The following is a 144,179-nucleotide window of genomic DNA, read 5'->3' as shown; positions in this document are numbered from 1 at the left end:
CAAGGCAGAAAAACGCATCTTGGGTCTACCACGCAGAGAGACACTGAGGACCAGACGACCCTCTGACACATTAACTCAACCAGTAAGACTCATTTCCAACCGTAATCATAAGGCTGAGGTTCTGACTAAGAGTATGCACAGGCATTGGAATACCCTAAGAGCAGACAAAATCATAGAAACCTTCACATCACACAGACCACTTGTCACCTATAGGAGAGGCACGACACTCAGGACCATCTTGAGTCCCTCCCAGATGGGCGGCACAGGAGACAAAAACATTTTTGGGCCCTAACGGGAGGGAATATCAGATCAAGCAGAACATTAACAGTACGACGCGATTTGTTGTATACATCATTGTGTGCAAATGTCGTAGGCAATATGTGGGAAGCACGATTCGGATGCTTAAAGATCGCATCAGCGAACATGCTAGGGCATTGAAACAAAGTGACATCATATATCCTATGGCCACTCATAGCTGCAGCGAACAGAGCCCATATAAACAATTCACGTTCTTTGGAATAGAACAGATCCCACCTCATCACAGGGGCGCGGATAGAGAATTGACCCTCCGTCGTGCAGAAGCCACTTGGATAATGCGTCTTAAAGCGGTTGAGCAGGGACTCAACACAGACCAGGAGCTTCAATTCTGCTTAGGGAATTAGATAGGGCTTGTTTCGCCATCCCTTGAAAATATGAGGCTCATTATTTCATATGCTACACAACTTCCACTGATACCAACTACACAGTGGGCAATGTACATGTGCTCTTATGGTACACATGAGTGTCATGTCACCATTGTACCAGGTGTAGCAACTCACTCCTCCGTATATTGAATTGCCCTATGAAACTGTATGAATTATAATTTTTATAAACACACGCAATGGACCACACTCCGCTAGCCCCTCCTCCGGGTCGCCCCAAGGGAAGCTGGTACATGAAGTTCTTGAGTGGTTCACCCCAGTGGGTGCAAGTAAGTACTTGTTGAACTGATGATCTCTGATGGAGTTCTTTAGTGGTTCACCCCAGTGAGTGCAAGTAAGTACTTGTTGAACTGATGATCTCTAGACCCGATACATGTCCCGGGTTTTAAAATATCGCCCGAAACATGGCTCGGGTTTCGGGATAACTTCCCTCCTCAGTAGAGAAAATAGTTAGGGGTGGAAGAGAGGGATGCCAAGCAACCATCAAGGGCCTCAGTGCCTGCACAGGCACGCAGGTGCGTCGTCCAGAAGCTCGTCAGCTCAAAGCTCGAGGGAGTCATTTTTATAAACACACGCAATGGACCGCACTCCGCTAGCCCCTCCTCCGGGTCGCCCCAAGGGAAGCTGGTACATGAAGCTCTTGAGTGGTTCACCCCAGTGGGTGCAAGTAAGTACTTGTTGAACTGATGATCTCTGATGGAGTTCTTGAGTGGTTCACCCCAGTGGGTGCAAGTAAGTACTTGTTGAACTGATGATCTCTAGACCCGATACATGTCCCCGGTTTTAAAATATCGCCCGAGACATTGCTCGGGTTTTGGGATAACTTCCCTCCTCAGTAGAGAAAATAGTTAGGGGTGGAAGAGAGGGCCACCAAGCAACCATCAAGGGCCTCAGTGCCCGCACAGGCACGCAGGTGCGTCGTCCAGGAGTTCGACAGCTCAAAGCTCGAGAGAGCCATTTTTATAAACACACGCAATGGACCGCACTCCGCTAGCCCCTCCTCTGGGTCGCCCCAAGGGAAGCTGGTACATGAAGTTGTTGAGTGGTTCACCCCAGTGGGTGCAAGTAAGTACTTGTTGAACTGATGATCTCTGATGGAGTTCTTGAGTGGTTCACCCCAGTGGGTGCAAGTAAGTACTTGTTGAACTGATGATCTCTAGACCCGATACATGTCCCCGGTTTTAAAATATCGCCCGAGACATGGCTCGGGTTTTGGGATAACTTCCCTCCTCAGTAGAGAAAATAGTTAGGGGTGGAAGAGAGGGCCGCCAAGCAACCATCAAGGGCCTCAGTGCCCGCACAGGCATGCAGGTGCGTCGTCCAGGAGCTCGTCAGCTCAAAGCTCGAGGGAGCCATTTTTATAAACACACGCAATGGACCGCACTCCGCTAGCCCCTCCTTCGGGTCGCCCCAAGGGAAGCTGGTACATGAAGTTCTTGAGTGGTTCACCCCAGTGGGTGCAAGTAAGTACTTGTTGAACTGATGATCTCTGATGGAGTTCTTGAGTGGTTCACCCCAGTGGGTGCAAGTAAGTACTTGTTGAACTGATGATCTCTAGACCCGATACATGTCCCCGGTTTTAAAATATCGCCCGAGACATTGCTCGGGTTTCGGGATAACTTCCCTCCTCAGTAGAGAAAATAGTTAGGGGTGGAAGAGAGGGATGCCAAGCAACCATCAAGGGCCTCACTGCCCGCACAGGCACGCAGGTGCGTCGTCCAGGAGCTCGTCAGCTCAAAGCTCGAGGGAGCCATTTTTATAAACACCCGCAATGGACCGCACTCCGCTAGCCCCTCCTTCGGGTCGCCCCAAGGGAAGCTGGTACATGAAGTTCTTGAGTGGTTCACCCCAGTGGGTGCAAGTAAGTACTTGTTGAACTGATGATCTCTGATGGAGTTCTTGAGTGGTTCATCCCAGTGGGTGCAAGTAAGTACTTGTTGAACTGATGATCTCTGATGGAGTTCTTGAGTGGTTCACCCCAGTGGGTGCAAGTAAGTACTTGTTGAACTGATGATCTCTAGACCCAATACATGTCCCGAGTTTTAAAATATCGCCCGAGACATGGCTCGGGTTTCGGGATAACTTCCCTCCTCAGTAGAGAAAATAGTTAGGGGTGGAAAAGAGGGCCGCCAAGCAACCATCAAGGGCCTCAGTGCCCGCACAGGCACGCAGGTGCGTCGTCCAGGAGCTCGTCAGCTCAAAGCTCGAGGGAGCCATTTTTATCAACACACGCAATGGACCGCACTCCGATAGCCCCTCCTCCGGGTCGCCCCAAGGGAAGCTGGTACATGAAGTTCTTGAGTTCTATAATTTTTGGCAAGTACTGTTATACTAGTTATTGTATTTGGAGCAATGCGCTGTAACATTGTACGTTATGCTCTACTAACAGTATTAGTTTTTTACTCTCTGGCATGTTCCAGTCAACACTATTTGTGATATATATTCCTCGTATAAGATGACCAAAACTGAACTATGAAATTGTGGTCACTAATGTATGTATCAGAAATATTATCATCAGTGCATGTGTTTGAGGATCACTTTGATATCGATTTATGTCTTGCCTTTCCTGTTACTCAACTATATCTCCCCCCCCCCCTTGGGGATCTCTACATGGTACCTTTTTCCGTCATTAGTATGGCGGTGACCTTAGACCCTTTTTCAGATATACTCACTTTGTTTGTGGGTTACAGAACCATCAAATCTTTTGTTTTTAATAAGAAGGGCCCCGCCCTCCATACGTTTTCCTTACGGCATATTTTTGGCTATGGCAGATATTTCAATTTTGTGGTTTACAGTCTCTTGAGTTCTACTTTATCTAGATACACTTTCTTTCTCTGTCTGCTGACTCACTTCCGGGATGCTCACCGGAATTACATTTTACGGTCTAGCTCTCGCGTGACGGGTATTTGTAGACCAGACCGACAGCGGCCTTTCACTTCCGGTTCACTAAGGTTGTCACAGCGTACTTGCTACTCCATGGCATACACGCCTGCAAGGTAATTCGTGGTTCATAGATTTTGTATGTTCTTTTGGTTTAATTAATATGCAGTACAAACTTTTAGACTTGGTCATGGAACTGTCGTGTTGAAATATTACTCGACACACATTACTTGCTATGGTTTTGCATTTAGACGGGCATTGTGCAGGCTGTGTTTATCCATTTAAGTTTGTGGTATTGCAGTGCAATTATTGTTCTCGTATTTGAGTGTTGTTATGGCATTCCCGAGGGCTAGTATCTACCATATTTTGGTTCAATAATTTGTTATGGGCACCCTTTTGAAACTGTAGAGACACCTTTTGTATTACTTGTAACAACACTATTAGAGTGGCGATTCCACTCCCCTATTTTATGATTTTTTAGTTCAGAATGTGAGCCACTGTAGCTTTGAGTACTCTTGAAATGCTATGAACTTTGACCCACCGTCCTGATCTGTACTATTCTGTCCCTTTGTAGGTATATACTCTGATGTGGTACTCACCTCTTTCTTAAAGCAACCGTTCCATTCAGTCACCTATCCCGTACAGCCGGGACGGAATTACAACAGGCGGAGAGGTGAGCCGGTCTTCACTTGAGCTGTTTGTTACATTATTTACGGTTCTCTAGTTAGTGTGCTTGCTGACTAGGTTCCCTTATGTTTTTGTAATTACAGATTACTCTGCCTTTTTCCATCAGCCCTATAGGTAAGAAGTCTCGGTTTTGTCTTTTTTACCCGTGTATGAGACGGATTAGCATCATTAAGACTACATTTGTCAGACATATTCTTTCATTCCCTCTTCTCCTTCGCTCACTGTTTATCTATCTTCACCTCTCCTCTCTTGTACCAGGGCTCACATCTGGTTGAGTGACCAATTAGCACACTTTGACTTATTAACTTTGTTAATACATTGACTTATAACATATTCAGTATATGTCTTATTGTAGACGAGTCTTTACCGGCTAATGAATCATGTGAATTAATTGTTTTTTGGGAGTGTATAGACTACACACACCCCTTCAGTGACTTTGTGACTTATCTTTTTTTAGATTATATGTGATCTTAATGAGTATTTTCATCTCACAATTGACATGGCACTGGCACTGTGGTGTTTTTCCTTGTTTTCTGCTGTTAATGTGCCTTTTGCTCCATATTGTGAATGATCATGTCACGTGGGAATTGGTACACTTTTGTCACAGTTTCAGTCCGTTCTGATCTATTCTGTGAATTTCGATGTTTTTGCAATAGTGTTTTACATATTGTTATTACATGTCTCTGTAGCCATGAAGAAGTTGTGGGTTCACACCCTGACGCAACATGTGTTGGCTGGGCAACGGATCTGCTTTAAATCAAGAAAGATACGTCATATTGGACTTTGCTTACTGTTTTTACTATTCTATTGTTCTCTCCATTATGTGCTGTACCTATGCTGTAATAAATGGCCACCTGCCTAACGTTTCTCCGTGGATGCGAGGTGCTTCTTGTGATGCGGTGCAATGCGACAGTTCCAGCGGCAACGCCCTTGTTCAGTGATGCGATGGCAGCGGCTGCGACGGCGACACGCTTCTTCTTCATTGCGAGACTCTTCTTGTGATGCGGTGCAATGCGACAGCTACAGTGGCGACACCCTTGTACAGTGATGTGACGGCAGCGGCTGCGACGGCAACGCGCTTCTTCGGTGTTACGGGACGCTTCTCCTGATGCGGTACAATGCAACTGCTACAGCGGCGACACCCTTGTTCAGTAATGCGACGGCAGCGGCTGCAACGGCGACACGATTCTTCTTTTTCCGTCGCGCTTCCAGCACCTTGCGACACTAAGTCCCTCAGAAGGCCCAAATCAGCAGCAGGCACTTCCAAAGATCTCTGGGGAGCTGGTGGTTGAAGTCTGTTGTCCCTGAGACTTCAGCAGGAGGCAAGCTCTTTTCCAAGCCCTTGGAGATCCTTCACAAGTTGAATGAAAATGCACACAAAGTACTTTCTCCTTTCTTTGGCAGTCAGGCAACCACTGCAGGCCAATCCCCCAAGCAGCACTTCAGCTTAGGGATAGTCTCTCCTAAGTGTTTTCTGGTTCCACTCCTCAGCAAAGTTTTCTTCTTGTTCCCAAAGTGATCTAAAGTTCTTCGGTTGGGGTCCCAATATTTATACCAAGTTTCTCTTTAGTCTCTGAAGGCAGAGATGCCTTTGCCTAGTCCAAACCAGTTCTGGTCAGTCCTGGAGCACTTTGTTTATATGACTCCTTCTTTCCTTTCAGAGTGCAGGGCAGAGACATCAAACACACCACAGGAGGTGGGGCCAGGATTGTGGAGGGAAGGCACAGCCCTATTCAGGTCCCAAGTGCAACTCCTCCCTCCCATCTAGATGCAGATCTCTCTATTCACCACTGGACTGACTCACCCTGTCTCCAGGAATCCCCCAGCCCTGTTACTCAAACTCCAAACAAGGAATACACAGCCTAGCAGAGGCAGGTTTGAATGATTAGACAAGAAAATACCCACTTTCTAAAAGTGGTATTTTCAAACACAGAATGTTAAAACCAACTTCACTAAAAGATGTATTTTATCATTCTGAGTTTGGGCATCCTAAATTCGAATTTCTACCATGTTCCCTGAGTCCGTTAGGATTATAAGATGTAATAATCAAACTGCCCATTCTGACGTATGGAGAACAGGTAGCCTTGCAATAGTGAAAAACGAAAATGGCTGTAATTCACTATTAGAACATGCCACACACACTAGGGCATGTCCTACCTTACACTTACAATGCACCCTGCCCTTGGGCCTACCATAGGGGTGTCTGATATGAAGAAAAGGGAAGGTTTAGGGACTTGCAAGTGGGTGCACTTGCCCAGTCAGCATGACAGTACCAGACTGCACGCTCTGCAATGGCAAGCCTTAGAAACACTTTAACAGGCTGCTTCTGTGGGTGGCAGAACCAGTGCTGGAAGCCCACCAGCAGTATTTGGATTACCAGCCCCGGGCACTCCTGGTGCACTGTACTAGGGTCTGACAGGTAAACCAAACCAACCAATCATGGAATCACTAATTGATACATCAATTTACAATAGGGAGCACTTGCACTGTGGCACTGGACAGCAGTGGCACAGTGCCCAAAGCATCTAACACCAGCAAAAACACATGAGGCAACAGCAAAAATGGAAGGTAGACCCATGCCAAGGGGGCAGGTCTAACAGGTAGGTTGCAAATTATGACCCATTAGAAATTGCACCCAACACAGATATAGTGGCCTGCCAAGGTCAGTATACCACCAGGTCTACGCTTGATTTTAAATAAAGCAATCTTTTTTTTTAAGTGCAACCCATTTTCCTTTACGGAAAACTGAATACATTTTTTAAAAAATGAACTGTTTAAGTTTGCTATTCATTATTTTTAGACCCTTAAAATGTTTTTGTCAATATTCACAAAGAGGAAGGGATCCCTGAAAGGAAGTGGTAAAGGATTAATGTTTTGCAACCAGAATTCGGTCACAAAACATTAATACATATTGATCTGATTCAGTATTTGGTAGGAACACCCTAAATACACACAGTATTGGGTTGCAAGCCCAAATTGTGATTTGGTAACTTGTTGCCTAAATGCAATTTGTGGTATGTATATAAGAAAAGGCATTTTGCCATTGCCAACACCCTGATTCCGCAAAACAGGCCATTTGCGACCACAAAAATGCTTCACTTTTTGAGAAGAAAAATCCTTCTTGAAATTGTAGATACCACTGTGCAGCCGAAGGCTGGATAACTGAAGCAGGTTAGTTTCCCTGGAGGTCTGGCACTTTGGAGATTTCTCACTGGAAATTTGGTTTTTAGAGGTGCTGGGAGCCTTGATTCTGGCGAATCTGAATTTAGTTTTCACCTGTGGAATTGCCAGTTGAATACTTTTTCCTGTAGGTAGTCCGAAGCTCTGGAGCTGAGGAGGAAATTTTTTTCAAAGTTTCTAAACTTTCTTCTGATGCCCAAACAACCACAGAAGTCCTTTAGTAAGGGCCTGATTTAGATCTCAGCGGATGGGTTACTCTGTAACAACGGTGACAGAGATCTTATCCACCGAAATATAAATTCCATTGGATTAATATTTTGGTGGACGGGATATCCGTCACCTTTGTGATGGTGTAACCTGTTCACCGAGATCTAAATCAGGTCTTAAAAGTCTCTTTGGACCTCAGGTCGTGTTTTAGAAGGATGACGGTGCTGTAATGAATCTAACCCAGGACTTGGCATAGTTTGGCTTTGGAGGATAGTTTCTTAGTTGCCTGTGCCTATTGGGACAAATTTTATTTTGACAGGACCTTGAGTCATATGTGTCCGGTGCACAATCTTTAGCTAGTAACCTATGCAAAATTTGCACAGTATGGGCCCTGGGAGGGGGTCAGCAGTAGTGGAAAAAGGTTTGGAGCAGCTTCACTTCTGGTGGATGCTAAATGTCACTGTAAAGCAGGGAGCCTTTGTAAGATGTATGTACAGCTCGAGTCTTCTATGTTGGACATAGATTGATTTGAGGGGAATTCTGGGAATGTCATGCTGTCAGGTGATGGGTATTTGCAATTTTGTGTTGTTTCTACAGTAGACCTTACTAGTATCAGAACAGCTCATGACTGACGCACATGTGGGTCTTTGCAAACTCTCATCACCTTCTTTGGCATGGAGGACAAATCTATGCCCATATGTGTCAGCCTTTCAAAATATACTTTCCTGGATCCTCACAGAAAACAGCACTGAAGATGGTGACAAATAAGCTAAGCTCCCCGAGAGCAGGGGAATCTCAGCCTGTCTGGTTGTTCTTGTCTGTTGGATTTAGGGACTCTCATATTATTCAAAGCTGTCTCTTGAAGTCACAGACTGGTATTTACTATTTGTATATTTGATTGCTTAGAATATCAGGTATGATATGGAACAGGTTACTTCACCAGAATATTTGGATCAGAAGAAATCACATGCACCTAACAAACACAAATATCTTCACCCTACTCTCTATTCACTACAACTCCCTGAAAAACGCGTGTTTGCAATGTAATCCTCAACACCTGAAGAACAACTGAATTGCGCAGAGTCTCTGTCCCAATAGCAGAATGAGCACCATATAAATATCCATAACACAGTTATTGTCTATTTGTTTAGATTTCTCTCTCATTTGGTCTCTCTAAATTTTGGCTCAAAATCTTTCTCCGACTCACTTTGTTAAATCTTACTGCTGTAGCCTATTAATTACTTGAAATTGATGAACACTTTGAATAAAAGTATAAACACAGTAGTTTAGGGCTGGGGTAAGGTACACGACGTCGGGTTAGGACAAAGAAGGTCTGTGTACAGCAGATTATGGTGTATTTGAACTAGTACAATACAATGCACCATTATTCTTAATTTTTTTAATCCATTTCCTGTGGGGAGAATCCTCCCATACACTCCTTGAAGTGGGTAGGCTTGCTCACGTCTTATTCTTTGGAGGCCAGTTTCACTACATTTGCCAGGTCTGGTTTTATTTCACAGTCCAGTTTTGCACTGGCTTTCTCTGGCTCAGTGCATCTGCAATGGGGCCTGACTAACTGATACCTTGTGCTACCATCATACACATGCCCCCCACAGCACATGGTAGACATACACGAAGTACTGCTCTCGCAATCTGAGTGAGACAACTTAGAGCCCAGAGTTTCCTACTTCAAACAGTGTTTACACCCACCCATGCATCGCTGCCTCTTCCAGATGAGGCATGCTTGAGAATGTCTCAAACTATTCGAGAAGAAAACCACTGACTCTGCTACCATGGGAAGAGCAGCTTACTCCTTGCCGTTTTCCCTGCTGGTACGAATTTCTGTGTATTTCCATTTGCTTCTTCAGGAGTGTTAGAAAAACTGAAATAAAGCTCAGGCCATGGCCACATAACTCTTGGCTAGTTTCCAAGGCTTCAAGGCATTACAGTATGCTATTTACCTATGCAAATAATCAATGCAGAATGTTAAACTGGGAAATGAGGGATGTGTGCCTGACTTGTTGAAAGGTGAGAACTGAACCCAAAAGAAAACTGGAATAGTAAATGAGATTTGTCGGAGGGGGGTGAGTAACTGGAAATTATGCTAATCTCAGCAGTCAGTTGCCCATTCCCAGACGCTGATCAATGTAGAGTACACACAGTATATTCACCTCTGTTCCTTTTATAGACTAAAGGTCGAAGAGGGATTGAAAACTGGAGTCTCTTTATTCAGATCTTGGTCCATTAATAAGGTGCACATTCTCTTTTCAAAATATGAGTATTGACACATTTATAAAAGTGCATCTTGGACCTGGCCCTCTCTGCACGGTCACCCCAAACATTTAGCCTTTACCCTTTAATTTTGTGCAGAATTCCTTTATGTTGGCCTAAGGATTCAGTGCACTCTGCCACTGCTAACCAGTTTGGAATATTTAGTTTACTTATAAGTCCCCTGTAGTGTGTTATAACTTATACTCAGGGACTGTAAATGAAATGCTACCAGTTGGCCTGCAGCACTCATTAGGCCAGATGTACAAAGGGTTTTTGCATGCACAAATGGGTTTTAGACCCGTTTGCACCAGCAAAAAACCTGTAGCCCATGTACTAATCCCATTTTGTGAGTCGCAAATCAATTTGCGACTCGTAAAATAGGATTAGCGACTCGCTATTAGGAAGGGGCGTTCCAAGGGCATCCCTTCCTAATAGTGACTCCTTAAGCTAAGTAAAAACGTTTTGCGACCGCAATTGCAGTCGCAAAACACTCGCAGTTTACCACCTTTCTCAGAAGGGTGGTAAAGCCCTCGTAAACGGAGAGGGATCCCCAGGGGACCGCTTCCCCTTTGTGACTGCATGTGCAAATATTTTTTAAGAGCAGGTAGTGGTCCCAGGGACTACTGCCTGCCCTTAAAAAATGAAACAGAAAATTTTCATTTGAATTTTTTAAATGCATCCCGTTTTCTTTTAAGGAAAATGGGCTGAATATAAAAAAGAAAAACTGCTTTATTTAAAAGCAGTCCCAGACATGGTGGTCTGCTGACCCCAGCAGGCCACCATCCCTGGGAGTGCCTGCCATCCCCAGTGGGGTTGCAAATTGCGACAGCCTCATTAATATGCATGAGGCATGCAATTTGCAACCCCATTGGGAATCGCAAACAGTATCTCAGACACTTTTGTGCATCCCAATTAGCGAGTCGCAAATTGCGAGTCGCAAATGAGACCCAATTTGCGACTCGCTAATTGGCAGGTCATACATCGGGCCCATTGTGCTAACCACTTAGGTAGCACCTTAAAACATGTCCCAGACCTGCAACTGCAGCCTGGATGCAGTTAAACTGCCAGTTCGACTTGGCAAAATATAACCCCCTTGCCAAACATTAAACACCCCTTTTATTGAATACGAGTCATCCCATCAGGTAGTGGGCGGAGTTCACGGAGTTGCACTATGCGGAATTCCGCAGAGTTGCATACAAACTCCATGGAATCCCTCGGAGTTCCGCTCCAATCTGGTGTTAATAGAAGGCCCGTCAATTCAAAAGGAAGCCACTTTTAGACTTAAGACAAGATGTACATAAAATTGGTAGTCTATGTGACAGACTCCCAAGTCCTGCTACAAGTACTGATGTTTTCATCTGTGCATGTAGAAATATGAAAGCCAATCCAATTTAAATGACTAGCAAAGCGTGCATTGAAGAGCAAAGAATTTTGCAGGGCTCATTAAAGTACATCTCTATTCGGTAATCTAACTTGCTCAATGGGTTACACATACACACGCTCATAAAATAAACAAAAACTATAAGTATGGTCTTGAATTTATTAGTCATTTAAAATGCACATAGCCAGGGATTTCTCCAACAAAGAGAAAGGCATGTGTGCAATCATTCGCGGTCTGCTGGTATGTGCTCTCTGGAGGCTGGACCCCCGAAACAAACATGCAATCAGAATGCTTTAATTTCTGCAACAAGAGCAGTTGATTATCAGCAGCCATCTTACTTTATGAGACAGGTTTAAAAGCTATGAAGTGCCTTGAAATATGACAGTCAGGTGCCACTGGCCCAAGCAGGTGCCTGGGCAATAGGTCATCACTCTTCGTTAAAAATCACATCTGTTTTTCTTGGAGTGGGTCCCCTCATTGGATTGGATTTCCGTCATCGTATCTCCCAAAGATGGCTATGTTGCGCTGGAGCGGGAGCTGGAGGCGGGGATAAGGTGCACCGTGCAGGCTGGGAAAGGAGACATTCTTGTACAGGGATCTGAAAGGGTGGATGAGAGGAGTTCAGGGAACCAGACGGTCCAATCTGCAAGGTTCAATGGGGCAGATCTGAGCATTTTTGGCAGGCCTAGTTTTGCTTCACAGACCAGCCATCAGCAAGCTTGCCGGTGATGCAATGTACTTAACTAGCGGCTCCCTTCATGCTGCCCAGCCTACCAGACGTCTGTGCCCCTGCTACCCTGACATCCCTTTCCACAACCTCCATCTTGCCAGCTCATCAGAGCTGTCACATACTGCCATGTCTCATCTGCTGCCCCTGTCCCATCTGCTCATCTACTGCCCCTGTCCCACCAACCCATCAGCGGCCAGTAACTGCTACCCTTGTCCGCACCTTTGAGCCTGGTGGCTGCAGCCTGGATTGCCCTAACTGCTGCTGCCACCCTGCTAGTCCCTTTGTGTTGTCCCGAACCTGCAAACCCCTGTGTGTTGCAGTTGCCTTACTTTGACCAACCATTTGATTTTCCGGCCCTGCCAGCTCCTGCCTTGTTGTGCCCCAGTTTGCTAGATCAGAACTTAACCTTGCCTGGGAGTGGGCGGGGCTTGCTGATGCTACACTCCCCTCGTTCTGCGCTGCTCCCGGGCATGGTGACTGAGACTCTCAGCTATTTGTCTCAGGCTAGTCAGCGCCCATTTGTTGGCAGTGCACCTGAGGGCTCTGGGCAAGTCCAATTAACTCTTCCCTCCCGCTCTGCACAAAGGAGGGCGTGAAGTGAAGCAAACTGCTTCTTGTTCCATTTCTGGTGCCCCATGATGATGTCCTCCTCACTTCTGCTCCTTAAAAAAAAGCTATGGTCAAGTCAACCGTGAGGCACGCAGCAGTAAATCTCCACTTGGCTGGCGGTAGGTGGAGTGGCTGAACTTCGCTCGCCAAGAGGAGCGCAGGAGTGGTAAAACTCTGCAAACTCTGCCAGCAGAGCGGAGTAGACCACCCACGCTTAGCCCTATGTAGCCCATATGGCACTGTGCATTGTAATAAAAAAGTTGGACATGTACTTTTAAGTTTTTCAAGTCCTAGTTTTGAAAAATTCATAAATTAGTTCATCACTACTGTGAGGCCTACCTGCCCCATAGGATAACTCTGGGTTGCCTTATTACAATTAATAAGTTCTAACTGGTGATTTGTTTGTTTATTTATTTATATTTTACTTGTAAAGCGCCTGAATCACCCCCAGAGGGGAATCTCTGCACTACGGAGGTGCTGCAGTAGGGTGAAGAGAGGGATTTTTAAAAAGCTCAGTTTTAAGGAGCTTACGGAATAATTGATAGTCTGGGCGTTTCCGGAGGTGGCTGGGGTGTTGGTTCCAGTACTAGGGGGCTACATAATGGAGTGCATTACCACCTATGCGTGATTTCTTCACATGAGGCCCCAGAGGCAGTGACTTAGAGCCTGAACTGAGTGTTCTAGATGGCTGATAATGGGTGAGTCTATCTGCTAAGTAGCTAGGGTCGTTGCCATTTAGTGCCTTGTGCACAATGCAGCAGATTTTAAATCTGATCCGCTTGCGATTGGTAGCCAATGTAGTCATTGTAGTAACGGAAGAGAGGTGGTCCTGGCATGAGAGTAAGAGACAAGGCGAGCAGCGGTGTTTTGAACCACCTGTGGTCTATTAAGGGAAGGCTCATTAGCTGGAATCAGGGGGGCATTTCAATAGTCTAGGTGGCTTATTACTAATGCATGGAGAAGTGAGTTGCGTACAGTCAGAGGGAGAAAAGGGAAAACCCTCCGTAGAAGTCTTAACGTATGGAAGCATGAGCCTACGGTGGTAGTGACTTGCTCTTTCATTGTCGGTTTTTGGTCCAGATGTACACTTACATTTTTGACCACAGCTTTAGGGACCGGGGCGATACCCAGTTCGGGGGGCCACCATTCTGGGGACCAGAGCAGAGGGGCTTCTCCGAATAGCATGATCTACATTTTCCCCGAATTTAACTGCAGGAAGTTGTTCCTCATCCAAGCAGCAATGGCTGTCATGCCTTCTGAGAAGGTTGACTGGGTCTTGGGAGAGTTTTTATCAAAAGATATTAAGAGCTGGCTGTCATCAGCGTATGAGATTGGAGTTAAGCCCAGTTCTCTAAGCAAGTTCGCCAATTGAACCACACAAATGTCGAACAGAGTGGGACTAAGACAAGGTCCCTGAGGTACTCCCTTGGTCAACTCCGAAGTTTGTGATTGGAAAGAGCTTAGGTTGATAGTTTGGGTACGGTGAGTTAGAAAACAAGATAACCACTGAAAGGCTAGTCCGTGGATTCCAATATCTCTGTCTGTTAAGTAGTATGGAATGGGATATCGCATCAAACGCCGCTGACAGTTCCAGCAGCACTAATAGTGCTGCTTGTCGGTTGTCCAGGGAGTGTCTTAAGTTGTCTGTAACGGCAATCAATGCTGACACCATACTAATCTTAGGTCTAAACCCAGACTGAGAGGAGTCAAGGTATCCTGTTGCTTCAATGTACTCAGAAAGATGTTTATTGATGTGTTTTTCAAAGAGTTTGCACAGAAGGGGTGGCAAAGAAATTGGGCGGTAGTTGGTTTAATCTTCCCGCGGGGCATTAGGTTTCTTCCGGATGAGAATTATTTGTGCGACCTTCCATTCAGGTAGTAAATGAGCCTTACTCGAGGAAAGATTACAAATTGAGCAGATAGCAGGCAACAACTGTTTATGAAGTAGTAAAGATACTTTAGCAGGTAGAACAGAGGTCTTCAAACTTTTGATGCCGACACCCACTCTGTCAAAACATTTTAGGTGTAAGGACCCCCTCATGACACACATTTCTGGAACCTCATACTCCTCATCCTCGACAACCATAAACGTCCCCAATTCCCACGGCAAATCATTTTTATGGTAGTGAAACAATATTAAACAGTGTTTAGCAAACCAAGGGCCAGATGCATCATGCATTTTGCTACTCGCAAGTTTGTGATCGCAAAAAAATAGATTTCTGATGCAGCAAACCCAATTTTGTGATTCGGTATCCTGTTACTGTGTCGTAAAATGGGTTTGGAAGGGGCTCGTTTAGTACGTCCCTTTAAAACAGCAAATCTTAACGCTATGCATTAATGTTTTTTGACCGTGAATGTGGTCGCAAAACATTTGCATATTACCACCTACTTCAAGTAGGTGGTAACCCATTTGCAAATGAAAGGGGTCCCCAAGGGACCCCTTCCCCTTTGTGAATGTTAGTAAAATCATTTTTAAGAGCAGGCAGTGGACCCACAGACCACTGCCTGCTCTTAAAAAATAAAACAAAAGCTTTTCATTTTTTTTAAACGCATCCCGTTTTCCTTTAAGGAAAAAGGGCTGCATTTAAAAAACAAAAAATAATTGCTTTATTAAAAAGCAATCACAGACACGGTGGTCTGCTGTTCCTAGGGGGTCGCAAATTGCGACCTACCTCATTAATGTTCATGAGGTAGGTCATTTGCGATCCCCTAGGAATCCTTAAAAGTGTTAAACACACTTTCATGCATTCCGTTTTGTGATTTCCTAATTGCGAAGATTCGCAATTAGGAAATCGCAAAACATGGCCTTCATGCATCTGGCCCAAAAGGTTTGTGAGTGACTGCGGTTTGGTATCAGAGGCTTACTACACAGTTCAAACAAAAAGTATCCAAAAAGAATTACCCAAAAATTCACAATGGTATTTTTTCACAAATAGAACATATTTTGGCAAAATTTATTTGAATGATAACACCTTTCTGAACTAATGTGATGAGTGTGCTTGTTTTTCTCCAGAGAGACAGTCAATCTGTGATTTCACCTCATAAATACCAGTTCAACACCCAAATTCAGCAATAAGCAACAAAACAATAAGTCCAGCTTTGCAAAGTGCCCTAACTGCGCAGCAACAAGTGTCACTACTTTTTAGTAACTAGAGAACCGGTTGAGCTATAAACACATTTCTTTTGTTAAAATCAGCAGCTTATGTGGCAGATGAGTGACAATGTGGCAAATCTCTAATTATGTAAAAATCACTGTGGTTGCACAATTGCATAATCCCAGTGGCCCTGGGTACATTGGCTGTAATGCATGAGCTGCAACTTGGGTGCATGCCATCTGAGGCGAACCATACTGAATTTCATGGGATGCTGATGGCCTGACTTTTCCAGCCACATGGAACTGGAGGTTGCTGAACATCATTCTTCATAATAAAACATACCATTTACAATCATTAATGATAAACTGTAAGGTCCAAGTGGGATGCTTTCTTTGATTCCAGGGGAGGAGGTGGTCCCATTATCTTCTTTCACACTGTTTTTCTAAAAAAGGTTTTATTTTTAATATTAGGAAAACAGACGCTTCTATTTTAGCAAAAAATGACCCAGGTAATATTTGTTTTCTGCTATTGTTGACTTCAGTCATGTTTGGGGGCTTGCTGGAGGGCCTTGAGATTGTGAGCGCTTGGACAGGTCAAAGGTGTGGCTAAAAACAAAACATTCTGTGTGTTTTCTAGGTCCTTCATCATCTGGTAGCTACATATAATTAAGGGTCAGCTTAAATTAGAAAATAAATAAAAATGTGCTCCTCAGTGGGCAATGCAATATAGTACATTATTAAACCTCTAGTAGTTAATCCACCTTAAAAAGTCTGTGTGTAACATGAGAGCCACAGAATTACATCTGGGTTGGTGAGGTGGAGAATAGTGATCTGTGTAATTTTAGTGCTACTAGGTCACAGCCTGTGAGAGAAAGCACTGTGAATATGAAAGTCATTATTCTACTTGCATCTCACACACACTATAAGGCAAACTGCTACAAAATATGAAAACCGTTTTGCGATAAAATGGTGCTTCCAAAATATAGATTTTAGTAATACCCAGCCAATGCGCGATGCAATTTTAAGTAATTTTTAAATACTAAGGTGCCGATTCCAATCCTGTAAAACCCGGGTACGAATGGTCATACGGAGCGTATTCTCCGTACGACTCGTACCCGGAAATCCACCGTACAAACCAGCAAGTACGATTCCTACAGAAATACCATTTCCGTACGATATGTACAAAACCCCGTACGGCTAAAAAATGCCTACTATTCTGATCCTGGACAGCGTGTACGCGACGTCCGTACGGAGACAGACAGCGTTTTACGGACCAGCAAGTACGATCCGTCCCTACGGCACACCGTACGGCTCTTTTTTTACGGGAGCCAAAAACAGCCGTAAAAGCTGATTCCCCAGGGGTACGAGTCGTACAGGCCCCCCCACCCCACCCGTATGTACACACCATACCCCCACCACCCGTATGTACGCACCGTACCCCCACCACCCCCGTATGTACGCACCGTACCCCCACCCCCTGTATGTTCGCACTGTACCCCCACCACCCCCCGTATGTACGACTCGTACCCCGGGAACAACTTTTCCCGGGCTACGAGTCGTACAAACTTTGCCTCGTAGCGGGTAGAGTCATTCCCCGAGTACGGGTCGTTTTCCGTACGGAAAAGTGTCCGGGTACGTCTCGTACAACTTTTCCCGCTACGATTCGTACAGAGCGAGCCAATCCGTACGTACTTTTTCTCGTACGAATCGTACTTCACGGGTCGGACGTGACTTGTACGATATGGATTCGAGTCGTACGGACATATTTTTTAACGGATCGGAATCGGCACCTAAGTGCTATGTAAATACAATTACAATTAAAAGCATGCCCTTCAAAGCTCAGTTGTCTATTCAGAAAAACATTTTCTTGTAAGGTCTTTCAGTACATTGATGCTTTCTGTGAAAAATAATTTGAATAGGAAACTGAAGTACCCCAATATTTTAACTTATTGTCAGCTTCCTTCAAATGCATCAAGGCTACTGATCTGCTGATAAAAAGTCAGCTACAGGAAAGTCAGAATAGAAATTCACAATGTGCCTGCCACGTAAAGTGACAGTTTATGGCAGCAATCTGTAATGCATATTACCAGGTGTTTGGGCACTTCTCTCAGTATAAAACATTCCTATTCTTCCAACACATTTCACCACAATTTCTTTTTCAGCCTGCCCACCCTACCCCGGCTTTCTCTTTTTTTCTTGCTCCTTACTGGAATTGAACAGCTCCTCCCTGACAGTAAGCGTCTTGTAAATATATTTACAATTAGAAGCACGCACTTCACAGCTCCTCACAAAGCTTCCAGGGACTCAATCAATGAAACCCATTACCCGCTCCAAAGCATTCTTTACAACTACAAATTGTCCTTTACATTTTCATATTAACTCATAGCACACATTTCCAGTCCTATCAAGAAAGCAGGCATCCTGGAAAAAAACCTTACTTAGCTGTCTCAGCAGCTCCAGTTTCACAGCACAAGAGAACACTTCTTGAATGGCATTGCAACTTGAAATATTTTAATTTCATAATGTACTGGGGATGGTTTTCTGTTTAGAGAGTCCAGGCAGAAGTGAGACCCGGGAAAGCGCAACCCCCTTCCTATGACCCCAGGGCCCCCGTGGGGGTCGCGCCCCACAGATTGAGGACTTCTGATGTAGAATATCCAGAGGAGGGCCTGATTTGACAATTTTCAGCAGAGTTTCCACAGAATATGTTGTGAGAGGGGGAAAGCTTTCCAGTTAATGCGCATTGGGTAGGAATAAGGGACAGGGGATTGAAGTGTCACTCAGAGGGTTCCTATCTTTAGTGATTTTGTCGTAGATAATCTCAATTTTCTGTAAGAAGTGACTGGCAATCTTATCGCAGAGTTCTTGTGGTGGAGTTATTTCATTGCGACAGGCCTTGGGATTAGAAAAGGAATTAAGGATGTGAAATAGTTCTTTAGAGGATTTCCCTGGCTGGTTAAGTTGTAACTCAATATGGGTTCTTATGATAGTGGGCTAGAGACATCTTGTACCTTTCTCTGTCGTTTGCCTCATGGGAGAGACACCAGCATCTTTCCAGCATTTTACAGAGGCTTTTTCCCAATTTTAATGAGGCCAACTGATCTATAGTTGTTTCTACTATGGTGTTATAACTGGCCAGACAATCCTCAATATTTCCTAGCGCCAGATTGACATTGGCCAGAAATGTGTCAGCGAAGTGCTTTGGTGTGCTTCGGGGAGCCTAACAGCAGATGTTAGAAGAGTTGGTCAAGAGAAGATCTAAAGTGTGCCCCTCAAGATCTGTGGGACCTACATTGATGTTTTCTAGTCCCAAGAGAGCTAAGTCTTCCAAAAGCATCAACTTATCCACCTTAGAGATGTTTCTCGCTATGGAAGTTAAAGTCCCCTAATAGTAAGAAGTGTTTAGTGGAGATAATATGGGGGGCTATTAGTTCCATAAGTTGCAGCAAAAAATCCTGAATGGGTCTTTGAGACCGGTAAATTAATGCGCCGAGATTGGGACGAAGGGGCAATTCATGTTTGGTATCTATGAAATTGTACTGAAAAATCCTCTTCAATGGTAAAGACAGATTTTAAATTACAATATTGAAAATGCCACATTTGGAAAGTTAATGTGAACAAGTCTGGGTGTGGCTCTAATCAGCAAGGTTGAGCCTAATGAATATGAAAACAAAGAAATACCAATGCTGATACAACAGTTCAAAAAGTCTTTTGCTCGACATGGAAGAAAATCTCAACCGACCATGGAGGTACTATTTAATAGTATTTATTATGAAAATTCTTCCTCTAATTTAAATAAGGAAAATTTATTTTGAATACAAAAAATTCAGAAGCCGTCAAATCCACTTCAAATACAAAAACTTACAAACCATTAAAGCAACTCAATAGGAACAGACTAGAATTGTGAAAAGAGCTTAACATTCATCTGCCTGAGAGACAGACTAGACGTCATGAGCCACCATTCATACACCACTCCTCAAACACCCACATAAAACACTCATACTTTTTCTAATTGACCCACTGGTCAATGAAACCTGGTGAAACTTTAACAACTTTTTTGAAGGTGCATATCCGTGCTTTTTTGATCTAGTCATAAAACGTTAAACACAATTCATATGGATGCACCAAGCTATTTTGACCACCAGTGTTTGGAAACACAAAAACTACAATGGACACAAAAAGCAAAAGGTCGACGCGTTTCGAACCCCTGATCCTTCTTTACAGGTGGAGGGGTTCTCCTCAGGACCAAGATTCAGGGTGGCAGCATGAATGAAGTTCTACGGCAGAAGCCACCGTAGTTAATTGGTAGCTAGAACACAAGTGTTTGCTCGCGAGGCACTTGGAAGTCTGGGTGGACTGTCGGCGAGTCCTACGAGTGCGGAGCTTTCCGGGACACGTCTCTGGGATAAGTCTTGGTGCCGGAGTGCTGGAGTTTAGATAAGTTAAGACTGCGGGGCCGGATCTAGTGATTACGGCGGGGCGCTCCACTCAGTGCGGTGAAAGGCGGAACCTGGTTTCCTTATTTAAATTAGAGGAAGAATTTTCATAATAAATACTATTAAATAGTACCTCTATGGTCGTTTGAGATTTTCTTCCATGTCAAAAAACATTTGGAAAGTTGGCACTTTCCTGCCCTTAGGCCTTTTTGTGCCTGCAGCATGTCTACCGTTACATGGCTGGGTTAACCGATAGTTAGGTTTGTGAGTTCCTCCCAGATAGTCTCACAATAGAGGGATTCGGGGTTCCTGAATGGACCATCTGCTGGCAGGAGGAGGGGTTGTAGCTGAGCATAGCCGCAACTTTCAATGGAAGAGGCTGTGCTCTGCCTTCACACAAAGGACTCCACATTGTCACTGCAGCCTGCTTGGTGTCAGGGCAGGAGAGTCAGGAAATTCCATACACTTCAAAGAAATATTCTAGAAGCTTTTCCAACCTTCCAAAGTTAAGGGCACCATTTAAGTCCTTCAGACATACTCTTCAGTTCACTCCTGGACCTGCGAAAGACCTGCTGATGTGACCTGCTCTGCACTCTGCTTTGCTGTACCTAGAAGGACTGCTTTGCTACCTGGGGCCTGCCTTGCACCCTCAGAGGCCAGCCCTGCTGTTGAGCGCTGCATCTTTACCTCAACCCAGGACTACCAGAGTGACACTAAGGTCTAGCTTGCTGGCCTCCTGTTCAAAGCCACAGTGACATAAAAGGCTCCCACCATCTTGAACCTGCACCTGGACCCAGCTTCAGTGAGTCCTGAACCCCCAAGTGGTATCCCACCAATCCTGGACCCTTGGCTGTGGTGCTGATAGTGCCCAGATGGTCAAGTCCCAAAACTGGAGGAGACTGGGAAAAACCTTTTTGCCTATCCCCTGAGGTGCATCGCTGGTTGGATTGACTTTGCAGCTTCTGCTACGTTCTTATCTGTAGCAGCAAATCCTTTTCAGTGGTCCTTTGCCAAATTGGTATTTGGCCTTGTGGATTGTCTTCGGCTATAGCCCTCCGCCTCGTCCCGCTGGAGATCTTCTACTTCCAAAAAAGAGGCTAAGTCCAAACATAGAAATCTTTACTGCAACTTCTACCCAAGGATCCCCAATGACGAAGCTCCCTCTTAGAACAGCTCCTGTAGCGTTATCCTGCTGAACTTTACTTTCTCAGAACACTTTTTCTCAACATTTCTTTTAAGTCCGAAGGTAAGCTTTGACAGGGCCCAATCCACTTTTTGGATCTGAACCACTCCCCATCACAGTCAACCATATTTTTTTTGTTTGACCCAATCTCGAATGACTAGATGTCCGTGGTTTGCACTTAGATCTTTTAGGTGAAAGATTTTACCAAAAATTTTAAAAATTCATAACTCTGGATCTGCTGATTGACTTTTTGGCATTTTGGTGTCAAGTAATTTATTTACATTTACTCTAAGTTGTGTGGGATTTTTCTTGTGTTGTGTTTTCACTTTATCATTTGTGAGCTGCATAAATACTTTAAACATTGCCTATAAGGTAAGCTTGACTGTTTTTTGTGCCAAGCTACCCAGGGATAAGCACAGGTTAATTTAGGGATTTGTGTGGTTCACCGTGCAAAGAATTGTGGCAGTTGCTTGACTAGGGTCCTTAACCCAATCGACCAACAACACAATTTCTCACAACGCACAATAATTGCTATTGTAAAGTATCTTCTTATGATAATGTTGGACTATTTGAAAGCCAAGAAACTCTAATCTTAAGACACCTTTAGACACTTTCCATCATTGGAGTAGAGGTTTTCAAATAAGCCAAGTGATTAAAGAATTAATTGTCAATGGCCTCAGTTCTCATCATTGTATAGGATTTTTTATTTGTGCTTAAGGATGGGAAACTATAATTAAACCTGTTTGCGTTATTGGTATTGTAGGCATTTCCTGTGGGTTTGTCTTCTCCAAAAGGACACACTGAAAAGATATCAGAGATATTGTACATTGCTGTAACATCAAAATAGTTACCATAGATTGAAAATAGGATGGGAATGCAAATGCCTTCCCACAATTTCCCTTACCTCCCTGAGTGTCAACAAGATAAAAGGAAGAGGGGGAAGACTGCTCTTCCTTGAAGCACTGCCTCAAATCCACCCAGTTCTGATAAAATCAAAAGGAAGTAAATATGTGAGTGAAGGTCTGAGCAAGAGAACGGATATGTTGTTAGGATGAGCAATTATAAGGCTACAGCAGATCACAGTGATTGCTCCTGCACAGATGGGGAAGAACATGCTCAGGTAACAATGGATGGGAAGAATTCAATGTATTGATGGAAAGGGTATAAGAGAGGACGACCTGCATCTCATATGTCATAAAGATAAGTGGCGAATTTTGAGAAGATCTGTGGATGGGTGGATGCCATGTATGTTTTCTGATAATTTGGAGAGGTGCATAGAGGGGAAGTTGATTGTTGAGGAAGAAGGGGATGAGGATGGCAGCGCTGTTATGATAATTTAAACACTGCGGAGACCGGAATATACTGTGGAAGCAGCGGGAGAGTTGTAGGTGGCCAATTATATTTGTAAACATTTTGCTAGTGTGTGCATGAACAAGTTAGAAGATAATAGAGTGTGGTCACTGTTATGTTTTCATCATGCGTAGGTGATGCTTTTCTGTCTTCTTGTCCATTGCTTTGCTTTGCTTGTCCATGAGGACGGAACGGTGGGGAGGGAGAGGTCCTGGTAATCATATACAACATACATTAGTAGGTGTTAGAATGTGATGCACATAAACTGGGGGTTCAGAGTCACCGATTGTGACCAAAATCCTTGATACACATCAGCAGGCAAAGACACATGTTGTTTTTTGACCAATGTGGAATTCTACACACAGTATCATTCCACATTTTTGAAACTCATGCTTCTCTGCAATAATACATTTGTATCTTTTTTCTCCGTACGGAAATGATGTTTTCCAGGGAGATGCCCTGCCCTTATGTCCCTTAAGAAGATCAGGGTGTTCAGTTATCCTTCCTGCATTTACTCTTCAGGTTTTCCGGGAAAAATCTCTAACCATTACAAGGATGTGAAAAGGTTGGAAAGAAGCTACTGAATCACCACAGACTCAAAACGTTTGTGGGATTTTACAATCGGCCAACGTAAACCATGCCTTTATCTGCCCACTCCCCAACCGTGGAGAGTCGTTTACAGAGTCGTGGGGTATAATGAGGCAGTGTGAAAAAAATTGATATCCTTCTGATCATAACTTGCAGGGGTAAGTGAACCCATTTTTGGCAGTCGATCATGCCCAATGTGTTTTAACACAGAAAAATATTGTTGCTAAATTTCCTACTTTGTAAATACATAAAATTAATATCTAATTTTACTCGATAACAAAACAGTATAGTCCAATATTTCACTTAATGTTTTTAGGAACATTTCCAGATTTTCAAACAGGCAACTTTTTCTTGCTAAATGCACCAAAATAAAAATGTAATATAAAAGCAGGCAAACAACCTTTAGAAAGCAAATTTTACAATGCATGCTTTTACCCCTCGTGCCATTACAGCGCAAATGGCTAGCTGTAGGGGGTATAAGGTGTTGGATTGAACTTTTCTAACCTCCAGCGCACCCCGACAGAAAGTCGGGGTAAAAAATTGCGTTGTAACGGCATGCGGGGTAAAAGCATGACTTGTAATATCATACAACCATAAAAGCATCAAGGACAATATAGGACCACATAACACATGTGTTGCTAGTGTAGCATGTGATAATACTGCAACTAGTATTACTGATACCAGGATATTTGCTGATGCTGCAGAAAACTACCCTTGATCCCACATTGGCCTCTATTGAATTGGGTATAATATGCCAAAATAAATGATACCACACCAATTTCCACAGTAAAACCATAATTCTCAGTCTTTCTTCAGGGACAAAATCTTTCATGGTTGACCTGGAGATATTGTCTGTATAAAATGTTTTAGTATTACTGTATGCCTTTATAACATAGTTACAGATGTAGCCATAGTGAATAAGGGGCTGATTTAACTTAAGGTGGAGGAAGTAATTACCGTTGGCATGTTAGAATACTTTACTCCCCCCATGGTGAGAGTACTCAGCCTGCTGAATTTAGAGATTTTCGCTGTTCCTGTCGGCATTTCTTGCATTTTCAGGAACTGCTGTCAGAGGGGTTTCTGGAAATGCATTGCAAGTTTGTCAGGACAGCTTTGTCAATGTGACGGAGCCGTACATCAAATGTACACCTTTTTAGGTCTCGCCTATGCAGCGCGCTTGCGCTGCTTAGGAGGACTGTTAGCCGTTGTTCTGCTCTTTTTCGAAGCACATACTCGTGCTTGTGGCGGCATCCACCTTGCGGGAGCGCACAGGGGCATGCCAAAAGCACAAGTGTGTGCTTCATAAAAGAGCAGACTGCTCTCCCAAGCGCGCGCGCCTCGCTCTGCCTCTCCGTCTTGCTCGCGCTTCTTGTTATGTTTGCTGTTGCCGTTTGCCTCTTTGCGGTGCGCACGTCCGCACAGTATCACTGTGTCTTGTGTTCAGCTCATGACTGCTCTGCTCGTGTGACCTCGAGTCAGGAGGCCAGTGCTTTGGTGCAGCTGGCACCAGTTGGTGACACCTTACACCCCTGGCCCCGTCATAAAAACATGAAAGCACGAGCTCAGCTTTCTGCCGAGCCACCCTGGAAAATCTGCTCCGAGCTTGAGGGCTGCACATTCCAGACCTGCTGCAGCGTGATTGGCCTTCCTCTGGGCTACCAGTGTAAAATTGCTACCTCCATAGTTAATACCACTGAAAATCGTAAATGAACCGAACTCTCTGCAATTTCATATACCTAATGGGTCAAGTAACTAGGCCCAACATACAACTTCTATATTAAAATGTTTTTTTGTAATCAAAACTGTTTAAAAAGTATTGATTTTAGAAATAAAACATATAAAAGTCACGTAACTCAAATATCGAACTGCAACTTTCTGAATAGTTATTTTTTCACAAGCCTGCATGTACATGCCCTCACCAGATTAATGTCGGTTCACAGCCCCCGAGAAGGAGATGCCTGTTATGGAGGATGGCGGTGAACGGCCATGATAAAACATGGCGACCCATCCCCCACGCTGGGTGGCTCCTTTCTACCAGTGCTGATAAGGCAGGGTAGACTGAGGGCGTGGCAGCACTTGTTCTGCTCAGTATGTCCATACACACACGGCGACCTGCTATGATGCTCTTGCGTGGATACCGGTTCTGGAAGGGGGAGTGTGGTGACGTCATTACAGGGGGGCTTGGTGGCGAGCGTGACACCAGGTGACGCTGTCCCCTTCATTTTTGAGGCTACGATTCTCTTTCCCAAGATATCGAATCCAAGTCTAACCAAGAGGGAGTTGCGGACCAAGGCTTTTATTTTATTGGCCCTCAGTCTTTGAAAGTGGGAGTGAAGGTGTATGTGTTCCGCTTTAAACATAATCCCTTTAGTATATTCTCTCATAATCCCTTTAGTATAGTTTCTCATAATCCCTTTAGTATATTCTCTTCCACAGTTCTGCTCAGTGTGCACGGATGATCATGGCCCCTACATTGTGAAGGGCCCCACACAGGCAGGTGTTCATGAAGGAAAGAGTGCAGCAGCGCTGGTCATGTTAGTCGCTGGCCTCCCCACAGCAGAGATTCTCAGATAACTTGTATTTCCCACATTTCTTGTCGCTTCTCCCTGCAAAACTCCAGCAATACTTTGCAGATGTTAGTACAATGTTTCGCCGCTGGTTCTTCTGTTCTTTACCTTTGCCTTTTGAAGTAAGCTTTCCTAAAATACTTTGGAAGCAGCCTTGGATTCTGCCTGAAGTGTATGCTCTGCATTTGTAACATAAAGAAATATCAGCTATTTTCTTTATGGATTAAGTATCCGCAGAATGGAAGTTTGATGTTGTAGCGCTGCCCTAACACTCTGTTTGTAGCCTTTTGATGCAGTTACCCAGGACAGGGCTTAAGTCCTTCAGCTCCCAATGCCTCATGGTTAAACATTTTGTTTAAATGCTATTTTTCAATTCTCACTAGAATATAGTGCCACCTTTTTAACTTTCTGGAACCATCACCCTGTTTAAACCATGCACTCTGAATGTGTGCCAATGTCCCCCAGTGAAATCAGAGCACTTGAAGCATGCCATACAGAACAATTTATTTTGAGTTGTGGTTAATGGAGAGGAAAAATATGCTTTGGTATGTTAGGCTAAGGTATTAGGGCTTGACATCTAAACATAAAAAGATGTAATTATACATCCATGGCAGTCACAAAGGTCCATTTGGAAAATCTCTCCTCTAATTCTTTTGCATTTTGAGGGATGTCTGGGTATAGATGCTGAATACTTGGAGCAGAGGTTTCCAACCTTTTCTTCAATGTGAGATACTTATGGCCAATAGAAATCATTGAGATCCACTAATATTATTAATTTGCAATAGATACCATGTCAGACAATAATGCATTATGGCTACCATATGGAAAAATACCAGCAATGATTACTTCAGTGCATCAGGTATGGTTACCGGCAGTATCGTAAACAAGGCTTTGTCAATTTAGTATGTCTCTACATGAGTAATACATAAAAACCATAGTTGCAATGCCTCTGGCACCATTGTACAATTTTGTATTAAGGTTTCACAGCGCTGCATGATTTATCACTCAAATACCAGCTCAAATATATTTTATAAAGGCAATCGTTTTAAAGTCCCCCCTTATACAGTTGCATGTGCTGTCCCTTGAAAGATATTTTGTTTACTAAAAAGAGCATAGAGCCCACTCGTTGTTTGCCATTCATAGCCAATAGGTCTCGCCTTAGGGACCTTATAAGTGTTTAGCCATGCAACAATTGATGTTGTTGCTCCAAGGATATTGTGCTGCATAACTAAATACTTATATGGTCCCAAAGGTGAGACCTATTGGCTATGCCAATGCTGGTTTTAAAAAAATCCCCAAGCAGGATTCTTTTTTTTAAATAAATGAAAACAATGTCCCCCCTCTCCAGGATAGCCTTCTTACATGGCGTGGGGGTCATTTAAAAGTTTGCCCCTTACTATCACAATTTTTAAGCCAGTGACAATCATTTAAAACTGGCCGTGTTTCTGCCCAATATGGATACGATGGGCAGACTCATAGCCAAACTTCCAACAGTTCTTACTACATCGGACCATTGGAGGTGTGCTTAGGCGGCGGAGATGGAGTAGTCTCCACCATCTACGCACTCAAGGTCTGCCTGTCTCTAAATAAGGCAGTAAGACCTTCAGGTTGGTAGAAGGGGTGCTCCGTTGCCATTGAGACGGAGCACCCTCTCCATCAACATATAAATCGTCCCTTTAGTATTTATGGTTCAGGTGCACTTTCCATTGAAAACACGTGTTTTCCCTTCATTATAGCTTTGACAGAATTGAAAAAGTTCCTTACCCATTGTATGTATTCGTCTACATTCTGGCATGCCAGTTTTTCTACAAATCTCTCTATAGAAAAAATGAGTTAAAGGCAGTGGTAAAAAAAATTGTTTCCATTTTAACTCTCCAAAGCATTTTTTGATTTCTGCTACAACGAAAACCACTGAACAGTTTACACTGAATACAGCATAAATGTAGAACTTCACTCAGACAGGAGGCTTTCTGTGGTTTAATGTTAATGTGTTAAGTAGTTCTTGAGATGTGTGCACATGAAACAGGAATTGGCTGGATTCGAAGGGGACCAAATTTGCACAACATCTGATAGACACTTAGCGCATTTGCCTCGAATGAGAACTAAAAGCAGTACATTTGGTCACAGCAGTCTGCATACTGCATGGATCAAGCGAGTTCAGTGAGCAGCGGCAGCTCCTCCATTTGAGCAGAGGAGCATAGCCCCAATTAATTGCCCCAGAGACAAAAAAAAAATGGTAATGAAGTTAATTCATCACCATTTTATTTTCCGCCAACCCGTCCTGAACAGATTGTCAGGACACGGCGGAGCCTGTTGAGTGGCTGCAGTGGTGGGCTGCCTGACTGTGCACTAGTTTATAGTGCGCCAGTCCCTTTGTCCGAGTATCTTGCAATGACCAGCCTGACATGCGCAGTATAAACCTTTCAACCCGACTGTCTTTGACAGCCGGGTTGAGAGCCTACACAGGCCTCTACTGTCCTTAGGAGCAGCTAGAGATGCCGCTCCCTCCAATCCTGGCACTGCTCTCATGCAGCGCCAGGATTGGTTAAGCCTAGCTGGATGTGACCTGACGTAAGAAGCAACCGATCGAGGTGGACATGTCTTTGGAAAATGGTAAGTACCTTTTTTAATTTCTTTCATGTATTTAAATGTATTTATGCACTTTTGTTTTACTGTATTAAAACTTTTTATCGCCCCTCTAATCGGTGGGCTTTCCAGCCACCACTGGCAGCTAGCAAACATCTTACTGTCAAAAAGGGTTAGGAGTTTTTTCTTCCCAAAGATTTTTTTTATGGGGAATTATGGTGTATTTTAATCAGCTCCTTCAAAGTAATCCAAAGGAGCATATTACTGGAGTGGTCACAACTACATAATGATCTACTGTGCAGGCACTTCTTTTACCCTACTCCAAGGTTGCTGACCCTAACCCAGCTATTAACTAATGTGTTTAGATAATGCTCACAGCTGAGCAAGAACATAACATTGTAGCGATGGGTACACTCAATAATACTGATTACGCTGTGGCGATTATTGTCCCCTTTAGCAATGCAATTCTTTATTATACATTTTGAACAACCCCTATCTACTGGTTACTAAGGAATGCTGCAAGGTTTACGCTTTAAATCATTTAGCACAGATTATGAATCCAAACCCTTAATGTTGTATGTTTATAAGAAACAGGTGCGGTAAATCAGTCTTTACTGCAATCCCTTCAGCCTCAAAAAGGTGGTAAAGGTGCCTTGATCATTTGGATGTCAGTAATATTAGTACCTGAGATAACTGGAAAAAACACTGGTTTGACGACCTTCCATGAGTTCAGTTTTAAACACAGGTGTTCTTTTAGTAATCAACATTCTCCTAATTCTTTACATTTGACATGCTTCCTGAGCAAAGAGCAAAGTCTTAGACGTTGAGGGCTCTGAAAATCAAAGCAGGAACATTTAGTGGTGATAATATCACAACCTGTATATTGAAAGCCAAAATATCAACAGGTAAGTATGGATAGATTTTCTATGCAGAAATCTATTTATGTACTCTTTTGCTCTCTCTCTCTCTCTTTCCCTCTCTCTTTCTCTCTCTCTCTCTCTCTTTCTCTCTCTCTCTCTCTCTCTCGCGTCAGGTTGGGCACTTGCTTTGAATAGCTACGTTTTTATCTGCAACAAAATAAAGGAAAACTTGTTCTCCTCCAGTGTGGTCCGTACCTGTTCCTTGCGCCCATGACTGGGTTAGCTCAGGATTGTGGATTCCATATATATATATATATATATATATATATATATATATATATATATATATATATATATATATATATATATATATATATATATATATATATATATATATATATATTACCTACTGGCGTTCGCCAGTAGGTAGTTATAGTTAGGACCACGTTTCCATAGGAAATCCGCAACATTCTATTTTGAATAACTTTGGCGCCGGTCGACGAATCCTCGCAAAATTTTCAAAATAGGTGGGGCGCTACGCTCCGCTCCTACCCTGTTAGTCTCGGGGGGAATCGTCAAGCGGGGGCTGAGATAAAAGGGGGGTCCCAAAACGCGTTTTTCCCATGCATTTTTCCATAGGACCTTTAGACAGGGCTACAGCCCGAACGGCTGAACAGAATTACTAGAAATTTGGCAGAGAGGCAGTCCTCAGGTCAAGGAAGTGCCTGTGGAGGTTTGGTGTAAATCTGTTCAGTAGATTCTGAGAAAATAGCCTTTAAATCAATATATATATCTGAGCCAGCTTACGGTGCGCTTACGGTACGCTTACCGTACGCGTACGGTGGCGTGCGCGAGCTCGATTCTGATTGGCTCTTAGATCTTAGTAAACATTCGAATCGGCCGAAACCAGGAAGCGGCGGCCGCCATTTTCTCTCTCGCACTGAGAGTGATATTTAAAATAAAAAGGACAAAAACATGTAAAGGGGCTGTTTAGACAGCTCCCACACACATAGCCATGTTGAGGGAGTCCCCAAAGATCCCTCAAGGGCAAAAACGGAATTTTTATTTTTTCGGTAATTTCGCCGATTACGCTTACCGTACGCGTACGGTAAAAAATTATAAAAAAAAAAAATTATCCACACTCTCCCCACCCTGTGTGCAATTGGTGGCCGTAGGCCACCAATTGTGCATGGCTTATTCCAGATGAGATAAACTATAATATTTAAAAAAAAAATAATAATAAAAAAAATTATCCACACTCTCTCCACCCCGTGTGCAAATGGTGCCCGAAGGGCACCATTTGTGCATGGCTTCTAAAAATGACGAAAAATTTAAATATTACCTTTCAAAACGAAGTGCATCATATGTCCTCGTATGTCCTCCATGTGCGCACGGTGCGCACATGGAGGACATATCTAGCATAACGTGGGCACGCGGTGCGCATAGCGCACCGCGTGCCCACCGTGCGTGCACGGCACTAACTGCGTAAAGTGGCCGCGCGGTGCGCAAGGCGCACCGCGTGCTTACTCTGCGCGCACGGAACGAACTGCGTTAAGTGGGTGCGCACGCCACGAATGGCGTAAAGTAACTTAGCATTTAAAAAACCGTACAAATTCACTGAAAAACCATAGGTTTCACACATGTTATAGTTAGCGGAAATTTTACTGATAAAAAACCAATGAAATTCCCCCGTTATAGTTACTGTTGGCAACTATAACTCACGCGACCGCAATCTTCTGCTGATGACATATGTGTCTTTATGGAAAAAAAATATTTGTAATATATGTATAGCTAAAAATGTATGGAAGAAGACATGGGCAAATAAGTGTCTAAATACAGTATTAGCAGCAGCAGAGGATTGCGGTCGCGTGAGTTATAGTTGCCTACAGTAACTATAATGGGGGAATTTCATTGGTTTTTTGTCAGTAAAATTTCCGCTAACTATAACATGTGTGAAACCTATGGTTTTTTCAGTGAATTTGCAAGGTTTTTTAAATGCTAATTCCTAACTATAACGTGTGTGAAACCTATGGTTTTTTCAGTGAATATATATATATATATATATATATATATATATATATATATATATATATATATTCCAAACGAATGTGCTAAGTTACAAATTCAATTTATTCTGGCAGCAAACACAGCATGACGCGTTTCAACTCTCCTGAGTCTTATTCATATACAAAGTGTCAAAAAGTCACTAATTGGTCTATTTTATAGCTGGTATTCATTAACAGTGAGGAGGGACAATGTACCTATTTCCAAACGGCAATTCAAAATGCGCAGGGTGTGACTGCAGTAAATATGTAAGTTCATCTTGAACATGTTTTGTTGCTGTATGGAAGCAGTGGCAATTTTAATTTTAATGCAAGGATGAATCCTTATTCCTTATACTGTTTTGGCATCATTTCACCCGTCCACTGCTTACAATTCTTCTGACTAATTATTAAACACGAGTATTCAAACTACAGTACCCACAATGCCTTATTATTGCAAAACAAATAACGGTGTCCCAAAAGTCACTGAATTAAAATACCTTCAGTCCTTCGTTTTGGAACATAATTATGCAGTCTCTTTCGTGCCTTTGAATGGATAATTCCATGTATGGCAGAGTCTGTGGTATTAAGTTTTAATTCAAGGTCGTGACATTTTCTTGAAAGGACATTTTCTAGAAAACTGCGATGGAAAGAAGCTTCTCTGCCTTCATTTGATAAAAGTGAACACACTTTTAGTAATCAACATTCTCCTAATTCTTTACATTTGACATGCTTCCTGAGCAAAGAGAAAAGTCTTAGACGTTGAGGGCTCTGAATATCAAAGCAGGAACATTTAGTGATGACAATATCATGACCTGAATATTGAAAGCTAAAATATCAACAGGTAAGTATGTATAGATTTTCTATACAGAATTCTACTTATGTACTCTCTCGCTCTCTCTCTCTCTCCTCTCTCTCTCTTTCCCTCTCTCTCTCTCTCTCTCTCTCTATATATATATATATATATATATATATATATATATATATATATATATATATATTGACTGAAAAAAAGGTTTCAGGGGCGTTTTAGTTAGGAATTGGCATTAAAAAAACCTTAGAAATTCACTGAATAAACCATAGGTTTCAGGGGCGTTATAGTTAACTGGACATTTCACTCGTACAAAACCCTGGAAATTCTCCAGTTAGTTCAGATAACTATAACTCGCGCCCCCACAATGCACTGCTGATGACGTCACATATTACATCACTCATGACATGGTAAGTGACATCACTGATGACATCACTGATGACATCTGAAATTACATCACTGATTAAATCACTGATGACATCATCCATGTGATAAATTAGTGCATCTTCTCACACCCTTTGATATACTCAATCAAAATGTCAGACGTCCATTCTCAAAACCATAGATACTCCAATACCAATAACTACATGCCAACTCATTGACTCTTAGATCTACACACACATCCACTCACTCACCTGTACAGTCACTCATACTTACAGTCACTCAGTACAGGACTATCATATGCATTTATGCACCTACATAGACACTCACACACCACCAATCATCCATAGAGGTACTCTCACACCTAGTCACCCATGCAAATAATTAATCACAATCCCATTTACTCACCTATGCAGTTATCCACACACAAGTTCACTTACTCATAAAAATAGTACCACATTCTTAGACTCTTATACAATCATTGATACAAGCACACACTCATCCATACAACCACTCTCACAATCACACACTCACACATATACCCACTTATATACTCTTACACATATATATACTGCCTTTCACATATGTAGTTAGTCACACATGTACCACTGAGATACACATTCAATCCCTAACACACCCATACATACACTCACCCAACCATACAGTCCATCACAGATGCAGTCTTAAAACCATGCACCCATAGAATCACCCACTCACATGTGTATGCACAGAGTCACACACACCCCAGCCACACAAACACTCCGGCACCCATACAGATGCTCAGACAACCAATCAATAACCCATAGAGACATTCATATAGCTATTCACAAAACCATGCAGCCGCTTATACACCAACAGACAGACAGATACAGACATTCACACAGTCACTAGTCTGCAGTAAGATACGTTTAATGACTCACTTATAGAGTCAGTCACACACCTACTAAATCATCCATTCACACACTTATACACCCACACATTCTTCCATAGGTTTTTCCCTATATATATATTAAACATATTTAAAATGTACAGAAACACACACTCACTGTATAACGTCATCAGTGATGTCATTTCAGATGTCATCAGTGATGTCATCAGTGATGTCACTGACCATGTCATGAGTGATGTAATATGTGACATCATCAGCAGTGCATTGCGGGGGCGTGAGTTATAGTTAGCTAAACTAACTATAACGGGGGAATTTCTAGGGTTTTGTACGAGGGAAATGTCCAGCTAACTATAACGCCCCTGTAAACTTTGTTTTTTTCAGTGAATTTCTAAGGTTTTTTAAATGGCAATTCCTAACTGTAACACCCCTGAAACCTTTGTTTTTTTCAGTGAATTTCAAAGGTTTTTTAAATGCGAATTCCTAACTATAACGTGCATGAAAACTATGGTTTTTTCAGTGAATTTCAAAGGTTTTATAAATGCTAATTCCTATCTATAACTTATCTCTAAAGTTATCATTTTTAATGATTTTCATTGGATTTCTATATTTTTCAATTTCAGTGTGTCAATTTCATTAATTATGTTTATTTGAAATTCTTTTATAACACTATTTTTTTATCCTATTTTTTATTTAAATATTTTCAAAATTAAAAAATTATGTGTTTTTATTGGGTTTTTCAAACATATTTTTTTTATATTTTTAAAAATATTTTTTTAACTATATGTTCAACACTTTATTTTATATATTTTTTCCATGTTTTTGGATCTGCGCACCCTATGCGCACCATTCTCGATCCCTAGGCGATAGCATCCGCGCATGGTATGCGTTGGGTACATGATAAGTGCGCGATCGCAATGCGACCGGTACGCAACTCCCAGCCTATACGCGACACGTTCGATGTACGTAACGTGACGTTTACGCGCTTTCACGATACGTCATCTGCGTCTATGATGCGGTAGGTGCGCGGATCCCGCGAAATATTTAACATTTAAAAAAACATATATATGTATTTCATGTGACTATTAATTGAAGACAAACTCTGAACTAGTCTTAAAAGTAATATATTTTTACATCTAATCCTATATTTCTTTTTAATTCAATTTCGCGGATGCGCGCTGGGTGCGTGATGCCTATGCGCAGGGTGCGCGGATCCCATGTGACCTGCAAAAAAAGAGATTTGATTGGTTCATTACACTTCCTGTTGTAACTATTGAAAGACCCCACCCAATTCAATCATTCTTCTTTGACCTTCTTTGGAGGAGCATCTCTTTGCAGAGAAGAAGATTTTTTTAGACTAAGTTTACACTTAGCTCTAACTTTTTTCAACTAAAAATGGCTTCAGGGCAGCAGGCATTACCTGCATCTCCTCATACATCTGAGGATGAATTTTTGGAGGAGACACCACGCACACCACGTTTTTCTTCAGTGGTGTGGAAATATTTTACTTTTCTCGAGGGGTAAACGAAGACCAATGCCACCTTGGTCACATGCAGGATTTGCAAATGAGTGCTGTCTCGAGGGGATTCTAAGAAGAAATACTCTTGCGGGACGGCTAGTATGATGAAGCACCTGAGGACCCTTCATCCTAACAATGTTGCACGAGAAGAATGCAGACGGATGAGAGACACTCCTGCTCCTGCGCCTTCCACCTCATCGCAGCCGAGCACTTCAAGAGTGCATCCATCAGCCCAAAATTTGGACATCCGTCCTCAATTTCAATTTTTAAAAGTGCTCTGCACTAAGTGCAATGCGACCTTGTGCTACGGTGAGCAGTCGATCGATCTGATCTGCCGCCGGCAAGAAAGTCACAATTTAGGGGTTTTTTTGTTGGTTTTTTTTGTTCCCTGAAGTTCATTGTTTGGTTCCTCCTGTTTCGTTTTTTGGTTTTTTTTTCCAGAAAAACCAAAAAAATCACAAAATTGTTGGAAAAACAAAAAAAAATATAAAAGAAGAAAGATGAAAAAAAAAGTTCTTCTAAGAACTAACTTTCCTAGTTTAAAAAAAGAGCTACATTTCTTTGTTAGTGTGTGAAAGTTTAGATGAATGTATGTGCAGTATGTAATTGACTGAATGAATGCATTAGTAGCATATGGTGAATGTATAAGTGCAGAACTATGAGGAAGTGCTGCAGCATCACACAGTAACCTCTTTAACTGCAGTGTGCTGTAGTACTTCCGAAGCACAGGGATGCAACATATGTACATAAATATGTTGCAAATCTATGCTTCTCTCTGCACGGCTGCTTAAACTGCAGCCATGTGGTGACACAGGCACCCTTGCACCATAGTGCAAGGATATCTGTGTCATGTGCTGTTTGTTTTTCTGCAGGAAGACAAACCTTCCTGCAAAAAAACAATGAGAAAATGCATTTTTCTCCTTCAATGTATGCTGAACATTTTAGCATGCATTGAAGATGTAAAAATGTGGAGAAATGAAAATAATTCTCCTTGTTGTGCTTTCCTATACCAATTTTAGAATGGTGCAGCATTCACACACATATTGAGATTTATGATTTATGATAAATCTAGAGATGTGTCTTGTTCTATGAGTATTCAGTGCAATCATGCACAACAACACTTATAGAACACCCTTTCAACGCAAAGTGGTGTGTATGATGACGTTGTATTTACATGGAGTAGAAAAAGTGCACAGAGTGCCTTTTCCTCTCTTTGTAAATATGAAAGCCTGTCTTGCGCAATAACTATGTTACAAAAGGTGACATATTTCTGTTTTTAAAATTGCTTGCGAATGATAGAAGGTAAGCACAGAGTTTTGTCTGCAAAGATGTTCAAAGAAGAATGATTGAAATGATTGCGGTCCTTCAATAGGTACAATGGAAATATGAACCCCTCAAATCAGATTTTAAAACTACATAGGTATAAACAGAGTGTTTTTAGAAACGTGTTTCAACTTTGTAGCTTCTTGCAGACCTCCTAAGTCTGCATATTGAGACTTAGTTAAACTTACCTTCACAGTAATAGGAATAAAAAATGGTATACATTTTTTCCAGATTTTCATTGCAATCTAAATTGATATAAATTGCTTATTTTAACATTTGGATCTGTGAAAGAAAAGAAAAAAAAATTATAGCATGTAATAATACATTTTTTACAACACAGCATAATTTCCACAAAGTAATTTGTTTGCCTTTTTTTGCTGTTCTCAGAATATATCGAATTTCACTAGAAATAGTGATTTCAATCGTACTCATCACTTAACAGCGGGCAAAAAAAAAACAATCAGAAAGATTGTTTAAAAAAAAACAACATGCTATTCTCAGTAAAATACCAGAAAATACAAATCACACATATATGAAATGCTTACGGCTTACAAAATTTTATAACCGTAACTTATAAAAACTGTAAATATTGCCGCTTTAAAATATTCACCGAATCAATGACCACCAAAAAGTCCAAAATTCAAAAATATACCTTTCCTTGAGGCCAAATGGTAATTTTGCACTCCTTCTTCATGTAAATTGTCCAATGGTAGTCCTATTAAATTATAATAATAAATTCCTCATTGAATGAATTATCTTCCTAAAACTTTGACTTTAAAAATATTAGGTAGGAATTTTGTAATTTCCTAGGCAAACGTTGTTTAAAAACCAACTGGGAATCATTACAATGTGTCCAGCCTTTGTCACATTTTAGATAGGCAGTGTAATGTCCAGATGTGGTGGAAGGACCATCATGGAAAATTATAGCAATTGCTACAAAAGTCCTTCCTGATATTGATAGTTGTGCTGCTACAAATTGCTTTATTTAAGTATCCAATTTTCTTCCGTCAGCTGTACAACGTTGCATCATTAAAATTATGTATTTTCCATATTTTGTTAAGAATAATGGGGATAACATTTCTGATTTACATTGGCTACACTCCATGTTTTGATTTGCACCTTTAACTAATTTATTGAAAGACACTGATTTACAGTCTGGTAATGTTAAATTCAGAAATCTCTCAGGGCCTCATGTAGGTGGCATACACTTTACCGATTCTAAAATACCGAATCATACCGATTCGGTATTTAAGAAATCGGTAAAGTGTATGTCGGTAAAAATTCGGTAAATGTTACCGAATCGGAGTGAGTCGGTAATTACCGAATCGGTATTTACCGATTCGGTAATGAGGCATACCTTCCCATTGATGGGAAGGTATGCCTCATTACCGAATCGGTAAATACCGATTCGGTAATGGGGGAGCACATGCAAGGGTGGCAGGGTGTCACATCGACACCCTGTTACACCCCTGATTCGGCCATGTGTGCACATGTGGCACACATACATGTCCTAAGGGCATGTATGTCTGCCACATTGCACACTTCTAAGCGCTATGAAATGCTTTCACACATCCATACTTTATTTACCACCAACTATTAGTTGGTGGTAAATACCGACTCCAAACAACAACCACACACTCCCCCTACATCTCATTTCTGTAGTCGGAATTTACCGAATCGGTAAAACTACCGATTCGGTAATTTTACCGATTCGGTAAATTACCGAATACAGAAATGAGCCCCCTACATGTCACAAGCCTAAATACCGGTCGGTAACGGTATAATTACCGAAAATCGTCCGTTACCGACAGGTATTCGGCTACGTACATGAGGCCCTCAGTGTCTACATTGGCGCTACATGTATACATGCAATTTTCACAATCATGTTCCCATTTGTAAGAAAGGCCAAAAATATTTTCTATTTCTACATCTTCATTGTCAAAAATGGTAAGCATATACATTAAAAATTCCTGAGCATCTTGTTGGATAATTTGTGAAAATTGTGTAGAACCAGAACACACATCCAAAACACTATGAACATCTGAAAACAGATTGTATTATACTTGCATCTGTTGTTAATTTTTCAAAAACAGAATGCAACAGAGAACAAAATCTTTTTTGCCGATTCTTCATAATTTGTTCTTGCAAACCTTCCAGATAAAAAACAACATTGACCACTACATTAGCATAGCAGTTGACACCTGAACTATTTTCAAACTGATAACCAACAATCTCTTCAACAGTGTCCAATTTCTTTTTACCTGCAATCACAACATTATTTTGTTCTTTTCCCTTCTTGACATCTTCAGTACAGATATTCTCAAACCTTCTTTTTCGACCAACCACATGCTTTTTTTTCAAATACAGGATATTGAGCCACTCAAGAACAAAACACTTAAGCTTGATATTTATCTCCTAAAAATTTCAATTTGTTTTCCCTTGGATCCGTGCACCCAACGCGAGAGAATCCATGCACCCAACGCGATAGGATGCGCGCACCCTGCGCACATTTTGCGTTTTTTTTTTTTTAATGGGGGCCCCAGGGGGTCCTTCTGGGACCCCTAAGCAGATCTAGAGAGTCAGAGTATTTCTACTCTGCCCCCTTTATATGTTTGACACACTTATTCCCCTTGCTTCTTCAGCCTCGCTTCTACCGAGGCAGAAAATGGCAGCCAACAGTTCCTAGTTTCGAATGTAGACAGACGCTCGACAGCCAATTAGCATTCAGCGCGTGATCGTCAGGGTGCGTGCTCGGTTCGGGGAGGGTGCGCTTACGGTGCAGGTAGGGTGCGCGGATCCTCCCCGGCCACTGATATCACTAACTTTTTTACCCTAATTTTCTCAGGGACTACTACTGAACAGATTCACACCATTTATGCAAAAGGCACGAGTCTGAACTGAGGGCTACCTCTTTGCTAAATTTGGTGTCATTCCGTTCAGCAGTTCGGGCTGTAGCTGCGACAACAGATCCTATAGGAAATTGCATGGGGAAAATGTGTTTTGGGACCCCCCTTTTTTCTCGGCCCCCGCTTGACGAATCACCACGAAACTTTCAGGGTAGGAGCGGAGCGGAGCTGGCCAAAAGTTTGAAAAATTTCGCGAGGATTCATCAACCGGCGCCAGACTTATTGGGAATAGAATGTTGCGGATTTCCTATGGAAAATAGGTCCTAACTATAACTATCTACTGGCGACCGCCAGTAGATAATATATATATATATTACCCTCTGGCAGTCGCCAGTAGGTAGTTATAGTTGGGAACTTGTTTCTATTCAGAAAGCATTTATTCTTTTGCCAAAATCTTTGGCGCTGTTTGATGAATCTTCACAACATTTTCAAAACTTATGGCCCGCTCAGGTCAGCTCCTGTCTTGAAAGTTTCAGTGTTGGCTGAGAAAAAAGGGGGGTCCCAAAACACGTTTTCTCCATGTTAATTTCGATAGGAAACTGCGACGCAGCTACAGCCTGAACTGCTGAACAGAATTACACCAAATTTGGCAGAAAAGTAGTTCTTGGTCCAGAGTGCACTCTTTTTGTAGAATGGTGTAAATCCATACAGTAGTTTTTGAGAAAATTAAATGTTTACAGATATACATCAGGGGATGCGGAGGATACGTACAACCTACCGATCTCGAGCCTTGCAGTGTGATTGGCTGCCAACACTTCAAACCAGGAAGTGTTGGAAGCCATCTTGTGACTCGATTGAACCGAGTCAAAGAATAAAGGTGAAAAAACAAGAAAAGGGGGCAAGGTAGAAACACCCTGAAACCTAGACCTGGTCAGGGGGTCTGACAGGGATGCCCCAGGTCCCAAAAAGCATTTTTTTTTTTAAATAATCCAGCGGGATTCAATTAGGGTCCGCAAATTCGACATAAAATATATTTTTTTAAAGCGCGGACTTCCGCTCTTCATTTTCTTTAAGCTCCTGGGTGGGCCACATCCCGAGGGCACTGCCACAATTTGAGGCGGGTGCAAAAACATCAGTTGATGGACAGAATGCAGAACAATGTCATACATTCACCCCAGGTACAGAGATCTGGGCCTAAATCCATCGTTTTTTTGCTCACAACCCTGATGAGAGTCATGAACCTGAAACCGGTCCCAGGATGCTTGTTTCCGGTCCAGGGAAGACATGGCTTGGCAGTTCGGGCTAGACTGTTCCCACGAGGCACAGGGTCAGATTGATTTGCATATTACCATGTCTGAACTGGGGTGGCGGAGTGAGCTAAAGAATGATGATGGATTAAACCCAGATCAGTTGACTGAGGGTGAGTGCTTGCAATGTTCAACACTCCGTCCATCATCCCCTTTGGTTTTGCTTTGTTCGCCCTAAGTTGGCAGGGTATGCCCAGACGTGGATCCCTTGCTCACTTTGCCACTGGATTCAAGATAGCCTGGCTGATGAGGGTTATGAACCCGAAACTGGTCCCAGGATGCTTGTTTCCGTTCCAGGGAAGACATGGCTTGGCAGTTCGGGCTGGACTGTTCCCAAGAGGCACAGGGTCAGACTGATTTGCATATGGCCATGTCTGAAATGGGGTGGCGGAGTGAGCTAAAGAATGATGATGGATTAAACCCAGATCAGTTGACTGGGGTGAGTGCTTGCATTGTTCAACACTCCATCCATCATCCCCTTTGGTTTTGCTTTGTTCGCCCTAAATTGTCAGGGTATGCCCAGACGTGGGTCCCTTGCTCACTTTGCCACTGGATTCAAGATAGCCTGGCTGATGAGGGTTATGAACCTGAAACCGGTCCCAGGATGCTTGTTTTCAGTCCAGGGAAGACATGGCTTGGCAGTTCGGGCTGGACTGTTCCCAAGAGGCACAGGGTCAGACTGATTTGCATATGGCCATGTCTGAACTGGGGTGGCGGAGTGAGCTAAAGAATGATGATGGATTAAACCCAGATCAGTTGACTGGGGGTGAGTGCTTGCAATGTTCACCACTCCGTCCATCATCCCCTTTGGTTTTGCTTTGTTCGCCCTAAGTTGGCAGGGTATGCCCAGACGTGGCTCCCTTGCTCACTTTGCCACTGGATTCAAGATAGCCTGGCTGATGAGGGTTATGACCTCAAACCGGTCCCAGGATGCTTGTTTCCGGTACAGGGAAGACATGGCTTGACAGTTCGGGCTGGACTGTTCCCAAGAGGCACTGGGTCAGACTGATTTGCATATGGCCATGTCTGAACTGGGGTGGCGGAGTGAGCTAAAGAAAGATGATGGATTAAACCCAGATCAGTTGACTGGGGGTGAGTGCTTGCAATGTTCAACACTCCGTCCATCATCCCCTTTGGTTTTGCTTTGTTCGCCCTAAGTTGGTATGGTATGCCCAGACGTGGGTCCCTTACTCACTTTGCCACTGAATTCAAGATAGCCTAGCTGATGAGGGTTATAAACCCGAAACCGGTCCCAGGATGCTTGTTTCCGGTCCAGGGAAGACATGGCTTGGCAGTTTGGGCTGGACTGTTCCCAAGAGGCACAGGGTCAGACTGATTTGCAAATGGCCATGTCTGAACGGGAGTGGAGGAGTGAGCTAAAGAATGATGATGGATTAAATCCAGATCAGTTGACTGGGGTGAGTGCTTGCAATGTTCAACACTCCGTCCATCATCCCCTTTGGTTTTGCTTTGTTTGCCCTAAGTTGGCAGGGTATGCCCAGATGTGTGTCCCTTGCTCACTTTGCCACTGGAATCAAGAAAGCCTGGCTGATGAGGGTTATGAACCCGAAACCGGTCCCAGGATGCTTGTTTCTGGTCCAGGGAAGACATGGCTTGGCAGTTCGGGCTGGACTGTTCCCAAGAGGCACAGGGTCAGACTGATTTGCATATGGCCATATCAGAACTGGGGTGGCGGAGTGAGCTAAAGAATGATGATGGATTAAACCCAGATCAGTTGACTGGGGGTGAGGGCTTGCAATGTTCAACACTCCGTCCATTATCCCCTTTGGTTTTGCTTTGTTCGCCCTAAATTGTCAGGGTATGCCCAGACGTGGGTCCCTTGCTCACTTTGCCACTGGATTCAAGATAGCCTGGCTGATGAGGGTTATGAACCCGAAACTGGTCCCAGGATGCTTGTTTCCGTTCCAGGGAAGACATGGCTTGGCAGTTCAGGCTGGACTGTTCCCAAGAGGCACAGGGTCAGACTGATTTGCATATGGCCATGTCTGAAATGGGGTGGCGGAGTGAGCTAAAGAATGATGATGGATTAAACCCAGATCAGTTGAATGGGGTGAGTGCTTGCATTGTTCAACACTCCATCCATCATCCCCTTTGGTTTTGCTTTGTTCGCCCTAAATTGTCAGGGTATGCCCAGACGTGGGTCCCTTGCTCACTTTGCCACTGGATTCAAGATAGCCTGGCTGATGAGGGTTATGAACCTGAAACCGGTCCCAGGATGCTTGTTTTCAGTCCAGGGAAGACATGGCTTGGCAGTTCGGGCTGGACTGTTCCCAAGAGGCACAGGGTCAGACTGATTTGCATATGGCCATGTCTGAACTGGGGTGGCGGAGTGAGCTAAAGAATGATGATGGATTAAACCCAGATCAGTTGACTGGGGGTGAGTGCTTGCAATGTTCACCACTCCGTCCATCATCCCCTTTGGTTTTGCTTTGTTCGCCCTAAGTTGGCAGGGTATGCCCAGACGTGGCTCCCTTGCTCACTTTGCCACTGGATTCAAGATAGCCTGGCTGATGAGGGTTATGACCTCAAACCGGTCCCAGGATGCTTGTTTCCGGTACAGGGAAGACATGGCTTGACAGTTCGGGCTGGACTGTTCCCAAGAGGCACTGGGTCAGACTGATTTGCATATGGCCATGTCTGAACTGGGGTGGCGGAGTGAGCTAAAGAAAGATGATGGATTAAACCCAGATCAGTTGACTGGGGGTGAGTGCTTGCAATGTTCAACACTCCGTCCATCATCCCCTTTGGTTTTGCTTTGTTCGCCCTAAGTTGGTATGGTATGCCCAGACGTGGGTCCCTTGCTCACTTTGCCACTGAATTCAAGATAGCCTAGCTGATGAGGGTTATAAACCCGAAACCGGTCCCAGGATGCTTGTTTCCGGTCCAGGGAAGACATGGCTTGGCAGTTTGGGCTGGACTGTTCCCAAGAGGCACAGGGTCAGACTGATTTGCAAATGGCCATGTCTGAACGGGAGTGGAGGAGTGAGCTAAAGAATGATGATGGATTAAATCCAGATCAGTTGACTGGGGTGAGTGCTTGCAATGTTCAACACTCCGTCCATCATCCCCTTTGGTTTTGCTTTGTTTGCCCTAAGTTGGCAGGGTATGCCCAGATGTGTGTCCCTTGCTCACTTTGCCACTGGAATCAAGATAGCCTGGCTGATGAGGGTTATGAACCCGAAACCGGTCCCAGGATGCTTGTTTCTGGTCCAGGGAAGACATGGCTTGGCAGTTCGGGCTGGACTGTTCCCAAGAGGCACAGGGTCAGACTGATTTGCATATGGCCATATCAGAACTGGGGTGGCGGAGTGAGCTAAAGAATGATGATGGATTAAACCCAGATCAGTTGACTGGGGGTGAGGGCTTGCAATGTTCAACACTCCGTCCATTATCCCCTTTGGTTTTGCAATTTGAAGCGGGGGCACATGCCCCCCTCCCAGCCCTGGGTACCGCCACTTCCCCAGGGCTATTTTTACTTTAAATGGTGTGGGTGGCTCCTGGCCCCCCATACTGCCCCAGGGGCTGCCACCTCCTCGGGGCTTTAATGATTAAGTATGAGGCCGCAGCCCCGGGGACCACCACCTCCAAGAAGCTATCTACAAAATTGATGGTGGGGGGCTTTGGCCCCCCCACACTGCCCCCGTTACCACCACCTTCCCTGGCCATACATTAATTAAAATGCGGGGGTCTGTTGCTGACCCCTGGCCCCAGGTACCACCACCTCCTTGTGCCTATCCACAAGATAGTAGGGGGCATGCTGCCCCCCTCCAGGAGCCCTCCATGGCCCTGGGGATCACAACCCCCAAGGTCTGGCTCCAGCAGTGTCCTAGGGTGCCCCCGGGACATTGCCGTTTGTAGGGAAACTTCTCTTGCTTCCATGAAGCAAAGCAGAATTGCTTTAGGGCAAAGGGAGCTGCATGTTAGCAGCTCCCTTTGCCCAAAAGCAATGCCGGCTCCCACAGGAGGCGGGAAGCTGGCAGGGACCGCAGGGACAATGGGGCTACCCTGTGGTCCCCAAAGTGAGGCCAAGCCCCAGGGGATAGGGTCTCCGAAGCCCAAAAAGACACAGGTACTGGGCCTGCGCAGGCACACTAACCACTTAAAAAAAAAAAAGTATTGGGCATGTCCCAAGGATAGGGTTCCAGGGGCCAAAATTGGCCTATCGAAGAGGGGGGCACTAAATATATATATTTTTTCTCGTGGAGTCGCAACCATGTTGCAGCTCTCAGCGCAGCCCCCCAGTGTAACGTTGTGGTTGATTCGGTGAGCGACTGTAAATAAATAATTAAACAGTATACAATTCAGAAGGTAGTGTTGCAGTTGTGAACTGTTTTATTGAGCTAGTGAGATTGAAGTCAATAATCACATTAAAATTGATAGAGTTGCAAATAATATAAAAACTATATAAATTAAAAGTTAAACTTGGATAGTGAAATGTGTTGTAGTACATTGAATTTGTGCTTTTGTTTTGTGGATTCACGATGGGTTTGTGAGTCCGGAAAATATTTATAAAGAGTATATATACACCCTGCTACAGAGACTGCACCACCCCTGGTGGGGGCCACGAGGTTAGGAAATCGCCGAGCCTTAATGTGGGGATACAGCCAAGGATTGAGGACACTGCACTCTCGCCGAGGCTCATCCAGAGCTCTGTGAACTTTCAGACAGTAATCGTGCAATCCATTTGAGGAGTGATATTATTTTGGCACTACATCGCCCAGAATGCCCTGTCTCATTCGAGCAGCCAATTAAGGGCGGGCAATCTAATTAAATTGGGAGAGCGTGTCAAGCACAAACCAGCTTCCGTCAGCCTCCGAAGAAGTGAATACGAAACGCGTCAGGCTAGAAGCGGCTGTCATATTGATCGGAGAGAATGCTGTTTCCATACCTGAAATAAAGCGTGTAGCGAAAAATGCTGTCTCTCGAGTGCGTCTCATCCGGATGGGTAACCTTGAGCCTACATATGTGTGTAGCCACCCTGCTACAGAGACTGCACCACCCCTGGTGGGGGCCACTAGGTTAGGAAATCGCCGAGCCTTAATGTGGGGATACAGCCAAGGATTGAGGACACTGCACTCTCGCCGAGGCTCATCCAGAGCTGTGTGAACTTTCAGACAGTAATCGTGCAATCCATTTGAGGAGTGATATCGTTTTGGCACTACATCGCCCAGAATGCCCTGTCTCATTCGAGCAGCCAATTAAGGGCGGGCAATCTAATTAATTTGGGAGAGCGTGTCAAGCACAAACCAGCTTCCGTCAGCCTCCGAAGAAGTGAATACGAAACGCGTCAGGCTAGAAGCGGCTGTCATTTTGATCGGAGAGAATGCTGTTTCCATACCTGAAATAAAGCGTGTAGCGAAAAATGCTGTCTCTCGAGTGCGTCTCATCCGGATGGGTAACCTTGAGCCTACATATGTGTGTAGCCACCCTGCTACAGAGACTGCACCACCCCTGGTGGGGGCCACGAGGTTAGGAAATCGCCGAGCCTTAATGTGGAAATACAGCCAAGGATTGAGGACACTGCACTCTCGCCGAGGCTCATCCAGAGCTGTGTGAACTTTCAGACAGTAATCGTGCAATCCATTTGAGGAGTGATATCGTTTTGGCACTACATCGCCCAGAATGCCCTGTCTCATTCGAGCAGCCAATTAAGGGCGGGCAATCTAAATAAATTGGGAGAGCGTGTCAAGCACAAACCAGCTTCCGTCAGCCTCCGAAGAAGTGAATACGAAACGCGTCAGGCTAGAAGCGGCTGTCATATTGATCGGAGAGAATGCTGTTTCCATACCTGAAATAAAGCGTGTAGCGAAAAATGCTGTCTCTCGAGTGCGTTTCATCCGGATGGGTAACCTTGAGCCTACATATGTGTGTAGCCACCCCGCTACAGAGACTGCACCACCCCTGGTGGGGGCCACGAGGTTAGGAAATCGCCGAGCCTTAATGTGGGGATACAGCCAAGGATTGAGGACACTGCACTCTCGCCGAGGCTCATCCAGAGCTGTGTGAACTTTCAGACAGTAATCGTGCAATCCATTTGAGGAGTGATATCGTTTTGGCACTACATCGCCCAGAATGCCCTGTCTCATTCGAGCAGCCAATTAAGGGCGGGCAATCTAATTAAATTGGGAGAGCGTTTCAAGCACAAACCAGCTTCCGTCAGCCTCCGAAGAAGTGAATACGAAACGCGTCAGGCTAGAAGCGGCTGTCATATTGATAGGAGAGAATGCTGTTTCCATACCTGAAATAAAGCGTGTAGAGAAAAATGCTGTCTCTCGAGTGCGTCTCATCCGGATGGGTAACCTTGAGCCTACATATGTGTGTAGCCACCCTGCTACAGAGACTGCACCACCCCTGGTGGGGGCCACTAGGTTAGGAAATCGCCGAGCCTTAATGTGGGGATACAGCCAAGGATTGAGGACACTGCACTCTCGCCGAGGCTCATCCAGAGCTGTGTGAACTTTCAGACAGTAATCGTGGAATCCATTTGAGGAGTGATATCGTTTTGGCACTACATCGCCCAGAATGCCCTGTCTCATTCGAGCAGCCAATTAAGGGCGGGCAATCTAATTAATTTGGGAGAGCGTGTCAAGCACAAACCAGCTTCCGTCAGCCTCCGAAGAAGTGAATACGAAACGCGTCAGGCTAGAAGCGGCTGTCATATTGATCGGAGAGAATGCTGTTTCCATACCTGAAATAAAGCGTGTAGCGAAAAATGTTGTCTCTCGAGTGCGTCTCATCCGGATGGGTAACCTTGAGCCTACATATGTGTGTAGCCACCCTGCTACAGAGACTGCACCACCCCTGGTGGGGTCCACGAGGTTAGGAAATCGCCGAGCCTTAATGTGGGGATACAGCCAAGGATTGAGGACACTGCACTCTCGCCGAGGCTCATCCAAAGCTGTGTGAACTTTCAGACAGTAATCGTGCAATCCATTTGAGGAGTGATATCGTTTTGGCACTACATCGCCCAGAATGCCCTGTCTCATTCGAGCAGCCAATTAAGGGAGGGCAATCTAAATAAATTGGGAGAGCGTGTCAAGCACAAACCAGCTTCCGTCAGCCTCCGAAGAAGTGAATACGAAACGCGTCAGGCTAGAAGCGGCTGTCATATTGATCGGAGAGAATGCTGTTTCCATACCTGAAATAAAGCGTGTAGCGAAAAATGCTGTCTCTCGAGTGCGTCTCATCCGGATGGGTAACCTTGAGCCTACATATGTGTGTAGCCACCCTGCTACAGAGACTGCACCACCCCTGGTGGGGGCCATGAGGTTAGGAAATCGCCGAGCCTTAATGTGGGGATACAGCCAAGGATTGAGGACACTGCACTCTCGCCGAGGCTCATCCAGAGCTGTGTGAACTTTCAGACAGTAATCGTGCAATCCATTTGAGGAGTGATATCGTTTTGGCACTACATCGCCCAGAATGCCCTGTCTCATTCGAGCAGCCAATTAAGGGCGGGCAATCTAATTAAGTTGGGAGAGCGTGTCAAGCACAAACCAGCTTCCGTCAGCCTCCGAAGAAGTGAATACGAAACGCGTCAGGCTAGAAGCGGCTGTGATATTGATCGGAGAGAATGCTGTTTCCATACCTGAAATAAAGCGTGTCGCGAAAAATGCTGTCTCTCTAGTGCGTTTCATCCGGATGGGTAACCTTGAGCCTACATATGTGTGTAGCCACCCCGCTACAGAGACTGCACCACCCCTGGAGGGGCCACGAGGTTAGGAAATCGCCGAGCCTTAATGTGGGGATACAGCCAAGGATTGAGGACACTGCACTCTCGCCGAGGCTCATCCAGAGCTGTGTGAACTTTCAGACAGTAATCGTGCAATCCATTTGAGGAGTGATATCGTTTTGGCACTACATCGCCCAGAATGCCCTGTCTCATTCGAGCAGCCAATTAAGGGCGGGCAATCTAATTAAATTGGGAGAGCGTGTCAAGCACAAACCAGCTTCCGTCATCCTCCGAAGAAGTGAATACGAAATGCGTCAGGCTAGAAGCGGCTGTCATATTGATCGGAGAGAATGCTGTTTCCATACCTGAAATAAAGCGTGTAGCGAACAATGCTGTCTCTCGAGTGTGTCTCATCCGGATGGGTAACCTTGAGCCTACATATGTGTGTAGCCACCCTGCTACAGAGACTGCACCACCCCTGGTGGGGGCCACGAGGTTAGGAAATTGCCGAGCCTTAATGTGGGGATACAGGCAAGGATTGAGGACACTGCACTCTCGCCGAGGCTCATCCAGAGCTGTGTGAACTTTCAGACAGAAATCGTGGAATCCATTTGAGGAGTGATATCGTTTTGGCACTACATCGCCCAGAATGCCCTGTCTCATTCAAACAGCCAATTAAGGGCGGGCAATCTAATTAAATTGGGAGAGCGTGTCAAGCACAAACCAGCTTCCGTCAGCCTCCGAAGAAGTGAATACGAAACGCGTCAGGCTAGAAGAGGCTGTCATATTGATCGGAGAGAATGCTGTTTCCATACCTGAAATAAAGCGTGTAGCGAAAAATGCTGTCTCTCGAGTGCGTCTCATCCGGATGGGTAACCTTGAGCCTACATATGTGTGTAGCCACCCTGCTACAGAGACTGCACCACCCCTGGTGGGGGCCGCGAGGTTAGGAAATCGCCGAGCCTTAATGTGGGGATACAGCCAAGGATTGAGGACACTGCACTCTTGCCGAGGCTCATCCAGAGCTGTGTGAACTTTCAGACAGTAATCGTGCAATCCATTTGAGGAGTGATATTGTTTTGGCACTACATCGCCCAGAATGCCCTGTCTCATTCGAGCAGCCAATTAAGGGCGGGCAATCTAATTAAATTGGGAGAGCGTGTCAAGCACAAACCAGCTTCCGTCAGCCTCCGAAGAAGTGAATACGAAACGCGTCAGGCTAGAAGCGGCTGTCATATTGATCGGAGAGAATGCTGTTTCCATACCTGAAATAAAGCGTGTAGCGAAAAATGCTGTCTCTCGAGTGCGTCTCATCCGGATGGGTAACCTTTAGCCTACATATGTGTGTAGCCACCCTGCTACAGAGACTGCACCACCCCTGGTGGGGGCCACTAGGTTAGGAAATCGCCGAGCCTTAATGTGGGGATACAGCCAAGGATTGAGGACACTGCACTCTCGCCGAGGCTCATCCAGAGCTGTGTGAACTTTCAGACAGTAATCGTGCAATCCATTTGAGGAGTGATATCGTTTTGGCACTACATCGCCCAGAATGCCCTGTCTCCTTCGAGCAGCCAATTAAGGGCGGGCAATCTAATTAATTTGGGAGAGCGTGTCAAGCACAAACCAGCTTCCGTCAGCCTCCGAAGAAGTGAATACGAAACGCGTCAGGCTAGAAGCGGCTGTCATATTGATCGGAGAGAATGCTGTTTCCATACCTGAAATAAAGCGTGTAGCGAAAAATGCTGTCTCTCGAGTGCGTCTCATCCGGATGGGTAACCTTGAGCCTACATATGTGTGTAGCCACCCTGCTACAGAGACTGCACCACCCCTGGTGGGGGCCACGAGGTTAGGAATTCGCCGAGCCTTAATGTGGAGATACAGCCAAGGATTGAGGACACTGCACTCTCGCCGAGGCTCATCCAGAGCTGTGTGAACTTTCAGACAGTAATCGTGCAATCCATTTGAGGAGTGATATCGTTTCGGCACTACATCGCCCAGAATGCCCTGTCTCATTCGAGCAGCCATTAAAGGGCGGGCAATCTAACTAAATTGGGAGAGCGTGTCAAGCACAAACCAGCTTCCGTCAGCCTCCGAAGAAGTGAATACGAAACGCGTCAGGCTAGAAGCGGCTGTCATATTGATCGGAGAGAATGCTGTTTCCATACCTGAAATAAAGCGTGTAGCGAAAAATGCTGTCTCTCGAGTGCGTCTCATCCGGATGGGTAACCTTGAGCCTACAAATGTGTGTGGCCACCCTGCTACAGAGACTGCACCACTCCTGGTGGGGGCCACGAGGTTAGGAAATCGCCGAGCCTTAATGTGGGGATACAGCCAAGGATTGAGGACACTGCACTCTCGCCGAGGCTCATCCAGAGCTGTGTGAACTTTCAGACAGTAATCGTGCAATCCATTTGAGGAGTGATATCGTTTTGGCACTACATCGCCCAGAATGCCCTGTCTCATTCGAGCAGCCAATTAAGGGCGGGCAATCTAATTAAATTGGGAGAGCGTGTCAAGCACAAACCAGCTTCCGTCAGCCTCCGAAGAAGTGAATACGAAACGCGTCAGGCTAGAAGCGGCTGTCATATTGATAGGAGAGAATGCTGTTTCCATACCTGAAATAAAGCGTGTAGCGTACAATGCTGTCTCTCGAGTGTGTCTCATCCGGATGGGTAACCTTGAGCCTACATATGTGTGTAGCCACCCTGCTACAGAGACTGCACCACCCCTGGTGGGGGCCACGAGGTTAGGAAATCGCTGAGCCTTAATGTGGGGATACAGCCAAGGATTGAGGACACTGCACTCTCGCCGAGGCTCATCCAGAACTGTGTGAACTTTCAGACAGAAATCGTGGAATCCATTTGAGGAGTGATATCGTTTTGGCACTACATCGCCCAGAATGCCCTGTCTCATTCGAGCAGCCAATTGAGGGCGGGCAATCTAATTAAATTGGGAGAGCGTGTCAAGCACAAACCAGCTTCCGTCAGCCTCCGAAGAAGTGAATACGAAACGCGTCAGGCTAGAAGCGGCTGTCATATTGATCGGAGAGAATGCTGTTTCCATACCTGAAATAAAGCGTGTAGCGAAAAATGCTGTCTCTCGAGTGCGTCTCATCCGGATGGGTAACCTTGAGCCTACATATGTGTGTAGCCACCCTGCTACAGAGACTGCACCACCCCTGGTGGGGGCCACTAGGTTAGGAAATCGCCGAGCCTTAATGTGGGGATACAGCCAAGGATTGAGGACACTGCACTCTCGCCGAGGCTCATCCAGAGCTGTGTGAACTTTCAGACAGTAATCGTGCAATCCATTTGAGGAGTGATATCGTTTTGGCACTACATCGCCCAGAATGCCCTGTCTCATTCGAGCAGCCAATTAAGGGCGGGCAATCTAATTAATTTGGGAGAGCGTGTCAAGCACAAACCAGCTTCCGTCAGCCTCCGAAGAAGTGAATACGAAACGCGTCAGGCTAGAAGCGGCTGTCATATTGATCGGAGAGAATGCTGTTTCCATACCTGAAATAAAGCGTGTAGCGAAAAATGCTGTCTCTCGAGTGCGTCTCATCCGGATGGGTAACCTTGAGCCTACATATGTGTGTAGCCACCCTGCTACAGAGACTGCACCACCCCTGGTGGGGGCCACGAGGTTAGGAAATCGCCGAGCCTTAATGTGGGGATAAAGCCAAGGATTGAGGACACTGCACTCTCGCCGAGGCTCATCCAGAGCTGTGTGATCTTTCAGACAGTAATCGTGCAATCCATTTGAGGAGTGATATCGTTTTGGCACTACATCGCCCAAAATGCCCTGTCTCATTCGAGCAGCCAATTAAGGGAGGGCAATCTAAATAAATTGGGAGAGCGTGTCAAGCACAAACCAGCTTCCGTCAGCCTCCGAAGAAGTGAATACGAAACGCGTCAGGCTAGAAGCGGCTGTCATATTGATCGGAGAGAATGCTGTTTCCATACCTGAAATAAAGCGTGTAGCGAAAAATGCTGTCTCTCGAGTGCGTCTCATCCGGATGGGTAACCTTGAGCCTACATATGTGTGTAGCCACCCTGCTACAGAGACTGCACCACCCCTGGTGGGGGCCATGAGGTTAGGAAATCGCCGAGCCTTTATGTGGGGATACAGCCAAGGATTGAGGACACTGCACTCTCGCCGAGGCTCATCCAGAGCTGTGTGAACTTTCAGACAGTAATCGTGCAATCCATTTGAGGAGTGATATCGTTTTGGCACTACATCGCCCAGAATGCCCTGTCTCATTCGAGCAGCCAATTAAGGGCGGGCAATCTAATTAAGTTGGGAGAGCGTGTCAAGCACAAACCAGCTTCCGTCAGCCTCCGAAGAAGTGAATACGAAACGCGTCAGGCTAGAAGCGGCTGTCATATTGATCGGAGAGAATGCTGTTTCCATACCTGAAATAAAGCGTGTCGCGAAAAATGCTGTCTCTCGAGTGCGTTTCATCCGGATGGGTAACCTTGAGCCTACATATGTGTGGCCACCCCGCTACAGAGACTGCACCACCCCTGGTGGGGGCCACGAGGTTAGGAAATCGCCGAGCCTTAATGTGGGGATACAGCCAAGGATTGAGGACACTGCACTCTCGCCGAGGCTCATCCAGAGCTGTGTGAACTTTCAGACAGTAATCGTGCAATCCATTTGAGGAGTGATATCGTTTTGGCACTACATCGCCCAGAATGCCCTGTCTCATTCAAGCAGCCAATTAAGGGCGGGCAATCTCATTAAATTGGGAGAGCGTGTCAAGCACAAACCAGCTTCCGTCATCCTCCGAAGAAGTGAATACGAAATGCGTCAGGCTAGAAGCGGCTGTCATATTGATCGGAGAGAATGCTGTTTCCATACCTGAAATAAAGCGTGTAGCGAACAATGCTGTCTCTCGAGTGTGTCTCATCCGGATGGGTAACCTTGAGCCTACATATGTGTGTAGCCACCCTGCTACAGAGACTGCACCACCTCTGGTGGGGGCCACGAGGTTAGGAAATTGCCGAGCCTTAATGTGGGGATACAGCCAAGGATTGAGGACACTGCACTCTCGCCGAGGCTCATCCAGAGCTGTGTGAACTTTCAGACAGAAATCGTGGAATCCATTTGAGGAGTGATATCGTTTTGGCACTACATCACCCAGAATGCCCTGTCTCATTCGAACAGCCAATTAAGGGCGAGCAATCTAATTAAATTGGGAGAGCGTGTCAAGCACAAACCAGCTTCCGTCAGCCTCCGAAGAAGTGAATACGAAACGCGTCAGGCTAGAAGAGGCTGTCATATTGATCGGAGAGAATGCTGTTTCCATACCTGAAATAAAGCGTGTAGCGAAAAATGCTGTCTCTCGAGTGCGTCTCATCCGGATGGGTAACCTTGAGCCTACATATGTGTGTAGCCACCCTGCTACAGAGACTGCACCACCCCTGGTGGGGGCCACGAGGTTAGGAAATCGCCGAGCCTTAATGTGGGGATACAGCCAAGGATTGAGGACACTGCACTCTCGCCGAGGCTCATCCAGAGCTGTGTGAACTTTCAGACAGTAATCGTGCAATCCATTTGAGGAGTGATATCGTTTTGGCACTACATCGCCCAGAATGCCCTGTCTCATTCGAGCAGCCAATTAAGGGCGGGCAATCTAAATAAATTGGGAGAGCGTGTCAAGCACAAACCAGCTTCTGTCAGCCTCCGAAGAAGTGAATACGAAACGCGTCAGGCTAGAAGCGGCTGTCATATTGATCGGAGAGAATGCTGTTTCCATACCTGAAATAAAGCGTGTAGCGAAAAATGCTGTCTCTCGAGTGCGTCTCATCCGGATGGGTAACCTTGAGCCTACATATGTGTGTAGCCACCCTGCTACAGAGACTGCACCACCCCTGGTGGGGGCCACGAGGTTAGGAAATCGCCGAGCCTTAATGTGGGGATACAGCCAAGGATTGAGGACACTGCACTCTCGCCGAGGCTCATCCAGAGCTGTGTGAACTTTCAGACAGTAATCGTGCAATCCATTTGAGGAGTGATATCGTTTTGGCACTACATCGCCCAGAATGCCCTGTCTCATTCGAGCAGCCAATTAAGGGCGGGCAATCTAATTAAGTTGGGAGAGCGTGTCAAGCACAAACCAGCTTCCGTCAGCCTCCGAAGAAGTGAATACGAAACGCGTCAGGCTAGAAGCGGCTGTCATATTGATCGGAGAGAATGCTGTTTCCATACCTGAAATAAAGCGTGTAGCGAAAAATGCTGTCTCTCGAGTGCGTTTCATCCGGATGGGTAACCTTGAGCCTACATATGTGTGTAGCCACCCCGCTACAGAGACTGCACCACCTCTGGTGGGGGCCACGAGGTTAGGAAATCGCCGAGCCTTAATGTGGGGATATAGCCAAGGATTGAGGACACTGCACTCTCGCCGAGGCTCATCCAGAGCTGTGTGAACTTTCAGACAGAAATCGTGGAATCCATTTGAGGAGTGATATCGTTTTGGCACTACATCGCCCAGAATGCCCTGTCTCATTCGAGCAGCCAATTAAGGGCGGGCAATCTAATTAAATTGGGAGAGCGTGTCAAGCAAAAACCAGCTTCCGTCAGCCTCCGAAGAAGTGAATACGAAACGCGTCAGGCTAGAAGAGGCTGTCATATTGATCGGAGAGAATGCTGTTTCCATACCTGAAATAAAGCGTGTAGCGAAAAATGCTGTCTCTCGAGTGCGTCTCATCCGGATGGGTAACCTTGAGCCTACATATGTGTGTAGCCACCCTGCTACAGAGACTGCACCACCCCTGGTGGGGGCCACGAGGTTAGGAAATCGCAGAGCCTTAATGTGGGGATACAGCCAAGGATAGAGGACACTGCACTCTCGCCGAGGCTCATCCAGAGCTGTGTGAACTTTCAGACAGTAATCGTGCAATCCATTTGAGGAGTGATATCGTTTTGGCACTACATCGCCCAGAATGCCCTGTCTCATTCGAGCAGCCAATTAAGGGCGGGCAATCTAAATAAATTGGGAGAGCGTGTCAAGCACAAACCAGCTTCCGTCAGCCTCCGAAGAAGTGAATACGAAACGCGTCAGGCTAGAAGCGGCTGTCATATTGATCGGAGAGAATGCTGTTTCCATACCTGAAATAAAGCGTGTAGCGAAAAATGCTGTCTCTCGAGTGCGTCTCATCCGGATGGGTAACCTTGAGCCTACATATGTGTGTAGCCACCCTGCTACAGAGACTGCACCACCCCTGGTGGGGGCCACGAGGTTAGGAAATCGCCGAGCCTTAATGTGGGGATACAGCCAAGGATTGAGGACACTGCACTCTCGCCGAGGCTCATCCAGAGCTGTGTGAACTTTCAGACAGTAATCGTGCAATCCATTTGAGGAGTGATATCGTTTTGGCACTACATCGCCCAGAATGCCCTGTCTCATTCGAGCAGCCAATTAAGGGCGGGCAATCTAATAAAGTTGGGAGAGCGTGTCAAGCACAAACCAGCTTCCGTCAGCCTCCGAAGAAGTGAATACGAAACGCGTCAGGCTAGAAGCGGCTGTCATATTGATCGGAGAGAATGCTGTTTCCATACCTGAAATAAAGCGTGTAGCGAAAAATGCTGTCTCTCGAGTGCGTTTCATCCGGATGGGTAACCTTGAGCCTACATATGTGTGTAGCCACCCCGCTACAGAGACTGCACCACCCCTGGTGGGGGCCACGAGGTTAGGAAATCGCCGAGCCTTAATGTGGGGATACAGCCAAGGATTGAGGACACTGCACTCTCGCCGAGGCTCATCCAGAGCTGTGTGAACTTTCAGACAGTAATCGTGCAATCCATTTGAGGAGTGATATCGTTTTGGCACTACATCGCCCAGAATGCCCTGTCTCATTCGAGCAGCCAATTAAGGGCCGGCAATCTAATTAAATTGGGAGAGCGTGTCAAGCACAAACCAGCTTCCGTCAGCCTCCGAAGAAGTGAATACGAAACGCGTCAGGCTAGAAGCGGCTGTCATATTGATCGGAGAGAATGCTGTTTCCATACCTGAAATAAAGCGTGTAGCGAACAATGCTGTCTCTCGAGTGCGTTTCATCCGGATGGGTAACCTTGAGCCTACATATGTGTGTAGCCACCCCGCTACAGAGACTGCACCACCCCTGGTGGGGGCCACGAGGTTAGGAAATCGCCGAGCCTTAATGTGGGGATACAGCCAAGGATTGAGGACACTGCACTCTCGCCGAGGCTCATCCAGAGCTGTGTGAACTTTCAGACAGAAATCGTGGAATCCATTTGAGGAGTGATATCGTTTTGGCACTACATCGCCCAGAATGCCCTGTCTCATTCGAGCAGCCAATTAAGGGCGGGCAATCTAATTAAATTGGGAGAGCGTGTCAAGCAAAAACCAGCTTCCGTCAGCCTCCGAAGAAGTGAATACGAAACGCGTCAGGCTAGAAGAGGCTGTCATATTGATCGGAGAGAATGCTGTTTCCATACCTGAAATAAAGCGTGTAGCGAAAAATGCTGTCTCTCGAGTGCGTCTCATCCGGATGGGTAACCTTGAGCCTACATATGTGTGTAGCCACCCTGCTACAGAGACTGCACCACCCCTGGTGGGGGCCACGAGGTTAGGAAATCGCAGAGCCTTAATGTGGGGATACAGCCAAGGATAGAGGACACTGCACTCTCGCCGAGGCTCATCCAGAGCTGTGTGAACTTTCAGACAGTAATCGTGCAATCCATTTGAGGAGTGATATCGTTTTGGCACTACATCGCCCAGAATGCCCTGTCTCATTCGAGCAGCCAATTAAGGGCGGGCAATCTAAATAAATTGGGAGAGCGTGTCAAGCACAAACCAGCTTCCGTCAGCCTCCGAAGAAGTGAATACGAAACGCGTCAGGCTAGAAGCGGCTGTCATATTGATCGGAGAGAATGCTGTTTCCATACCTGAAATAAAGCGTGTAGCGAAAAATGCTGTCTCTCGAGTGCGTCTCATCCGGATGGGTAACCTTGAGCCTACATATGTGTGTAGCCACCCTGCTACAGAGACTGCACCACCCCTGGTGGGGGCCACGAGGTTAGGAAATCGCCGAGCCTTAATGTGGGGATACAGCCAAGGATTGAGGACACTGCACTCTCGCCGAGGCTCATCCAGAGCTGTGTGAACTTTCAGACAGTAATCGTGCAATCCATTTGAGGAGTGATATCGTTTTGGCACTACATCGCCCAGAATGCCCTGTCTCATTCGAGCAGCCAATTAAGGGCGGGCAATCTAATTAAGTTGGGAGAGCGTGTCAAGCACAAACCAGCTTCCGTCAGCCTCCGAAGAAGTGAATACGAAACGCGTCAGGCTAGAAGCGGCTGTCATATTGATCGGAGAGAATGCTGTTTCCATACCTGAAATAAAGCGTGTAGCGAAAAATGCTGTCTCTCGAGTGCGTTTCATCCGGATGGGTAACCTTGAGCCTACATATGTGTGTAGCCACCCCGCTACAGAGACTGCACCACCCCTGGTGGGGGCCACGAGGTTAGGAAATCGCCGAGCCTTAATGTGGGGATACAGCCAAGGATTGAGGACACTGCACTCTCGCCGAGGCTCATCCAGAGCTGTGTGAACTTTCAGACAGTAATCGTGCAATCCATTTGAGGAGTGATATCGTTTTGGCACTACATCGCCCAGAATGCCCTGTCTCATTCGAGCAGCCAATTAAGGGCGGGCAATCTAATTAAATTGGGAGAGCGTGTCAAGCACAAACCAGCTTCCGTCAGCCTCCGAAGAAGTGAATACGAAACGCGTCAGGCTAGAAGCGGCTGTCATATTGATCGGAGAGAATGCTGTTTCCATACCTGAAATAAAGCGTGTAGCGAACAATGCTGTCTCTTGAGTGTGTCTCATCCGGATGGGTAACCTTGAGCCTACATATGTGTGTAGCCACCCTGCTACAGAGACTGCACCACCCCTGGTGGGGGACACGAGGTTAGGAAATTGCCGAGCCTTAATGTGGGGATACAGCCAAGGATTGAGGACACTGCACTCTCGCCGAGGCTCATCCAGAGCTGTGTGAACTTTCAGACAGAAATCGTGGAATCCATTTGAGGAGTGATATCGTTTTGGCACTACATCGCCCAGAATGCCCTGTCTCATTCGAGCAGCCAATTAAGGGCGGGCAATCTAATTAAATTGGGAGAGCGTGTCAAGCACAAACCAGCTTCCGTCAGCCTCCGAAGAAGTGAATACGAAACGCGTCAGGCTAGAAGAGGCTGTCATATTGATCGGAGAGAATGCTGTTTCCATACCTGAAATAAAGCGTGTAGCGAAAAATGCTGTCTCTCGAGTGCGTCTCATCCGGATGGGTAACCTTGAGCCTACATATGTGTGTAGCGACCCTGCTACAGAGACTGCACCACCCCTGGTGGGGGCCACGAGGTTAGGAAATCGCCGAGCCTTAATGTGGGGATACAGCCAAGGATTGAGGACACTGCACTCTCGCCGAGGCTCATCCAGAGCTGTGTGAACTTTCAGACAGTAATCATGCAATCCATTTGAGGAGTGATATCGTTTTGGCACTACATCGCCCAGAATGCCCTGTCTCATTCGAGCAGCCAATTAAGGGCGGGCAATCTAATTAAATTGGGAGAGCGTGTCAAGCACAAACCAGCTTCCGTCAGCCTCCGAAGAAGTGAATACGAAACGCGTCAGGCTAGAAGCGGCTGTCATATTGATCGGAGAGAATGCTGTTTCCATACCTGAAATAAAGCGTGTAGCGAAAAATGCTGTCTCTCTAGTGCGTCTCATCCGGATGGGTAACCTTGAGCCTACATATGTGTGTAGCCACCCTGCTACAGAGACTGCACCACCCCTGGTGGGGGCCACGAGGTTAGGAAATCGCCGAGCCTTAATGTGGGGATACAGCCAAGGATTGAGGACACTGCACTCTCGCCGAGGCTCATCTAGAGCTGTGTGAACTTTCAGACAGTAATCGTGCAATCCATTTGAGGAGTGATATCGTTTTGGCACTACATCGCCCAGAATGCCCTGTCTTATTCGAGCAGCCAATTAAGGGCGGGCAATCTAATTAAATTGGGAGAGCGTGTCAAGCACAAACCAGCTTCCGTCAGCCTCCTAAGAAGTGAATACGAAACGCGTCAGGCTAGAAGCGGCTGTCATATTGATCGGAGAGAATGCTGTTTCCATACCTGAAATAAAGCGTGTAGCGAAAAATGCTGTCTCTCAAGTGCGTCTCATCCGGATGGGTAACCTTGAGCCTACATATGTGTGTAGCCACCCTGCTACAGAGACTGCACCACCCCTGGTGGGGGCCACGAGGTTAGGAAATCGCCGAGCCTTAATGTGGGGATACAGCCAAGGATTGAGGACACTGCACTCTCGCCGAGGCTCATCCAGAGCTGTGTGAACTTTCAGACAGTAATCGTGCAATCCATTTGAGGAGAGATATCGTTTTGGCACTACATCGCCCAGAATGCCCTGTCTCATTCGAGCAGCCAATTAAGGGCGGGCAATCTAATTAAATTGGGAGAGCGTGTCAAGCACAAACCAGCTTCCGTCAGCCTCCGAAGAAGTGAATACGAAACGCGTCAGGCTAGAAGCGGCTGTCATATTGATCGGAGAGAATGCTGTTTCCATACCTGAAATAAAGCGTGTAGCGAAAAATGCTGTCTCTCGAGTGCGTCTCATCCGGATGGGTAACCTTGAGCCTACATATTTGTGTAGCCACCCTGCTACAGAGACTACACCACCCCTGATGGGGGCCACGAGGTTAGGAAATCGCCGAGCCTTAAAGTGGGGATACAGCCAAGGATTGAGGACACTGCACTCTCGCCGAGGCTCATCCAGAGCTGTGTGAACTTTCAGACAGTAATCGTGCAATCCATTTGAGGAGTGTTATCGTTTTGGCACTACATCGCCCAGAATGCCCTGTCTCATTCGAGCAGCCAATTAAGGGTGGGCAATCTAATTAAATTGGGAGAGCGTGTCAAGCACAAACCAGCTTCCGTCAGCCTCCGAAGAAGTGAATACGAAACGCGTCAGGCTAGAAGCGGCTGTCATATTGATCGGAGAGAATGCTGTTTCCATACCTGAAATAAAGCGTGTAGCGAAAAATGCTGTCTCTCTAGTGCGTCTCATCCGGATGGGTAACCTTGAGCCTACATATGTGTGTAGCCACCCTGCTACAGAGACTGCACCACCCCTGGTGGGGGCCACGAGGTTAGGAAATCGCCGAGCCTTAATGTGGGGATACAGCCAAGGATTGAGGACACTGCACTCTCGCCGAGGCTCATCTAGAGCTGTGTGAACTTTCAGACAGTAATCGTGCAATCCATTTGAGGAGTGATATCGTTTTGGCACTACATCGCCCAGAATGCCCTGTCTTATTCGAGCAGCCAATTAAGGGCGGGCAATCTAATTAAATTGGGAGAGCGTGTCAAGCACAAACCAGCTTCCGTCAGCCTCCTAAGAAGTGAATACGAAACGCGTCAGGCTAGAAGCGGCTGTCATATTGATCGGAGAGAATGCTGTTTCCATACCTGAAATAAAGCGTGTAGCGAAAAATGCTGTCTCTCAAGTGCGTCTCATCCGGATGGGTAACCTTGAGCCTACATATGTGTGTAGCCACCCTGCTACAGAGACTGCACCACCCCTGGTGGGGGCCACGAGGTTAGGAAATCGCCGAGCCTTAATGTGGGGATACAGCCAAGGATTGAGGACACTGCACTCTCGCCGAGGCTCATCCAGAGCTGTGTGAACTTTCAGACAGTAATCGTGCAATCCATTTGAGGAGAGATATCGTTTTGGCACTACATCGCCCAGAATGCCCTGTCTCATTCGAGCAGCCAATTAAGGGCGGGCAATCTAATTAAATTGGGAGAGCGTGTCAAGCACAAACCAGCTTCCGTCAGCCTCCGAAGAAGTGAATACGAAACGCGTCAGGCTAGAAGCGGCTGTCATATTGATCGGAGAGAATGCTGTTTCCATACCTGAAATAAAGCGTGTAGCGAAAAATGCTGTCTCTCGAGTGCGTCTCATCCGGATGGGTAACCTTGAGCCTACATATGTGTGTAGCCACCCTGCTACAGAGACTACACCACCCCTGATGGGGGCCACGAGGTTAGGAAATCGCCGAGCCTTAAAGTGGGGATACAGCCAAGGATTGAGGACACTGCACTCTCGCCGAGGCTCATCCAGAGCTGTGTGAACTTTCAGACAGTAATCGTGCAATCCATTTGAGGAGTGTTATCGTTTTGGCACTACATCGCCCAGAATGCCCTGTCTCATTCGAGCAGCCAATTAAGGGTGGGCAATCTAATTAAATTGGGAGAGCGTGTCAAGCACAAACCAGCTTCCGTCAGCCTCCGAAGAAGTGAATACGAAACGCGTCAGGCTAGAAGCGGCTGTCATATTGATCGGAGAGAATGCTGTTTCCATACCTGAAATAAAGTGTGTAGCGAAAAATGCTGTCTCTCGAGTGCGTCTCATCCGGATGGGTAACCTTGAGCCTACATATATATATATACGGGGAACAAATTCATTAACCCAATCTGATGCACCGCTTTTACAAATCATACAGGATCTCAGCAATGAGAGTAACCCAACGGATCTAACACTTAAAGCCAGTCCATTCAAACCCAAATCCTCCTTCAACCCAATCATGATCAGAGACTCTATTGATATCTTCCACGAAGCGGTGACCACCCAATTGAAGGAGTTGAATATGAAAATACAATCTAAAACGAAGCATCATAACAAAGTTGATTGGCAATACAAGCAACTAACATCCAAGCTACAAAAAAACAACAAGGAGATTGTCATTCGCAACAGTGACAAAGGCGGAAATATTGTCATTTGGCCAATGAGTGCATATAACAAGGAAGCATATAAGCAACTCAACGATCGTACATTTTACACGCGAACAACTATCAGTGACATGAAAATCACCTATAAAAATTTCCACCTTAAGCTCAACAAATGGAAAAATGCCAATCTGATCAACAACGATGAATTCAAATTCCTAAAAAATGACAGTCCCACTACACCAACTATATACTTCATACCGAAGAATCACAAAGACTACAACGACCCACCTGGCAGGCCAGTCATCAGTGCTAGAAACAGTCTGACGGAACATACTACCAAATACATTGACTATTATTTGCAGGAGTCTGTACAGAAATTACCATCTTATGTAAAAGACACCAGTGACTTCCTTAGAAAAATTATGAACTTTGTGTGGCAGGAAAATTACTTACTTATTGCATTAGACGTAACATCTTTATACACTAGCATTGAACATGTATCTGGCTTAGCAGTGATCCAACATTACCTCTCACAAAAATCTGCGCAGCATCTAAAACACAATTGCATGCTGGTTGAAATGACAGAATTTTGTTTACGGAATAACATTTTCATGTTTAACAGTCAACTTTACCAGCAAACTAGAGGCGTTGCTATGGGGGCCAGCTTCTCACCGAGCTACGCATGCCTGCATATGGGCAGATGGGAGGAGCTGGTCCTCAAGCAAGAACACCATGAATATGTCAACACCAATGTTAAAGTATGGTTAAGATATATTGATGATCTTTTTGTTATCTGGGAAGGTACTAGCCAGCAAGCTTTTGACTTCATTGAAAGGATTAATGCCAACAATATGAATTTACATTTTACTGCCACAGTCAGTGCCACACAAATTGAATTCTTAGACACCCAGGTGTATATAAAGAATGGCAAAATTGAAACCCGCCTTTTCAGAAAGAAGACGGCAGGCAACTCTACACTTCATGCGTCAAGTGCGCATCCTAAACATCTTATTAACAGCATCCCCTACGGGGAAATGCTAAGGATCAGACGCATTTGTAGCAACAATGATGATTTAGTGGCAGCACAAGAAGCAAGCAAACTTCGCTTCCAACAACGGGGCTACCAAGCACAAGTCATTGACAACGCCATTAAAAAATCTATGGCGTTCTGCAGAGATGAAGTCATAAGGGACAAGAAATCTGTAAACATCTTGACTAATGCAAACTCCACTAACGCTATGAGTATTAGTACTGAAGAAGACAATGTGTTTTGCCTAATTGTGCAATATAATCAACAGCACAAAGCCATAAACAAAATTCTTCAGCAGAACTGGCCTTTGGTACGAAGTGACCCCGTGATAGGACCCCTGCTACCGCAGAGGGTGTCCATCACATACAGCAGAGCTCCCTCAATGAGGGATGTGCTTGTCAAAACCAGCCCTGAGGTGATTGATAGCAGCAGTTGGATACAAACCATGAAAGGATTTTTTCGATGCAAAACATGTAAAGCATGCATCCAGGGAGTAAACACCAACACATATCAAACCCCATTCAGCGAGCATAATCATGTTATTTCCAAGCTACTCACATGTAAAACTGAATTCGCGATATATGTGCTGACATGTCCCTGTAATCTGCGCTACATAGGCAGCACTAAGTTACCCGTGTATAAACGTATCCTTCAGCACCTCAGGGCAATCACAAATCAGGATAACACCTACCCGGTTGCACGACATTTTAAAGAATGTCATCAATCTGACAATCGCAAAGTAAAATACTTTGTAATTGACACTGTACCACCGAGCAGGAGGGGCGGCAACCGAGAGAATAAACTTAAAAAACTCGAAACTCGGTATATCTTACAGCTAGATACCAAACACCCTTCCGGTCTTAACGCTACTGAAGATTTATACACATGCTTGACTTAACTCGAAGAAAGATAAGATATGGTCACTAAATGATCAGAATAGATATAACTTCAATGACATTCTCCTTCCAGATTTAGACGATTCAGTCTTAGCAACCATCAATGACACTTGTATATAGTAAACATTTTTTAACACATTTTTTTAACTTTTTAGTCCTATAAGTTCGCAAATGGAAGACAACAATAATTTTTTATGTGGTTATATATTTTGTACAATTATTTTAAGGTATTTATAAGATTTTGAATTCTTAGTCTTTTAATATATTTATTGTGAATTTGCTCTCCAAGTGGCACCTATCCACATGTCTTATTACAGGGATAGGTCGATAGAGAGACAGTATTTTTAAAGGTATTTTAACACCTTTTATCTATTTATTAGCAATTTGCACAATCCTACGACTCTGACCTGGATACATTTCACAAATGTCATTCAGTCTAATATGTTCAGTCGTAGACGAACCTTTGTTTAATTTGTACAGACTATATAACAGCATTGATGCACATATTACATTCCCTTTGATCTAGGACCTTACTAGTGTCATGGAGTACCTAACTCCCTTAGTAGAGTACGTTTGACCTCATTCAAGTATCGGTGCATTAAGGCATGGATATTGTCTCAAAGAACACATTCAAACTAGTTTGACTAGAACACACGAGAATACGGTGATAGTACAATCTATCTTTCTACCTATCCACTGGTCGTTCTGCTTTCATCATAAACGTATGGTTATTGAAACAACGATCTAACAAACATCAAGTATCCCTGAATCGATGTAACAAAAGAATCCAAATTCACTGAATTATTGCATTCTTGCACAGCACACACTCCTAGGCTGTATTTGCACACATTTTGCACTCTACACTTAAGAACTTTTTTTCAATTAACAATTGTTGTTTTTTATTGTTATTGATTTTAATCTGATCGTGACGCACTAACCAGACGACAAGACATTGATTATGGTTTACAACAGCATAAAAAGTATAAAAACATGTGACAATACCTCTCAATAATTTTATGAGATTGTTATAAAGTCATTTAGGTTGATATTTTATGTAACCTTACCTGTTTCGTCACTTACATATGCTGTGTTTGTTGTTTATGTCTATGACGAGATTAGCGCAGCAAGCTAATCACGTGGTCACGATCTCATTGGCACTGTCACTTTAAAAAGGTGTTCTCTTTCTTAGTCCACTGTCATGTGATCAAGGCTCAGGCGAGCCGAAACGCGTAATGGCGACAGAGAAATAAAGACTATTTGCACTACAAGTTGGGTCCGTGCCTTTCTCTTCAGGAGAACCGTCAACGGGGAAAAGCTACGGAGGAATAATCGTGATATATATATATATATATATATGTATATATATATATATATATTCACTGAAAAAACCATAGGTTTCACACATGTTATAGTTAGCGGAAATTTTACTGATAAAAAACCAGTGAAATTCCCCCGTTATAGTTAGTGCGGGCAACTATAACTCACGCGACCGCAATCCTCTGCTGATGCTAATACTGTATTTAGACACTTATTTGCCCATGTCTTCTTCCATACATTTTTAGCTATACATATATTACAAATATTTTTTTTTCATAAAGACACATATGTCATCAGCAGAAGATTGCGGTCGCGTGAGTTATAGTTGCCTGCACTAACTATAACGGGGGAATTTCACTGGTTTTTTATCAGTAAAATTTCCGCTAACTATAACATGTGTGAAACCTATGGTTTTTTCAGTGAATTTGCAAGGTTTTTTAAATGCTAATTCCTAACTATAACGTGTGTGAAACCTATGGTTTTTTCAGTGAATTTGTACGGTTTTTTAAATGCTAAGTTACTTTACGCCATTCGTGGCGTGCGCGCCCACTTAACGCAGTTCGTTCCGTGCGCGCAAGGTGCGCTTCGCGCACCGTGCGCGCACAGTAAGCACGCGGTGCGCTTCGCGCACCGCGCGCCCACTTTACGCAGTTAGTGCCGTGCACGCACAATAGGCACGCGGTGCGCTACGCGCACCGCGTGCCCACGTTACGCTAGATGGGCCATGTACACACGATGCGCTTCGCGCACCGTGCGCACATGGAGGACATATGATGCACTTCGTTTTGAAAGGTAATATTTTAATTTTTCGTAATTTTTCTACGCCATGCACAAATGGTGCCCTTCGGGCACCATTTGCACACAGGGTGGAGAGAGTGTGGATAATTTTTTCTTTTATTATTTTTGTTTAAAATATTCTAGTTTATCTCACATCTTATAAGCCATGCACAATTGGTGGCCTGCGGACACCAATTGCACACGGGGTGGGGAGAGTGTGGATAGTTTTTTTTTTTTTTTTAATTTTTTACCGTACGCGTACGGGAAGCGTAATCGGCGAAATTAGCGAAAAAATAAAAATTGCATTTTTGGCCTGGGGGGGCCTTTGGAGACTCCCTCAACATGGCTATGTGTGTGGGAGCTGTCTAAACGGCCCCTTTACATGTTTTTTGGCTTTATTTTACAACCTAACTCTCAGTGCGAGAGAGAAAATGGCGGCCGCCGCTTCCTGGTTTCGGCCGATTCGAATGTTTACTAAGATCTAACAGCCAATCAGAATCGCGCTCGCGCACCCCACCGTACGCGTACGGTAAGCGTACCGTAAGCGCACCGTAAGCTGGCTCAGATATATATGTTGATTTAAAGGCTATTTTCTCAGAATCTACTGAACAGATTTACACCAAACCTACAAAAGGCACTTCCTTGACCTGAGGACTACCTCTCTGCCAAATTTCTAGTAATTCTGTTCAGCCGTTCGGGCTGTAGCCCTGTCTAAAGGTCCTATGGAAAAATGCATGGGAAAAACGCATTTTGGGACCCCCCTTTTATCTCAGCCCCCGCTTGACGAATCCCCCCGAGACTTTCAGGGTAGGAGCGGAGCGTAGCGCCCCACCTATTTTGAAAAATTCGCGAGGATTCGTCGACTGGCGCCAAAGTTATTCAAAATAGAATGTTGAGGATTTCCTATGGAAACGTGGTCCTAACTATAACTACCTACTGGCGACCGCCAGTAGGTAATATATATATATATATATATATATATATATATATATATATATATATATATATATATATATATATATATATATATATATATATATGCTGCAAACAATCATTCCTGAACCTCCTGGCATGGCGAAAAGGAATGAAGCGAACTCCTCTTGGTGGCAAAATAAATTGAATTTATTGATCTCTCAACTGCCTGTCATGACGCGTTTCAGCCGAAGCGTTGGCCTTGATCACATAGGGTAGGCTTTGCGGAAAGATTCTTTTTTAAATTTGCTAAACCCTGTCTCACATGATCAGTAAATATGGAAAACAGACTGCAGAACTTAATACATTGCATGTAAGTTGGAAGACAGACTGGCGAATAGTGCACAATAGTGGGATCATGGTCATATAGCAGTAATTTCATTCTTAATAACCTGAGTTATATAGTAGTTCGAATGTGTTATTACAATAAGCAAATAAATATGCATTTAAATATATGTAATATAAATAAATTAATAAATAAATAAATATATCTCAGTATTAATACAGTAATAAAAACACATTGGTATAAGTCCGTAATAACAGCATAAATGCGAGATGGTTACTTAAGTGTAGTAAAATTTACATACAAATCAGTACATATATTTTAAATATAGACCATCTATTCGACACAGTAGGAAGTCCAAATTATAAATAAAAGTCTGCAAAAAACTCCATGATAAAATTTTAACTGACCACCTCCTAAATGTGCAAAAATGCAATAATGATATATGTTGCACTACTAGCATTAATACGTTCATGTTAGTGCGATTTATAAAGTGCTAAAAGAAGTGCAAAAATGCCGATTTCAAAAGAGATATGGAGAATATATACATATATGCAGTGACCAACAATAAATTATATGGAGACTGCAGAAACAAAAGGAGGTGTCCTCAAATATAGTAAACAAAAAGTTCTGATCATGCCAGTAATAAATGTATGGGCATAGAGTACACTGAATATACATTGTAAATCATACTCAAATATATATGTGTACATAAATGTATATATGGTGAAAAAGAAACAGCCGACAAACTGATGAGTGTTACAATTATATGGGTCTTAGGAAGCAGAAAAGGTGGAGTCTACCGGTAAAAGGTAGAAAGATCACTACAGGTAAGTGTGCATATCCTCAGTGATGTTAAGACCAAAGGGGGCCTTAGTGTTGAGTTCTAGTATTAGGCGGGTCTCTAGTTGTCTCAGTAACCTTTCCCTATTGCCACCCCGTCGTAATTTAGGGATGGCATCAATTACAAAATAGCTGTGACATTGGAGGTCATTATTGTGCCTTTTTTTAAAGTGACGGGCCACTGGATAGGTTGCATCATTATTCACAATAGCTCTCAAATGTTGGAGAATGCGGGCATGCACTTGGAGTTAGGTGCTGCCTACATAAGAGAGGCCACATGTTCAAGTAAGGACATAAACAGCATATTCTGTTCGGCATGTGTAGTGCCCTTTAATTTGTATTTCCTTAGAGCTGAAAGGAGTGATGTATGTAGTACGGTTAGTACCAAATTTACATGCTCTACACGAGGTGCATTTGTAGAAGCCCTTCTATGGTTGCAGCCAGGTGTTACTAGATGTAGTCTCAGGGCTGCTTTTAACTAATTGGCTTCTCATAGAGATAGAGGTAATAGACGGTTTGTCTGGTAAAAAAAGCGCCAACACACCATCTGTTCTCACAATAGGCCAATTTTTATTAATAATAGCCTTCAATTGTTTATGTTGCCTGTTATAAGTGGTGATAAGACGCGGAGCATTATCCTCATCTCCCTTGTGTCCTATCTCACAAGACCTACTGGCATTGCCTAATAGTGACTCTCTTGTTCTCAGTGCTGCCTTATCGCTGGCTTGTTTGAGTAGAGATTCACTGTAGCCTCTAGCCTTAAATCTAGCTAATGCCTCTTGGGTACATTTGGTGAGCTCACTATCAGTGCTACAAATTCTTTTGAGTCTGAGAAGTTCCCCATAGGGGATACTTCCAATTAGGTGGCTGGGATGGGAGCTAGATGCGTGCAGGGTGGCATTACCCACAGTGGGTTTCCTGAACAGTGTAGATTCCAATTTGTTTCCTGATACATAGATAGTGGTTTCTAAGAAGGCTACCTGTGATTGACTAATGTATGATGTAAATTTAAGATTCATGTTATTATTGTTAAGTTCATTGATGAAAGATGTAGCACTGTCGGAATCTCCCTTCCATATCAGGAACACGTCATCAATGTATCTTAGCCAATGTGCCACATTGCTGTCATATATTGCACCCATAGAGCCCCTGAGAACCTGCTCCTCCCACCAGCCAACGTGCAAGCACGCATAGCTGGGAGAGAAGCAGGCTCCCATAGCCACGCCTCGTTTTTGACAGAATAACTTGTTGTCAAACATGAAGAAGTTATTAAATAAGCACCACTTAACATTGTGGTTATGAAAAGTAAGAGATTTTTTATCTAGATAGTGCTTTACAGCAGTCAAACCTGTTTGATGATTAATACTCATATAGAGTGATTCAATGTCCATGGTAATGAGTGAAAAATTGTCCTCCCATACAATGTTTTTAATTTTGTCAAGGAAGTCACTGGTGTCCCTAACATAAGATGGGAGAGCTTGTGCATGCATTTGCAAAAAGTAATCCACATACTGTGTGATCTGCTCGCTCATACCGCCTATTGCAGAGATGATGGGTCTGCCAGGGATTGGACAGACTCCCTTATGAATTTTAGGAATGAGGTACAATGTAGGAATTATTGGAAAGTCATTAATCATGAATTTGAATTCTTGATTGGATATCAGCCCTTGTCTTTTCCAACTCATCAAATCCTTTTTCAAATTTTCCTTCGCCTTGTTGTATTCCGTTATGTTGCTGATGAAGTAGCATAGCAGTACGGGTCGGATAGTTGTTTTTATGCCTCTTCGGTGTATTCTTTGCGTGGCCAGATAACAACATTGCTGCCCTTATCCGATCTGTTGATAACTATATCTTTATTGTTGTCCAGTTTATGGATAAGGTTTTCATATTCAATGTCACGGTATTTAAATCTTGCTTTACTATGATTGATCTTGTGATATAGTTTTTTTATTTCATCAGTAACTCTCTCATGGAATATATCAATTGCATCTTTAGGCATCATGGGATAAAACAAAGATTTGACTTTAAATGGGCTGATAACCGCACTTGGCTGAACAAGATTCAAAGCTGTCTGTTTTTCTCGAGTGGAAATTTGGCTGTTATGTTCCACCTCTGCTGGACAGTTTTCATTATTTAATTCATGTAATGCATGTAAAGTCGTAGCGTCAGATACTAAAAGAGTTGAGCAATTAGTAGCTCCTTGAGTTTCATTTTCCGTGATTTTGGTGCCATTTCTAATCCTGAATAACCTTTTTTTTAAATTAAGCTTTCTAATATATTTGTATATGTCCACTCGAGTTTTACCATAATTAAAGTTACTTTCAGGACAATATGATAACCCGAGAGCCAACAACTGAGTTTCAGCCTTTGTGAGAGCTATGGTAGATAAGTTAATAACAGTTTTAGAGTCATCTTCTATCGTCTGCGCCATTGTTGCCTTTTTGATTTTCCTCTCCCTGTGCTTGAGCCTTTCTCTACGGCGCTGGTTTCTTCTTTGCCGGGTACTTTTACTGCATTCCGGGTCCGTGGTCGTAAGGTCTGCAGGAGATCCGTTACTAAAAAAGTTAGCTCTTCCGATGGACTCAGTATATTGGTCATGTCAGGATTGTTGGTTCTCTGTGCCCCATCTTCAGATTCATTATCGCTGGTTAATGAGCCTGTTTCGGAGCCTGACGCTTCAGTGGTAACGCCGCTTGCCACAATTTCTTTTTCCTGAACCGTTGCATTGTGGGTTACATTGCCTGATCGGATTTTTTTGGCCTGATCATATTTGCGAGAAAATGTAAATACCTGGCCCAACTCATAATCTGCTTTATCTCGCGCATACTTAAATGCCTTTTGTGTTTTCGGTCGCCAGTAGGTAGTTATAGTTAGGACCTATTTTCCATAGGAAATCCGCAACATTCTATTCCCAATAAGTCTGGCGCCGGTTGATAAATGCCCGCAAAATTTTCCAAACTTTTGGCCAGCTCCGCTCCTACCCTGAAAGTTTTGTGGTGATTCGTCAAGCGGGGGCTAAAAAAAAAAAGGGGGTCCCAAAACGCATTTTCCCCATGCAATTTCCCATAGGATCTGTTGTCGCAGCTACAGCCCGAACCGTGAACGGAATGACACCAAATTTGGCAAAGAGGTAGTCCTCAGTTCAGACTCGTGCCTTTTGCATAAATGGTGTAAATCCGTTCAGTAGTTCCTGAGAAAATTAGAGTTAAAAGTACATAAATATCTTTGGCTGCGGAGGATCCGCGGACCGTACACGCACCGTACGCGCACCCTCCCCGAACCGAGTGCGCACCCTCCCGATCGCGCGCTGAATGCTAATTGGCTGTCGAGTGTCTCTCTACATTCGAAACCAGGAACTGTTGGCGGCCATTTTCTGCCTCGGTCGAAGCGAGGCTGAAGAAGCAAGGGGAATAAGTGTGTAAAACGTATAAAGGGGGCAGAGTGGAAATACTGTGTCCCTCTAAAGGTGCTTAGGGGGTCTCAGAAGGAACCCTGGGGCCCCCTTTAAAAAAAAGAAAAAACGGCGAAATGCGCGCATGGTGCGCGCATCCTATCGCGTTGGGTGCGCGGATCCATGGATTTTTTTTTTAAAAAGACAAGAAATCTTTGGTTGTATGACTACTTTGTACACTGAAAGGTAGAGTGTATATTTTTGTTTTTTAAAGGTATGATTCTTATTGGTTAACAAAAACAGATTGTAAGGAACATTATATATGATTAGCTGATATGTTGAAAAGTGAAGCACACTTCCTCTCTTGTGTAGGAACATTGTGTGCTGAACTTCTGACCTGTGTGCTTAGTGCAGTGTTCCATGACCTTTTTCTATGGTAACAGGCAGAAGGCAGATTGGGGGAAGGGGTGAAATGTATTTCAGTTGGAAAGGGTTGAAATGTTTAACCAATAGAAATGTGTGTTTGCTTTTAAGTTTATATGTGAAGGATTGTGATTTGATGTTTACATGTATATGTGTGGAAAATGAAAGGGAAACTTTTCCATTCTTTGTTTTTGCTGAGAGGTGCACAGTACAGAGATTCTGTAAAAGAAAATATGGTGAGTGACTTATATACTTCTTAATCTACAAAATAACTTGAAAGATGAGTTATTTAATTGTGAGGGGATGTATGTAGACTATTTTAATTTTAATCAGACTAATGTATTTCTCCTGCTAAAGTATAGGGAGTAATTTTTTTCTCTACAATCTTATTGACAGTGTGTGTGCATGTAGATAAGCATTTGTGTTTTTCATGTGTTTACAGACAGATAACCAGGGGAGGCTGGTGCATAGGGGCGAGATGGGCGTCGCCCTCCCACCCTGGGGGACAAAAAAAATGCCTGATGAAAAACACTGAGCAGCTAGGAATAAATTGTGCTGGCTGCTAGTGCTCAGTGAACAAACATGTACAAAATTGGGGTTTTCTTTAGGGGGGTGTGGGGGTATGGCCTTTGCTCTGCAGTGTCTGTACATGCTTTTGGCTGGGCGAAGATTTCTTCGACCTAGAGCCAGAAAGCAGGGCAGTGACGACACACTGGTGGGTGCAGCCTATTGCTAACTAGCAGAATAGCATTTCGATTTTGGGCGTTATTCCCTTGGCCCAGGGCAGAGCTGGAGGTCCTCCATTAATTCCAATGGCCGAGGGTGGAGCATTCCGGCAGGCTTAGAGTTTGTGGGGGTGTGGCAGTGGCCTTTGTTGTCTCCTCCACCAGACCCAGCAACAGTTGTTGTTGTTCAGTGATTAGTTTGCTGGGGTCTGGGGGAGGAGTCGATTCGAAATCGAAAGACCAATTCCAGAATTTTCCAGTTTGGGCTTGTGCTCTCATTGGTATTGCCACGCTGTGCACTGCTGCAGTCCTCTTGGGAGTCTTGTTAACGAGTCGACGAGGAGCCCGGCTTGAGAAGGAACATCGATCGAGCCAGCCAGGTCGAGCATGTCATCATCACGTCGTCGTTGGTAAAACACGGGGGTAAGTCTGTCAGTGAAACTAAGTGAAAGTGAGAAGCGAAGCGAGTATGGCTGTACAATGATGAACGAACCTCTCAGACCTCACCTGAAGTACTGTGCAGCCACTCCAGTCGAGGAATTTAAGTTGTGAGTTCTAGTGCAGGGCAAAGACTTGGACAAGATGGCTGCCACCTGCCCCACCATCGGGGTCAGGGTGACCGATCACTTACATATGCTTTCTATGCCCCATTGCTAGAGTGGGGGAGGGTGGTAAAATATCAGTGGCCCTGACACCAAGTCTGTGTCTGTATCCGACCCGCGGCCCCTGCCCCACCAGCCTCTCACCAGGCCCTCCTCCCCTCTGGCTTCGTGGCTTTTCAGTGAGAAGCACTCTCCCTCGCTCCGAGAGTCGAGAGTGCGTGGGCAGTTGTTTGTCACTCTCTGTTGTGACTTTAGTCACTCTGATTTGTGGTATGCATTTTACCTATTACAATAAATAGGCTTTGATTGATGTCTCTTAGACGCCAGAAATACAGTGTTCACCGAAGACAGTGGGCCAGAAGACTAGAGTTCTGTTAATGTAGGGAAAATGACGTGTTTGGGTTTCCTTACTCACTCACGATATCTCCACTGTTTTTCTGAATTTTCTAGTTTCTTAATTACTCTCAACCAGTGATACTCAAAGTAGGCCGGGGACCTTCCCATGCGGCCCCTGGTTGAGCTGCAGCACCAGGCCGCAGTTTACTTTACAAAGCATTATTAACCGCAGAAGAAGCGTTTTGCCATGGTACATCAGATTATAAAAGTGCGTTGCATTTTATGTTTTTTAAGTAACAGTTTTCAAGCATGAATTTGGAAACATGATTCATGCCCCCCTTCCCCTGAGAACAATGCCAATCAGCAAAGTGAAGTAAAACAATGACCCAAGATTTCACAGTTTGGTCAAGTCCTGAAGCTGGGATTGATCCCAGGCAACTGAGGGCATCTGGTGTGTGTGGCATACATGCCAACATTTCCGAAGAGCAAAGTGGGAGATTTAAAAAACAAAAAATCGGGAGATTGGGGCCTTGAATCGAGTTACTGTCATGTATGGACTTTGGAAGTGTGCTGCTGCAGGAATAGACATTTGAAACGCAAATGCACTTTTTTCTTACATTTCAGAAGCATGGAGCGCAATGGCAGGAAGAGAGAGGGTGATGCAAGTGTTGTGCCCCCGAGGAATCGGGTTTTTGCTTGCAGGAATCGGGAGGCAGGAGACTAGCCTTGAAATCGGTAGTCTCCCGCCTGAATCGGGAGGGTTGGCATGTCTGCTCAAGTAACTTGAAGTGTTTCGAATGAAGACTAGCAGAATATTGCAATTATCTTCTGCATTGATACTCTGGCTCCTCAAACATGATGTGCTTTTCTAAAATGTGTTAACCTGTCATGTTAACATGAAAATAGTTGGATGCATTTCAGAGGTCCTTGTTGATTGAATCATTGTGTATTTTTATCTTGCAGTCCATTTGCTCAAAGTAGCCGTACTGCTTTTATATACATCATCTTATTCGAGCGGGACAGGCAATGAAAATATTCGTAGGGATTTTATTTAACTGGTTAGATCGATTTTTTTTACCACGAGAAAAAAAATACTTTATTGTGCACATGTTCTCAACGAGCTTTCTGAATTCCAGTATAGTCGGGCAGAGCTCACTGTGGAAGCTGTTTGAACTTGAATGTGGTGCGAGAATACAGAAAACAAATGTTCACTGACTTCATTTCACCAAACTGAGGATTTAAAAAGGGGCCCTAAAGTCACCAAGAGGCGACAGCAAACCGCCTTTAAGAAAACATTCGTGTTCGTCTTATAATTGTGCTTTTTAAAAGCAGTTTCCTAATGATATTGATTACAACTCATAGTCTTAGAAGATATTTGTGAGGATCAGCTCTTGATGTAAGCAAGTTTTCGACGATCTTTGCACTCTCTCCATGAGAAAAATCTATTTGGACTCGTTATAATTCTGGTTTCCGGTGCTCAGCCGGGCACCTAATCAACACCGGCGCTTTTCAAAAGCATTCATTTAACGGTAGGTACGGAAGATTGGGTGATTTGTCCAAAATCACAGGATGTTGAGCCAACGCCGAGACTCAAACCTAGTTCCACAGCTCTGAAGTCGGTTGCTCTGACCATTATACCACATCCTCTCCCCACTTTCATGGTTGTTTGGTTCTGTTTTAGGTGGGGCTAACAAGAGAATTGGGCTGGTGCAAGCTGCCCCCTGACTAGAGCACCGGCACTTATTTTTTTTTTTAATTAACCACTGTGTGGATGGCTGTTTGATAAAACACCATACATGCCAACATTTCAGAAGAGCAAAGTGGGAGATTTAAAAAAAAAAATCAGGAGATTGGGGCCTTGAATCGGGTTACTGTCATGTATGGGCTTTGGAAGTGTGCTGCTGCAGCTGCAGGACTGGACATTTGAAACGCAAATGCACTTTATTTCTTACATTTCAGAAGCATGGAGCGCAATGGCAGGAAGAGAGAGGGTGATGCAAGTGTTGTGCCCCCGAGGAATCGGGTTTTTGCTTGCAGGAATCGGGAGGCGGGAGACTAGCCTTGAAATCGGTAGTCTCCCGCCTGAATCGGGAGGGTTGGCATGTCTGCTATTTTGCATTGATTTTTAAATATAGGCTCACGACTGCCTAAAATATTCCGTGCTTCAAAGGGTAAAATCGACGTGAATGTGTGGCTTACATATGATCAAATCCAAATGTATACATATATTTATTTGCATATCTAATATGCAACAAAGTGTGTATCTTAGTTAGGTTTGGCTGGAAAATCCATCAGCGTGTGTGGGAGTGTTGTGATTTGACTTACTGTGACAACAACTCTAGTGTGAGGTATGTATTCTTTGGCTTGCTAATATCTCCCATCAATCAACCTACACACTGATAGATATGGTACATTTGTGCCCTTTTTTTTTGCTGTAGGGCAGGGCAGCAGGAAGGCCTACTGTTCTGCCCTATAGCAAAACCTCATAAATGAGGCCCTAAATGCAAATTACTTTCTTCACTGATTTCAATATTTTTTCTTGTAATGCTCTACATTTATATGTTTTATTATTTATGTTTCAATTTAAAAATTAAACTTATTGTGTTAACTCCTTTTTCTCTATTGTAAATTTTGAAACACTTTATAAACCATGTCTGTCTTTTTCAGTATATCTTTGCTTTCCACCCAAAATCTTGTCGTCAGGTTTGTATGTTTTGCACCTCAATTTCTGTTATGTGGACTTTCTGTCAGTGTACATTTATAGTATATAAATGCTATATTTTGCAAAATAAACAGTTTGCTGAAATATAATTTCTGTTTGTCTGGCTAATCTTAAAAACATCAAGGATGAACTGCAATCCTGGGATGGATCTCTTTCGCCATCTAATTTTCAAAGTATTTGCAATGTACGGTCTTACCAATGGTGTGAGCCTTGATGACTTCATTAACCAATACAGTAAAGAGGAAGAGATGTGTTACAGGTAGAAAACACTTAGAGGGCCTCTTCCCATTGGCTGTGTGTGCTTGGCTTGGCGGTCGTTTTGCAAGCAGAACAGTTAGAGGATTGGGCACATTTTTTATATGTTTGTAATGTTTTCTTCACACTTGTGCTTTAAAATGCTATATTTGGATCCCGTTTTTGCAAATATTTACAGTAAATATGTGGTGTAAAACCCACCATTTGAATACATTTTTTGCTAAATTTTCTTGCGGACTCTCCTTTTTCAGTTCGGGCTCGCACGCTTCGCTCGCACATTGTTCAAGGGTACAAATTGTTCACCCCACCAGTTTCAAAATCCACCAACTGCCCCTGCAGCTAGCTGTGCTGTTTTTATATTTTGGTAGAATTAGAAACCAGTCATTGTTTATGAATTTGTGAAATGAGTTATGTTATGTTTCTATACTAAAATGTAGTACTACTTCTAGATGAAGAAATGTGTTTTGGTATAGTGCAAGGGATAGTGTTGTTTGTCTAGAATCACACAGTGAGTCTGTGTGCATTTGGGAACCACTGTGAGAGAAGTATTTGGTAACTTTGTGTATTTGCTGACAGATAACTGTTTTAACCTGTCATGTTGTATAGTTTTAGTAGTATTAGACGACAGTTATGGCTTATGATTTGATTAAATGAGTCAGGCTTTGACACAAAAGTGCAGTCCTGAAATATGAAGATTGTGTGCAGTTCCCTTACCACTTCCACAGTAGTGAATGATTTTTGGTAAACTCCTAGGTATAGTGGTTGTTGTCTAGAATCACACTGTGAGCCTCTGTGCATTTGGGAACTACTGTGAGGGAAGCATTTGGTGACATCATGTATTTTCTGACAGATAACTTTTTTAAAACCTGTCATGTTGTGAAGTTTTAGTTGCATTAGAATCCAGTCTTTGCTTATGTGTTGATTAAATGAGTCATGCTTTGACACTGATGTGCTGTACTTAAATATATAGATTGTGTGCAGTACCATTAACTCTTCTAGGCTAGTGAATGAGTTTTGGTAAACTCCTAGGATACTGTTGCTTGTCTAAAATCACACTGTGAGTCTGTGTGCATTTGGGTAAGGATTGTGAGAGAAGCATTTGGTAACATCGTGTATTTGCTGACAGATAACTGTTTTAAAACCGGTCATGTTGTCAAGTTTCAGTAGCATTAGAAGCCAGTCTTTGCTTATGCTTTGATTAAATGAGTCAGGCTTTGACACAAAAGTGCAGTCCTGAAATATGAAGATTGTGTGCAGTTCCCTTACCACTTCCACAGTAGTGAATGATTTTTGGTAAACTCCTAGGTATAGTGGTTGTTGTCTAGAATCACACTGTGAGTCTCTGTGCATTTGGGAACCACTGTGAGAGAAGCATTTGGTAACATCGTGTATTTTTTAGCAGATAACTCTTTTAAAACCTGTCATGTTGTCAAGTTTTAGTAGCATTAGAAGCTAGTCTTTGCTTATGCATTGATAAAATGAGTCAGGGTTTGACACTAAGGTGCAGTACCATGTACTATTCTCTTCACTGTGGCAGAACTGAAAATTTAAAAGTTTTACCTAAGCACTGTCCTAGAAGTAGTCTGATTATTTAGTCAGTTTCTAAGTACCAAATAGATTGCTTCAAATGTCTATGCAGTATGCATGTAGTGTTCTAACATACTATACACTTGTCTTTTACACCTTCAATTCCCTAGTTAGTATCCATACACTTCCAGGAAATACCCTGTCACTCCCCTTGCAGTCCTCTAGTGACCCATTCATCACCATGCACTAATCCATTCACTGTGCCAAAACCCAAACACTTATAAATTCACCAAGACACTCTCTTTTCAGTACTCTAATGATTCAGTCACTGCCTAAGTATTCATGCACTGAGTCAGGCCTTAGCACATGGACTTCTTCAAACCCCTATCCCCTATGCATGCAGTCCTCTAACCACCTACACACTTGTCTTTCACACCTTCAATTCCCCAGTCAGTATCCATACACTTCCAGAAAACACCCTGTCACTCCCCTTGCACTCCTCTAGTGACCGCATCATGTACTAATCCATTCACAGCGCCAAACACTAATAAATTCACCCAGGCACTCTCCTTGCAGTACTCTAATCATTCAGTCAGTACCCAAGTAGTCATCCAGTGACCTAGGCGTTAGTATATGGACTACTTCAAACCCCTAGCCACTATGCATGCAGTCCTCTAACCACCTACACAATTGTCTTTCACACCTTCAATTCCCTAGTCAGTATCCATACACTTCCAGGAAACACCCTGCCACTCCCTTTGCAGTCTTCTAGTGACCCATTCAGCATCATGTACTAATCCATTCACTGTGCGAACACTCAAACACTTATAAATTCACCAAGATACTATCTTCGCAGTACTCTAATCATTCAGTCAGTGCCTAAGTATTCATGCACTGAGCCAGGCCTTAGCACATGGACTGCTTCAAAACCCTATGCACTATGCATGCAGTCTTCTAACCACCTAGACACTTGTCTTTCACACTTTCAATTTCCTAGTCAGTATCCATACAGTCCAGCAAACATCTGGTCACTGCCTTTGCACTCCTCTAGTGACCATTTCAGTACCAAGTACTAATCCATTCCCTGTACGAAAAGCCTAGCACTTATAAATTCACCTAGGCACTCTCCTTGCTGTACTATAATCATTCAGTCAGTATGAAGGCGGAATTTGTCAAGGCGAGCTGTAGGTACAAAGCCTAAACCTTTGTTGAGTAGGTCTTTTTCCGTTGGTGTTAGAACATGTTCTGAATAGTTGCTTACTAATTCCTGCTGGAGCTCGTTCCTGGCTGTTGGTCTCTTGACTTGCTCCTGGTATTTGTGCCAGGATTTGGGTCATCCTCCCAGTGTACTTGGGGTTGTCTTCTCCGTCTGCCTCTTCCTCTGCGACCGCTCCCTAAAAAAGGGAACCGTTGGGACTGGTTCATAAATTGTGTGTTGTATGGGGTACATACGGTGGGTTCCAGCCAAACATCATATGTGGTGGTATTAGGGGAAAAGGCGTTGGAAATTGCATAGGGTTTCCTGGCAGTCCTGCTCATCAAGGAGTCGTCTTCTGAACCACCTGATGAGTCATTACGTTTCTGAGGATGCCAATCCGTTTCCGCATATGGGTAAGTTTTTGAATATGTGAATTTTTTGGGATCCTTTTGAAATTTTTGGAATTTTGACTGTGTCAGATTTTCCTTGTGCTCCTATATTTCGTCCAATTTTTTCTTGAACGTTGTCAGGGTGGTTCTGAATTGGTTTTCAGTCATCTGGATTTCTATTAGGATGGCATCAGAAAGTCTTTTAGCAGTTTGTATAATCAGTACGATCCAATCTCTGGTACACTGCCAGGCGATTTTGGCCCAGTCTCTTTGGAACACAGGATTGTCCAGAAAGATTCAGGGGGCGTTGGTCACAATGAGTCCTCTCGGTGCCATATTGCTCCTGAGGTATTCAGTTAACATGACTCCATGTAGAATTGTTCTAATGTGATTGCGTTTCATTTCTTTTAATGTTTCCCAATCTGAGCTTTGTGCTATTGTTTTGGAGACGTTGAGGTCAGCCAGCAAGGGAGCTGCTGCAAGAATATCATTCACTACTTCCTCCGAAAAAGTGAGTCCCGGGTATTCTGCCAGGGTGATTTACACCAGGTGTTTTTTTTAGAAGCTTTTTGAGTGCTCTCGCAGCTGCACACAGCCAAGTATGTGAAAATCAAATGAGAGAGCTAGGACCGTGTTCGGGCCATCCTTGTCCCTTGGTAAGTATAGAAAAAGAACTTGGACGGACCAGACTAGCATTTATACAAAAGTTTATTATAGTTTGTTATATTGTACTGAAATGAAGATTGAAATTGGTTTTGCATAGTAATATGTGGGCTTCCTGTGTTTCTAATGATAGTAGTAGAGAAAACTGATGTTTGATTCATATTGACAGATGTGTTAAACTAGGTCCCAGTCTATAGAACTCTATACCCATGTTCCCTGTATTATGATCAGAAAGGAATACATACACTTTCTTCTACATAAATGTAGAGAATATGCAGTCTGAAATACAGATATCAAAGTATTTCTATATTTTTATGTATCATGTCACTAGCAAAAGATACAGAAATATGGTTAGACTTATAAAAGTGACATGGGAAGAATTGCTGATTTTAAAGTTGGGTGGTCTAACATTGTGAGCAGTCTGCAAAAAATGGAGCTGTAGCAGAAAAGTGAGGATTAAAACATGTTTGCAGAGGGATTAGTCATTAGGTTACTACATATGAGTCTCTGTAAAGGTACACGTTAAGTATGCCATATATATTTTGGTGTCTTCTTGAATTGGGAAGAGCAGTCTGTCAAGTGTAAAGGTCTGCGTAGTCTTGTGACTGAGATATGTCTCTACTCGTCTAGGTATTATCACACGTGTTATGCATGTGAAGATGCTAGACATTTGAAACACAGGTATGCAACAATTTGTATGTTTCTTTTTATGTATGACGCCACTAGCAAAAGGCACAGGCACATGCGTGCATGGTTTCAGGAATATGGTGGGTCTTACAACAGTGACATGGGAAGAATTGCTGTTTTAAATTTTGGTAGGCCCAACATTCTCATGAGTTGGTGAAAACTGAAGATGCAAAAGACAAGTGAGCTTTAAGTCATGTTAGTAGAGGAGTAAGTGATTAGGGTACTTAGTATGAGTCTCTGGAAAGGTCCACTTGAAGTATGCAGTATAAATGTAGGTGTCTGCTTCCAATGGGAACTGTAGTCTGTCAAGTTTAAAGGTCTGAGTGGTCTTTTGACCAGGCCTGGGCCAAAATTCCGTTCCGCTTTCAGAAATTGCAAAAATTTGGCATTTTCGCGTTCCGTGGAAAGCGCGAAAATGTCAAAATTTCCGTAATCCGCATCTTAGCGGTAATTTGTTTCTTGCTCGCGCTGTAAAAAAATACATTCTCGCGTGCGCGCGATCGCCTTACCTGAATCCCCGCGTTCGTCGACAAGTTTTCCCGACCCGGTCGCGTTCTCTACGAGATATTGGATTGTTGGTAGCCATTTTGCGCTGTCTCGTGACAGTTCGCGCCCGCATTAACGTCATTTGTCACTCGATCACGTCATTCTTCTCGCGATCATGCACCGCGCGAGTATGAGAAGATTGAGATCTCGAACACGTCATTCTCCACCGCGAGCGAGAGCGTGAGGTCGCGGGCACGTCTAATCGAACGCGATAAGGAGAAAGAGACCCCGAACACGTCATATCCAACGCGACAGGGAGCGAGAGAACGCGATCAAGTCATTTTGGACACGCCATCGACATCCGGCGGAAGTAATGTGAAGCTCGAGAACTCGAACATGTAAAATTTTCAATTAGGAGAAGAATATCAGCTCTAGCAGCATGAAACCTTCTGCAAATGATGATTTGGGATGAAAACAACTCCTCAGATTGACATTTGGCTGTCCTTTTTTGTGCAAGGAGCCCTTTTTTAAAAAAGTGGGGAGAGGGAGGAAGTGCCACAGAATCTCCAACTTTCTGTTCCTGTCCAGCAGGCTCCTCCCAGTGCTTTGTCCATCTCCTGCTCATTCTGCCTTTGGATTTTGAGCTGGAAAGATCACTCTTTTTGTCTGCTGCATCATTGCAATTGGATTTGAGGATTTTTTTATTTGGATATTTTACAAGTAAGTGGTTGTTGTGTCTGTTTGATTAGGGGCATTGCAGTTGTTGTAACTACAATTTATTTTTGGTAACTATCATCATTCCTTTTTTTTTAAAATGTTGTGGGTAGTAGTAGTTAGTAGTAGGCCCGAGCTAGTCATGGGCATGGCCTCATGGGTGTGTGCATGATGAAGCAACTGTTCCTTTGGTGTTTTTTGAATGTATTTCATTTTCAAGCATCATTTAGGGCATGGATGGCATTGGATTGAGTTGGGGAAGTGTGTTTTTTTGGGGTGGGCTTTCTGATGTTGTTGGGCCTGGCCATGTGGCTGGTAGCCATTTTGAAGCCTAGGCCTGCAAGCTTGCCTAGCCTTGTCTGCCAACAGGCCTGCTTTCATCCACTAGGATCAGAGCAGGTAGCCACAGCTTTATTAATCAAGTGTTTTCTGTGTGGTCTGTTGAATTTAGACATAATTTAGGGCATGGATGGCATTGGATTGAGTTGGGGAAGTGTGTTTTTTGGGGTGGGCTTTCTGATGTTGTTTGGTCTGGCCATGTGGCTGGTGGCCATTTTGAAGCCTAGGCCTGAAAGCTTGCCTGGCCTTGTCTGCCAACAGGCCTGCTTTCATCCACTAGGATCAGAGCAGGTAGCCGCAGCTTTATTAATCAAGTGTTTTCTCTTTGGTCTGTTGAATTTAGACATCATTTAATGCATGGATGGCATTGGATTGAGTTGGGGAAGTGTGTTTTTTGGGGGTGGGCTTTCTGATGTTGGTTGTCTTAAAGACATGCTTTTGTTGTGTGTGTCTGGTGTGTTGTTGTGCAATGCATGCACCCTGCAGACCTTTTTGGGGCCTGTGAATGTTCGTATTTGCATTTTGTTGCATTAAAAAGGCAGAGCAGTGTGCTTTAGCATGTATCCTTTACCTGGCTTTTATAGGCCTTTTGTCAGCTCCTGGTATTTCCCAGGCCCCCTGCTTGTTTGTGATTTGTGAGTGTCCATGTGGCTGGTGGCCTTTTTTTGTGTTGGGAGTTATTAATGTCCTGCTTTTGCCATATAGGCCTGCATGGTTTTCCTATTGGCTTACTGCTTCCATCCATACACCCCCTTTGCCAGCAGCAGCTCCATGGATGCTGAGATGCTCAAATAATTTAATGGCAAATAGGGTCCACCCCACTTCCATTACATATTTATTTTGGTGGTTCTTATTAACTTTCCTATCCTTCCTGAGAGTGTAGTGTGTGACTGTACACAGTAGTATAACATAGCCCTTGTTAAAAAAAGTCATAAATGACTAGACTATATCTTTTGTTTGCACTAGTACAGCACTAAGTAACTGAACCACAACAACAAATGCAACATTTCACTGATGTTCTTCTCCTGGCTTATTTGCTTTTAGGTGCACAAAAAGCCAGAGGAGGAGGTGTCATCAGCATCACCCGGCTACCCGTTGTACTGCCAGCCAGACAGAAGTCCTGCTGCGCATCACGTCCATGTGTGACCAGAACTTGTTGTGCATCTGCATCCTGCCTGACATCTGAAGAAGATGGCCCCAAAGAAAGGTACCAGGTCCAGTACCAAGAAAGTTGCCGGTGAGAAGAAGGAACAGAAAAAGAAAGTGCATTTAACCACGACTGGTGGTGTGCCGGCCAAAGTTACGCCTGCAGCAGCGTTGTCCGGAAACCAAGCTGGGAGCAGCACCTCAGCACCAGCGGTCCAAACCCACCAACCTAGGCCCAAGGGCTTTAGTATCGCTGAGGTAGCCAGTCTACTAACGAGCAGCGATGTTGAAGAAATGTCATTATCGCAAAGTAGTACACAGTCAACGCAGGCGCAAACTCAGCAGATAAGTGTGCAGCCGCAACAAGAACAGCAGCAGCCGCAGCAAGAGCAGCAGCAGCCGCAACAAGAACAGCAGCAGCCGCAACTAGAACAGCAGCAGCCGCAACAAGAACAGCAGCGGCCGCAACAAGAACAGCTGCGGCCGCAACAAGAACAGCAGTGGCTGCAACAAGAACAGCAGCAGCCGCAACAGCCCACCATAGTAGTTGTTGCTCCTGACGTAGGGGCATTTCAGGAAATCGAGCTTCCTGCAGACAAAGTGGAGCAAAGTCAAACCACTGTTTCAGAAGATCTATTGTCTTCCAGACCACCAGCAAGTCAAAGGAGGCATAGTCCATCATCTTCTTCTTCAAGCCCCGCTTCTGATGATCGTGATGCCACTAGGCACCCACCAGCTCACTCTGAGAGTGATATACGCCACAAGACAATGCTTCTGAAAAGGAAGGTCCCAGAAAAACTTAGAGTTATGGAGGTAGATGTAGAAGAGGGGGGTGATGTAGATGAAGACGAGCCAGTCATCATGCACATTACTCCCCCCCAAAGGGATTGGAGACCAACATTCTCACCCTATCCAGAAAGGCGGCTACTGAGCGGGATGTAGCATGGATATCACCAACACAGGTTACACCACCACTACCTCCAGCTGCCATATTTTCCAAGTCCCGGCAGGGACCTACATCCAGCTCAACCATCTCAGTATGTAGTGGTAGTAAAAGTCACAGTCTAGGTGCACAGGGTCACATTTCAAGCACACTCTCCAGTTCATCTGGTATTGAAAGTGGGACATCCAGCAATGCCAGAAAGTTCACCTCCCCAGTTTGGGACTTCTTTTCTGTTAGCACCAAGGAGGAGAACGTTGCTATATGCTCAATTTGTCAGCAAGGTGTTCGGCGTGGTAAGCTTGGTACAAACTATGGTACCGGAGGCCAAGCAAGTCATCTCAGAATACACCACACTATCGTGTGGGAGAATCACCTACTTCAGTTAAAAGAAAGTAGAAAAACTCAACCCATTGAAGTTGGTCAGGAAGAATCAGGGAGCTATATTATTGCGGTGGAAGGTGAAGAAGAGGGAGGCATTTCTAGCCCTGTCCCCAGTAGTGCAGTGGTAACGCCCACATCCTCCTCAGTAACATCTGAGTGGCACCGCAGTAAGAGCCATACTCAGGGTCAGGCTGAGACACCAAGGCGACCGAGTACCGCAATGAGACAAACTGTGTCGTTGAGCCTAAGTGGGTTAATGAAAACAGCACCACAAAGGAAAGTAATCCAGCCTACCATTGAGAGCATGTTTAGGTTTGTAGGGGCAGTTCCAACGCAACCACTTAACGGCATGGTTGTACAATGCGAAGCTGGCTGAAATGTTAGTGCTGGACCTTCTTTCTTTTTCATTTGTGGAAGGGATGGGTTTCCTTGAATTTGTGTCAGCCATCTGCCCTAAATGGAAGTTTCCCAGCCGGTCCTATTTCGCAAGAATTGCTGTTCCGGCACTACATCATGATGTGCTGGAATTGGTTGGACAAGCTTTGCAGCAGAGTGCTGTTCACAATATCCTGACAACAGACATGTTGACCAGTTGCCAAGCCACAGATTACATGTGCATCACTGCACACTGGGTCTATTTTGTGGGGGTTAGAGATAAACTATCTGCACAAGGTGCTGTTGACACAGCTGCGATTTTTAAAGGTACTCAGAAACATGCAATTGTAGCCATGTTCGCCATGGAGAAATCTCATACGGCTGAAAACATTTTAGACAAGTTTTGCAGCAAGTTTTTGGAATGGCTGCGGCCAAGAGGGCTTAGTATTGGTTTTGTTGCCACAGACAATGGCAGTAATGTACTTAAGGCGATGGAACTTGGTTCCTATTTCAGGGTTCCGTGTTTGGCGCACTGCATAAACATTATAGTTCAAGACTTTCTGAAAAAAGAACCCATAGTCAGCAATTTACTGGCCATCTGCCGAAGAATATGCACTCATTTCAGCCATTCTTTTAAAGCTCGGAAGCAGCTGAGGATCATCCAATGTGAACATAGGATGCCAGTTAAGGCACTCATCTAGGAGGTGGCAACACGTTGGAACACATGCTTGATCGTCTGTATGAGCAGTACAGGTCACTCCATGAATCTGTCTGGAAAAGAAGAGGAGATGCTACTGTTAAAGACACCGCTGCACCTCTCACCAGGCCGGGTCACCCCCTTGCTCCTCCTGCCGCCTCCTGCTCCTGCCTGCCAGCCTTGCCGCAGAGCCGCCCGCTCGCCAGTTTCCCGCCGCAGCTCGTCACAGGCCCCGCCCACCACCAGCCCATTGGCCGAGCCGCTCCCGCCGCCCAGCTGACCCGCCCTCTCGTCCCCCTTCTTAAGGGGACAGCAAGGAGTGCTCGGGAGTGACCGCTGCGCCTCTCACCAGGCCGGGTCACCCCCTTGCTCCTCCTGCCGCCTCCTGCTTCTGCCTGCCAGCCTTGCCGCAGAGCCGCCCGCTCGCCAGTTTCCCGCCGCAGCTCGCCACAGGCCCCGCCCACCACCGGCCCGTTGGCCGAGCCGCTCCCGCCACCCAGCTGACCCGCCCTCTCGTCCCCCTTCTTATGACGCCCCCAGAGTGACCACGCAGCGGACGCGTGCAGCGGGAGCGCCGAAGGTGCGCCAAAGGTAAGCCCGTCTGCACCCGTCCGCGCCTGGCCCGCGCCCAGCGCCAGGACCCCTGGCCCCTGCAGACCCCAGCCCACCCGCCGGACGTACGACGCCGCCACCCTCAACGCACTCAATGCCGGCCGAATCCCAGGATGCTACCAAGCCACCCCGAGACGCACCCACGGACCCTTCTGCCGCAACGCCTGCAAGTTCACCTGCATCCGGACCAGCACTACTCCAGCACCAACCAAGACCAAGACGAGCAACAGCAGCAGCCACCTGAAATGCATCCAGCTCAACACCCGCTCCGTCCACAGACACGCCATCGAGCTCTGGAACCTGCTCGACACAACCTCACCAGATGTCGCCTTCCTCACGGAAACCTGGATGAACGCCTCTTCAGCGCCCGACATCGCCATCGCCATCCCAGACGGCTACAAGATCATCCGAAGGGACCGCATCAACCAGACCGGAGGAGGCATCGCCATCATCCACAGGAACACCATCCGCATCACGACCAACGACACCCTCGCACCCGCCGAGCACCTGCACTTCCAGATCCACATCAACCCCAAGACCACCCTCAGAGGCTCCCTCATCTACAGACCCCCGGGACCACGCACACCATTCAGCGAAGACATCGCCGACTTCATCAGCCTGCAAGCCCTCCTCTCCACTGACTACATCCTCCTCGGGGACCTCAACTTCCACCTGGAGAACAACAACGACCGCAACACCACCACCCTGCTGGACAACCTCGCAAACCTGGGACTCAAGCAGCTGGTCACCACCTCCACCCACTACGCCGGACACACACTCGACCCCGTCTTCTCATCCAGCAAGGACATCGCCTTCAGCCACGCCACCGGACTCCACTGGACGGACCACAGCTGCGTCCACTTCAGCTTCAGAAGGACCACGATCCACCACCACCAGCAACAGGTTGCACGCAGAAGCTGGAACAAGATCACAGCCGACCAGCTCGCGACCTCCCTGAGCATGAACCCTCCCACCAGCGCAACGAACCCAAGCCAGGCGGCCACCACCTCGCGAAGTGGATCAGCAACTGCGCAGACGACCTCGCCCCTCTGAAGACCCCACCTAGCAGACCCGGCAGCAAGAAAGCCCCATGGTTCACCGACGACCTCAAGAGCTCCAAGAAGAACTGCCGAGTCCTCGAGAGAACATGGCGCAGAGACCCAACACCGGACAACATGACTGCCCTCAAGCTCGCCACCCGAAAACACCACCAACTCATCCACGCCACCAAGAAAACCGCATTCAAGGAACGACTGGACAACAACGCACACAACAGCAAGGAACTCTTCAACATCGTTAAAGAGCTCTCCAACCCCAACGCCGGAAACAACGACATCACCCCTTCGCAAGACCTCTGCAACTCCCTCGCCTCCTACTTCCACAACAAGATCGCGGACATACACAACAGCTTCAGCACTCAACCGACGCACGCCACGACCGAACCACCGCCCCCCACCACCACCCTCCGCGCCTGGACCCCGATCAGCACCGAAGACACCGTCCGCACGATGAACTCCATCCACTCCGGATCTCCTGCCGACCCCTGCCCTCACCACGTCTTCAACAAGGCCGACGCTGTCATCGCACCCCACCTGCGGGACATCATCAACACCTCCTTCGACACCGCTACCTTCCCGGAGAGCTGGAAGCACAGCGAACTCAGCGCTCTACTAAAGAAGCCATCAGCCGACCCCACCGACCTCAAGAACTACCGCCCCATCTCGCTGCTCCCGTTTCCTGCAAAAGTCATCGAGAAGACCGTCAACAAGCAGCTGGCCGCCTTCCTCGAGACGAGCGGTTCCCTCGACCTCTCGCAGTCTGGCTTCCGGGCCAACCACAGCACCGAGACCGCCCTGATCGCAGCCACCGATGACATCCGATCACTGCTTGACAATGGAGAAACAGCAGCCCTCCTCCTCCTAGACCTCTCCGCGGCCTTCGACACTGTCTGCCACTGTACACTAGTGCAGCGACTCAGCAACGTCGGAATCCAGGAGAAGGCACTGGAGTGGATCATCTCCTTCCTCGCCGGAAGGACACAGAGAGTCCGCCTCCCCCCGTTCAGATCTGAAGCCACCAAAGTCATCTGCGGCGTTCCTCAAGGCTCCTCGCTCAGTCCAACCCTCTTCAACATCTACATGAGCCCCCTCGCAGACATCGCACGCCAGCACAACCTCAACATCATCTCCTACGCCGACGACACCCAGCTGATTCTCTCCCTCACCAACGACCCCACCACCGCCAGAGCCAACCTTCACGAAGGGATGAAAGAAGTAGCCGAATGGATGAAGAACAGCCGCCTGAAACTGAACTCGGACAAGACGGAAGTCTTCATCCTGGGATCCTCACCCTCCGCCTGGGACGACTCCTGGTGGCCCCCCACCCTAGGCAGCGCACCCAAACCAACAGACCACGCACGCAACCTGGGCTTCATCCTGGACTCCTCCCTCTCCATGACCAGACAAGTCAACGCCGTCTCCTCGTCGTGCTTCAACATCCTGCGCATGCTACGTAAGATCTTCCGGTGGATCCCCACCGAGACCAGGCAGACGGTCACCCAGGCCCTCGTCACCAGCCGTCTGGACTACGGCAACTCCCTCTACGCCGGAACCACCGCCAAACTCCAGAAGAGACTCCAGCGAATCCAGAACGCCTCAGCACGACTCATCCTGGACATCCCCCGTCGCAGCCACATCTCCGGACACCTGAGAGGCCTGCACTGGCTCCCGGTCAACAAGAGAATTACCTTCTGACTCCTCACCCACGCACACAAAGCCCTACACAACCAAGGCCCAGGATACCTCAACAGCCGCCTCAACTTCTACGCTCCCAAACGCCAGCTTCGATCGACCGGCCACGCCCTCGCTGCCATCCCCCGCATCCGAAGAGCCACCACAGGGGGACGGTCCTTCTCCTACCTCGCCGCCAAGACATGGAACTCCCTCCCGACCCACCTCCGCCTGACCCAGGACCACCTCGCCTTCAGGAAGCAACTCAAGACCTGGCTGTTCGAGCAGTAGCGGACCCCCCTCCCCCAGCGCCTTGAGACCCTCTGGGTGAGTAGTGCGCTATATAAATGCTTTGATTGATTGATTGATTGATTGATTGATTGATTGAACCTTGACATGCATGGAGCAATGGAGCCTAATTAAATCCCTGACTGAGATGCTTTGTCCTTTTGAGGTCTTCACACGTGAAGTCAGCAAGGAGGACTGTACAATGGGCCAAGCTATCCCATTATTGCAAATGCTAGAGCATCAGCTGAAGAATGTGTCTGAATCATACAAAGGTGTAGAGGACAAAAGGGAAGCCTATGACTTGGTGGAGAGCTTAGCCCGTCGCTTAGCTGAAAATGTAAGGATACAAAATAAAATGTTGTCACAAGAACATTACTTGTGCCACAGTTCTGGATCCACGTGCAAAATTTGGACTGAAGACATTCTTTACTTTTTCCGAGATTGATGTTGCCCGCTACAAAATTTGTATAGCTGAAGCAGCCAGTAAGTTGGAAAACGAACGGCTGCTAATTAAAAGCCCGCAAGATCAACCCACAAGAAGTACTGCAGCAGGGCATGCAGGATCAAGTGCAACTTCGTCGGCTGAGGGCAGTGCGTTTGGATCACAACACTCACCATCACTATCGACAACAGCAACAATAACTGGATCATTAGGCCCAGTACAATCGTTAGTCGATTGGTATGTACAGTTAGCCATTAATAAGCACAGTGCTGATGCACAGAGAAAAGAGCACGAAAGCTTACCAGCAGCACCCCTGAACATTGAGCGGATGGTCCAGGCCTATCTGGACGACCCAACAGAGGTGTACATTGATCAAAACCCATTGCAGTATTGGTATAGGAAAAGGTCTGAATGGTCACTGCTCAGCAGGCTGGCGATAAGCTATCTGGCTTGCCCTGTCACAAGTGTCTCTTCTGAACATGTTTTCAGTGCTGCTGGTTCCATTGTAACATTGAGAAGAACCAGTCTCTCGCCCAAAAACGTGGAGAGGTTAACAATGATCAAAATGAATCAGCACTTCATACCACCGAATTAAACAATACATGAAGCAATGGAGGAAGATGAGGACAGCGGCTCAGGTAACGGAAGTAGTGTGTCACATGATGATTACCTACTACTGGCTGACCCCCCAGAGTTTGAGGACGAGCTATACTTCCCTGACAATTAGGCTCGCACTTACTGTCTTCCTCCCTTTTTTCCCCCTTTATTTGTGTGTCTGTCATTCCGGTTACAAAAACTTGTGAATCACAACAAATCCATTACCACCGTCTTCTACTCTTCTTATTTAATATACAAGTTTCAGGTGTCTGCAATTTGACAGTACAGTCCTCCGAATCCAGCTCCTCCGCTCCATCATACTGAATCTCCCACCCAAATCCATTGCCCTCATGAATGATGATTAGATGATGGTAAATACTAGAAGAACAAATTCAAACTTTCCTAGTCCTGCCAAAAGAAGTGGAGCATGAAGCGGATGACTACTATACTATAGCTATCTTCCTTTCAGAGCCGAGAGAGACTGCCCATTAAGTGAAAATAAGATGGAACAGGTAATGATTGATGCCATGCATTGGACGCAGAGTCGCAGACTGAATGATTTTGTTGTGCATGAAGTTATGTAATTGTGCACTAATCATCTTTCTACAGAACACACTAAACTTAACTCAAGGTGAATTCAATTTTCCCCTTCTTGCAAATAAGAAATGTGTATTTCTCCTGCAGCTTGGTGATACATTGCTTTTAATTCAATACAGGAAGGGGACTCACTCAATCTGCGCAATGAGTATGATTGACACAACAGCACCGTCCATGATGATGATGGCGAAATAGACGGCCCGTTAACTTAAGATGAGAAGGAACAGGTAATGACAATTAATGGCATGCATTGGACACCTGACTCTGAGCGATTGGTGTTTGTGTTTTCGTTGTTTGTTTGTTGTCCACAAAGTGAAGTCAAAGTGTGCTAGTAACCTATCTTTCTGTACACACTAAAGACTGACTCAAGTCAATAATATTTCTACTCTTGTTGTGTAATAACAATTTTACTTCTACTGCAGGCCGATCTTCACAGTCAGTCAGTAAAAGTATCGGAGATGATGATGAAGTCAGGAGGACGTTTCATGAGTGGCAACACGTCAACAACAACCACAGCAGACCCAAATGTCTGTGTAGAAGTGGAATAGAGTGTAGCGGTGGGATGACTGCGGTGCATTGATTTACTAACTTAAACTGTAAAATGCTATGTTTGGAATGGATAATGTGCTTTGCCTTTGTCCAACTCTTTAAAAAAAAAAAGTACTCTAAAGTCTAAACGTAGGATGTGCTACTGCTAAGCAACATGCCGTCAGGCCTGTCACTGTGGGCCTGCTCTCTCCTGTTATTGTTGAAGGTCAATGCTGGAAACAGACTAGAGTAGAGATGATGCATACATGCCACCTCAGAAAGAGTTCTTGTTCCACTACACCATAACTTGTGCATTTGTTTCAACTTTGTTTCTCAATATCCCCTTTGGTTTTCCATCTTGCCCTATACTTTGGAAAACATTACAATGCACACTTACCTTATCAATAAATCAACATTTTATTTCCAGCCGGGCAGTGGCGAGTGGCGACACACCCAAGATTGATGGACGAGAGGACCAAGAGGAATGCCGAGATGCAAATCCAGTCCACATGTTTTACCAGGATAACACAGTAACAGTATCAACTGTTATCTTCTTTTAAATAATTTTGTATACAATCTTTACAACAGTGTGTTCTTGTTGTTGTTATTATCATAATTAGGTTTGCTCTCTTTTTACGATTCTTCCCTACCAATATTTAAAATTTCTATTTGCTATCTGTAAAAGTATTAAGGCCGGAACAACAAAACAAGAAGTGTATGTAATCCGGGTCTCTCATCATCATGCATGCATTTCCTTTTTCTCCCTTAACATATGGATATGGTAGTCTTCAAAGAGTGTCGTTTGTTTGTCCATGCATACTGTTTTTCAATGTCAAACCTTTCCCAAAACCCCCTTCCCATCCATTCAACAAACCTTAACCCTCTTCCCCCGGGCTGTGTGACTTATTGTCGAGGTGTGACTAAATTAAATGTACACCAATACTTAATCACACACTTGCTGGGGCGGATGTGGCAAAAGCAACAGTACTTCAATTTCAATGCAGAGCGATGATCTTCTTCTGCTTGCCCACCCATGAGTAGGATATTTTAGAGGTTATTTTATTTAACAAAGGAACATATACCTAAGCATTAATTGCCGGCATTGATTGGATTTGTTTGTTCTCAATCCTCATACACAGCACTAACTGTTAGGCTGTAGGCCTAGTCAAGTGACTCGACACAACTATAGTTTGTAACTCTGTCTAGTAGGCTATCCCAACCATCATTATGTTTTGTTGTAAAATATTTTAGCATATTATTGTTGCTCGGTAAGTTCTGTACTGTACTTCATTCTATTACTCCTCTAACAGTCTCTCAAAGGCGATTGACTGTCTCCTTTTCTTTTTTTGCAAATGCTGCCACCCTGCCAGTGTCTACTACTACTACTATACTACCACCACCACACGAATCATGGCATGTTAGAAAAGGAAACCATCTTCACCATGCAGCCATTGATGTGCCTAAGTTAAACATAAACATCAAGCACAGGTAAGAGAGAAGTTTGGGGGAGGCAGAATTAATAATGGACATGTTTTCAAGTAATTCAATTTAACACACCAGTCCAGATAAAGAATGCATAGACTAGAGGACAGACTGAAAGTACTAGTAGGACAAGTCAACCAGTGAGGTGTGTCGCATCTATCTGTTTGTGTCTTAGACAGTCAGCCAATTATTTAAATAAAACACAGGCTATGGGCGGCCCGGCACCTGCAAGGAAACAGTGTGATGTAAAACAGTAACCCCACCTACAAAACATTAACAACATTGCATGTAACACAGAAAAATATATTTAATTTACCCTATCAAAAATAAACTAAAAATCCACAAAAGCTGACCCACCCCCCTCCCTAACCCCAACCAATGTCCGTAGGAAGGTCCAGGAGAAAATAGTAGTCCGAAAAGCAATAACCCAACGCCCAAACCAGTTCCCACCCACCCAAACAAGAATTAAAAAAGGGGCAGAACTTGAAGACAGGGACTAAGGTGTGGGGCGGGACTGAAGGAGGACACGCATCAGCTCCTCTAAACGGGTGACGCGGCGTCTGAGGGCGCGGCAGTACCGCTGGAGGGCGGTGGCTGGGGCCCGGGGCACTGGAGGAGGCTTCAAGTGCTGCTGCAGTCTCCTCCTACTCCTCTGCCAAGACCACCAGCCGCCGGTATTCACGCTGGATTGCCTCCAGCTTCCGGCGCCATGCCTTTGCGGCCAACTCCTTTCGATTGAGTTTCGGAGTAGCTGTGTATCAAAAAGAAAAAAACAAGACAATTGTAAAATATACTCTTAGAAAAACAGTAAGACAAGTTAATTATTTATACACATAGTGGCATGGTAGAGTAGCACTATAAAGCACAGTAGTACATAACATTTTAAATCTCGCCCGTCCTTCTTCCTTCCACCCGTCTTTCACTTTTTAGTTGAACAGTGCACCAGGTGCTCTTCTCCATAAAACTTTCAAAGCGGAGTTGAAATCAGATAGATGAGGCCATTGGTTACTCAATACTCCCGCTCCTATGCCAATTAAAGGGATTCTAGTCTTCTAGTTCATTCTTCAAACGTTCACAACAACTCATACTTACTTAGGACATTGGATGGCGGGCAGACTTTGTCCGCCCGCCATCCTCACGCTAAAACGGGGGGGGGGGGGTCCCGTGGGGACAATTAATTAGGAGGATGCGCCCGGCATAGTGGCGGGCACATCCTGTTTTTTTTACATTCTTGATGGCGGCGCCGAAAACAATGCTAAAAATACATGTTGTGCTGCTTTTCCAAGCACAACATGACAGGCCCCGCGCGGAGCCTGTCACGTTTTGCTTTGAAAGGCAGGGGGTGGTACCATAGCATAGGTACCCTCCATGGGGGCCCCCAAGCATACTCTGCAATGTCTGCATGCCTTTCCGTGGCGGACGGCAATGCCGCCACGCAAAGGCATTCCAAAAAGCAGATTATATGGCTGGCGGTGTGTTCAGAGAGACACCACCACCATTTTGAACCCTTTTCCGCCTGGTCGACATGTGGGGGTCTGACTCTTTTCTACAGGGATGGTGGGAGGTTTGCCCCTGCGGTGTCGGCGGTGAATACCGGCGGGGGCAATACGCCCGCCATCCTAATGGGGCCCTAAGTCTCAACAGTACAGTATACATACAGTACACCCTTGGAGTGAGTGTACTGTCAAGTTCAACAATAGTTAAGGATTATGAATCTAACTTACCACCGCCCGCCACTGGTGCTGCCACTCCCCCTACCGCTCCATCGTCGGTATCTGCAGCAACTGCCGCATCCTCTCCCTTCGCGTCGCCTTCGCTGGCCCCGGCAATGGTGGTCGGTAGTGCGCCTAGAGAACATTACATATTTATTAGGCGTCATATCCACCTCCCCCTGTTGATCAGTAGCAAGGTTGAAAAATTAGTTAATAGTATACTAACATACATCCCTAGTACAAATCAGGTAGTAGTAGAGTAGACACTAATAGTTATATATGGTCATTGTAGCCTTTGCTTAGTTAGCCCAAGCCATGCAACCATTTTACCTTTGTGTCTTTTATTTTTACACATGTGACGTTACCTTGCAGCTTTTTGTATAAGACACCTTTGAGCCCACATGACCTGCCTCACACTGCTACTGTCTACGCGCTGCGTACAAGCGGTCAACAAAAACATTAACAAGCCACATTTTTATGAACTACTGGTGTACTGTTAGTCCATATTACTTATCCATAAATGCTACACTTTTTGGCACGGCTGAGAAATGCTTGCAAGTTGCAATGTACTAATGCGCACCATTTCATTTTTCGCATTACAGACGGAAGATTCCCTTCTATGAACCAGAGCTTTGCAGAGCTTATGAATGATGCAACAACTACCAGTACTAGGTTCTTCTAAGGTGAGGGGTCCCTTCACACAGATCTTCATTTATAAATTTATATAAACTAAATTCCTAGGGGATGGTGGTGCTGACTTCCACCACTGTTCAGTTATCATGATTTAATTCCCAACTGTAAGTAAGTGTACCAATGTTTATTGTTTTAATGTTATTGATTTTCCGGTTGGTGCTGCATTTTAGAATAGAACAATGTACAGAGCTTCTCAATTCAAAATAAACATTTTGAACTTACATAGACTTGGTGGTATTTGGTGTGGACTAACTTACACGAGTGAGCAAATTAAAGTAAGGGTGTGCATGTGCATTGCTTCCACGACTGAGAGGTTGGGTGTGTTATGTTCTGGGTTGTCTACTTGTTGGGTATCTTGGGGGAGGGTTCGGAGACCTAATAGGTATGACAAGACAGTACTATAGTCGAGCAGGGGATTGTGGTGGGTTCTGAATTTCTGATTGAGGTGTGTGAAGGAGGTCCAACCTACCATCACCAACATTGTATTTTCTTGTGCAAAGGTCTGTATGTGCAAGATCCCTACAACAGTTGTAGTATGTCGTATAGGCTATCATATCAAAATAGTAATAAATCTGGTTGGGCATTTGTTGCTGTGAATTGTCAAAGCCTCAAGATTAACAGAGACTCAAGATCAATAAGACTAGAAGTAGTACAAGAGGACGACCCAAAGGACTGGACTCAATGGCTAGAGCTACTGGTGAATCTGAGTTTTATTACAACCTTTCACATAAAGAGTTGCACTGGCCAACTGGGCAAGCTTAGCTACTACAGTACAGACAGACTGATAGTTGTAGTAGTACTGAGAGTCATCATAGCGGAGGCAGGGATAACAAGATTTTTACAAACCGTACAGATCGAAGGATAATTGTTGGTAAAAAATAGCATTGGGAAACTGAAACAATAGTTCATGAGAAATATGGTGCAGTAAAAGTTATGGAATAAGAAATATTATTAAAAATAAGAAGACTTACTGGGGCCAGCAGAGGAGCCCTCATTGGTGTCCTCCTGGTGGTGGTGTTCGGACTGTTGTCCCACCGACTGCCCACTCTCTGTCTGTCTGCCCCTGGGTGCTGATGAACAGGAAAGATATAAGAAAGAGACAAACATTGATGGATGGTGTCAAACAAATACAATATTTTTAAAGAACGGTCAAAAACACTTATGTAAACAACAATTGCAATAACTAAATTGACCGATCTCATCTGGTCAACAAGTAGTATCGGGGGATTCGCGGATCGACTACTTAAGTTACTATTTATCAACAGTAATCCAGTCTTCCATTCTGATTCCAGAATACTAAGTTACAACTAAGGCTAAGTATGACGTACCACCCGACCTAGCCCACCTATTCCAGGGTTGCCAATTGTACATTAAGTATGCATTTCCACTTATTTTATTCCTCAACAATGCATATGGTCAAATGGAGGACACATGACTACATTTTTTGTATACACCAAATTTTGGGTTGATTGATTGATGCTGATGTTCTGCTAGTGCTAAGCCAATTACCACCACTCATTGAACAAACTAGAAAAGGTTCTAAATTGTAATGAAGACTGCCGTACTAGCAGCACGTCATGTAACTGAGGGGGCATCACGCATACCACTAACAAATTAGAAACTCATACAAAGTACCTAAACCTAAGTATCAATCCGCCCCTATCTCTTAGTGACAGGACAAAGTAAGGAGTGGACTAGAGTCACTATAGCATTACGTAACTTAATTTCTCTAAAATAAACTCTTACAGAATCACGCTAAGCGAGCGCAAACGCAAAGTTGCAAGCAAGTAAGATTAGTAGTAGCGCAGAAGAGCACCTGTGTCATAATCACAGAAGACTTTTAAACGTGATTAACCTGGAATGTAAGCAGCAACATTCTAGCTGGTTGGAAGAAAAAAAAGATATTCGCAATATATAACACAGAGCAGAAGAACAGACACAAAGTAGTAATAATTAATTAGTTACTCACTAAGCCCCGGGACCTCCACTCCTAGCAGGTCCAGCAGGTCATGCTCACGGCCCAGGATGTCGGACCACCGGTGCGTCTGCTGTGCCTAAGTGCGCCGGACCCAAGAGAAGCGCAACACTGGCTGGTGCAACTTCCCCCACCGCTGCCGATGCTCCCGGAGGCCGCATCCGGACCCAGGCCTGCCACCTGCTGCCAGGGTTGAGGGGAGGTGGCGCTGCACAAAGAAAATGAGTGCAGCCAATTCCACCTGCCCAAATAAGGCCCGTGCCTGCACCCCTTGCGGAAGGCGGTCGCGGCTCTAGCTGCGGCGACCAGCCCTACCCTTTGACATGGTTCTGGGACGGGGCGGGAAAGAAAAGGTAATAAAATTAAAGAAGTAAAGGAAATAAATAGCAGGCAATAGAAAGAGAGAAAAAGTAGCTAAAAAACAAAAAAAAAGTTGACAAAAACCAAAACTATAGAAGCAGGAAAATAGTTACAGAAATATTAAATAAAAAAAAAGTGGCTTTAAACAAGGGATTGAAAAGATGTAGGGAGGATTCAAAATCAGGCCCCAGAACCATTCAATAGAGTGAAAAACAAGATGGCCGTGCCTATTGCGACCACGTGCGCAAGTTCGCGTGATATTTTCTCCCCGAGCAAGCAAAAAGCAATGCGATCAAGTAAAGGCGGTCGCGAACAGGAAATATCTACCACGAACGGGCGCGAACAAACATTGCGTGACCCGGAACAGGAAGTAAGCATCGCAAGAGGGCGGGACAAGTGAAAACAAGATGGCCGCACCCGTGAGCAACTGCATAGGTAAGTTGGTGAGCCACGATCACGCAAAAAATACCGCGAACAGGCGGGATAAAAACTTCCGCGTCTTCACGATATTTCCGCCGTGTTTGCGGATATTTTCAGCATTTTCGCGATAGTTTGCAAAAGTTAATTTCACAAATTCCGCCCACCCCTACTTGTGACTGAGGAATGTGTCTACTTGTACATGTATTCTCACACGTGTTATACATCTGAAGATACTAGACAAGCGAAACACAGGTATACAACTATTTGGATGTTTCTTTATATAAATATGACTCCACTAGAAAAAGGCAACGACACACGCATGCATACTTTCAGGAATACGAAAAAACGTACAACAGTAACATGGGAAGGATTTCTGTTTTAAATCTGGTAGGTCTAACATTCTGAGCAGTCGTGAAAAATGAAGGTGCAGTAGAAAAGTGAGGTTTAATTATACAACTTTCTAAAGATAAAAGCTGCACTGTCTAGAGCAAGGTTCCAGTATAGGTCATTTGTGTTTATGCCCAGTTTCGCCAGACGAGCGGGAGTCCAGTGTAGTTTATGTAAGATCCAGAATTTTGTCTGAGCCATTCCCGGGGTTACTTTACTGTGTGTGGGGGAGGAGGACCATAGTATTTGGCTTTCCTTTTCGCTTATAGAGTTACCTCGCTGTGACTCCCAATATGTTTGTGTTTTAGTGTTGAGTTTTGATGTATTTGGGCGTAGTAGTCTATAGATGTGTGACACATGGTGTCCCGTCTTGTTGAGGCTAGACATGTACTGGAAGATTGAGGGCGTGGCCTTAGACATTCTTGCTCTAGACAGTTGCTGGAACTGTAATAGCGAGAAGGGAGATCTAGCACACCTCATCTTTTACTGCCCTAAAGTTAAAATCGACTGGGGGGATTTCTTTTCCTTTCTAACAGACATGCTAGGGTGTTCCCTTAATCCAGAGTTCGCAACCCTAGTAACTACACCTATCATGACAGACCCATTGTCTCAAAGAGATAGGGATCTACTTGACCTTTTGCTAACTGCCGGGAGTAAACTGATTCTAAACAAGTGGAAGGACACATCCAAGGCATCGTTCAAAGGGTGGCTCAACTGGGTAACATATCTTAGGGAGGCAGACGCAAGTCCCTACGAGACTCACCGTGGAGACAGCCTAACAGAGGGATGTGGACATCTATGGATAAGTACCTAGGCCCATATGAACCCCCCTGAAGAAGGCGAGACTGACACCTGCCGCCTAGATTTTAAAATAACACACCAAGCTCCCTTTCTCTCTCACTGTGCTCCTATAAACTCACCGCAGATCAAGTACCTTTCCCCCTCCTACATACCCGAGACCTGTTATTAGAACAGAAGGGGAAGGCAGACTATAAAGAAAATAGAATGATACGGAAGGTACTGTAGATCTTAGAAATCGCAGAATTTGTGCATGTTTTATGTTTTTGTACGACTAAATGTTTAGTTTTGTGTTTCCTTACTTATGCAAAAATCTCAATAATTTTTTTTTTTTTAATAAAAAAAAAGAGGTTAGCAGAGGGATTAGTGATTAGGCTATTTTGTATGAGTCTGTGGAAATGTATACTTGAAGTAGGGTGTGTAAATGTAGGTCTCTGTTTGATATGGGAATATCACTGAGTGAAGTTTAAAGATCTGCGTGCTCTTGTGACTGAGGTATATGTCTACTTGTACAGGTGTTCTCACATGTGTTATGGATTTGAATATGATAGACGTTTGAAACACAGGTATACAGTTATTTGTATGCTTCTTTTTATGTGTGACGCCACTAGCAAAAGGCACAGACACATGCATGCATTCTTTCAGGAATATGGTGAGACTTACAACAGTGACATGGGAAGAATTGCTGTTTTTAATTTGGTAGGTCTAGCATTCTGAGTAGTCAGTGAAAAATGAAGGTAGGCCATAGGCACATGCATGCATGCTTTCAGGAATGTGGTGTAACTTATAGCACTGACATGGGAAGGATTGGTGCTCAAACTTTCTGGAGTTCTCTTGTTTCTTTCTGTACTTGTCTTGCTCTCTTTGTGCACCTCTGCTGCTTTTTTGTACAGTTCTATTTGCTCTTTCTGTACCCCTGTTGCTTCTTTTTGTACTCCTCTTGCCTCTATCTGCACCCTTATTCCCTCACCCTGCACATCTGTTGCCTGTTTGTGCAACTCTCTTAAATCTTTCAGCACCCCTCTCGCCTCTTTCTACAGCTCTCTTGTCTCTTTCAGCACCTCCCTTACCTCTTTCTGCACCTATCTTGTCTTTCACTGCACCTCCTTGCCTCTTTCTGCACCTCTCTTGCCTTTTTCTGCACCTCTGTTGCTTCTTTCTGCACTCCTCTTCCCTCTTTTTGTACCCTTCTTCACTCTTTGTACATCTCTGTTCCTTGTTTGTGTACTTCTCTTGACTCTTTTGGTACCCCTCTTGCCTCTATCTGAACCTCTCTTGCCACTTTCTGGACTTCTGTTCTGTCTTTCTGTATGTCTCTTGCCACTTTCTGCACCCCTCTTGCCTCTTTCTGTGCTTCTTTAGTCTGTTTCTGCAGGTCTCTTGCCTCTTCATGCACATCTCTTGGCTCTTTCTGCACCTCTATTTCCTGTTTAGGAACCTCTCTTGCCATTTCCTGTAGTTCTCTTGCCTCTTTCCTCACTTTTCTTGTCTCTTTGTACACTTCTTTTGCTTCTTTCTGTATCTTTCTTGCCTTTTTCTGTAGCCCTCTGGCCTGTTTCTGCACCTCTCTTGCAACTTTCTGGAATTCTCTTGTGTCTTACTGTACATCTCTTGCCACTTTCTGCATCCCTCTTACCTCTTTCTGCACCTCTTTTTCCAATTTCTACACCTCTCTTGCTTCTTTCTGCATGTGTCTTGTCCCTTTTTGCACCACTCTTGTCTTTTACTGCACCTCTTTGACACTTCCTGCACTTCTATTGTCTTTTGCTGCACCTCTGTTGCTTCTTTCTGTACCCCTCTTCCCTATTTTTGCACCCTTCTTCAGTCTTTGTGCATCACTGTTGCCTGTTTGAGTATCTCTCTTGCCTCTTTCTGTACGCCTCTTGCCTCTTTCTACACTTCTCTTGTCACTTCCTGGACTTCTCTTGTGTCTTTCTGTACCTAGCTTGCTACTTTCTGCACCTCGCTTGCCTCTTTTTGCATTTCTCTGGTCTCTTTCTACACCTCCCGTAACTCTTCATGCACCCCTCTTTCCTCTTTCTGCACCTACCTTACCTCTTTCTGCTCATCTCTTGTCTTTTAGTGCACCTCTTTGCCTCTTTCTGCACCTCTCTTGACTTTTTCTACACCTCTGTTGCTTCTTTCTGCACTCCTCGTCCCTCATTTTGCACCCTTCTTCACTCTTTGTGCATCTCTGTTGCCTGTTTGTACACGTCGCATGCCCTTTTCTTTACTCCTCTTGCCTTTTTCTGCACCTCCTTCTGCCACTTTCTGGACTTGTCTTATTTCTTTCTGTACCTATCTTGCTACTTTCTGCACCTCTCTTGCCTCTTTTTGCACTTCTCTTCTCTCTTTCTACACCTCCCTTAACTCTTTCTGCACCCCTCTTGCCTCTTTCTGCACATCCCTTACCTCTTTCTGCACATCTCTTGTCTTTTAGTCCACCTCTTTGCCTCTTTCTGCACCTCACTTGCCTTTTTCTGCACATCTGTTGCTTCTTTCTGCACTCCTCTTCCGTATTTTTGCACCTTTCTTCACTCTTTGAGCATCTCTGTTGCCTGTTTATGCACCTGCTTTGCCTCCCTCTGTACTCTTCTTGCCTCTTTCTGCACGCCTCATACCACTTTCTGGACTACTCTTGTTGTTCTGTACATCTCTTGCCACTGTCTGTACACCTCTTGCCTCTTTTGCACTTCTTTTGTCTGTTTCTGTGTCTCTCTTGCCTCTTTATGGACCTCTCTTTGCTCTTTCTGCCCATTCATGCCTCTTTCTGTACTTCTCTTCTCTCATTTTGAACCTCTGTTGGTTCTGTCTGCATTTCTCTTGCTTTTTCTGAACCCCTCGTGCATCTTTTTGCACCCCTCTTGTCTTAGTGATTAGGGTACATTGTATGAGTCTCTGGAAAGGTACACTTGAAGTACACTGTATAACTAGAGGTGTGTGCTTGAAATGGGAAGTGCAGCCTGAAAAGCTTAAAGGTCTCCATGGTCTTGTGACTGAGGTATGTTTCTACTTGTACATGCATTCTCACACGTGTTATACATCTGAAGATCTTAGAAGTCTGAAACACAGGTATACAACCATTTATATGTTTCTTTTATATATGACACCACTAGCAAAAGGCACAGATACATGCATGCATGCTTTCAGGAATATGGTGAGACTTTCAAGAGTGACATGGGAAGGATTGCTGTTTTAAATTTGGTAGGGCTAACATTCTGAGCAGTCAGTGAAAAATTAAGGTACAGCAGAAAAGTGAGATTTAAAAGATGTTAGCTTAGGGATTAGTGCTTAGGCTATTTTCTATGAGTCTGTGGAAGGTATCCTTGAAGTAGGGTATATAATGTAGGTCTGTGTTTGATATGGGAAGTGCACTGTGTCAAGTTTAAAGGTCTGCGTGTTCTCGTGACTGAGGTATGTGTCTACTTGTACATGTATCCTCATACATGTTATGCATCAGAAGATGCTAGACGTCTGAAACACTGACGTCTGAAGCTATACAACTATTAGTATGTTTCTTTTATGTATGATGCCACAAGCAAAAAGGCTTAGACACATGCATGCATGCTTTCAGGAATGTGGTGTGACTTACAATAGTGACATGGAAAGGATTGGTGCTTGCAATCTATTCCTGTACATCTCTTGACATTTTCTGTAGCCCTCTTGTATCTTTCTGCACCTCTCTTGCCACTTTCTGGCTTCTCTTGTGTCTTTCTGCACATCTGTTGCCACTTTCTGCACTCCTCTTACATCTTTTTTGCACCCTTCTTCAATCCTTGTGAATCTCTGTTGTCCGTTTGTGCACCTGTCTTGCCTCTTTCTGAACTCCTCTTGCCTCTTTATGCACCTCTCTTGCCTCTTTCTGGACTTCTCTTGTGTCTTTTTGTACATCTCTTGCCACTTTCTGCACATATCCTGCCTCTTTTGTACTTCTTTTGTCTGTTTCTGTACCTCTTGTGACAAGGTGGCCTGATATATGCTGTCCACTAGTTCTAGTGGGCACCTTGTATCAGTCCAAACAACCCCTTATGGTGATAGGTTAAAGACAACCTTTATTGAAAGCTATCCTAGTGGTAGCTATGGAGAGCAGCCTTCAGGCTAAGTCTTGAAGGAATGTAAAGCAGCTTGTTTGGCCAGTCTATAATCTCTTGAATGATCAAATGAAAGGACAACCACACCAGGTATATATTTAATATATATGTATTTAGGTTAACACACACCCCTCTTTATGAGACTGGAGTTCGAAGTACTTAAGTTACAAGTCAGCAATTATCAGTAATAGCACAAATACCCGTTTGGGCCCTAGGGGCGTACCAAACCATATACCAAAAAAGTGGTATAAGAACCACGACTGAACTAGACACAAGGCCTAGAGCCTGTAGAATCGCTGGGACCCCAAGGAACCACCCAAGGTAGAGACACAGGGGACCCACGGGGTCTGTAGAGGAGAAGTGTCCGAAGATATCCATGCCTGGATCTGGGATGGAAGGAACCTGAAAGCAGAGGTGACAGAGTCTGGGTCACTAGCCAGTGACCAAGGGCAGGATGGACCAATTCCCACAGATGTTGGGTGCTTCAGGTGAGTTGATGGGTGTCTTGACTCTTCAGCCACAAGGTCCAGGAGGTGTCGACGAAGTCCACGTGCCGGATTCGAGCTGTCCCACGAAGTCTGTCGAGTGCTGCGGTGTCGGCTACCAGATTGGACCCAACAAGCCTTTGCAACGGCAAGTCACAGGAATTCAGAGAAAAGACTGAGGTGCAGACCAGCAAGGTCTGAGGGACTCACCCAGCAAGGGTAAGTCAGGGCATGTCTGGAGCAACCAGGAAAGCCCAAACAGAAAAGGAGTCACCTTCGTTTAGACCTGCTAGCCAATGGGCGAAGGAGCCTCGAGCAGTCGCACTTGAAACTGGCCCATGGGTCACAGGAGTGGAGGCCAGCAATCTTCGGTGCCGGAGGTGCTCAAGGCTGGGGTTACTCGGAGCCCAAAGCACAACTTCGAGGAGGACCAGGAAGATGTTGTTGCTGAAAAAGATCACGGTGTCCAGGGGTCACGGGTCCACATCGCCCACGATAGCCACGGGCCTCAGGTTTGCTGTGGACTCAGGGTAGCCTCGGGGAAGTCTGGAAATCCACCCTTGGTGATGCAAAGACTTCAGTTTCCAGCGGGAGCTTCAGCGATGCAGACCGGTCAGTTGCTTCTTTGGTGCCTGCCAATCAGGGGAGTCACTCCTTGACCCCAAGGGAGATTTCTTCCATCTTCTAGTCGTGATAGAAATTCGAAGGTCCAGTTTATATGTTGCAGAGTTTCGTCCAGGGTAATCTAAAGTCCTAGGGACTGGATTCCTATACTTATATTAAGTTTAGGGGATGGACTAACTCTAAGGCCCACCTATGGGTGGGCTTGGAAAGAGGGGTGGTTACACCCATTTCCTTTGTCCAGTTTCACGCCAGAGCAGGGGCAGGTAGCCCCTGCAACCGGTTTGAACTGGACTATGCACAGGGACACCAAGTGTGCCCCCGTGCAGGACTTCAAAGCACCAGAGAGTGCTCCCGCCCAGCCCCAATACACATCTGTCTGTCTGTAACCACCTCCCTTCGACAGGAAACCTATTGTCCAGGCCTCCCCTGCCGGAGTTTCGGTCAGCAGCAGGAGGCCAGACCCGTGTCTGTGGCAGAGGCATCCATTTTTTGATGCCAGGGCTCAGGAAAGTCCTGCCAGGTTTGACCAGTGTGAACATGTCTCTCCCTCTAGAAGGGTGGAATGCTACCCCCGCCACCAGACTTGGCGGGGGGTAGTATTCCAAAGCATTTGGCACCAAACACAAATGTTTTGATGCAGCCATTCCAAAGTTAGCATTTACCATGAGGTTATAATGCACTTAAGAGTATATGGTATCGCTGTATCACAGAACAGCCATAAGGTAGGATTTCTGAAAGCTGCAGAGGGGCTCAGCTCATGCTTGGGCACCCTCTCACACAAAACCAAGCACTCTGCCTTCAGGATTGTTAAGGCCTGCCATAGGAGTGACTTATTGGTTTATATGTGTCTGTATATATATGTGGATATAGGTAGCCTATACCACGGTAAGGGGTGCAAGCACACCCTTACCCAGGCTGCAGTAGCAGACTTGTGGTGCCATTTTGGAGTTCTTCCCAGGGGTGGCATAATACATGCTTCAACCCCTGGTAGGCCTCTGAGGCACCTATGCCCTAGCTACATAGTATACCATATACTAGGGGCTTATAAGGCACTCCAGAATCCAATTAGTTATGTACCTAATGTACATGCAAACCATTTTACAGAGAAAACAGATAGACTGGGGCCCTGAATAGAAGGATCCCAGTCCAACTAAGTCATAAACCAGCAAAACTCCAGGCAAAAAGTGGGGGCAACCATATAGTCAGATTCCAGCTTCCTATAACTCTCTTGCATCTTTATGCACCTCTCTTGGCTCTTTATGAACCTCTCTTGGCTCTTTCTGCAACTCCGTTACCTCTTTCTGCACCTCTTTTGCCATCGTCGGCACCTTTCTTGCTTTTTTCTGCATGTGTCCTGTCCATTTTTTGCACATCTCTTGTCTTTTACTGTACCTCTTTGCCTCTTTCTGCACTTCTCTTGCCTTTTTCTGCACCTCTGTTGCTTCTTCCTGTACTTATCTTCCCTCTTTGTGCACCCTTCTTCACTCTTTGTGCATCTCTGTTGCCTGTTTGTGCACCTCTAGTGCCTCTTTATGTACCCCTCTTGCCTTTTTCAGAACCTCTCTTGCCACTTTCAGGACTTCTCTTGTGTCTTTATGTTCTTCTTTTGCTACTTTCTATACCTCTGTTGCCTCTTTTGCACTTCTCTTGTCTCTTTCTACAACTCCCTTACCTCTTTCTGCACCCCTCTTGCCTCTTTCTGCACTTCTATTGTCTCTTTCTGCACCTCTCTTGCTTTTTATGCAACTCTGTTGTTTCTTCGCTCCTCTTCCCTCTTTATCCACCCTTCTTCACTCTTTGTGCATCTCTGTTGCCTGTTTGTGCACCTGTCGTGCATCTTTCTGAACTTCTCTTGCCTCTTTCTGCACCTCTCTCACCACTTTCTGTACTTCTCTTGTGTCTTTCTGTACATCTCTTGCCACTTTCTGTACTTCATTTGTCTGTTTCTGTAACTTTCTTGCCTCTTTATTCGCCTCTCTTGTCTCTTGCTGCACCTCTGTTACCTCTTTCTGTACCTCTTTTGAGTCTGTGAAAGGTATACTTGAAGTAGGGTGTATAAATGTAGGTCTCTTGCCTCTTTCTGAACCTCTCTCACCACTTTCTGGACTTCTCTTGTGCCTTTCTGTACCTCTTTTGCCACCATTTGCACATCTCTTGCCTCCTTTGCACTTCTTTTGTCTGTTTCTGTATCTCTCTTGCCTCTTTATGTACCTCTTGTGTCTCTTTCTGCACCTCCCTTACCACTTTCTGTACCTCTTTTACCAATTTCTGCACCTCTCTTGCTTTTTCTGCATGTGTCTTGTCCCACTGTGTACCTCTCTTGTCTTTCAATGCACCTCTTTGCCTCTTTCTGCACTTTGCTTGCTCTTTTCTGCACCTCTATTGCTTCTGTCAGCACCCCTTGTTCCTCTTTTTTCACCCTTCTTTACTCTTTGTGCATCTGGTTGCCTGTTTGGGCACCTCTCTTGCCTCTTTCTGTACCCTCCTGCCTCTTTCTGCACTTTTCTTGCCACTTCCTGGACTTCTCTAGTGTTGGTTCTGTACCTCTCTTGCTACTTTCTTCACCTCTCTTGCCTCTTTTTACACTTCTCTTATCTCTTTCTGCACCTCCCTTACCTCTTTCTGCAAATCTTTTGTCAATTTCTGCATCTCTCTTGCCTCTTTCCGCATGTGTCTTGTCCGTTTTTGCACCTCTCTTGTCTTTTACTGCACCTCTTTGCCTCTTCCTGCACTTCTATTGCCTTTTGCTGCACCTCTGTTGCTTCTTTCTGCACTCATCTTCCCTCTTTTTGCACCCTTCTTCACTCTTTGTGCATCACTGTTGTCTGTTTGAGTATCTCTCTTGCCTCTTTCTGTACCCCTCTTGCCTCTTTCTGCACTTTTCTTGTCACTTCCTGGACTTCTCTATTCTCTTTCTGCACCCCCCCCCTAACTCTCTCTGCAAATCTCTTGTCATTTACTGCAGCACTTTGCCTCTTTCTGCACATCTCTTGTCTTTTTATGACCGTCTGTTGTTTCTTTCGGCACTCCTCTTCCTTCTTTTTGCACCCTTCTTCACTCTTTGTGACTCTCTGTTATCTGTTTGTGTATCTCTCTTCCCTCTTTCTGTACCACTCTTTCAATTTTCTGTACCTCTCTTGCCACTTTCTGGACTTCTCCTGTGTCTTTCTGTATGTATCTTGCCACTTACTGCACCTCTCTTGCCCCTGTCTATACTTTTTTTGTCCACTTCTGCACCTCTCTTGCCTCTTTATGCATGTCTCTTGGCTCTTTCTGTACCCCTTCTTCCCTCTTTCTGAACCTCTCTTGCCTCTTTCTGCACCTTTCATGCCTCTTTCTGCACTTCTCTCATTTTGTACCTATGTTGGTTCTGTCTGCACTTCTCTTGCTTTTTCTGAACCCCTTGTGCATCTTTCTGTACCCCTCTTGTCTTAGTGATTACGGTACTTTGTAGGAGTCTCTGGAAAGGTACACTTGAAGTACACCCTATAAATGTAGGTGTGTGCTTGAAATGAAAAGTGCAACCTGAAAACCTTAAAGGTCTCCATGGTCTTGTGACTGAGGTATGTTTCTACTTGTATGTGCATTCTCACATGTGTTATGCATCTGAAGATGCTAGACGTCTGAAACAAAGATATACAACCATTTGTATGTTTGTTTTATATATGACACCACTAGCAAAAGGCACAGAGGCATGCATGCTTTCAGGAATATGGTGAGACTTTCAAGAGTGACACGGGAAGGATTACTGTTTTAAATTTGGTAGGGCTAACATTCTGAGCAGTTGGTGCTGAGGGATTAGTATTTAGGCTGTTTTCTATGAGTCTGTGGAAGGTATACTTGAAGTAGGCTATATAATGTAGGTCTGTGTTTGATATGGGAAGTGCACTGTGTGAAGTTTAAAGGTCTGCGTACTCTCGTGACTGATGTATGTGTCTACTTGTACATGTATCCTCACAGATGTTATGTATCAGAAGATGCTTGACGTCTGAAACACATCTATACAACTATTTGTATGTTTCTTTTATGGATGATGCCACAAGCAAAAGGCACAGACACATGCATGCATGCTTTCAGGAATGTGGTGTGACATACAATAGTGACATGGGAAGGATTGGTGCTTGAAATGAATTCCTGTACCTCTCTTGTCTCTTTCTGTAGCCCTCTTGTCTCTTTCTGCACCTCTCTTGCCACTTTCTGAACTTCTCTTGTGTCTTTCTGCACATCTGGCCACTGAATAGTTTGCACAAAGCAAAAAAATAACCATGTATAACAAAAAAGACTCCTCAAGCTATAGTCTAAAACAAAAATTCTTGAAATTGGAAAAATTAAGGAAATTAAAATTGTCAAAGTGGTGGGATGGCGTCACTTTAAAAAACTATGTAGATCAAAAAAGAGTACCCAGAGGCTTAAGAATACTTATCTTTCCCACATTCGATGATCTAGATGAGGACTTATTGAAAGAGTGGGAAGAAATTTACATTCTTCATCATTCTGCATGATGCATGTTTTAATCAAAAATGCTGAAAGAAAAGTAGAGAAGCTAAAGAAAGAGATAGTAGAGTTGGATAAAAAAATCAAAGTTATGAATTTAGTTGAATTAACAGAAAAAAATTATATCATATTAAAGGACGTAATCAGCAAACATCAGCTACAAATTAAGGAGAAAAAAGTGATCAAAATCAGTAGAGATGAACGTGATTATGACCAAGGGAGAGTGTTCATGTTTGGCAGAGGTTTCGATGATGTGCAGAAAGTAAAAGTATCAGCAGGTGCAGAAACACAAGGTGACCTCAGTTCGTTCAGTAAATTACAGCAGCTCAGACCTCTCTTCAAAAGAGGAATCAGGGGCAGCTAGTACACCATATCCTAGACCAGCCAAATGTTCCTCTTTTTCCGATGAAATCCAGAGGATCAGGAGAGGAAAGAAAAAATTGCCACAAAAATTAGGTGAGGCACAGAAAATATAAGGATAGGAACCCGCAGCCAGGACAAATTCAAGAAATAGACCCCGGCTTAGTTGAAAATGAATTTGGGGGACAAGAATGTGATTTAAAGGTGATTAAATTGTCGGATCGTGTTTTGAATAACCACAAATTATCAGTATTGTTAAAAGGTTTGTCATTTTTTCCCAATAATTACTGTAATTTCACTGATTTAGAAATTGACTTGTGTAAATTTGCGAGAAGATTGCAATTAAAAAGGTTTTTTGCAACAGTGGAGAAATCAGTGATTCCTTGCTCTAGAAGTATAGTCTCTGATGTATCAATAGCACACTTAAGAGATGTTCAAACTCGTGTTTCAATAACGGAAGGGGAGGATTTGGGGGTCAAAGAAGTGGCATCATTATTAGAAATTGAGGTAGACTATGAATGTACTAGTGGCCTTAAACCTACATCGAAATTCACACCACAAAGTCCGCAATATGCTGCAATAGATTTATAAGTCAAAAAGTCATTGGAAGATTTGCATAGATTAGAAGAATCAGGCAGGAAGTATGGGTATGCCCAAAACAAAAAAGAAGATGTGTCCAAAGAAGAAAGGTTAGCTATTACTAGTCTCAGGAATGATGACAGTATAGTAATTCGATCAGCCCATACGGGTGGAAATATTGTGGTTATGAAAAGAGAGGCATATAGTAATGAAATTAAAAGAAAACTAGGGGACACCAATTGTTATAGACGACTGAGTCATAATCCAACCAAAGAGGCATGCAGATATATATCAGAAAGTCTGTATTCCTGGAAAGAGCAAGGCTTGTTGGATCTGCAGGAGTACAAATATCTAAATGTGACTAGTCCAACATATCCATTCATATACATTCTACCAAAAATACATAAGTCACTTCAGAACCCACCGGGAAGACTGATATTTTCAAATATAGGTAGCCTAACTGAACACATCTCGGAGTTCGTGGATTTATTTCTGAAACCATTAGTTGTGAATTTACCCTCATACGTTAAGGACACTATGGATGTGTTGAATAAATTACAGGATGTAGTGTGGGAAGATGATATGAGCTTTGTAACTTTAGATGTTGTGGGTTTGTATACGTGCATAGCAAACAAAAAAGGAGAGATAGCTTTAAATCACTTTTTGGGAACCAGAAGTGCTAGTCTTCTTGACCACTCGATGTTGATTGCTGAAATGAGTACCTTGATTTTGAAAAATATTTTTTTCTTATTTGAGAGAGAGTCGTACCACCAAATTAGAGGCACAGCGATGGGTTCCAGGTTGGCTCCCTCTTATGCCAACCTTTTCATGGATTTGTTTGAGAGGGAGCATGCCTGGGGCAGAGGATCTGCTAAATGGATTGATTCAATTTTGTTTTGGGGACGATTCATAGATGATGTCTGTTAGACCTGGCACCTTGGCGTGGGTCTCCCTTCCACTTTTTATCGTTGTGCCTCATGTTTTTGCTGGTGTTAGCTGCTCAGAGCACTGTGCCACTGCTAACCAGTGCCACAGTGCAAGTGTTCCCTGTTGTAAATTGCTGTATTGATTGGATTCTATGATTGGCTTATTTGGTTTACTGTCAGACCCTAGTACAGTGCACCAGGAGTGCCCAGGGCTTGTAAATCCAAATGCTGCTGGTGGGCTTGCAGCACTGGTTGTGCCACCCACAGAAGCAGCCTTGTAAAATATGCCTAAGGTCTGCCATTGCAGAGCCTGCGTGCAGTCTGGTACTGTCATGCTGACTGGGCAAGGGCACCCACTTGCCAGTCCCTACACCTTCCCGTAACTTCATGTTAGTCACCCCTATGGTAGGCCCAAGGGTAGGGTGCATTGTAAGCATAAGGTAGGACAAGCCCTGATGTGTGTGGCATGTCCTAATAGTGAATTACAGCCTTTTTCGTTTTTCACTATTGCAAGGCTACCTGTTCTCCATAAGCCAGAATAGGCTGCTGGAATTATTACACACTATAATCCCAGCAGACTCAGAGAACGTGGTAGAAATTTGAGTTTAGTATGCCTGAACTCAGAATAAGAAAATACATCTTTTAGTAAGGTTTCTTTTAATACTCTGTGTTTGCAAATACCGCTTTTAGACAGTTGGTCTTTGCTTGCCTAACCATTTCAGCCCGCCTCTGCTAGGATGTGTATCTGCTGTCTGGTTTCTGTGAGTGACAGGGCTGGGGAATTCCAGGAGACCGGCTGGGCAGCCAGGTGGTGAAGAGAGAGATTACATCCAGATGGGTGGGAGGACTACACCTGGACTCTGAATAGGGCTGTGCCTTTCCACCACAATGCTGGCTCCACCCCCTGGGGAGCGCCTGATATCTCTGCCCTGCACACTGAAAAGAAAAACCAGAATCCTGTAAACAAAGTACTCCAGAACTGGGCTGAACTGGGCAAAGGCCCCCATGCCTGAAAGGACAAAGGAATTGCAGTATAAGTACTGGGACCCTGAGCCCAAGAAATTAGATCCTGCTTTGACAAGAAGAAACCTCTGCCCGACGAGAAGGAACTGGGAAAGCTGTAAGGAGGAATACTGTCCCTGACCTGGAGGATTGGCCTGCAGTAGTGGCCTTGCTGCTGAAGAAGAGGAGAAAGACTACAAAGACTTTATTTTCCAACTTGTGCTTAAAGATCTCCAAGGGCTTGTGAGTGAGCTTGCCCCCTGAATGAAGTCCCAGGACCAGTGGACTTCACCCGCCTTGAGAGGAGCTGCTGAAAAACACCATTCTCCCCGTAGCGCTGAAGCAGAGAGAAGTGTGTGCCTCATCAAGGTTGAGGCGTACACTGGGAAGCCCGTGCCAAGCTGTCCGTCCTGAACAATGCGACTTTGTGGCCCCAACAAGCCGTAGCTCACAACGTAAAGGAAGGACTCGTCCGGCCCGAACAACGCGACTTTGTGGCCCCCACGAGCCGTAGCTCGCAACGTGATGGAAGGACTTCACACCAAACCTCGCTTTCCCCCCTCCGAACCGCACTACTCAACGCGCTCCCTGCCACTGATGTCAGGAGGCTGCGGCGCGTAGAGCAGTTGGGTACGTCTCGCCCCACTGCAGCGTACAGTCCGCTTCGCACCGCGCTCAGAGGATTACCTGAGCATCAACTCTGAAGGTACGGCTCGTACGCCGCAACAAACAGCAACCACACCGCACAAAGCACCGTCCCCTCAAGCAACGCGACTCTGGGCATCCACGAGCCATAGCTCTCACCGTGAAAGAAGGACATTGCCGCATGCAATGCTTTTGTTTTCACCGCATCGTCCGTGACGAACTCTTCCATCTAAGGTACGACTCGCACTCCGGGTTTGAGTGCATCGGACAGAAGCGTCCGCTGCGCGCGTCAGACTCTTTGGGTTCATTTTATCACCATAATGGCCAAACCGAGGAATACGAATCACACAGACTTTTTTAAGATACGCTTTACACAAGAATTCTTTTATTGCTCATAGTATTGTGGATACGCGTGTTGTTATATGGTCTTGTGCTAAGCCTGATATAAAATATACTTATTTTTTATATAATTCTAGTGTGCAGTCCATTTGTGGTGGCTCACCTGATTACTGTATGAGTTCACAAATGCTTAACCTATAACGCCTCTGAAATAAGTCTTGTCTGCTCGCGCCAAGCTACCTAGAGGGTGAGCAGGGGTTATTTTAAGAGGGTAATCCCCTTATCCTGACTAGCGGAGAGGGTCCCTGCTTGTCACAAGTGCCTACCTGTGCCAACCAGAGACCCCCAATTCTAACAATGTCCTAATGATATGGGGCTCGAACAGTGACCTAAGAGAGTATTTTAAATATTTGAATGATAATGACTGTAATGTTAAATTCACTTTGTGCCACAACAAAGTGAGAATTGAATTTCTAGATGTTGAACTATTTGTAATGAGTGATAAAATCCAAAGCAGACTGTTTTAGAAGCAAACAGCTAAATATTCCATTTTGAGAGCAGACAGCTCACATTCACCTGCGGTAATTAAAGGTATACCATACGGGGAAATTATCAGGATTAGACAGAATTGTAGCAGAGACACACATTTTGATGAAGAGTTAGAACATTTAACAAAAATATTGGTTGGAAGGGGCTATTCACAGGACAGTTTGAGCCAAGCAAAAAAAAGTGTACAGGCAGTGAATAGGAAAGAAAATGTAATACAGAAAAAAAGGAATCCCACTAGAGAAAGAGTGGCATTTATCTCAACATACAACACAAATCATAATCAAATTTATAAAATTTTGCAGAAACATTGGAGCCTATTGAAAGGGGTACCAGGACTGTTGGACTTAATCGCTGATAAACCAACAGTAACTTTTAGGAGATGTCCTACTATAGGAAATTTTAATACCAGAAATCTTCAAGTATCCAGCTCTTAAAGGATTCTTTACATGTGGTTCTTTGGCATCAACAGACTGAAGTTACAATACTAAGAAAGTATATAAGATAAAGGAATTTATTCATTGTAACAGCATTGGGGTAGCATATATTATCCAGTGCGAGTGCAACACGATTTATATAGGGAGCGCCAAAATAATTCTGAAACTAAGAATACAGAGCCATAGTCAATAGGGATGTAAAATCCCCTATTTATCAACATATCAGAGAAAACCATGTGGAGAAGACAGGAATCAGGTATCATGGTATTCAAAGGATAATACCGAGAAGTAGGGGTGGAGACTGGGAACTTCACTTACGGCAGCAAGAGGCGAGATGGATCAGTAAATGTAGAGCAGTAACCATGGGGTTGAATAGTGACCATGAATTACATTACTTTTTATAAATGTAATGGAGGAAATCATAAGGAATTTGAAATTAGTTTAGAACGGGAGTTCAAATCTAATTTTGAGAGTAACCATAGCAGAGAAAAGATCTTTCTTTTTATTTGTAAAATGTTTTGCATTTTATGATTATTGTGCAAAGAAGAAAGTTTTTTCAAGTGATGGAAACACATAAATAGTGGCACAAGTGAGCTAGCCTTAATAGTGTGCAGAAAGTTGATAGTATTCACTGGAGCGTATGAGAACATAAAACTGACGATGATCAATAGAATGTACAAATAGGACTGCAACCTAGGAAAGCATTTCATTATAACAGAATAATATGGTAAATATCAGTCTTGTGCAGTGTATATATGGGAGGATAAAATAGATGGGTCGAAATACTTAATGGTTCAATACTATGGATACCGCAATATCAGCGAACTTGTAAATACAAGGGAACAACAGAGGTTGCTAATGACAAATCGAAGTGAGGCATTTACACCAATGGGAGCAGAGCAAAATGTGGGCCAGATTTCAGTTTGAAGTATAAGTAGGCAGAATTGAGGAAAATGGAACCGTCCACGAGAAGTAGATATGAGGTAATTGGTGGTTACATACAGCGGACCAGAGAGGGAGCATGAGACTGTAGTAGCGGATTGGTTTAAACTTTTTTTAGACTTCTGGGACTTGTGTATTAAAAGGGATTACTGTGATTGGTGGAAAGGTATGGCGGACCAGAGAGGAAGCTGATTGTTGGCAAAATAGACGCGTGGATAGTAGAGTCATCCTGATTGGTGATAAGAAGGTTTGGTTACACAAATCGGATTGGTTGATTGTGGGTAGAAATATTGGCAACCGGGCAAAGTGTAGTATGGCGGGATTAAGCGAACTGGCAGTCAAGAGAACGGACGTATTTATTGTTACAACGGTGAGAGAAATCTACGGTTCCTTAAAATAGGGGTTAGGAAGGATTAGAGCTTTTTTGTTTTTGGGACTTACAATGGGTTTCCTTTTTTTTTTTTTTACATATTGCAATTGAACTGGCAGAATTATTGATGTCAGAACACGGGATTACTAAAGAACGAGTATATTGTTACGCTTAAAGGAATATGATGGGAAATCAATGAAAGCTAATAACAAGCATTTACAATGCAACGGTCTCGGCATTGTTAAAGTTAGAGCTATTGGCATTGCTCACGACATTATTTTTGTTTATGTTTTTGTTTTTTAAAACATCTAGCCTCTTCGCTGCGGCGCAAATTCCGCCGCAGCGCTCCCGCAGTGCTGACATTCCGATCGCGGGCATGGTCATGACGTCTCCCAGCCGTCGTCCGCACACGCCCATCGTGACTCATGACGGCCGGGAGACGTCATGGTCACGGAAGAGGCTAAAGAAACGGCATTGTTATTTACAATGTCAATAGCTTAATCACTCTCAAATGCGAGACCTATTGCATTTGTACCCACACACACAAAGCCACCCACACACACAGAGCCACCCACAGAGCCACTCACATAGAGCAACCCACACACAAATAGCCACTGACTGCCTTCATTCCTCCTTTCCTTCATCCACGTGTCTCGCCTGACTGTGGTTTTACCATATGGACAGACCAGTCACGCAGACCTCGTCGTGAAGTGCCTCAACCCCCGAACCCAATGGCTTGTGAGAGGCCTTGCTCGTGCACCCTTCTGGCAGCAACAGCGGCTTAGCGGTACATCTGGTGTGCAAGGCTGGGTGGGGCAGAGGCAGGTCAGCTAGCACGCTCGTATCACTGGCCACGACTATAGCCTATGCTGCTTCAGGAACAGAGGGGGGGTCAGCGGCAGAATTATAAGGTGGAAAAGTTACTAATCCTGACGGTGGGATTGGCCAACTTGAGCAATCAGGAAGCACATCTGGCCTGTATATCCTGGCGAGCAGAATCAAACTGCTGGTCATCCTTACTTTCGTTCAGCCATATATTTCTCTCACATATCATGGGCATAAGGGTGACACAGACACAGGGGTGAGGGAGGAGAGCGGTGCCGGTGGGGACTGGTCTGTCAGTCACACACATCAATGGGAAATGAGACTGCACACAAATTTGGGGGCTGCAGGTGCACTAATACGATGGCATCTATCGAAGAGGAGGGTAGACTGATCGTGGTGATGAACTGCATACAGTGGCCCGGCCTGGGACGAATGTGGATGGGCAGAAGGCTTTACTAGCTATTTGAAACAAGTGTCGCACAGAGCCTGCACCCCGTTCCAATGCCAGGAGCACGGAATATACCCTGCCTCTGCCCTAAGGTGTGGTGAGGAAAGAGAGGAGGGTCTGTGAGATGCACAAAGCAGCTAGTGGAACCCTTAAGCCACAGAAAGCTGCCCATAGAAATAGTGGCGGGACAGTGCATGTTTCTACAGAGCTGAGAAAGGGAGTGACATCAGCCGTCAGGTGCCAGGCTCGAAGGGACAAAGATGGCACAGCCCGCCAAGGACAGCCTCTAGGAACGGGAGCCCCTGATAGTGGGCACTGGTATGGCCAGGTTCGAGGCCGCTGGGGCTATCCCTTGGTCTTTAGGATGCGAGCGGCAGGTTACGATACTGTGCGGGGATACTGGGCTACGCCGCTGTTCGCACGGGCACCGCCTCCAGCCGCTGCCTCTCAATGGGAGCCACCAGCAGCAACGTTCCATCCGCCCGCCGGCTCTGACTCGAGCCCGAGCACGCGCCTCCACAGCGTGTGCCAGTCGAACGTTGTCACTCTTACAGAGAGCGCGCGCCGTGCAAGACAGCAACGGAACGCGAGTTCACGCGCCTTGAATTACAACTGTTCTCGGGCAGGGCAGTGTCCTTGCTGCTTGCCATTTTGGGTACAGGCTTAGTGTAACCATTGGCCAGTAAAAGGTTAAATGTTCAAGTAGGGTAGGTCATATTATGATATCATTAATAGTCTGCATGTAGGGTTGGCGGACTGTTTCTGTTCTTTAGATTTCGAGAAAGGTGTATTCACTTACATATTCAATGATCATGAATGACCGTGTCCTTCTCATAGAGATTTGTGCAGCTTCGTTGGCCATGTTGGACAGTAGTGGCTTGTCATAATCCTCCACGAGGATGTGGTAGAGAGTCGTCAAAAGTTGTAATTAAAAAGAAAATGCGCCTGAACAGGATTTTCATTTTGGTAATTTAGTTTGTTAAATTACATTGAATTTAACATTTGTTTGCAGTGAGTACTACAATATGAATTAGTTATCATGATTGTAAGTTCGAAACAATAAGACGTTTAACACACAGTTGCTTTCCTGTTGCTGCTCGCTTGAACCTGAAGTCGCTAATGCAGTTTACACGACTAACGTGTCCCTGCCCTTCTCCCAGGGGTTTCGAGAGTCTCCCAGTAACCTCACAGGTAAGCTCGCAGCCCGTCGTCCTTTTTTTTTGTTGTTTCCTTTGAATGTAGAGTAGCAGAATCAGGAGCTGTGTGCACGCCTCGCCCCTCCCAAGTTACGCGCTGGATGCTCTAAACCCTGTTGCTGTCGCGTGCACGATATTTCAGCACCGTGGATAGCTCCAATCCGTTTTGCAACCTTACCAGTTTTCGGATTGAATGGGGCGTGTTTTTTTCTTTCTCTCCTCTTGCCATTGGCTGGAATGTTTACATTCCAGAGGACCGAAAGAATCAAAAAAACACGCCCCCGAATCCGAAAAGGACGGGGCTTAAACGGACAGACGCCCCTCTCCTCCAATGGCTGGCCTCCGTTTAGGAAGCCAGCCAATGGAGAAGAGGGGCGGGTTCAAGCCCCGTACTGAAATCATTAAATCTCGCGAGCGAGACTGCGCAAGCACAGACTTCGCTAGCCGAGACCTAAAAAGGTATGTGGAGGTGTCCAGAGAGTTGGAGCTCGATAGAACTAGTACAGTGGACATTTTTTGTATTTTAAACTAGAAGGAATATAAGCAGGAGCTGAGAGTTATTAAACCATGAAGGATAACATTAAGTTCTGTGATCTAAAAATATATCATAGTGCTGTTAAGCTCTAGGTAATTAACAAGACTAGATATTGTTACTTGGTATCATTCAAAATGTTAAGAGGAGCAACTTTTTAAATTTCAGTTATCAGATGACCACATCCTCCATCAAATAAATTAGAAGGCTTGACTACCAGGCTATGGATATTGAATAGTAGAATATATTGGTATGTAGATTGATTCTACTTTTGTTAAACAGGCACTCATTCTGGGGCAGTCCCATCAACAATGATCTACTTTTTCTAATTAGGATCAAGAACTAAAAAAAACAAGAATCACATAGACTAATATTGAATATTCGTGATCAGTGGACGATTAACAGATAAATTGGCAACAAGAACAGAGGTAACAACATATACTGCCAATTATAAGCATGGATAGTAACTTAAGGGAAGTTCCTTGGGATAATAACCCTTATATTTGATTTGTCTAAATATGTTGGATCATAATGTAGTCATAGCATAGATATATAACAGACCAAATTTAGAAAAACAGGTGTTGGATTGACGAATAGAATTTGTGTTGAATTGAATTTGATGAATGTGGGATACATTTTATGTGTACACATGCAATAAACATGAAGTTATTCTTTTCATATAGTGAAGATTCCATCCTGTGAAGTCGAAATAAATAATGTTGTAGAATGGAGATAGGCAGGCTTAATTGAGAGTAATTGACTTGGGATTTTTGTGTTTATTGAAATATATGTAGGATATGAATTACTTGTGGATAAGTGTATTTTTATTTTGTTTTTTCACAGTCCTGATGAAGTCCTTTGTAAGGACGAAACACGTAGGCTGTGGCTGTTAAGAATTGATGTCTGTATACAAATATATGGATTTATCTGGAAATATGTTAAGAATATGGAAATGATGAACATATATTTTCAAGACATTTGCTGGATCTCAAAAAAGGAATGAACTCTTATCAATAAATATTTTTTTTAACATCTGAAAGCTATTGGAATCAGTGGATCTGTGGATCGTATTGATTGAATTAATGTGCAATAATTGATCGAGAATTACATGTTATAAGATACGCTCAGTTTAGTGTATATTGTTTAATTGCAGTCCTACAGCGGTGGATTGCTAAGAGTTGAGCGTTTCAAGTGACTTAATAGTCAGAAATATTGAACTTGTGCACACAGAGCCTCCAAAGCCTTTACTACTGTGTATATTAGTATCTTTTTGCACATCTCTTGCTACTTTCTGCACTCCTCTTACATCTGTTTGCACTTTTCTTCACTCTTTGTGCATCTCTGTTGTTTGTGCACCTGTCTTGCCTCTTTCTGAACTCCTCTTGCCTCTTTATGCACCTCTCTTAGCTCTTTCTGCACCTCCGTTACCTCTTTGTCCACCACTTTTACCATTGTCTGCATCTTTCGTGCTTTTTTTCTGCATGTGTCTTGTCTATTTTTTGCACATCTCTTGTCTTTTACTGTACCTCTTTCTGCACTTCTCTTGCCTTTTTCTGCACCTCTGTAGCTTCTTTCTGCACTCCTCCTCCCTCTTTGTGCATCTCTGCTGCCCCTTTGTGCACATCTAGTGCCTCTTTCTGTACCCCTCTTACCTTTTTCTGCTCCTCTCTTGCCACTTTCTGGACTTCTCTTGAGTCTTTCTGTACCTCTTTTGCTACTTTCTGCATCTTTTGTGCTTTTTTTCTGAATGTGTCTTGTCTATTTTTTGCACATCTCTTGTATTTTACTGTACCTCTTTCTGCCTTTCTCTTGCCTTTTTCTGCACCTCTGTAGCTCCTTTCTGCACTCCTCCTCCCTCTTTGTGCATCTCTGCTGCTCCTTTGTGCACATCTAGTGCCTCTTTCTGTACCCCTCTTACCTTTTTCTGCTCCTCTCTTGCCACTTTCTGGACTTCTCTTGAGTCTTTCTGTATCTCTTTTGCTACTTTCTGCACCTCTATTGCCTCTTTTTGCACTTCTTTTATCTCTTTCTACACCACCCTTACCTCTTTATGCAGCTCTCTTGGCTCTTTCTGCACCTCTTTTGCCATTGTCTGCACCTCTCGTCTCTTTCTGCCTGTGTCTTGTCCCTTTTCGCACCCCTCTTGTCTTTTCCTGCATCCCTTTGCATCTTTCTACACTTCTCTTCCCTTTTTCTGCACCTCATTTGCTTCTTTCTGCAATCCTCTTGCCTCTTTTTGTACCCCTGTTCCATCTTTGTGCATCTGATTGCCTGTTTGTGCACCTCTCTTGCCTCTTACTGTACCACCTTGCATCTTTCTGCACCTCTTGCCACTTCCCAGACTTCTCTAGTGTCTTTTTGTACTTCTCTTGTCTCTTTCTGCACCTCACTTACTTATTTCTTCAACTCTTTTGTCTTTTACTGCAGCTCTTTGCCTTTTGTTGCACTTTGGTTGCTTCTTTCTGCACTCCTCTTCCCTCTGTTTGCACCTTTCTTCACTCTTTGTGCCTCTCTGTTACATGTTTGTACACCTCTCTTGCCTCTTTCTGTGCCCTTTTTGCATCTTTCTGCACCACTTTCAACTTTTGTAACTTCTCTTGTGTCTTCCTGCACTACTTTTGTTTGTTTCTGTACCTCTCACCTCTCTCTGCAACTCTCTTGCCTCTTTCTGCACCTCTCTTGCCACTTCCTGGGCTTCTCTAGTGTCTTTCTGTAACTCTTTCTACTTTCTGTACCTCTCTTGCCTCTTTTTGCACTTGTCTTGTCTCTTTCAGCACCTCCCTTACCTCTTTCTGCAACTCTCTTGTCTTTTACTGCAGCTCTTTGCCTCATTCTGTACTTCTTGTATCTGTTTATGCACCTCTCTTGCCTCTGTACCCATGTCTCTTGGCTCTTTCTGTACCCCATTTGCCTCTTTATGCACCTCTCCTGGGTCTTTCTGCACCTCTTTGCTACTTTCTGTACCTCTCCTGCCTCTTCCTGCACCTCTTAGTTCTTCCTGCACCTCTTAGTTCTTCCTGTACCTCAGTTGCTTCTTTCTGCAGCTCACTTGCTTCTTTCTGTACTTCTCTTGCCTCTTTCTCCACCCTTCTTCCCTCTATCTGCACTTCTCTTGCCTCTTTCGGCACCTTTCATGCCACTTTCTGCACTTCTCTTGTCTCATTTTGAACCTCTGTTGGTTCTTTCTGCACTTATCTTGCTTTTTCTGAATTCCTCTTGCCTCTTTCTGCGCCCCTCTTGTCTTAGTGATTAGAGTACTTTGAATGAGTCTCTGGAAAGGTACACTTGAAGTACACCCTAAAAATTTAGGTGTGTGCTTGAAATGGGAAGAGCAGTCCTTCAAGCTTAACGGTCTCCATGGTCTTGTGACTGAGGTATGTTTCTACTTGTACATATATTCTCACATGTGCTATGCATCTGAAGATGCTAGACGTCTGAAAAACAGGTATACAACCATTTGTATGTTTCTTTTATGTATGACGCCACTAGCAAAAGGCACAGATGCATGCTTTCAGGAATATGGTGAGACTTACAACAGTGACATTGGAAAGATTGCTGTTTTAAATTTGGTAGCACTAACACACCTGAGCGGTCGGTGAAAAATGAAGGCACATGAGAAAAGTGAGGTTTAAAAGATGTTAGCAGAGGGATTAGTGGTTAGCCTATTTTCTATGAATCTGTGGAAGGTAGACTTTAGGCCTGGGCGGTGAACTTCGCTCCATTCACGGAGTTTGCAGAGTTTTCTGCACCCGCGGAGCTCACGGAGTGCAGAAAACTCCGCTTCGCGATGTGCAGTGGAGTTTTTTCCTGGTTGTGATCACGAACAGTAAGTTCGCGAGCGGTAAGTTCGTGAGTGCAAGCTGCCGCTCGGTTAGAATTTCTACCCGATCGGCAGAAATACCAGCACAAACTGCAGTTTGCACTGCACAACGCCACTCGCAGAGTTTTTTGTAACTTTGTAGAGTTCCACATAGCAAAGCTTCGTGAACTACGCCCAGGCCTGGTATACTTGAAGTAGGGTGTATAAATGTAGGTCTGTTTGATATGGAAAGTGCACTGTGTCAAGTTTAAAGGGCTGTGTGCTCTTGTGACTGAGGTATGTGTCTACTTGTACATGTAAAAAGTCAAACAACAAAAGAGTGTATGCAAAGAGAAAAGAAGAAAGAATTCCAAACAAGACGTGGGAACTCTTAGAGTAATTTAGTACCCTAAACAAATCGAATCAATCTGATATGTATAAAGAACCCTCACTCACCAACCTGGTTGCTGACATGCTTCATCATAGGGTTCCACCAGAGGTGCCTAATGCGCCTCTGGTGTGCTTCAACATTTTAATTACAACGGAGCGCAAATATCAAACCAGTGAAGACAATTTAAATGTGGTGAGTGTACAAAAAATTGTGTGAGTTAAAAAGTACACAGCGTTCGTCAACAAACAATTTTAATGGCGACGAACCTGGCACTGTTTAAAAGCAAGTATACAAAAAGAAGATATCAACTGACATAAATTGGTCAGGTATACCCTATTTGTATGTTAGTTTGGTCGACATGTTTCAGCTTCTAGACGTCACTGCAAGAAGCTTTCTTCAGGACCTATCAAACGCACAAATCACCTTGGCGGTATAAGCTCGCTAAGGCTTACCCTGACCTCAGGTGAAGAAACAAGACCGAATTAACTCACGGTTTTGCAGAGGCCTTCGAGAATTTCCCAAAAAGCCTTGAAGTGTCTGTAAAGGAACAACATCAATGTGTAGTGCATGTAAATATTATACATATCAGTTAATTGTATAGTATGTACATCTCAAACCATCCAAGTGACGTAAACAAGGCACAAATGCAAATTCTTACAAAATTGTCAAGCACAAATCAACAGTGACATAATTACATGTCTCACTGTCTTTAGATGAAATCACTACTCGAAAAACAAACATTGCATGTTCATCTCAATGAATCCATCAGTAGAAACGAATATGTCAATCATTTCTATCATTGACTAAATACCAGGTGAAAAAACGAGTTTACTAATAGATCAAATGCTTGTCAACAGACCGTGTTGAGAAAGCGCCATAAACGAAATAGTGCATGCTCCCACACAGAACAAGCAACGAAAATGGAAGAACAAACAGGGCTTACGTGTATTTACGAACGTATACGCTCCTTAGACATGCGGGTGGTGGCGGGACTACAGAACAACTGCAATTAGAAAAATACGGGAGGATTAATCATGAGTTTGTCATCCCGCTATTTAAAAGAAAGACCGCTGAAGACACAGCAGCATTGTAAGCAGTACTCACTACGTCCAAGTCCCCTGCCAGGTAGATCAACCTATGTAATCCCCCCGTGCCTGGAATCGTTTACGGACCGACACTTCCGTGTTTAAATAAAGAGAGGCGGCCAACTGACTGGAAATATCCACCAATCTCGGCGAACAGCTACCAGAGTCACGTGACCTGCAGTGATACTCAACAGCAAAGATCGAGGAGGGACTGCCCTACCCGTCTCTAGACTGGAGCTGGAACGCTAACTCTGAGAATCTGTTGCTTACTGTCAAACTTTATTTAAAACCTCGCACATATGTTTGTCAGTTTTAAAACAAAAAGATGTCTTAACAAGCGGAAATATCTCACAAATCAACATGGGAAATGTAAAATAAACCGTTAAACGGAATAAAGCCTGCATCTAACGTTCGAATGCCTCTTAATAACGTCATTGCAGGACAAGAAACCTCAACAATATTAACAATTACAAATTTCTACAGGAAAAGAAGGGGCAAAATAAATTAGTACAGGTACTACTGCACGAGAGAGTAAAGTACTAGTGCATAGAACGTACTCATTCCTAATTCAAAATCATATAACAACATTACATTAGTAAGGGGGTGTATAGTGTATGCAGAAACCCTAGTTACTGCGCCTCATCACTGTTCCCCACGGAATATTGTCATTCAGCCCCACTAGATGTGTTGACATGCGATAAATCCATCGCTGTTCTTTTTCAAAAAGCAAATTAGGTGAATTGAGCCCTGATTTAATTTGCTCAATAATCGTCCAATGTAGATCATCCACAGTATGATTAAAACGCAGGAAATGTTCAGTCAATTTCGTTGTATTTCTTTTACAACGAATGTTACTGTGATGTTCACCTATACGCTGTTTGATCTTACGTGTGGTCATCCCTACATACTGTAAAAGACACGGACAAGTGATCAAATACACTACATCAGAGGTGTTACAATTAGTGTGACCCCGTTGTGTCCAGATTTTATTACTTTCCAAAGACAATGTCTTAGTGGGTGCAGTCAGATGGCAAACACTCCATGACCCACACGGAAAGTGTCCCGAAACTGGTGGTAGACCCCAAGCACTAAGGACAGAAGGATTACCCTCGCTCTGAATATTTCTGGGTCTTGTGTGGACCAGGGAATCCTTGATGCTCTTAGCCTTTTTGTATGAGAAAAGAGGTTTTTCCCACTTCAAGTTGTTACTTGTAAGGATCCTCCAATGTTTTTTGATAGATTTAGAAATGGTATTTGATGCAATATTGTAGGTAGTGACACATGTCAGAGGTATATCCGTCATTTCACTGACAGCGGTCTGTAGGAGGATATCCCTAGGTTGATTCCTAGCCCTTTTACAACTAGCTGTCAAGATCTTTTCAGGATAACCCCTCTGTCTCAGTTTGAGAGTCAGATCTTTAGATTGTGTCCTAAAGTCCTCAACCTTACTACAATTGCGTCGAATGCGCAAGAATTGACCATACATAGATTTTCCCGCAATGGTCGTGGGTGAAAACTAGAGAATGTCAACAGATTATTTTTAGCAGTAGGTTTGTAATGTGTTTTCGTCAGTAACTTCCCTGCCATCTTAGTGACAACTACATTCAAAAACACCATCTCTTCTTTATCATAGGTATGAGTAAATGTCAGATTGGAATCACAGGTATTGATCCAACTGAAAAACTCAAGAAGAATATCCTCAGGCCCTTCCCAGATGATAAAAATATCATCTATATACCTCTTCCAAAAGGAAAGGTAAGCAGAAAAGGGATTGGACGAGCTCAAAATGTGTTTACGTTCAAGCTTTGGACTCCGAGCCATGGGTTTTCGAAACACCTAAACCATTTGTTGTTGAATGTGCAACTCTGGCACTTAAGAAAAATTTCTTTGAATATCAGGGTTCATTGTACCTCCAGTCCACAGGCACTTCGATGGGCAGCACTTTTGCGCCGAGTGTGGCGGGGCTCTTTGTATATGATTTTGAATCCCTTTTCTGCTTACCTTTCCTTTTGGAAGAGGTATATAGATGATATTTTTATCATCTGGGAAGGGCCTGAGGATATTCTTCTTGAGTTTTTCAGTTGGATCAATACCTGTGATTCCAATCTGACATTTACTCATACCTATGATAAAGAAGAGATGGTGTTTTTGGATGTAGTTGTCACTAAGATGGAAGGGAAGTTACTGACAAACACATTACAAACCTACTGCTAAAAATAATCTGTTGACATTCTCTAGTTTTCACCCACGACCATTGCGAGAAAATCTACCGTATGGTCACTTCTTACGCATTCGACGCAATTGTAGTAAGGTTGAGGACTTTAGGACACAATCTAAAGATCTGACTCTCAAACTGAGACAGAGGGGTTATCCTGAAAAGATCTTGACAGCTAGTTGTAAAAGGGCTAGGAATCAACCTAGGGATATCCTCCTACAGACCGCTGTCAGGGAAATGACGGATATACCTCTGACATGTGTCACTACCTACAATATTGCATCAAATACCATTTCTAAATCTATCAAAACACATTGGAGGATCCTTACAAGTAACAACTTGAAGTGGGAAAAACCTCTTTTCTCATACAAAAAGGCTAAGAGCATCAAGGATTCCCTGGTCCACACAAGACCCAGGAATATTCAGAGCGAGGGTAATCCTTCTCTCCTTAGTGCTTGGGGTCTACCACCAGTTTCGGGACACTTTCCGTGTGGGTCGTGTAGTGTTTGCCATCTGACTGCACCCACTAAGACATTGTCTTTGGAAAGTAATAAAATCTGGACACAACGGGGTCACACTAATTGTAACACCTCTGATGTAGTGTATTTGATCACTTGTCCGTGTCTTTTACAGTATGTAGGGATGACCACACGTAAGATCAAACAGCGTATAGGTGAACATCGCAGTAACATTCATTGTAAAAGAAATACAACGAAATTGACTGAACATTTCCTGCGTTTTAATCATACTGTGGATGATCTACATTGGACGATTATTGAGCAAATTAAATCAGGGCTCAATTCACCTAATTTGCTTTTTGAAAAAGAACAGCGATGGATTTATCGCATGTCAACACATCTAGTGGGGCTGAACAAAAATATTTCGTGGGGAACAGTGATGAGGCGCAGTAACTAGGGTTTCTGCATTCACTATACACCCCCTTACTAATGTATTGTTGTTATATGATTTTGAATTAGGAATGAGTACGTTCTATGCACTAGTACTTTACTCTCTCGTGCAGTAGTACCTGTACTAATTTATTTTGTCCCCTTTTCCTGTAGAAATTTGTAATTGTTAATATTGTTGAGGTTTCTTGACCTGCAATGACGTTGTTATTAGGCATTCGAACGTTAGATGCAGGCTTTATTCCGTTTAACGGTTTATTTTACATTTCCCATGTTGATTTGTGAGATATTTACGCTTGTTATGACATCTTTTTGTTTTAAAACTGACAAATGTATGTGCGAGGTTTTAAATAAAGTTTGACAGCAGGCGACAGATTCTCAGAGTTAGCGTTCCAGCTCGAGTCTAGAGACGGGTAGGGCAGTCCCTCCTCGATCTTTGCTGTTGAGTATCACTGCAGGTCACGTGACTCTGGTAGCTGTTCGCCGAGATTGGTGGATATTTCCAGTCAGTTGGCCGCCTCTCTTTATTTAAACACGGACGTGTCGGTCCGTAAACGATTCCAGGCACGGGGGATTACATAGATTGATCTACCTGGCAAGGGACTTGGACGAAGTGAGTACTGCTTACAATGCTGCTGTGTCTTCAGCGGTCTTTCTTTTAAATAGCGGGATGACGAACTCATGATTAATCCTCCCTTATTTTTCAAATTGCAGTTGTTCTGTAGTCCCGCCACCCACCCGCATGTCTAAGGAGCGTATACGTTCGTAAATACACGTAAGCCCTGTTTGTTCTTCCATTTTCGTTGCTTGTTCTGTGTGGGAGCATGCACCATTTCGTTTATGGCGCTTTCTCAACACGGTCTGTTGACCAGCATTTGATCTATAAGTAAACTCGTTTTTTCACCTGGTATTTAGTTAATGATAGAAATGATTGACATATTCGTTTCTACTGATGGATTCATTGAGATGAACATGCAATGTTTGTTTTTCGAGTAGTGATTTCATCCAAAGACAGTGAGACATGTAATTATGTCACTGTTGATTTGTGCTTGACAATTTTGTAAGAATTTGCATTTGTGCCTTGTTTACGTCTCTTGGATGGTTTGAGATGTACATACTATACAATGAACTGATATGTATAATATTTACATGTACTACACATTGATGTTGTTCCTTTACAGACACTTCAAGGCTTTTTGGGAAATTCTCGAAGGCCTCTGCAAAACCGTGAGTTAATTCGGTCTTGTTTCTTCACCTGAGGTCAGGGTAAGCCTTAGCGAGCTTATACCGCCAAGGTGATTTGTGCGTTTGATAGGTCCTGAAGAAAGCTTCGTGCAGTGACGTCTAGAAGCTGAAACATGTCGACCAAACTAACATACAAATAGGATATACCTGACCAATTTATATTAGTTGATATCTTCTTTTTGTATACTTGCTTTTAAACAGTGCCAGGTTCGTCGCCATTAACATTGTTTGTTGACGAACGCTGTGTACTTTTTAACTTTTAACTCACACAATTTTTTGTACACTCACCACATTTAAATTGTCTTTACTGGTCTGATATTTGCGCTCCGTTGTAATTAAAACGTTGAAGCACACCAGAGGTGCATTAGGCACCTCTGGTGGAACCCTATGATGAAGCATGTCAGCAACCAGGTTGGTGAGTGAGGGTTCTTTATACATATCAGATTGATTTGATTAGTTTAGGGCACTAAATTACTCTAAGAGTTCCCACGCCTTGTTTGGAATTCTTTCTTCTTTTCTCTTTGCATACACTCTTTTGTTGTTTGACTTTTGATATAGGGGGATTAAGAGTGTGTCTCAACCCTCTCTCTCTTGTTGTCTATATTGTTTATCTAGGCAGCGTGCAGCTGTGAGAGTTTGCCTCTAATACAGGTTGATTTTTGTTTACTTTTTGATCCTTTTTGCAACAAAATGGAGAACACAGGACTTTTGTATACCGATGCTGAGGTAGATGCACTGTTGGCCGATCCCTCACTGTTTTCTGACCCTTCCATAGCACAGACCATCTCCCAAACCACCGAATGGGACAAACTAACTGAGCAAAAGCGTAATCGCATTCGCACAATTTTACATGGGACAATATTTGTACATGTATCCTCACACATGTTCTGCATCAGAAGATGCTAGACGTCTGAAACACAGGTATATAACTATTTGTATGTTTCTTTTATGTATGATGCCACAAGCAAAAGGCATAGACTCATACATGCATGATTTCAGGAATGTGGTGTGACTTGCAACAGTGACATGGGAAGGATTGGTGCTTGAAATGTATTCCTGTACCTCTCTTGCCTCTTTCTGTAGCCCTCTTGTCTCTTTTTGCACCTCTCTTGCTACTTTCTGGACTTCTCTTGTGTCTTTCTGCACATCTCTTGCCACTTTCTGCACTCTTCTTCCCTCTTTTGGACCTTTCTTCACTCTTTGTGCATCTCTGTCTGTTTGAACACCTGTCTTGCCTCTTTCTGAACTTCTTTTGTGTCTTTCTGTACTTCTTTTGTCTGTTTCTGCACATCTCTTGCCTCTCTATGCACGTCTCTTGGCTCTTTCTGCACCCTTCTTGCCACTTTCTGTACTTCTCTTGTCTTTCTGTACATCTCTTGCCACTTTCTGCACATCTCTTGCCTATTTTTGCACTTCTTTTGTCTCTTTCTGTGCCTCTCTAGCCTCCTTATGCACCTCTTGTAGGCAGGGGGAATCTGAGTACATGGTTGACCCCACTTTTGTTCTGGTGTTTTGCTGCTTTTCCACTTAGTCTGGCTGGGATCCTGCTATTTAGGACCCCAGCCTATCTGCTTTCTCCCTAAAATTGATTACATTTACATTAGGTACACTCCAGATTGGAGTCTGGTATACCCTTATAAGTCCCTAGTATATGGTATACTAAGTACCCAGGGCGTAGGTACCCCAGAGGCCTACCAGGGGCTGAAGCATGTATTATGCTACCCCTGGAAAGCCATCCAAAATAACACCACAGGTCTGCTACTGCAGCCTGGGTAAGGTGGTGCATGCACCCCTTACTGAGATATAGGTTCTCTATATCTCACCTATCAGTCACCCCTATCCCTAGCAGGCCTTATCAATCATGAAGGCAGGGTGCTTGGTTATGTGAGAGGGTGCCCAGGCATGAGCTGAACCCCTCTGCAGCCTTCAGAATCCATCCTCCGGGGTTGTCAGTAGTGCAGCCTGACCATATACTCTTAAGTGCATTATAACTAAAACGGTTAATATTAACTTTGGACTGGCTGCACGGAAACATGTTGTGTTTGGTGTCAAACACCTTTGAATCATACCCCCTCATCAATTCCTGATGTGAGAATATGATCCCACCCTTCTAGAGGGAGAGACTTGACAGCACCGGTATACCCGGTACCAACTTAACAGAGCCCTGGCATCACAAAATAGATGCTGCAGCCACAGACACGGGTCTGGCCTCCTGCTGCTGACCGAAACTCCAGCAGGGGAGGCCTGGACAATAGGTTTCCTGTCACAGGGAGGTGTAACCATCTCCCAGACAGGCTGTGTATTGGGACTGGGTGGGAGCACCCTCAGAGTGCTTTGAAATCCTGCACTGGGGGCACATTTGGTGTCCCTGTGCATAGTCCAGCTCAAACGGGGTCAGGGGCTTTCAGCCCCTGCTCTGGCGCGAAACAGGACAAAGGAAATGGGTGTAGCCCCCCTCTTTCCAAACCCTCCCATACGTGGGTCCCCAGAGTTAGTCCAACCCCTTCCTTAGGTATAAGTGAGGAACCTCTGGCAACAGGACTTTAGATATCCCTGGACGAAACTCTGCAACGGAATCCTGGAACTTCAACTCTCTACTCAAGACTAGAGGCTGGAAGAAATCTCCCTTGGGGTCAAGGAGTGACTCCCCTGCTTGACAGGCACCAACAAAGCAATTGCCGGTCTGCATCTCCGAATCTACACCACTCCACCATTCTAGACTTCCCTCAAATCTACCCCACTCCAGTCCATTCTAACCCAATACACACCAATGAGGTTCCGTGTGGGATGGGACGGCACTTTTGAGTGGTGACGAATATGGATGAGTTTGATGTCTACGAACCGCAAATGACGAGTATAGTGGGTGTACGCAGTTTCGCTACGCAACCACGGATGGTTCGTCTTATTTTTGGGTTTGTTCATCCGAACCCTCGGGTTCCATTTTAGATACAGCATCCATTTTGTTTCTTACCCTCAAGTAGCCAGCGAACTGACTTTGTCCGCCTCGTGACCCTGGGACTCCCAAGCTTACACGAGGGATACGTGTTTCTTTGAGGTGACTTTTACGATGAGAGAAATGACACGGCTAAGGCAGATGGCCCTGCTCGAGGCTCATCTTGCCGCGCCGGTCTATTGTTTCAGCCATGCATACATTGGACACGAGGTCTTTGATCCCGTTATCAAGTTTCCTTTATTACTCCTAACACTCTTTTCTAATCTGTTGTGCATCCTTGTCCTTTCTTTGCATCTGTTTTCGTCCCTTCTCTTAATGTGTTTACGGTTAGGATGGAATGTGTTTATTGCAGAGAAGATATGTTTTTACAGTTGGGAACCGGCAAGACTGTTGTAATTGTGTTCCGGCCTCCTGAAACATGAACGCGACCCTTTTGAAGTTTATTGTGGGAACTGAGTTGTAACCTTTGTTCGCCACACTGTGCTATGGCAAAAACTTGTATAAAAGGACCGATCCACTTCTACAATTTGAAGCAGTCTCCGAGAACCTACACGTTGTGTACTTCTTGTGACCTCTGTATCCCTGCAGTAAATAAACGCTGATCTCTGACGTCGCTGGAAGTGTCCCGTGTCTCTGTGTTTCGTACGCCAGAACAGGTAACCCACGAAGGTTTCAGGTGTTGTTCCCTGGCACCGCTGGGTCTTAAGAATAACCCAGTCCTTCAGTTGGCGCCCAACGTGGGGCGGCATCAACGGTACCGGTCCAAAGCCCGACGATCGTGAGGAATTTCGTGTGAAATCTCCGAGGGAAGGTGCACCCCGCTTCATCGATCCAGTTGTCAAAATAAGTGGCCCGACGTCTTTTCCCGCGAAGATCCCCGCCTCCTGACGGCTGCGACGGACCGATGCCCTGACTGTCGACCTGTTTTGGCGCCTGGCGTAGTCCTTTGTACAGCGAGACGATAAACGGGCCTTCCTGGTGACGCCATTGTTCTCTCAGTTAAGTATTTGTGGGTCGCTCCCACTGTTTCTTGGTTGTTTGCATGGTTCCATAGCATTCGTGGTTCTTAGTTGTTGGGTTTTATTTGACGATTGCAATTGCCAAAAACCGAGGGTCTTGCATTTTTTGCGAGGACATCGTAATTCGATAGCCCTTGAAGTTTGTATACTCGGTTAGTGTGCACGATGCCTGGCCGTAGTACTTTGTTTGGGTTTTTCAAATGTTGCAGAATGGATTCCCGGCTGGAGGATTCATGTCCGATACCTCCGGTTGGAACTCCAATTTACGAGCTCTATAGTCGTCATGGCGTGGGTCCTATCGTATATAATGAATATTGGGTCCGCTACACTAAAAATGATGGCGTCCTTAGTTGGCCATCTCATGGTAGTTTCGAAACTGCCGTTTTAGATAATTTGGAAGCTAAATTGTTTAAAAAGAAGGCTAGGCTGGCCATGTTTGATTCCTTCCGGTTATGGCGGAAAGAGGCCAAGCAGAAAGAAATCAAACAGAGTAAGAAAAATAAAAGAGAAGGTGTTATTACGGTGATGCGAAGTGCAGAACAGTATCAGTTAGACAAAGATGAGAAAGAGCAGGAAGTTAGTGCTCGGCTTCATCATATGGCGGTGGATTAATGTTATCCGGTGCTACCTTCTAATGTCGATAAGACGGGAGAAGAAGCGATGGAGGATTCGCTCTTGTCTTATCTGTTGAAATCACCACCTCCCTATGCTCCCGATGCTATGGGTCCCGTGCATCCACCTCTTCCTCAACCCGCCGTTCCTCCCGCTCTCCCAAATCCCCTTGTGCCACAGATCGTTCATCCTCTTGTTCCGGCTTCTCTCCCTACTGCGCCTTTCCAAGTCCCTCCTCAGCCTGTCGTTCCCGCTACTCCTGCTGTCGCGTCTACTTCTACTGCCTCCACCCCTACTGTTGCTGCGCCTGCATCTTCTTCCTCTTCTCCTTCTGTTCGTAGTCGTCTCCTGACTGCTGTTGCTACTCTTTATTCTCCGCTTTTTGGGCCGATACTCGGCTCGACTCTTTCAGATGTCGCTCAAAGGCGCAGCCAGCTTCCTGATGGTAGGGAACGTGAATCGCTGGTAAAAATGGCACGTAGATGGATTCGTAATCCTGTTAAATACACCTCACGTATAGTGTTTGAAACTTTTTCTCAGTTTAATGCGCCCACGCAACGATTCGTGTTTGAGGAACTGTGTAAATCGTTGAAGGAGGAGTGGGATGATGATGTGGTTGATAATGTACTGTCTGAGGTTTCTGAGCTCCAGCATCGGTTTGCCACGGGTGTGATCGTAGGTGACAAGGTTCGAGATGCTCTAGAACGCTTGTTATCCTTTCGATGTGCGGTGCAACCTCGTGCGTTGTTTAAGGAAGAGACTGCAGAATGGATGGCACAACCTGGTCAATATCCTATGCGGGAAGTTCCCCCGGTATGGATGCCAGGTAATCCTAATGCTAACCCTGCTGTCCCAGGCCGTTTCCAGAGAGTGTGGATACACCTCCCTTGGAAACGATCGGAAGTTTTACAAGTGAAGCAATCTTTGCCTGATCCCCGTAAAAATCCTGCAGGTTATTATAAGGAGCTGTCCCAATTGGTGGATGCTACCGTTATGAACCTTGCCGATATCGACATGTTGTTTGGCAATGTGGTGCCTCAGCCGATTTGGACGAAAATTCGTCACGAGAATCACGCAGCCGAGTTAGGCGGTGACTGGGCTGCCCTTACGGCGGCAGACGCTCAGCAGGTCGGTGGGGCTAAGCCTGAACAGCTTATTGTGGATTTGCCCCAGAGGATAATTACCCTTATGAAAACGCTTATGCCAGCGATGCGCGTCAATTGGGACAAATTATCAGCGTGCAAGCAAAAGAGGGATGAAAGCGTTTCTGATTTCTTTACGAGATTTGAGGAAGCGTTTGTTGATCATAGTGGCCAGGACATGGGTTCAGAGGGTGGTCAGCGGCTGTTCGTTGATAAGTTTGTATCGAACTTGTTGCCCGACCTTAGCAACAAGTTGAAGAATTCTGAGAGTTCGTGGGCTGTTTCTACCACTGCTCAAATATTGGCTACGGCCCAATATTATGAAAATAGAGAAAAGGAGGAAAGTGAGCGTGCAGATAAGAAAACGAAGGATCTTAAAACTAAGGTCTTATTGCAGCAAGCCTATCCTCCGCGCTCGAATTCCAGTGACTCGCAGCAGCTAAATCGATCACAATCACAGTTCTCCAGATCGCAGACGCGAAATGCCTCTCCCGCACCTCGCTTTGTGTTGGGATATAATCAATGCGCATATTGTCGAGGGGAGGGCCATTTGAAGTTTAATTGTCCGGTTCTCCGTGATAGGACCAATGGTGTGTCGGCTCGAGGAGGACGTAGTGGTCCTCAACAGGCTTCCCGTGGTAGAGGTCGTGGAGTTACTCAGAATCAGGCCGAACGTTTTGCCACGTCTTCGGACTCGCAAAATTGTTTCGATCGGCGCGAACCATCGTCCGGTCGATCTGCACAGTATCATGTGGATGACTGTTACGTCGAGTGTGATGTTGATACGGACGGTATCTACTAGGACAGCCATAGACAAAGGAAGGGAGAAGTATCAGTTCCGGTTGATCAGAGAGGGCCTTATGTTGCAGTAGCCACTTTGGGCGTCGTTGAGCCTTTTCTGTTGGACACTGGTGCAGCAAAAAGTTCCATCATGCATTCGAAACTCCCTGGCGCGCCTTTGTCTGGCTTAACGAATGTTTCCGTTGGATTTTCTGGCGCCCCTGTTAGCAATCCAGTTTCTAGCCCCTTGCCCCTTACAATTGGGTCTCATGAGCTAGAAGCTCCTTTGATTTTGACTACTGGTTGTGGTGAGAATCTTTTGGGCTTGGATTTGTTGAAAAGGTTACATGCGACTTTGTACTGTTCTCCTACGGGCGTGGAGCTTACATTGGGTAAGAGCGTGATTTCCCCTATGTATTTATCGATCGATAAGCTCCCACCGGAATTAAGTTCTCTTCCGGTCTCTTTGTGGGCGACAAGTCCCAATGATGTGGGCCTGCTGGATATACCACCTTATGTTGTTCAATTGAAAGTTGGTGCGCGCTTACCGCGCATACCCCAGTATCGTATTTCCCTTGATGGTGAACGGGCACTATTAGCGATCATTTACGATCTGATCGGTAAAGATGTTATTGAGGAGACACGGGGTAATGTGTGTAATAGTCCCGTGTTGCCTATTCTGAAACGAACGGATCCCTCCAAGCCTCCCGTGTACCGTCTAGTTATCGACTTACGGGAAGTAAATAAAATTGTTGTCCCGCAGTTTCCTGTGGTGCCAGACATTACAGCTTTACTGACTCTGATTCCAGCCACTGCATCATGGTTCTCGGTAATAGATCTGAAGAATGCGTTCTTTAGCATTCCGATTGCTGAGGAAAGCAGAGATTTGTTCGGTTTCTCATTGGGTGGTCGTAGTTTCCGGTTCAAACGTGCACCTCAGGGCTACTGTGAGAGTCCATCGATCTACAGTCAAGCTCTTAAGAGTCAACTTGATGCGTTCATACTGCCAACTGGTGTGGCCTTGATTCAGTATGTCGACGATCTGTTGATAGCTGCAGACACTGAGCAGACTTGCAAGGCTGCTACAGTGTCACTGTTACAGCATCTTTGTGTCTTACATCATAAAGTGTCACCTTCTAAACTGCAATATTGTTGTCAAGAAGTAACCTATCTGGGTCACTTATTGTCAAAGGCGGGAAGAAGGTTGACCCCTGAAAGAATCGCAGCGATTGCTCGAATGACTGTGCCGACGACCCAGAGAGATGTGCGTGCCTTTTTAGGTATCACGTCATACTGCAGACAGTGGATTCCAAATTATTCACTGTTAGCGAAGCCGTTGATAGCTCTCACGTGCAAGGACGTTTCGACTCCTTTGCCATGGACGGAGGAATGTCAGAAAAGTTTTTCTGAACTACGTGATGCACTGTGTTCGGCTCCTGTGTTAGGTACTCCTGATTACAGCAAGCCTTTCACATTATACGTCCACGAGAGGGAAGGTTGTGCATTGAGTGTTTTAACGCAACAATTTGGCGGCAAGCAGCACCCGTGTGCATATTTTTCCTCGACCTTAGACCCGGTAGCTAGAGCATTGCCAAGTTGCTTGAGGGCGACAGCGGCAGCGGCGGCGTCTATTCGGCAGTCCGCAGGTCTTGTTATGGATAATATGCTCATAGTGATGGTTCCGCATGCAGTTGATACGCTCTTGAATCGGACAAAGACTCAACATCTGACGAGTGCAAGGTTGTCTGGGTACGAGCTGACCCTTTTGGCAAGTCATATACAGATCAAACGTTGTAATGTACTGAATCCGGCGACATTGTTGCCGATTAATATGGAATCGGATGATGTGCTGCCACATGATTGTTATTTACGAACTGAGGAAGAAACAAAAGGTCGTGTGGACCTGAAAAACACTCCCTTGGCAGATCCCGATGGTACCTTGTATGTGGATGGCTCGTGTTTTAAATTGCCGAATGGCGATGTGACGACTGCGTACGCTGTAGTGACGTTGAGCACGGTTGTGGAAACTGTGAGATTGAACCAGAATTCAGCACAAGCGGCAGAGTTAATTGCATTGACAAGAGCGTGTGTTCTGTCGAAAGGAAAGCGAGTGAATGTGTTTACCGACAGTCAGTACGCATTCGGTGTTGCGCATAATTTTGGAAGATTGTGGAGAGAAAGAGGATTTATGACATCGCATGGTACGAAGATTCAGCATGGGCAGCTCGTGAATGACCTTTGGGATGCACTTACATTGCCTAAACAAGTGGCGATCGTTAAATGTAGTGCACATCGGAAAGTGACGGATGATGTTGGTCGTGGTAATGCGTTTGCGGATGAGATTGCTAAGGAAACGGCTAAGAATCTTGCGACCCGAATGTATGTTACGAGTTCAGTGAGGTGGCCGACGGAGACTGGTATGTGTGAAAATACTGTTGAGAGTGTGAAAGCAATTCAGAACGAAGCTACTAAAGCTGAAAAGACCAAGTGGAAAGAAAGTACAGGAAAATTGGATATGCATGGATGTTGGGTTGACCTGACGGAATGTCAGAGGTGGATGTTACCAGATGCGTATGTATTAGCTGTTGTGACGATGGCTCATGGGTTGTCACATATTAGTGCGAAAGGAATATGTAAGTTCTTGTCCCCTGTATGGAGGAATGAGGGTATCGCTAAGTGTGCCGAGAGAGTGGTTAAGAATTGTATGGTGTGTTTGATGCACAATCCTGGGAAGGGCACCCCCACTCCACCTGGTCATTTCGCTCCTCCTGTTTGTCCCTTTGAGGTTATCCAGCTGGACTTTATCCATATGGAGAGATGCAATAACCTGAAGTATGTTTTGGTTGTGGTTTGCGCGTTCTCCAGATGGATTGAGGCCTATCCTCTTAAGGATAATACTGCCCTGTCCACAGCAAAAATCCTGCTGAAGGAGTACTTTCCTAGGTATGGAATGCCACGGATCGTGTGGTCGGATAATGGAAGCGAGTTTGTGGGAAGTGTAATGCAGAGTGTGTGTAAGGGCCTGGGAATTCGTCAAAAATTTCATAGTGCTAATCACCCTCAGGCAGCGGGTTTGGTTGAAGGGTACAATGGTACCCTGAAGCTAAAACTCGCCAAGATTCAAGCTACGACTGGTCTATCATGGCCTGATGCCTTGCCTCTGGCTCTCCTATCGACCAGAGCGACCGTACACTCTCGAGTAGGGCTTAGCCCATATGAGATTGTGTTCGGCCGCCCTGCGAATATTTGGGGAGTCCCGAGGCCGAGGGCTTTTGATAGTCTTGAGTATCCAATGTTAATTGATTACCTGCATGATTTGACCACTAAACTACGGTTAATCCATCAACAGGTCTTTGAAGCTCTACCGGCGCAGACAGAGGGTCCTGGACACCAGCTCCGGCCAGGTGACTGGGTCGTTACCCGAAATTTTGGTCGGAAACGTAACTTGGAGCCAAGATTCGTCGGACCCTTTCAAGTCTTGTTGACAACGAGGACAGCGGTTCGACTGGAGGGCCGGAAGAACTGGGTCCACGCCAGCCACACAAAAAAGGTACCGATCCCCTTACCAACGGACGGTTGGGTGAGGACTGGGATTTCGGCCACAGAAACTGAGACTCCTTTGCACTTTGTGCCGTTTAGCGACGCTCAACTTGTGGGGGAGGATTTGTCACTGCCAAACCCACGTGTGGAGTCATCGGTAGCAGAGAACCCAAGGTCTGACTCGTTGTCCACTTCATCGAATACTGTTGCGCCAGCTGAACAATTGTTTGTAGAGCAAACTCGACCTGGAAGAAGTCGATACTTTCTTCGTTCAAGGACTAATAAAAATTAGCAGTATATTTGCCTTTTGATGTTACGAATATTATGGACAATTATATCCTTTCTTTTTGAGTTCTTATGTGCTTTTCCACTGCTAAGAGATTTGTAATAAAACTGAACGTTTCGAGGAAACCTCTCCATCCGGGTTACCGTAGGGCCGTGCGGGTACTCCTTTCTGTTTAGCAGGTTTCTGACGTTAGGTCGGTTACTTTTGTCGATTTCTGGGAACTCCTGGGGATTGATAATCGCTACTCAGAACGAAGTGCGTCAAGTACGTCACGGACGGTTTGTAGAGGATGGCATTCTCTAAGCTGTTGGAAGTAGAAAGGATGTCGGCGCAGAGATTAGAGCTATGGAGGGTTGTACGAACAAAATGTTTTCTGTTTCAGGTGTTTCTACTGTTCCTGACCGTATCTATGTTATTGGTGGGTGGAGTGTATTTTGGAGTTCAGTTGTTATTACCTACTGTTTCACCTACCCTTTCACCTGAACTAAGTTCCCTCACCACTGTCTCCCCACATTCTTTTCATCCTTTGCCTCAACATGAGCAGGTTAGACGTGCGGAATTCATGAATAATTCCTTCGTTCAACTCCTACATCAGCATCAGTTGGTGATGAATACTACCAATTGTTGGGTATGTGGGTTAATGCCACATACCATGGATAGGGGTATTCCGTATTTGGTCCTTCCTTACAGCTCCCAGGGTTCAGCTCGAGCATTCCAAACTATGTTCCGTAGTGCACTAGATTCCTACCCCAGTCGAGAGCCACGTTCTGTCAATTTTGGTCCTGGGCTGTATCACAAGCCTTTGGCGATAGCAATAGCGGATCTGGATAGAGATGTTTTTGATGCATCACTCATTCCAGATGAAGAAGTGCAGGCCTATAAGGATCTGAGCGAGGCTGAGTATAGTACGTCAGTGGGCGATAGACAGCTTAAGAGCTCGTCCCCAATATGGATTGTACCAGTCCTTGGTAATTTCTGCTTGAAAGGTCTGGGTCGAAATCCGAGAGCACAACTTGGGAACAGTGCTTGCACTGACACGTATGTTCTACCGATGCTCTCCTCCCCTGTTTTTCTGACCGCTAAAGGCACTTATTTTGTATGTTATGAACGCGCATATACATGGTTACCCCGTGATTTTTCAGGTACCTGTTATATTGCGAATCTTTTACCACCGACTTTCACGGTTGCTTCAGACTATCACAAAACTAGAGTCGTGAGAGGCATTATTAGCAAAGAGGATACTGCTGGTCAAGAAGCAGGAGACTTCTTTAAGGGTTTCTTGCCGTTTTGGGGACCTATGGTTAATAGTAGGAACCTACGACAGTTGACACGTGTAGTTGAGTCGACTGCTAATATTACTGCAAGTGCCCTTGGTAATTTAACAGCTGAACTACAGGCGGATAGACTCATGACGTTGCAGAACCGTATGGTTCTAGACGTTGTTCTTGCAGATAGAGGTGGTGTGTGTAAAGTTATCCATTCGAGTTGTTGCATTTTTATTCCCGACAATGCTCCAACTGTCTACCAAGCCATCTCGAAGTTGCACAAGATTTCCGAGTCCATACACGTGGACAAAGGTAATTGGACGCTCCTAGGATGGTTTTGGGGCCTGATGTCAACCTGGGGTTGGAAGATTCTGATGATCGTAGGGGTTGTTGTAACGTTTCTGTTCACGTGTTGTCTTTGTGTACAGTGTGGTCCTGCCTTATGTGGCCTATGTGCTACAACGTGTATAAGGCGGCCATCTGTTACCAAGGAGACGTTGATGAATAGAATGATGTTCCAGCAGCAGCTGAACGATCTGATGAATATTGAAATAGATTCCGATCTTGACTAGTGCTTGCCTACATGAGGGCAAAAGGAGCGTCTGAGGTTCCGTGTGGGACGGGACGGCACTTTTGAGTGGTGACGAATATGGATGAGTTTGATGTCTACGAACCGCAAATGACGAGTATAGTGGGTGTACGCAGTTTCGCTACGCAACCACGGATGGTTCGTCTTATTTTTGGGTTTGTTCATCCGAACCCTCGGGTTCCATTTTAGATACAGCATCCATTTTGTTTCTTGCCCTCAAGTAGCCAGCGAACGGACTTTGTCCGCCTCGTGACCCTGGGACTCCCAAGCTTACACGAGGGACACGTGTTTCTTTGAGGTGACTTTTACGATGAGGGAAATGACACGGCTAAGGCAGATGGCCCCGCTCGAGGCTCATCTTGCCGCGCCGGTCTATTGTTTCAGCCATGCATACATTGGACACGAGGTCTTTGATCCCGTTATCAAGTTTCCTTTATTACTCCTAACACTCTTTTCTAATCTGTTGTGCATCCTTGTCCTTTCTTTGCATCTGTTTTCGTCCCTTCTCTTAATGTGTTTACGGTTAGGATGGAATGTGTTTATTGCAGAGAAGATATGTTTTTACAGTTGGGAACCGGCAAGACTGTTGTAATTGTGTTCCGGCCTCCTGAAACATGAACGCGACCCTTTTGAAGTTTATTGTGGGAACTGAGTTGTAACCTTTGTTCGCCACACTGTGCTATGGCAAAAACTTGTATAAAAGGACCGATCCACTTCTACAATTTGAAGCAGTCTCCGAGAACCTACACGTTGTGTACTTCTTGTGACCTCTGTATCCCTGCAGTAAATAAACGCTGATCTCTGACGGCGCTGGAAGTGTCCCGTGTCTCTGTGTTTCGTACGCCAGAACAGGTAACCCAAGAAGGTTTCAGGTGTTGTTCCCTGGCACCGCTGGGTCTTAAGAATAACCCAGTCCTTCACCAATTCACTCCACCTCACTCCACCCCAATTTATCCCAATCTACCAACTCCATTCACTCAATCTACCACACTTCCCTCAAACCTACCCCACTTCAGTCCAATCTAACCCACTACCCTCAATTCACTCTACCCCACCCCAATCTACTCCTATCCATCTGAATTTAACCCACACCACTCTAGCCCACTCCAAACAACCTCACTCCACTACAATCAACCCCACACCAAACTAACCCACTCCAGTCTACCCAACTCCACTCTAATCTACCTCACTCCACTCTAACCCACTTCATTCAAATCTACCCTACTCTAATCTACCCAATTCCAATCTACTCCGCTTCACTCCACACGAATCTACAAAACTCCACTCTACCCCAATCTATCCTACTCCACGTCACTCCAATCTATCACTCTCCACTCCATCTCAATCCACCCTACCGCATGCCAATCTACCTACCCCACCCCACCCAAATCTACCCCACCCAATCTACCCCACTCCAACCTACCCTAATCCAATCTCCTCCACTCCATCTACCCACTTTACCACACTCTACCCCATTGCACTCTACTCCACCCCAATCCAATCTACCCCACACCACCCCTCCACTGTACCCCACTCCACTCCAATATACCCCACTTCACTCCACTCTAATCTACCCAATTTACTCCATTCCACTCCAAACTACCCCACTCAACTCCAATCTAACCCACTCCATTCCAGTCTACCCTACTCTAATCCACCCAATCTACCCCACTCCAATCTACTTCACTCAACCCCAATCTACAACACTCCACTCTACCCCAATCTACGCAACTTCACTTTACTCCAATCTACCACACTCCACTCACATCTACCCCACTCCAGTCCAATCTAACCCACTTCGTCCCAGCCCACACAAATCTATTCCTCCACATTCCAGCCCAAATTACTCCAACCCACTCCACCCTGATGTAACCCACTCCAATCTACCCCACTTTAATCTAACCCACTCCAATCTACCTCAAAAACCTACCCCACTTTCTCGCTCAAATCTACAAAAATCCAATCTGCCCCAATCCAATCTACTTCCCTATCTAACCCCACTCAACTCCAATCTGCCTGACACTACTCTGCTACAATCTACCCCAATCTTCTCCACCCCACACCACTACAATCTACCCAATGCTACTTCACTTTACCACATTTCATTCTACCCCAATCTACCCCACTAGACTCTACTTCAATCTGACCCATTCCAGTCTACTCCAATGTATCCCATTTCACTCTACCACATTGTACTCCACTCTAATCTACTCCAATCTACCCCACCCTACCCTATTCAACACCACTAACTTTTAGTCATGCTGAATAGTAGACACACTAGTGTACAACATTGCTAAAACACATTACCAAAGCCAATAGCTCTCGCATAGACGAGACCGATTGGCTTTCTCAATGCTTGTTACCATTGAAGTCCCTGGTATTACCACAGACATTGTCTGAAACAAGCACAAAAGCAAGCCGCTTCATATACCGTGCAAAATACCTATACAGCAAGTCTTTATAAGTTCAAATCTGCCCCAATATGCTAATGTTACCACTTTGTTTGATAACTGATGCACTAATGGGGCCAATTTTACTCAGGTGCCCTTGCCTTTCTGTTGTCGCAGTCCGAAGCTGTTCTTCCATTGTCATTCGTTTAACTCCTTTTATCAGCCTACAGACTCATCTGATTGCCCCCCCCCCCCCCCGTCTTCTTCACCCTTCGATAATTGTGCACCAGGAAATAAAGACCGGTCTTAACCTCTCTTCTTTTTTTAATTTTCACAAGTTTTTTATGCCTCCAAACCTCCAAATACCAAGCACAGCATGACCTCTTTCCTTTCATCCACGATTTTCTACCCAATCTATCCCTTTGCTTCTCTGCAATCTCAATCAACCTTGCTGTTATATTGGAAGAGTTTTCCATGTTTCTCTTTTTTCAATTTTAGTTTCACAGTTGTTTTCCTGCAGCATGCACTCCTGAATGCTGCAGTCTCTCTTCCTCTGCACAGACAATGAGCAACTGCAGCCTGACCCAAACGATGATGTCTTTTTTAATATCTATCGCTGTGCCATTATTAGCCCCGTCCCGCTGGGGGGAGGGGAGAGGGTGGTGACGGCATAGGGAAAGCTTCCCGGTGCTTCAGACGCCAAACATCACGAGACACAGCCCTGGCTTGCTGCAACAACACTTGGTGCGCTTAGAGAGATTGGTACCAGAATATTAAGTAATAAATATTTGCTACCAAAATATCATAGCAAAACTACATAACAGCACAACATCGACAAGGCAAGTATATATATATATGTAAGCATAATTTGACTAAACATACCTACCTATGTACCTTGAATATAAATGTACTCAAGGTAAGTAGAGGTGGTGTAAAGAATAGCAAAGCTATACTTGCGACTATATGATTACTGTTAGAACTGGGGGTCTCTAGTTGGCAATGGTTTGCACCTTTGTCCAAATAGGGACCCTTGATTCTAGTCAGGGTAAGGGGGCTACACTCCTAAAATAACCCCTGCTCAACCCTGTGGTAGCTTGGCACGAGCAGGTAGGCTTATCTCAGAGGCAGTGTGTAAAGCATTTGTGAACACATACAGTAATACAGTAACAACACTACAGATGGACACTACACAGGTTTTATATAAATAAGTATTCTTTATATAGACTTAACACAAGAGCTAAACGACAAAAATCCACAATACAGTATTAGGAAAATGGCTTTTAAATGATTAAAATAGCTTAGTTCAAAGTTGATGGTAAATGTGACACGTTTCTTACAAAGTACCTTTGGATGCGTATCGCAAGATAAACAAAAGGTTCTCAGGGAGAGCTATGCATCGGTTTCTTGCTTCAGGGGAGGCGATGCGTCTGTTCTTCAATGCTTGCGCAAAGTAGGTGATGCTTGTGTTCCTTACCGGAGAGGAGGTGA

Source organism: Triturus cristatus, chromosome 11 (genome assembly GCF_964204655.1).
Source record: "Triturus cristatus chromosome 11, aTriCri1.1, whole genome shotgun sequence".
Lineage (NCBI taxonomy): Eukaryota > Metazoa > Chordata > Amphibia > Caudata > Salamandridae > Triturus > Triturus cristatus.
Note: the sequence above shows the minus strand (reverse complement) of the source record.